Source organism: Lichenostomus cassidix, chromosome 3 (assembly GCF_008360975.1).
Source record: "Lichenostomus cassidix isolate B80296 chromosome 3, HeHo_3.0, whole genome shotgun sequence".
In the NCBI taxonomy this organism is placed as follows: domain Eukaryota; kingdom Metazoa; phylum Chordata; class Aves; order Passeriformes; family Meliphagidae; genus Lichenostomus; species Lichenostomus cassidix.
Genome location: NC_139483.1, coordinates 50,505,190 through 50,647,771, shown reverse-complemented (window position 1 = coordinate 50,647,771; position 142,582 = coordinate 50,505,190). Strand labels below are relative to the sequence as shown.

General features: G+C 38.2%; 4 protein-coding genes across 5 annotated transcripts; 1 reads left to right on the top strand and 3 right to left on the bottom strand.

The window, feature by feature from the left end:
• Positions 1-26,887: 26,887 nt before the first annotated feature.
• Positions 26,888-64,865, bottom strand: VTA1 (vesicle trafficking 1). 2 transcript variants are annotated; one of them, XM_085055711.1, is made up of 8 exons: positions 64,692-64,865; positions 51,288-51,382; positions 47,894-48,021; positions 47,145-47,220; positions 43,954-44,065; positions 37,125-37,304; positions 35,195-35,275; positions 26,888-28,044 (listed from the first exon to the last, which is right to left on the bottom strand). In XM_085055711.1, the coding sequence occupies exons 1-8, from the start codon at positions 64,798-64,800 to the stop codon at positions 27,899-27,901; spliced, it is 927 nt and encodes a 308-aa protein (XP_084911837.1). In that variant the 5' UTR covers positions 64,801-64,865; the 3' UTR covers positions 26,888-27,898. The 2 variants fall into 2 exon arrangements, with proteins under 2 accessions (XP_084911837.1, XP_084911838.1); XM_085055712.1 differs by having other exon boundaries at positions 37,125-37,301; positions 64,692-64,864.
• Positions 64,866-67,664: 2,799 nt separating this feature from the next.
• On the bottom strand, positions 67,665-71,410 carry GJE1 (gap junction protein epsilon 1). The gene is made up of 3 exons (XM_085055710.1): positions 71,232-71,410; positions 70,427-70,609; positions 67,665-70,032 (listed from the first exon to the last, which is right to left on the bottom strand). The coding sequence occupies exons 1-3, from the start codon at positions 71,268-71,270 to the stop codon at positions 69,637-69,639; spliced, it is 618 nt and encodes a 205-aa protein (XP_084911836.1). The 5' UTR covers positions 71,271-71,410; the 3' UTR covers positions 67,665-69,636.
• A 5,974-nt stretch (positions 71,411-77,384) lies between these two features.
• On the top strand, positions 77,385-98,186 carry NMBR (neuromedin B receptor). Its single transcript, XM_085055709.1, has 3 exons — positions 77,385-78,245; positions 92,349-92,697; positions 95,013-98,186. The coding sequence occupies exons 1-3, from the start codon at positions 77,806-77,808 to the stop codon at positions 95,412-95,414; spliced, it is 1,191 nt and encodes a 396-aa protein (XP_084911835.1). The 5' UTR covers positions 77,385-77,805; the 3' UTR covers positions 95,415-98,186.
• A 21,724-nt stretch (positions 98,187-119,910) lies between these two features.
• On the bottom strand, positions 119,911-123,142 carry LOC146439679 (uncharacterized). Its single transcript, XM_085055708.1, has one exon. It carries the CDS (start codon positions 123,025-123,027, stop codon positions 120,334-120,336), a length of 2,694 nt encoding a protein of 897 aa, XP_084911834.1. The 5' UTR covers positions 123,028-123,142; the 3' UTR covers positions 119,911-120,333.
• Between the last annotated feature and the right edge of the window lie 19,440 nt (positions 123,143-142,582).

The following is a 142,582-nucleotide window of genomic DNA, read 5'->3' as shown; positions in this document are numbered from 1 at the left end:
TTTGAGGGGGAAAAAAACCCCTGCAACCACAAACTGCAAGCTTGTATTACTTAGGTATGTTCAGTCATTTCCCTGAATTGTACTGAAACTTTCCAAACATCATAAAAAGAACAAACTGTATTCCAGAATAGTCAGTCAAAGCCTCTATGTGAAAAAAACAAAAAACCAAAACAACAACAACAACAAAAAGAAAATAAAAGAAGAAAAGATGAAACCCCCCCCTTACCACTAACTTTTTAAGTGCTGTTTTTTCATTGGTTTGGGAGATATGGACCAGTCCTACCCTCAGCAGACGTGTCTCCTGTACTCTTTTCCTGGGACCTGTAGACTGTTTTACTTCCCTAAGAATTAGGGATATATGGTGGTATTAGGGATTACATGGATCTACAAAATAATCCTGCCAACTGTACCCCTGGCTGCCAGGAGGAGTTTAAGGCAGATAGAGGTGGCAGTGTAATCCTCCCCACACCACAACCCTCTCCCCAGGGCTGAGGTTAAAAAGGCACAGGGCAGCCTTCACCAGTGAAACAACTGCAGCAAGAGATGGTGGCTTTCCCATAGCAAATTCCAGCCTGTGGCAAGAAATCACCTGTTACTAACTGGAGTGAGGAGCAAGCTTTACCCACAGAGCAGGACACAGGAGGAGAGGACAGATCCCACAGCACGGGAACTGGGGATGCTTCAGTGTTCCTGTGGCTCACTTCATATTTCAGTTGTGATGTCTAGCTAATCATGAGAGCTGCTATTCCTTACATGCTCTAAATCTTACATTGTGACACTTATTAGGGCTAGTGTACTTCTAAGATAAAAAGAATGAGCAAAATCTCTCTTAATAATATTAATTACTGATTACTTATATATACTTCTAATCTCTGAAATATGTTACAAGAAACAGTGACAGAGAGAAACCACTACAAATACTGTAAATGCAAGCACAAGTATAAATATTCAGGATTCACAAGGTTTAAAGGTGTTTGAACATCATTCCCATTTAACATTCTTATTTTGCTATTTTAAATTATTTTAATTAGAAGTAGGCAATTGTGAGAATGCAGAGGGTTAAAGAACAAATTAAAAAGAAATGCTTTGTAAGAAAACATCTGAACTTAGTTCTATAATCTTTTTTTGGATAAGCCACAAAGATTAATTCAAAAACATACAGTAATTCTTTTGAAGTTCACAATTTTCATTATGATGTTGAAATGTCTTCCTGCAGCTAACCTTTGTCTAATCTATCCTGAATGTACTTATTTATTTTTTCAGATTGGAAAGGAAATTCAGGCAGTTGAATGTTAGTACTGCTTATTAATTTCACAACACTAGTATGGACAGTAATTTATTAAGCTAGAAGCATTTGGCGAACCAGTCTGAGTTAATGACTCAGCAGCTCAAATATGTCCCTAAAGCAATGATCTCATATACAGGTTCTTTTATGTCCTAAGTTGTTGGAGTCCTGTTCTCAATGACTGGGTTTTACCATCGCCACGTCATAGCTCTAAACATCTGCCCTGGGATCTCTGTTTAAAGTCTCAGCGGAGAGGTGAACAGGACTGCAGCAAGGGCCAGCCTCTCTCCTATGGGAAGTGTACACCATTCAGCTTTGGGACAAGACATGCTGGCTCTGTCACCTGGGAAGGCACCACTGTCTGCCCCAAACTCCTTCTATGAAAAGGCCTGCAGCTCTGGAATCCCACTTTCAAATAACAGTCTTTGGATTTAGGATTTAAAGTAATGTGCTAGAAATATTAATGCATTACTAGAGTTATTCTGTGTATCATTACACGATCCTACCATAAAAGACTGCATTTAGATAATGAGAGTGGGTGTTCCTCTGGGTGCTGTTCGTTCTCTCTTGTGAAACATGCTTCCTCCCTACCCCTGCCCTCGTGTCTCCTCTCTGTCTTTACTTCCTCGTGCCTGTGTGGAGGATGAAAAAGGAAACAGTACTATGTCTACAGACCACAGAGGGGCTTCCTAATCATCTTTCTGTCCTTTTATCATACAGCACTCCACCTCCACCTTCTCCTTGCTCAATAATAGGCAGCAGGTTCCACCCTGCACTGGAATTTCACAAAGCATCTTACAGCAATTAAGGCACATGTAAACAAAGGAGTGCAAACCCCTAACCACTACTGAGGAAAAAGGGTGAGTGTATGAGGTGGCACAAGAAAAACATCTAAGGGTGACTAAGCAGATACAGAAAATCTCAGGAGGTAGGAATTTCAGAATGAAGATGCAGGGAAAATGGTAGAAGCACTGGAAATGAATTGGTGGAAGAAGACTGGAAGGATAAACAAAATAAGTACAGAAGAAGCATAGGCAGGGCCCCATAATGGAGAGAAAATAAGTGGAAATAGAGCTACAGGGTAAAAAAAAGCAAGGGGCATTGCAGTGAGAAAAGAACAGAAGGAAGTACAGAAGAAAGCCAATAAATTAAACTCGAAAACCAGAAAAAATTGAAAAATATGAAATTAGCATTGTTTATTAGAATTAAAATTATTAGATCAAAATAAAATGGGTGTGAAAAAGATACGCAAAAACTTAGTCTTGGAGTTCATACACTGCAAGCAAGTATTTTTGGAAATATTTTAACAATGTAACTGTAAATGCCATTTTCAGACCACTGTTCTTCAGTGTCACACATATTAGGTGAGAATGTGTGTGTAGAGATAATGCCCACTATACTAAGTATCATAAGGATTAACAATCTAAACCATTAAAAGCTATGAATTTACAATCATTACATTCTTCCTCCACTTCTCATTCCTTTTTCTTGATGAACTTGAATGCAGACATGCATTAAGCTAATGATGAAAATGGAGCTGAACTTGCACTAGTCTGCCTGGAATGGCTCCCAACACCACTTGGTTCAATAGTCAGCAAGACTTTAAATGGGACTTTTTGTAGAGTTTCCATAAATAGCCAGCTCAGATTCAGAAAGCTCCAAATACCCCAAATTCATATGAAGTCAGTAAGAAGAGTGTCTCTTAAGCTGCTCTCCAAATTCTCCTCCTTCATCTTGTATCAGAACTTCCTTTATCATTAAAAACAATCTCCAGACAAAAACTAAGGTTGTGAGGTGTTTTTTCTGAGTTATAATAACTAAATAACTTTGTATTATTGACATAGACATTTCAAAAGACAAGAAGAGTCATTATGATGTCTCCAGTGATGGTTATTGATGACAGCCTCTTGAAGCTGTAACATTGTTCTTTATTTCTTTGCTCTCTGTAAAGTAATTTATCTTTTGGGATTTATTTCCTGGCACCTGTTACTACTTAAGCTTCTGAAAGCAAAACTAAAAAGGCATAATAGTATCTTAAGATATCATCAACTTAGCTGTAATACTGGATCTCAGAACAAGTTACTGATTTCAGCCAGTACTTACATTGCAATCAGCAGTGGAAATAATTTGAAACTGCTCTGCCTACACAAGCAGAGCTGATTCCCCCTGAGGTTAAGGGAAAGGTTCCCACTGACTTCAACAGGCTTTGGATTAAGCTGTAAATAAGGATCTGTGCAGGGTAAACACTGGTGACAGAATCTGGGGCTCTGCCAGATAAACACAGAAAGAGATGAGGAATTTCAGAATGCTTTGTTCCTGGAAGAGATGAGACTTTCTATCCTTTGTTTTTTAGCTCTAATTATCCCCCATCCAAAAAAGGTCAGGAGGAAAGAAACAGGAGGAAAGACTGAATTTTTCCTTTTGCTCTCAAATGTTCAACAAAATGTGAGTACACTTGTGAGAAACATTTTGTTTTAAACACTCCTTACCAACAGTGACAACAATAAAAATATAGGAAGGTTTGATCTAGTCAATGATGTTAGAACCCATGGACAATTCTTATAAACAAGGTTTTGGGTTAAATTCAGAGTGTACATGGGAGAATTCTATTCCTCATCAGCATCTATTCTGTACTTGTTTGGAAATATTCTCATGATAAGTACTGGGACATCCTCTTCAATACAATATGCAATATTACCCCTCCCTTTTATCCAACTTGGGAATATTAAAAGCCAAGGAATATCCCTTTATTGAATGCTCTTTTAAATGAGATTCTAGAAAGATATCCTTCTAAAAGCTGATTTTGACACAGAAAAAAATTCCAATTAATATTGGCCAATGTTTATCTTAATTTTTTATTGTTTTCCTATTTTTAAATAATGGAAGTATTAATGCTTTCTGAATTGTACTAGATTTAAAAATTGTAACATAGAGGGAGCCAACATCTTCAAAACAATTTGTGTACTAGACAAGAATTAAACACACTGACTTATTTTCAAAAATGTGGAGATGTGGCACTTAGGGACACTTAGGGACACTTAGCGATGGGCATGGCAGTGCTGGTTTGACAGCTTGACTTGATCTTAGAGGTCTTTTCCAACCAGAATGACTTTATAATTCTTTAGGCTGTATTGAAATGATCATATGAGGCACTGCAGGCTCTTAAGTATTGTATTCTTTAGACCTTCAACTGATTTTTGTCTTCTTGAGCACTTTCTGCTCAAGGCAATTTGCAGAAGAAAACAGTAAATGTGAGCACTGTATTGAATTTAAATTTAATGTATTAACTGTGACATACCGGTGTTTTCAAGAAATAACAAATAGATCATTTTTGCTAGAAAACCAGGTTTAACAAAAACTGGTACAGGGAAGCAAGTTCATACAGACTGTGAATTTTCAGTGTGGAGGAAAGCATTTATCCTTTTCTGAGCCAGAAAGCACATTCATCTTTCCCAGTGTCAGCACTGCAAATACGTGCAATTTACACATTACTGTCTAAGCTTCTGAAAAGAATGTGGCCCTTGAGGCTTTCTTCTTCAAAAAATACAAAGTTAATCTTCCCACTTACATACTTTTTTTTTTGGTGGGAATCACTTAAAAGCAGTTAGGAAGCAGAATTAAAAAATCACTTGACTGTAACCCATTCACCACACCCCAAGCCCAGACTTAGCAGAAAAATAATTTGGTGGTGCAATAGGGTTGCCTTATCATGGTATGCCTAAAAAAAGTCTTTACAGTTAGATTATTAAAGCATGGGCCAAATTCAGTTCAATTTTAGTTAATAATGCAAAAGTTGTTGCAGGTAAATTGGATACAAGTTTTTATACTCTATTTTTGTTAGTAGATGAAATGAGCCTTGATGACACTGCAGGTCCTCTGACTTGGATTTCTTTTAGCATGGAATGGGTTTTTACTTTAAATGCATAGTAGATTTGAATACCTGAGCTTTTAGGTTTATTTTCCCTTGAGGCAATATCTCCTTGACAACTCACCAAGCCTTTTCTACTTGCTTTGCATAAGAAACAGCAAGACTGTGTGAGTATTATATGTGTGTGTATAGGATATAGGTGAATATATTTTGGTCATAACACACATTTTCTCTGAAGAGGAACTCTTTTGTACTAACTACTCATACATACGTATATGTATCTGGGTATTGAGTAATAACTAATAATAATTAATTAATCCTTTGTCTGGATAGGGATTGAAAGAAACCGAGAACTCATAGATGCAAACTACGAAAGAAGTGCTGTATTCTGAAAACAACATGGAAAAACAATCATCTTGCTAATGGGTGTGTTGCTCAAGTAAAATATTACCTTAATAAAGGAGCTAAGAATGCATTTGTGTCTGTATAGATGTAAATACATTCTAGTTTATTATTTTAGCTCTACCTTATGATGGAATTACTCATTTAAATTACAGATGTAATAAAAACTAGTCTTGCACAGCCCAGTGAGTAAAATCACCAAGACAACAGTTAAGATCCTGAATCCAAGTGAGAGTACCACTATCTAACCAATAATCTATGTTCCCTCAGTTAATGCTTTATCTCTGTATCTCTGCTTGTATTTCAAGCTGCCTAAACCATGGCAAATGCAGCCTTTTAGTCTTTCTTTTCACAGCCATGATGCATGAAAATTTCAAATCTTCTGTTTGACGGATGCAGGACTTGCTGCCCATGGTGTTGATACCAAACAATGAAAGAAATGGTCTGGAAAAATTTTGATACCTACAGTATGGTCTTGCCTTCAATCCTCCTTTTCTCAACAATCTCTTCCTCTCCTGATGCTTACTGTGCTCTGGAGACCCCAGTCCTGCAGCCTCCTTCACATCCCAATTAACAGCACTCTTCCCTGTGGTCCCCAGGGCAATGCAAGAGGATACCAACCTTAAATCCTCTCTTTTCCCAGTCTGCTTTCCTCCTTGTGGGAGCAAATGATTTCCCATACTGTCGTTTTTTTCAGACCACAGCAATTCTCTTCCTTCACACACTTTCTGTCCCAGCCTGCCTCACTGCATCCTCAGACTCCACAGGTAGATCTGTTAAACGCAAGAGGCAAGCTGGCACAAGCCAGCTGAAAGAAAGGGAGCTGGCAGAATTTAACCAGTCTGTGGGCTGTTCTTAGAGAAGGCTGTATTAATCTGGCTTATTAAACCCACATAGACAGCCCTTCATTGTGGCTCTGAAACCTGTGGGGTAACCTGTTTCCCACCAGTGCAGGGGAGCACCCAGCATCTGTGCTCAGACATTTGAGAAAGAGCATTTAATCGTTGAATGGTTTGGGTTGGAAGGGACCTCAAAGAGCATGTAGTTCCAGCCCCACTGACATGGGCAGGGACACCTTTCCCTGGATCAAGTCGTTCATTACCTCATCTAGCCTGACCTTGGACACTTACAGGGTTGGGACATCCACAATTCTCTGGGCAAACAGGTCTAGTGCCTTGCACTTCTCACACTTGAGAATTTCTTCCAAATATCTAATCTTAACCTGCCTGCTTTCAGTTTAAAGCCATCACCCCTTGTCCTGTCAGTACATGCCCTTGTAAAAAGTCTCTCTCCAGCTCTTTTGTAGCTTCCTTTAAGCACTGGAAGGTTACTGTAAGGTCTCCCCACAGCCTTCTCTTCTCCAGGCAGAACAATCTTAACTCTCTCAACCTGTCTTCATAGGAGAGGTGCTCTAGCTCCTTGATTATCTTTGTTATACTCCTCTGTACTTGTGCCAACAGGTCTGTGCCCTCCTTAAGTTGAGGGTCCCAGAGCTGATGCAGCACTCCAGGTGGAGTCTCACCAGAGCAGAGCAGAGCAGAGCAGAGCAGAGCAGAGCAGAGCAGAGGGCCAGAATCCCTCCCTTGCCCTGCTGCCCACGCTGCTCTGGATGCAGCCCAGGACACAGCTGGCTTTTAGGGCTGCAAGTGCACCTTGCTGGGTCATGTTGAGCTGTTCATCCACCAACAAAGCCCTTCTCAGAGCTGCTCTCAAGTTGGCACTGTTTTGTCTGCGGCAGCTGTGGGGTCCCCTTCTTGTATTTATAAGCCACTGTAAATAATTTCTTCCATCTTACGCTTCTTCTTCTCAGATGCAAGAATGCTCCTCCCTATTTCAAAATAAGCCCAAGCATTTTTCAAAAAGTTTCAGGTATAACTGTGACCTTAACTAAAGCTACTAAATGGAAATTCCAGGAGTGGCTGAATCACTGCTGATTTTGTTAACTGTGTGCATAGCACTGATAGACATATTGAGTTTCATGTACTGAGAAAACACAGGCAAAATCTTCCTCCATGCAAACTGAGGCTTATTTTCATGAAAAGCCAGGTACATTTATATGTACGCTTATATACAACCATCTAAATGCAAATTCATATTATGCAACTGGCATTATTATGTTTATTGCCCATTTTTCAAAATAATGAGAAGCATTTTTATCCTGTATGGCATTTTAAATATATGATGGCAAAATGTGAAGTGAATAATTAAATTCAGTACTAAAGAATTTGATATATAACTCTTGACATACCCTGTTATAAGCTTTAAGATAGGAAAATGCAATTTCCTGGTGCAAACAATTATTTTAGGCTTAATCTAATCAGAATGATCGTAAACCAATGATTCACAAGTTCTGTGTGTACACCCTTATTATGATATTGTTCTTAGTCAGATAGTTTATTGTTCTTAGCGTCACACAGTTCGTTTTGCTCCAGAAGAAACTATTCCAAAGGGGTTGATAGCCTGTAGTTTGCCAGTATTTCTTCAGAAGGTCCTTCTAGTAGCCAAGGACAGTTTATGTTATTTGCACAGAAATAAAGAGACTAGATTTCCCTCAAATGGCCACCAAATGACTGAAGGCAAACCTTCTTGTAATGGTTGTCATGACCATTTATAATATTTGTTAGTTTGTCATCCACTTCTACTCTTTCCTTTACAGAATTACCAAAAAAGAGAATAGACCACAACTTAATTCAATCACACCAAGCCAAGGATGGAAAGAGACCCCACACAATTGATGTATTTCCTTTCTCTCTTAAGAACCATACTGGCATCTAAACAAAGAAAATTTGAGGAGGAGAAGGAATCTGGCTTTCATTTTTGGAAAGTATAACAGTAAGCCAACAATACATCTATGGAGACAATAACATATCCATCTTCACAATGGCTTTGGCAGTCATCCTTTGGTCTCAATTTCCTATTACACAGCTTCAGAATTCAAGGTACAAATGCTCACTCTGCCTTGTTCAATCTCCCTTCCCTCTCCCCTCCTAAACAGTGATTGAAGTCTCAGCCTTCAGGAGCACTATTCCCTAATAGAAGTTATGCATCTCTCAGACTGGGCTCTTCTGGCATCTTTCCCCCACTGATCCTAGGAATCTGAATGGTTTTCTGAGCTGTCCTGTCACTATCAAACCCACTTGTTTTCCCATTAGCACAGCACCAGCTCATTTAGATGCCAAGTGGTTTTCATCCTACCCTTCATGGAATTATATCCACCTTCCTGACTAGAGTCTGCTGCTGCAATTGCATGAGGCAGACATTGTAACAGGGCTTAAATTTTCACCTTACCTCTGTTTCTGATACTGGATTTCACTTCGTCCTTCAGCTGCAATGCATATTCCTTAATCTTTCTCTCTCCCAAGTGCCTTTGTAATATGCTGGTTGTAAGTTTTCAACTGCATGTGGCAATGTTGCCACATTTACTGAAAGCTGCACAGGACACAGGTGCTGGACTCCATGATGTGATCTCAAGAGAGCCCAAACTTTTGTGGTGGATCTGGAACTGAGTGTACTGAACATCCCAACACGACCTTCTACCTGTAGTGGCATTCAAAAACACAACCTACAATCTCATGACTCCAAAGACAGGTCATTGGACTTTGTAGATAAATTAGAAAAAGAATAAAGCATTTGAAAATTCTTCACCCTTGCTAAGGTTGCTTGCTTTGAGCAGTGGTGCAATCTTCATTTTCTTCCTCCAGGTTTTCAGGCTTCAGACAGCCTGGACAAGACAAGATGTTAAGATGCTCCCTTTTCTGCCTTCCAGGTGCAGCCCCCTCAAGAAACCACACAGCACAAAGCACTCTTGGGAAACCAGACCATCTTTCTTTAACATATGTATGATCCAAAATTCAGAATTTTTTTCTGTTTTCAAGATCTAAAAGCATTAATGGGACACTGTCTTTACTCTCTACATGTCTTTCCAGGGGTAATGGGATGGCAGACGTGCATATAATCTGCCTCTACATGGTTTAAGAGACTCGAAATATCTTTTTTTGAATGAAAGTCTCTATTACCCTTCTTTCTAGGATAAACTCTTGGTATTGTCCTTCTCTTTAAATTCATTTTCTTGACTGTTGCTCCAGTCTAGGTGACTTGCAGGAGAGCTTCTAAAAATTTTGGGCTTCCTTCCAAAGTCTTTTTTATTTTGCCAGATGACAAATTAGCACGTGGGAACAGAAAATTTACATTACTTTATCCTGTCACTGTAAGAAATTATGTTTCTGTTTTCTCTGTTGTGTGCCAAGATTCTGCCCTTTATCTGGATGTATTTGTCAGCAGGACCCAAAGTTTACAACACAATCCTTCTCTTGGTATGAGCTAAAGAATGCATCTGAATGTGGTATTGATGAGCATTTCTATCTTGTCTTTTACAGCCACAGCAGCAAGAATCCTCCCTCCAACTTTATTTGGAAATACATTATGACATAGCTGAGAAATACCTCTGGTTTCCTTTATGCAGAGTGGCAGCCTGTTAATAGTCAGGTTTCCTGCTGAAGGATGGTGGAAACAACATGAAAATTCTTTAGAGACTGCATTTGCCACTGGGCAGACATACATCTAATAAAATGTGTGAAATATAGCAAGGATGAGATGTGGAGGCTTGTCTTTGAGGCCTTTTTGAGGACTATTAGCTCATAATACAAATAGTTTTCTCTGCAATAAATGTAAATACCACTGAAATTGAAAGATACTGTGAGAATAAACCAGAATAAACCTATTTTTTTTTAAATAGATATTTCCAGACTGTTTCCTCTCTGCTGCATTGCATTTCCAGCAGACTTCTGGTAAGTTGAAGTCCCCAACTCCCCCTCTGTTCATAAAATCTTAAAAAAAATTCTTTGCCAATACACCACTGTTCAGAATTAGAATTCACATTTTTAATTCTCCTCTAAAATGGCCCTATGTGATGGGCCATTTTTTATTTATTGATATTATAGAGCCATGTGAAAAAATTTATAAAGTGCCTTGCATTACTCAAGCACCAAGCTTTTAAAGGTGACAGTATGTTATGTCAAATACAACTTTTGTGAGTAAGCTGCTGTTGTTTTCTGTCCGTGTTTGGAGCCTTCCTTGACTTTTTTTCTCCTAATTGCTCCAGGTAAATCCTTCTGACATTTGTGCACAAGACAATTCCAAAGCTGAGGCTTTCCAACCTAAAATGTTGTTATACACAGTTTAGTAGTTTGTGGAGCATATTTTAAGGTATGGGAAAGGAAATTAAAAATCAACACATGTAGACATAACCGTATTTTTTACAGTAGGTGGAAAGGGGAGGTGCTCCTTTCCATTAATTCATCTTGACTCAGGCTGTCCCTCCTTTTGCTGGAACTCTTTTTAATAATTGGAAATTCCATTGCAAGAGCTTACAGGTGGCTGTAGTGCTCGAGAGTTGGCTATATTATTTTAGACCTTTTTTGTTTACTGAAACTGCTTGCCAACTTGCAAGTTGGCTGATTTGCAAAAAACTGATTTGCAGTTTTTTCCACTACTGAGAATGCCTCATGCAGTCTACTTCATATACACACGTACTGCCTGCCTTCCATTAGAAATATACTTTATAGAGTACGGAAAATGTTTTAATTATTTTATTATTTTCATTGCACTTCACTGGACACATAGGATCCATGTGCAGATCTTGGTTTTCATATACTTATTCGCTTTATTGTACAAGACATTTATTTTTTCTAAATGCAACTATCAATCTATACCGGTTCATAAATTTGACAGCTGCAAATTAAAAATGCCACACAGTATTATTCAGTAAGATTTGATTGAAAAAAAAAGAAAGAGGGAAATTAAATAAGGTTGTTGCACATCATCAGCTGAAACAACTGGTGAATCATACCCTAGCACTCACCTGCCAATGCTGAAATAATGCACATCCATCTGGAGGGAAGGTTCCCTCCAGATGCTAATAAAAAAGCTTATTGATGCTCCTAAGAGGTATTATATTGATGTAACTGCTTACATAATTTTTCCAAAACCAGAAATCATACAGATCCAGCACTAAGGTGTCACTGAAAGCTATTGCCAAATACTGTCTAAACTACCCAGATCAGCCACTGAATTACTGGACTTGATGCAGCAATTAGTCAATAAAATGCAGAGCCAGGACAACAGATAGACTGTTCCTCCCAATATTAAAGTCTTTGAAACAGTATGTAAAATGAGGATACTTGAAGGAGAAGGCTGTGCTATTGTCATTGTCTGTCATGAACAAGACTATAATTGTTAGAGCCCTCAGCACCAAGATTTAATGAAATGAATACAAACAGGCAGTGCCACAATAGGAAGAGACTTAAGGAGCAGCACAGAGTCAGTTTTAAGGAACGACTTATTTTTCTTGCCTAATTTGCTATTTCCAGTTATTGTTTACAAATCTTTCATGTCACAGCGCTGCTGTTAATGAAAGTATTTGTGTTTACTGTTTTTTACAGCTTCCTCGGTAACTGATATGTTATTTATCTTCTCTAGAACTAATAACTGTAATACTAATATGCTGGTTATAAAGAGATGGTTGCAGCCTAGACAAAGCCTGTTTAAACTCAACTTCAGTTCAAAGGACAGAAAATAAAGGCCAACAGTGCAACTAAGAGAATCAGGCTCCACTGAAAAGTAAAGCATGTCTTTAAACAGCCTTAACAAGTATAACAGAATTGTAACACCTAGCAGAAACACAGGCAGATTGATTTATTTGGTTGGTTTGTTTTGTTGGGGTTTTTATTTTGGTAAAATTTTCATTCTTCTATTTCTTAATGTAACACTCAAATTACAATTAAAATTCATATTTTCTCACTTAGAAAATAAAAATCTTTTGCACTAGAATTAATTACATTCTATGCCTAACAGCTATTCAGGCACCTCTTGCAGACTGGATACAGCTTCAGCAAGGTATCCAGATTCAAGCTTAATTGCTGATGGCACACATATTACCTGGAACTGAAGATCAGAAATACACTTGAAGAAATTTCACTTTCCTAGGATAAAGTTTCTACCTCTATATAGAGATGCAAACTAGAAGGCAATGAGGAAAATATAGTGCAGCTTGTCATGGGAATACATTGTGTGAAATTTGCTGCATTGGCTCACTTGGCTTCAGTGAATCTCTGTGGAATTTCATCTGCATTGTGTTTGAAAATTGTGTTTGCATTTAGCCATAGTGTATCTATATGATAAGGAAATGACATTTATTATAATTACTGGTTTAGCACAAGCTCCACATTGGTATTGAGATACAAAAGCTCATAAATTCTCTTCTTCCTTCAAGACAGTTATTTTAAAAGAAACTTATCTGAAGTGCAGGAAATTCACATGGAAATTTTACTTTAAAAGTACCTTAATATAAAAAGAAAACACTTGTTACATTACTGTTAGAGAGATCCACTACAGAAGTATAGCTGATACCAAATACTTGTCTATATATTATTTGTTTGTAATGTTTTTGCACGCACTCTTTGAAAAACAGGAAACATTTGGGCAGCCAAATATGATTTGGTATGGCTCCAAAGGTGCTTCAGTGCACATTAGTTTCAAAATTGAACAATTATTGCATAGCAGTAAAAATGCCATTTTAATCTGAGGGGAAAAAACAGAGCATGATCTGTGACTAAAGTTTTTTTGCTAGTAGAAAATGAAGATTTAGTGCAATAGAAATATTATTCCTAAAGTAAGCTCTTCTCCAGTAAAGGGCATCACCAAAATGCTTAATTTGATGGACAAAAGAGTAATTGAGGACACTGTTACTTCACTGTTCAGAGAAACCTGTCTAATTTAATGATTTAAATATAATCTGACTACTTAAATAGTAGCACACAGATACCAGTATTTTAATAAACCCTGGTGCAGAAAGCACCATAAACCACTTGCAGCACTGCTGGCAGCGAGGCACCCCAGCACAGGCTGCTGTTGCTACACCAGCACTCCTAACCTAGGCCAGGAGGGACAACCAGCCATGCTGAAACTCAAGCTGACACAATTTTGTGTTAGAAGTATTAAGGTAACTCAGACCATGGTTACTTCTGCTGCAATAATGTCCCTCACTTGAAGCTAAACAGCTTTCAAAAATAAGCCCTTGCTTTGCGCATGGAAACAAAGAGCTCTCTTTTGGCTTTATCAGTTGGTCTAAATATTTGGGATTTCAACAGCATGGGGAGTGGGAAAATGATATTTACACTACCCACCTTTCAGCACTTAATGTACTTCCTTCCCCCTCCTTGTCTCCAGTGTCTGCCAGGTTTACATTTGCTGCAGCTATAGCACCTCTGTCTCCTCTGGGAACAGAGCACCAGAAACGGCGTATCGCCTCCAGCTTTGTGATAAGTGGCAAGGAAACAGGATGTAAATTCACATGACAAGTACTCAGTTAATAATTTTTCATAAATGATAGTGCTATTATATTTGATACTAAACAGGGAAAATATGTGTACAAACAGAGCCATCAATCTACTTCAAGTCATCTCTAGAGAAATACTGTAAGGATCAGCTTCTCATTTACTTAATTGATTTTTATTCTCCACATGCTTGTGCAAGATTATGGTGTAAGATGGCAACATCAATGGTTCTGGTGAAACAACTGAAGAGGGATATCAGAGAATACCACTATGCAAAGAACTCATCTACAGAAAGCTATCAGCGCCACCAAAATTATGAGATAAAGAATGTTAATAACATGTTAAAGAATGTTAACATCAAACCAGGAGGCTACCTTTGGAATGGACAATGTTTGATAACTAATTATGAAGACACCAGAGTTTACAAATACATTGCTTTCCCTAAATTTTACACACAACTCCAGTTCTCATAGACCACACATACCTGAGGCTTCCTCACCTTGTCCTCAGAACTGGTGGGGTACATGGGAGTTGGTCCCCAGAACAACCTGGGCAGACAGGTAATCTAAACTGAACTGGAATCTGCCTGGTGTCTTGCAAATAGAGAAGCTTTAATAGCACATACCAAGGAAATGCAAAGGTTTTGCTTCTCTGTGGGCATTTTAGAATGAATTATGATGATTCTTAAGCTTTATTCTATATTATATCATACTGTCATACATGGAACAAATAGCTCCATCAACTTGAATATAGAAGAGATGGAAATATGAACAGTGACAAAAATGAATGCTTAATTCTTGATTGGTGAAAATGTGCCATAAATTCCATGCAGCCCCATGCTGTGTTGTGTCAGCAAAAATCACACTATGGCTTTACAATTTATCCTTTACTTACATATGTAGTAAGTTTAATACAATCTGACCTTATGATGTATCATTATAGCTAATTCTCCCCAGTGAAGTCTCTACTCATGAAAGTGAGAAACTGAAGGGCAATTAAAATTCCCATTTATTTGGTGTGTTTAAAAATAACTGTTACACTACCTGTTGACATTCACAGATTATGCTTCTGTGTATCTTTCCAGAACTGATGTGTTAAAAAGATGCAATTTTAATATTGACATTCTAGAGAGTTAAAGAGGTATCATCTGAAATTCCTTATTTCACTTGGACAATACAATTGTTCCTATTAAACTAATTTACTTGTTTACATGCTATTTATTTTTCATTACGATAATTTCCACAGTGTATGGTTGTACAGAGCCTTAATTTATAATACCTTGTGTTATTGTGCTCAGCCTAGGACTTGTGATTGCCAGGCCTAAAGCACAGCTAAAACTCAAAACACCAGCACAGCCGCAGTATGAAATTAGAAAAATGAACACTAATGAAGAGCTGGTTTAGACTTTCAGAGACCACCATATTCATTGCATTCCAGGCATGCAATATTTGGTCTCTAAAGCTGTTGTGCTAGCTTTATTAAAAAATAAAAGAGATTTATAAGCAGCCTTTTAACTGGACACAAATCTCTCACTATGGTTGTAGCTGGAATGGTAAGGATATGGTTTAGTGATGGACTTGGCAGAGTTGGGTTCATGATTCTATGATTTATGATTCTCTTCCTAGCATTTCAATAACTCAAATGCCATGTGGAACAAGCTGTGTGTCTCCTGTATAGCCCCTCAGCAATACTGAGTGCTTAGGTGTTTTTCTCTAAGGTTTAGAACGTGATAAGCTATGGAAAGTAGAATTTACCAGACATCCTGCCCTCAAATTACTTGGAGGGAATACATTGGTTCCCAGTTTGTTTCCCTTCTTCACCACTGACATGATTTGTGTCTAAATAATTGCATTAGTATACTTCAGGATCAAAGGTCCTGCATTTATAGAAAACACATATTGGAATATAAATATTTCTTCATGCTTGGTGATCCCTCTTTTCTGAAGAAAAATTAACATAATCTTTTGTACACCAATGACATGTTCCTTTGGGAATATAGTAAAATATATTAGAACTTCACTATTATTATATTTTATGATTAATTAATTGTATCAGGTGAAGCAAGAAGCGCTTGATTGTTGAACCTTTTATGAATTTGGCTCCCCTCAACAGAAACTTTTCTTGAAATTTACCAGTTTCATTAAACCTGTGCTATAGAAAGTGGAAAACATGCTTAATAGATGAAGGGTCAGTACTTGAATGGGTATTTACCAGTAAAATAAAATTATGATATAGATCCACCATAGAATCAAAGTAAAGGGTAGATTTTTTTTCCTTTGGTGCTAGTTCCATGTTAGTGATCATTCATAAAGCAAACACATAAAAATGCACAGCTCTTCCTTTAGAAGTTCGGATCCTATATGAAGGCAGGAAAGTCAAAGCTCCATCTGATCCTCTTCTCTGCATGCCTGCTAGTTTTGCCAAGGAAGCAGTACAGAATAACAGTTGACTCCAAATCGGCAAGAGTAGGAAGTCTAATTAGTCTGCAAAGGGATGGCCATTCCTTTGTAGTTTAATTGACACTGGATATACTTCAACACATTTGCACACTCCCATTTTAAAAGAGGGGGATTTGTAAAACTCTGGCATGCTTACATCCTGTTTCTTTCGCAATGCATCACACTGTGGCCAGAAGGGCTGCTATTGTATATCCATCAGAGCAGCTTCCAAGATTAAATTAATACATGCTTAAACATTATTTTGTTTTCAAAATAGCACTCCAGTTTGAAAGAAATTAGTCCAAACTAAAGACAAAACCAACCAAATAAAATGAAAATCCCAAAACAAAAAAGCAGCACACCTGTTGAATAGATAAATCCTCCCTTTAGAAAGCAGGCAGCAGCTATGTAGGGTAATAAGAGCTGGAGTTACGCAAAGTTCAGAGATTATGTTTGACACAATGGCCTGCTTTCAACTCCCTCCTTGCTTAATGTGGGTTTATAACCTTAGGTTTTGCTATCCAAGAATCTTCCAAAAGACAAAGCAAGACCTGATCAAAATGAAGTCTGCACTGCAAAATATCAATTCTTGCCCTTTTCTCCCTAGTTATGGCTCACTAGATTGTCATTTGGAAAACTAGTCAAGTTTCACATCCCAAACTGGAATTAGAGAAAATAAACAAAGATGTATCCTGTTGAGAAATAATATACTCAAAATTATGGTGGAAGGAACAACTGAAAAAACAGTACTGGCCAACGTGGAATAAGGCTATATTAAAAAAAAAAAATAATTGTAGGCAGTGATGCAATTTTCTCCTTGTAGTTTATGAATTGCTTGCTTTGTATAAGATGCTCAAGAAAATTACAGTAAAGAGAAAAAAAGTCACCTTTCATTAGCCTGCTGACTTTTAATCCCTCCAGCAAGAACTGGGCTGCCTTGAACAAGAATGTCAATCTCAAACAAAAAGTGAGAAGCTGTGGAAACATGTATGGGATGAAAAATGAAAAAGGAAATCCTGAAGCATGCCAGCATCATGGCATAGGCAGAACACTGCACTCTCCACAAGTGCCCAAATAGGGGTATGTCAGTCCCTATCAATTACAACTTCCATTACCAAGCAAATCTCAGAAATGGCAAACACTGGTGAGGTACAAATGTGACAGAGAAAAAACCTTTTTACTATATAGAGTTCTTTTCATAAAATGTGCTCCACAGATACCAGACCCTGGTATTGTAAAGGGTATTTGTAAAGACAAAACCATGACAATCATTGCTGACACTTGGTCTGTATAGACTTTGGACCTGTTTTAAAAAATTTTAGGAGCCCAGTTTAGGAGCTAAACCCTTCACAACAAATTAAGTCTTCCAACTCTAAACTGATTTTTAAGAGTATGTTTTTGCTTTAATCATCTTTGCTTCCACTTAAGCCAATCTGGATGTAAATCCTCCAGCGGCCTCAAATTGTACCACCCCATCCTTCTCCTCTCTTCTCCTTTACATGCTCTGCAATCACAGATCACCAAAGGGTATCTGTCCCTTCTCCATGAACCCACCATTCCTGTAGCAGTTACAGGGGTACATGGAAATCACACTAGAAGCAATTCACAAACAAGCAAAACACTTGTACAAGTGCTCTCCATCTCAACAGGAAAAAGCAAGTCATTCACCAGCAACTCACCAAAATTTGTATTGAAACAATTTTTACAATACAATGGTAATAAAAAACTCCCTACTGACAAGTCTAAAGTACCTGCAGTTCCTGTTGCCACATTATAGAGGTGGGATTTGCTTGCTTTTAAATTGCTCATGACGTGTGACACATGGCAACCAACAAGCTGGCTCCATTCATGGAACGCTAATTGAAAGCAGTCAGATAGTGGTAAACAGAATATAAAGAGTAACTTTTACTCCACAGAAATACTCATATTATGTAATCTTCTCTGCAGAGAATTCCATGTACTTACTGAAAGTCCTGATTTTGTCCCCATGGAACTGCTAGTTTCCTCATTTAAGTTAAAGATCCCTATGGCTCTAGATTTCTCCTCCCATATGCAGAAAATCTGACACCTAGATGCTAAATTAGATATGACAGAATCAGACACTACTAAGACAGAGACCAATGTTCGTACATTGAACTTTATTAGTTTTCTTTTAAAGTAGAATTGGACCAAATAATTTTCTTCTCTCCCTGTTTCAACGACACTACTCAAAATTTGTGGTGCCAGGGAAGGGAATCACTGAAGAAATATTTATTTGCATTTAATAGCTGAGTGCTTGCAACAAATTCCAGTGTGATCATGAAGAATGCTAACTTGTTTGTGAATGCTGTAACACAGGTTATGAACTTGCATTTGGTGACAAGTGTAACATTTAAAGAAACGCCAGATAGAAATGGATGAGCTATTTCAAATGTTTATGAGGCAAATAACAAATTTGCATCAACACTGCCTAAATTTTTTACTTTGCCTCTATCTTAAAACACAATTTAAAGTACAACAGTAATTAGTTGAGGACATTACCTCAGTAAAAACTGAATAAAAAAGGTCTGTGCAAATCTCTCATTCTGGACAATCAAATGAATCAATGGTGTAATCCACTACGAAAAATACTTGAAGAATGAGTGAATTGTGCTGGGCCAGTCTCCCCTCCCATTTCCAGCCCCTCTTATTTTCTACTACGCCAAATATAAGAAATTTGGGTTTCAGTTATATCTTGCCAGAGAGAAATGTTAATTACATTAAAACTCTAATTTCTTTTACACTTACAAGAATGAAGCACATATTCCCACACAGAATAAAACCAAAAGCTTACAGTATTTAAATAAATATACATGTCTCTCCAAACACTCACAGCAATAAAGATGTATGCAATTAAATTTTAGACATTTGTTTTATTTTAGAATCTGGGTTAATTTTTCCTTTCTTCCATCCACTTCTGTGTGGAAATTTTTGTGAGATGTGCTTTCCAAATAAACTCCTTTTACTGGGCACTGCCTAGAGCACAGCTGGAAAAAAGGATGACTATGAACAGTCCCCCTAAAATTTTATATTTTGCCTGCACATTAACTTTGTAATTGACATTGTATCATCATGAACAATATCTGCCGTGGTCCTTTTAGTAATGACATATGATGAGCCTCTGATTCTGTTAGCAAGTCTAACAGCAGAATGGGAGTCTCATGGGAGGAGTTCTAGCAGACAAAGAAAAAAACATTTCATAATTTCAAACATGTCTGAGGTTACCAGGTGTCAAATACTAGAAATTAATGGCATCTAAAATGACATTAGGTCAAAGTCACAACACACAGAAAATCAACAATTTGAATTGCACTCCACAAGATGATCAGATTTAGTATTTTTTAGAGTGGAGGGAGGTTCTCTACTGACAAAAAGTATGATGTAGCCATCCTCATCAAAATGACCACTTCACTATACAGATGCTAAACATTTCTCACTGCATGATAAATTTTCTTCAGGAATCAAGACGCACACAGAGCAGACAATGCATGTGCTCTGCTATTTTCTTGGGAAGCCCAATTAGTCACATGACAGTTGCTTTGTACCAAATCCCAGATGAAATTATTTAGCAAGTTTTCAAATATTACCAAGTGGTTGACAGATCCTGCTAAGGACAAAGCCACTCAGTTCAGCAGTAGACATAGTGGTTACTGTGTTTGGTCACATGAACAAAACAAGCCTCTTCTGCCCTCTTTTGTACTTTCGGTCAAGTTTCTAGTTTTTTGAGTATTTTGAACTTAGCCACTAGTGAGTACTGCTCAGCAGGGCCTTTGTTTTGGAGAGATGATGAACGAACCTACCACGATATAGACTGATACAAAATACTATCCTTGCAAAGCACTTCTGACATTTGCTTGCCAAAATCTAGAGAAACTACTTTAAATCTAAGTCTTAGTGGACAAAAGGTTTCAGAAAAAAGGCTGGAAAAAAGGCAGTATAAATATTATGAGATTAGAACCTCCACTCCAGAGAACTATCAGCATACCACACTAAAGCCATTGCCATTGTTCTTGTATCTTACTCAACAGCAAGCCAAGCTTTCTGGACACAGCAAACACTTATGTACATGAGTACTCTTACTGCTGCAATCACACCATTCACATGGAGGGAGTAACTCAGGCAAGTAAGTGTAGGATAAAGGCCAGATGTGTGTGGTTTCTATTATCAAAAGCCATTGAGCTGAAGTGCAGCAGTTTTGAGTACCTGCATGCCTGTTTCACAAACACAGATTTAGTATTGACACTGAATGAAGTTATTTTTCCCAAGACTGTGCTGATACACTTGATCAACTTGAGCGCAAAAGAAATACTGCTGTTTTTTACAACAGCTTACAGAGCTTTCAGTAATTCCTGCAAAGCTGAAGTCACATGAAGAGATATGGTCTCAAGTATCTTGATCAAGGCTGTATCTTGACAATATGCTGCATATCTCAATCTTTGAAAAGCTTCTCATAATGCAAATTGAAAAGGTGTTTGCATTGAGATGCATGCTGACTGTGGATATTCTTTCACAGTCACAGGCAAACATACATTAAGTATTGAATTAATACAAACTATAAATATCTCTTCATTCTGCATCACACTCACTATTATTCACAAAAACGCTTACAATGCATGGTAACAAACATTAAGCCTAATAAAAATAAAATTATGTGGAAAACATTTTCCCACTGGAAAACACTGGGAGAAATCAGGTCATTGCAATGTCTCAAGTCCTGCAATAGCTTTTTTAGTAGTAGCATTTCCAGGTATTTTGGGAGATGGGTCATTACTTAAGGTTGAGCAGAAGCCAGAAAAACCTTCCCAAAAGCCCATTGACTTGACAAATTGAAATTTTAACTCCAGAATCACTTTAGTCTCACAATCCAATCCACAGATTTATCAAGATGTCTTAAAAGAAATGCTTCATCATTAATGCCTTAAGAAAGGAACTCTGTAACTTTGGCTAATCTTTTTTCACTAAGATTTTCATCATTTTACTAGGGCTTTCTTTACATCTCATACTGGTAAATAACTTTCATCAACAATGATCAGAATCAAACCCAGTACTGTGACAATGTACTTTTTGTACTGATACAATCTCATCCAATGCATCCTAAATTCACATTAAGATCAGCATTGCTTCAGCTTCCAGTATCCTAATTTTTATTAAAAAAACACTCTTGTTAGAACCCAAGTGGATTACATTGTATTTTGTAGTTTCAGTTTCACTCCATTCTAATCCTTCAAAGTCACAGAATTTCCCCCAGTTCTCTGCAGATCTTGCAATACTTCCCAACTTCATCTCATCCACAAATTACATCTGACTTAGATGGTGACCTCAACCGAAGTCACTGATACATGAAACAGGATGTGTCCCTAGGCTGAGCTCTCTCCATTTCCATCCTGAAAATAATTTAGGATTTACTAGTCTGTTTTTCCACCAACTTTAATCCACTTTTCAATTCTCATGTTAATCTATTTCCATCTAAGTATTTTTAGAGCCTTATGTCAAGCATTACTTCATGTTAAGTAAATTAAATTAATTGCATTCATTTTCTAAAAACTCAGTGTCCCAAATCTCTCAGGGTGAGGGGAAGAATGAAAGGACAAGAAGGAAACATACTATATTATCATACCCATGTTTGAACTTCCAAGACTTTTCTTCACCATCTGAAGTAATCTCTGGCTTAGTCTTGTGGTTAAATTAGCAGGTCTAAAGCTGATCACAGCTTTTTTTTTTTTTAATACAACTGCTTCATTCCATTAAAGGTTCATATTACTGCATTTATACTTATTTCAATATCGTAGAATGGAGGTTATTTTGGACCTCTGATAAATTCAATGTTTTAAGATTTGCATTAGATACTACTACTCTATATAAATTGCTGCCTGTCATTTACAACGACATTGTTTTCATATCTCAGATCTTCTCATTTCTGCCCATTGTCCCCTAAGTTATCCTATCAAATTTTTTTCTATTTTGTCTTGTAGTGGGTTGACCTTGGTGGGACACCAGGTGCCCACAAAGACAGTCTATCACTCCCCTTCCTAGTGGGACAGGAAAGAGAAAGAAAGATGGAAAACAACTAGTGCATCACAATAAGGCAAAAAAAAAAAAAAATTAATATCTTCTCTGCCTCTCCTAAAAAATCTATTTTTTTGGGGAACTTTTTATAATAATCAGCCTTCCTTCTGTCATTACTTGTCAGAATTACAAAAATCGTGACTATAAGAGTTAAATCTAAATAAGCCTGTTTTACAGATGGGCTAATTGAGGCAAAGAAAAGTTTATAATTGCATCAACTTCTTAGCTGGAGGTCTCCAAACTTCTAGAGATTATTTGGCTCTGATTTGGAAAACAGCTCTGAGTTAATTTCGATATATCCTTCTTTAGATGTCATAGTCATACTGCTGCCAAAGAGCCTCTGAAGCTCAGAAGGAAAATACAATCACTACCTTTTTCTTTACAGCACGTACCAGATAAAACCCAGACCAGATAATCTTCACAAATTACCTGAGAATGCCTGAACATGTGGGCTATCACTCATACTTAGCACCGTATGAGTGCTAAATTTCAGCAACCTTCCCCCAGCTATGGGAACACCACAGATTGACAACAGACACTGAAAATGGGAAGACAAATCAGAACAGGAAGGAAAGCCCAAAATCAAGAGATAGCATTTTAAGGCAAACAGGTCCCCGCAGTTCTCTGCAGATACCCTGCGGCCACTTATGAAATCTCCCATATTCTCCAAAAGGGCACATCAAGTCAATTTTACTTACTTGATAAATATGACATATTTAATAAGCATATTCTTAGGATGGGAGCATCTACTCTCCATTTCCAGAATGTTGTCAACTTGTATTTTTTTTTTGCTTCCCTTTTATAGCTAGACTTAAGATTCTGCTATCATTTCATCAACTAGGTTAACTTTCTCCCATGCCATAACTCACATTTGTTCCAGTCTGCATTAAAAATAAAGGTATGCTTTTTTCCCTGTCATTCTAGTGCTCCTTTCCACCTCTCCTATCCCCCTGTAATCTTCTGCCTTAAGATCCATCATTTTTTCTCATCAAGGTTCTAAAGAAATCAGACAACTCTAAATCATTCCAGTCACTGTCCTGTTCCCATTCCATGTGGGATTATAATATTACTTCTGTTTTCTTCTGCAATCACTGCTGTGCCCCCTCTTTCTGTGGAGAATGCAATTCCTTTTTCTCCCGTGGCATATGTCTTCTCACTTTCAGTTTTCATTTAGTTTGTTTTCGATGCTCTTATTTGTAAGATTCGTATTCTGAGATCATTTAGGGCATTACAACAGCGTCTATAATCAGACTGTTCCAATACTCCTGTAAGCCAGAGCTCTACTGGCAGCATTAATATTAGTTTCTTGCTGATAGTGAAATATCTAATGGAAATTCATGTTTTCTCCACTTCTCTTGTTACTAGAGCTGTACACTGAAAGGTGGTGATGGAGTAAGAAAAAAGTATTGCTCCTTTTCCCAACAAACTTGGTTAAAATTCCAACATTTAAAAATAGGTACTCTGAGGTGACTGTGAAGAACAGCTGCTGTCAGTATCAGGATTCACTGGTGGTTTAGAAACTAGGCATCAAAGCTGAGGTTTTCCTAGTCCAGATATCCTGGCTCAGACTCTAATTCCATAAACCACACAACAAAGGACATTGTAAAAGTATGCAAGAATTACACTTTATAAGCATGGGCACTTTCCCATCTCAATCAAAACATTACCACAAAGACTTTACAGTAACAGAAACCACATTTGATCTTTTGTAAATTTAACTTCCTCTGAATTTGTGTTCTCATTCTTTTTGTACTGGGCTCCTATTTTACTGTTGACATGAAAATGAAGAAAAAAAGAGAATTCATTTGGAATTCTACACAATTAAATGCTAACTTTTGGCCCTATGCTAGTACATTTAAAACCTAACATTAAGAAAAATATTTGTCAGCAGTATCTATATATTTGTATCTGACATCTTCCCAATACTTCTAAACAAGGTTAATAATTGTTTTTTTAAAGGCATTCCTATAGCTCACCATTGAATTTACATGCATTATATTATACATGCACACATGTGTCTACACACAAACCACCTCCACCCCCAATTCTGCTTCAGACAGGAAGTTTCTCTGTTGTGAGTTTCTCACAGGTCAGTATTATATAGTCTCAAATACTACAGTTACAATCACATTCTGGAATGTGATCATACGTAAGTCTATACTTTTGAAAATTCACTTACAAAGGGCATTATTAAAAATGCCACCTGAAATTATTTCAGCAGTTTAAGAACACTTCCTCCAGTATTAGTAAATCCAATTCAGTTGAAAAAAATCTCCACTGTTTCCTAAATGATGACCTCCTCCGCAAGACACTTTTAAAAAGACTTTTGAAGGAATTATGAAGTATAATATGGAACTTTCCCTGGAGAGAAATGAAAATACAAAGAATTGCAAAAACATAAATTCATAACAAAAGCCTTTTAAGTAACAAACACTGAATGGATTTACTAAAATTCTAGCCTACACAAGTAGCAAAACTGAACATGTAATATCTAATAGAAAATCACAGATGCCTCTTTACCCTTTCTTAAGGAAGACTTAGAAGATTGAGAACTCACAATCCAAAGGAGAATGGCCAACAGTATGTAGGTGGCAGTCAGACTGAAAAGGAGAGTTGTTAACTGCAGCACTGAACAAAATCAGCACTCTCCTTCATTTAATACTGTACTTGTTTGTGTCTGGAATCAGTTTAGAGAAGCTGTGTCTTGATACTTTAACACTCAGAGTGACTGTAAAATTAATCAGTCAGCACTTACAAGCTCACATAGTATTTAACAATGGGGCCATAAATTTCAGCACTTGCCACAAATTCCAATTTGGAATAATTATAGCCTATGTACCTACATTCTCCTGACATTTTCAAATATGTATACTTTTTGAACTGTTCTGCAACACTGGTTTATACTTTTGAGCTATCTGCTGTATTTAAAGCTGTCCCAGAAGCTATACTTAATGGAATGATAATGCTTTGCTATAATTTACACTAGGCATCAGTTTGGTTGGTAAATATTCTGTCTGTTACATCCAAAATTAGCAGCTGAAAGATGGGCTTTAAAACACAGTTTTATGAGCTGTTACAAAACTTCTTGATTAAAAAATAAATGATCACAGCAAAATAATTTTATGCAAAATAAAACTCAGGTATTGTGGTCTGAAGGTTAGTATTAGGACATGTTTCATTTTACATGAAATTTTATACAGTAAATCTTCTAAACACTAATTGATTTTCACAAAGAATGTCCTGCTCTAAGAATTTCTCCAAGAAATTCCTAAACTTTTGTTTTACGATTTTCAACTCCATTCCCCTCAAGAACACTTACTTTAATTTCTTTCTAGGCAGAAGGTTAACAGATGTGTAGATGATCATTCAAAAAAATGCTTATTACTTTTACATTGCTTATTGCTTTTTTACTGATGATTCCCTGGTTTCCTAGAGGAACCAAGAGGCTCAATATAATCATGGCCAACAGAAAATATTTTATACACTTTAAGAAATACTCAGGTTTTAGTTTTCAGCTGTAGTTATGTACTTCCATGTCAGATTATTCAATCACAAAAAACCCCAACAACTTTAATTTAAAAGCCTCAAATCAATACAACATTACATCATAGCTTACTTATTTTTGCATGTAATACAAAAGCCCTAAAGTTCCTTTTATTATTTTATAAATAGAATTAGGAAAACTGTGTTTCATTCTATAAGTTCTGGGGACTGAAGGTGGTTTTACAAAAAAATAGGATGATCCTGGAATAAAAGCAACTTCTGACTATTTTATAGCAATGCTGCATGTATTTTATAGCAATGCTAAAGTGTAAACCAACACTAATAAAGTAGAATAATTTGGAGTAATTCAGTTTGATACTGAAGTGAGAGATCTATCTAGCATGAAACATTGCACAAAATACAGACTTACTGTGCAGGCCTGTACAGATTAGTGTCAGAAAAGTCTCAGTTGGTTTTATTCTGAATTTCCCTAAACAATTAAAATCTAACCCAAGTCACTGTCCAGATTAGCATGCTATACCATATCAGAAAGCAACAAAAAAATACCACATTTTATCTATTAAATCTCAGTCAACTAAAGTGCTTAAGCATACATTTACAAGTGTCATATTACCTGTTTCAAAGTTGCTGTCAAAGACACTACACTCTTAACAGGATACAACCAGCTAAACTTTAATGCATGCTTATGTTTGATTTTCTTTTCCCCATCTTTTTGCTTTGAATAGAAGACTTATTTTAGTCATTCCAAAGCAGTGCAGTTATAAAAAACATGGATTTGATTGGGCAGCTTGGAAAGAAAGACAGAGCAGATGAAATGTCATTAAAATTATTACATACATCAGACATGCTTTATGATGTGCTCAATTATTGTATCACTCCACTTAAAAGACTGCATATTCTCTCTTTTAAGCAGCATGGAGGGATTTTGAACAATCAAGAGCTCTAATGGCAGACTTCAGTGAGACTCAAAATGCAGTTTCTAAGATATTTTAATTAAATCCCAAGTCCAAAAAGTCCTCACAACAAAGCAGACAGGAAAAATATTAGTTGGAAATACAAACCTCTATGACACTAATACCAGAGACAAACTTATACTGCTTTAATAGCTGAAGAACAAGCTTTTTTCCAGCCTTTTAAAAAGATGGAACAGTTTTGACATAAATCTTCCCAGAAGTTCATGTTATTTAGAATCTCTGCCTCCAGTTTCAGGATCATTGTTGATAAATATTAGTATTTTCTCTTAATTACCCATACATATACAAAATTTTAAGTATTCAAACAGAAGGAGCAAGAACCAATAATGAAGAATACATTTAGTAGTCCATACAGCTGTGGGGGATTAGATTGGAACACCATCAGAATTACTCCCTCTGAAGTATCAAGAGATGTTTTTTCCAGCACATTTTCAAATGAAATACAAAGGTCCTCAAGACTCCTTTAACACGGACTTATGTCTCAGATAATACAAATACTGAAATAATTTATGTATAGAAAAGTCCTTCCCAGTGTGGACCTGTTAGCCTTCTCACATGCTGTCATTTCAGGCGGAAAGCACTAATCTTAGTTACCATTTTAAAGCTATTATACCTATTAAATAATTGTTTGCAATAATAAAACAAGAGTAAGAATTTTAACAGAACATCCTAATTCTCAAGTTTTTTACAGTCAGCATTCTCCAATTCTGATAATCCAAATATTGCAAGATGAATTTTAACTCTTGAGTGGTGTACTTTCTTCAAGAAGTACTTTCTTCAATATTTTGCATACATCAAGCCACTGTATTCATGTTTCTAGCCCCACTGTCTGTAAAATGAAAACAAAGATTCCTACTGTACCATTAATTGCTAATCTGACACTGAAAGAGTGGTTTCATTGTCATGAGTGATGGGATTGAGAACTTCTGTGTAACTCCACTTCCCTAACAGGTACAGTAATAAGCTGTTAGTTCTTTAGGCAAAAGACATGAATCTGTCGGATAAAAGCTTCATTCTCTGCCTGTAATCAGTAACTTGAGTGCCTTCTGTAGATTCTGCACAGCAGTGCTCACATCTTCATACTGCAAAGCACTGCCAGCATATTTGCAATATTTTTGAGCTCTGGCAAAGTCCTCTGGAGTCAAGCGGACTTCTCCTGCAAAAACATAAGTATTATAAAGTTACTACAAAGGAAATCTGACTAAAGCTTCCTTTCTTATGATTTTTATGCTTTACTTATATTTGTGGTAATATTATGAAAACCAGGCTAATATTTGTGGTAGTATTACAAAGACCAAGGTACAGTATTTCTTCTGTTCTGTTCTCTTCATTCATATAAAGCTTAACTTCTTTGCTACTGAAAAATGTGAGGACCTTTCTAAACACTGGTATTTGCATGATGCAGGGCCTTTCAAAAGTAAGTCGATATCTTTGAGAAAGGTCTGCTCTTCACCTACAACAGCAAAGGAGAGCTTTTACATGACATTAAGTTAGCTGTAATCATATTACAACCTGCAAGAAACAAGGACAGTGCTTTTTGTGTTTACAGCATAATTACTCTGCTCTCTTCAGGAATAACACAGAAAGCACTCCTTCTCAACTGGAGTAACTTTTCAGAATGCAAAAATATTTCTCACTGGCATGTTTTCATACAATTTATGTTTCTGTTTTTCCAAATAATTTTTATGTCTCCAATTTTATGTAAGATGACTGAAAACAAGACTTATGTCATTACATGTGCCCATTTTTGCAACAGTGGATAACACTAGCAAAAAATATTCCCATAATATAATATAAACCAACTGTTACTTAATCAGAATGTTTTCTTGACATAAGTTAAAACTCTGGGAATTCTGTAATGCTTACACAGAGTCAGTCTTGGAGGAGGCACAGTAGGGACTTATGCCCTAACTGGCAGAAGACTTTATATGTGAATAGTATCACTGATGTGTGCATAAAATAAAGCACAGCTGTGTTACTGTGCCTCCTTCCACCCACAAATTCACTGGGAGTTTTAAGGCTAATCCCATGCCACTCCAATAACCTATGGACAAATTATAAAGTCTTTACCCAGGGTTCTTTCAAAACAACTTAACTTGTAAATGATAGATTTTTATGGGCATGGATAAATTATTATACAAAACACTAAAGATTATGAATATATTTAAAAATTTCCCGAACAGCACCTTATAACCAGTGAACAGATTTCACAGATTAAGAGAAAATGCATTTTTAAATGTACCATACACTTCATATAAAGTTTAGTTAAAAGTTTAGCTCTCTAGGTTCATTTTACTTTTAAGCAACTACATGAATGCAGTTAAAGCCATTTTTTATGGCACAATTTCAGTTAGCTTGATCCTTTCTTTCAAAATAGAACTGTTGTTAGCAATACTGTGAGAATGTTTACTAAAGAATCTCAGTTCTTATCAAAAAATGTCTATTATATTTGCTTTTCTTTCTCCCAATCTTATTTAAGAACAGCTTTTGAACAAGCAAAACAGAAAACCTGGGAATATTAAAAACTAGACTGGTCTGCTGGTTTTCAAAACAACCCTACCCAAATAAAAACCAGAAAGGTAGGTACGCTGAAGATTAATTTGATCAATTTTTAAAATATACTCTAGAATTCTACTTCTTTTCCCTTCAATAAATATATATAACCATTGAGGGACATAAAAACTTGGTGGGCTCATTATCATTGCAATTTATATTAATTTAGTGCCAAATAAGTGAAGCCACATTAAATCTCTTAAAATACATATACATGTAAGTAAATACATGCAAGGGAGTACATAAACACAGGCACACACTATGGTTATTTTTTAACCTAAATAAAGTCACAGACTAAAAGCAGCTGGGGTCAATCTGCAACCACATTACTGAACATCTTTAAGAAATTAAAAAGAGCAAGTTCTCCTCAAAGTAGCTTTATGCTATGATGCCAAAAGAAACTACAAAATCATTCTTTAAAAACTGGCCAAGGCATCAGTCCAGTATTCAACTAATTTATTGGAAGCAAGCCTAAATTCACCCGTCTAATCTTATTTTTACAGTATGAGCTCTATTAATGTTTTGCTGGCATAAAGCCTTATTTATTATGAAATCTACCTCAGATGCTATTATGACATAACTTGAGTGAAAAAAATTAATAATTTTAAATTTATAAACCTAAGTTTATACACTAAGAGGGTTGATCTTTTGATGTGCTCAGTAGCCTGAGCTCCTATTGAAGTCAACACCTCACAATGGAAAAGCAAAATAGAAACAAGCCAGCTCTGTGTTCTTAAGTTTTCAAAATAATGTAAAACTTGACTGTAATGACTGTACTTTCATCAAAGGTATAAGCACAAAAGTTAGTAACTGATTTCAATTTACATATTCCAAGGGTTAAGCAGGTTTGGACAAAATGACCTGGGGGTCCTGGTGGACACCGATTTGCCCATGAGCCAACAATCCGCCCCTGTGGCAAAAAGAGACAATGGCATCCTGTGCTGCATTAGGAAGAGCACTGCCAGCAGGTTGAGGGAGGTGATCCTGACCCTTTCAGCCCTGGTGAGGCCACATTTGGAGTGCCATGTCCGGTGCTGGGCTTCTCAGTAGAAGAGAGACTGACAGATATCCTGGAGACAGACCAGCAAGTGCCACAAAAATGACTAAGGGAATGGAGCACCTCCCATGAGAAGCAGCCAAGAAAACCGGGACTGTTCAGAAGCCCTACAGAAGAGAGGGCTCAGGGGGATCTTTTTGATGTATATAAACACCTGAAGGGAGAGTATTTAAAGGACAGAGAGAGGCTTTTTTCAGTGATGCCCAGTGACAAGACCAGAAGCTGAAACACAGGAGGGTCCTGTCTGAACATCAGCAAACAGTTTTTACTCTGAAGATGACCAAGCTCTGGAACAGGCTGCCCAGAGGGGCTGTCATGTCTCTGTCCCTGGAGAAATTCAAAAGCTGTCTTTTGAATTAAAAGTGACATTTTTCCTCAAACTTCTTCAGCAAATTTTTCTCAAACTTGCAGCGAATTAAACCACAGGGAGAGTGCATGGGCAGGTGGAGACACAAAGGACATGATCCTGAGTTGCTGGTTTTACATGACCCTTCCTTAAGCAGAGGGGCTGGACCAGACCATCTCCTGAAGTCTCATCCAACCTCAAGTATGCAGTGATTTTTGGCTCTAAAAAAGCCCAACAACACTAAGATAGGAAATGTATACTGTATTTATCCTGAAACAAGCCTGCTTTTGTGTTCATCTGGAATTATTAGGACTATAGTTATATTACTGAAACGTGGCAGGCATATGAAATCTGTAACAACAAACATGATGCTTTTAGTTTAAGAGGAACACAACAATTTGACTGGAGCTGCTGAAATAATTTTGGAAAAAAAAGCAGTTTTAGAATGAAAGTAATGTGCATCTTACATAATGTATCTGCTTTTCCCTGGAATGCTTTTCTACCCATCAGATGTTTTCCATTTTTATGATGCCCAAATATAAGGCAGTTAATTTAAGAATATTTCAATCATACAAATTGGTGCATAAAAACAGTGATGGCAAGGATAACAAATGGTTTTTCAAACAAGATACTCTTTTTTCCCATTAAATCACTTGGAATATTTGAAATGTAAGTACTCAAAGATTTATTTTTAAGATCATGAAAACACATTCAACGTCAAATTATTATTTCTACCTTGTGTGTAGAATATCAAACATTATATTATACATCCAACTACAATGGACAAATGCTTTCTTTATACTATGCCACCTGTGGAAGGGACCATATGGCAACATAAGAAGATCTTATGAAAACTGTGTAGCACAACTATGAATGCCTTTAGTGTTAGCAAAATCTAGGGGTAATAAATTTTTTAAGAAAACTACACCAGAGAAATATACACACATGTACATGAAGTTGCTGTGTAACTCTACATTCTGTTGTCAGACACATTAACCCATGCTTAAATGCAAAAGCTTTGACACTTTCAGAAGTCACTGTTCAACTCCGAAACCTGTTCCCACAGGACAGGACAACTATTGAAAGATTCATGTTCACTAAAAATCAAAGAACACTGTTCCTTTAACTTAGATTTCCTTTAATAAAATATTCTACTCCTCTCCACCAAAAGTTTTTCTCCCATAAAAGCATTAATCAAATGGCTTCTCCCATGTTATGGGAAGCAAAGAAAATATGTAATTTATTTTTAAAATATACATTTGATCTTACAAGAAAGAGTCTTGCAGGAATATGTGGAATATCCTGTTCGGTTATGCCTATACTACCACATTCAACACTGCCAAGGAAGGTGTCTCAGCACCCAAACCTGACTGTCTGCAGTGTCAAACTGCTGGAACAGACTCCAGTATGGTTTTGGCCCATGCAAACTAGCACTTTCCCAAACAATTCTTGGGCATGATTTGTGGTCAGAGCAAGGCTACAGACCATTCAATATGAGCAGTCTTCACAAGCTACCTTGTTTAGAAAGTTTAAAAGTTTAATAGTATGGATGTGAGAGGTTCTGTGCCAGCTGTTCTCCATGCCAAATATTTGCAAGCACGTATAATTTGTTAGTACAGACACAGACATCGTGTCTAAATCATGGAACAAATGTACCTTGCACTGTGCTAGCTCTGTGCATCTGTTGGATGGAGGGCAACACTGATTGATCCCTCCTTCCTGTCCAAAGGAAACTTCAGTTCCACAGGAATGGCACATACCTCAATACGCAGCAAGGATCTAGCCCAAATATACACGCTACAACTCAGGAACTGGAGAGGACTCCTGGGTTCCAAAGTTCTGTACATCCATTACGAGATACAGGCATTTCTAAATCTACTTAAGGGTTAGAGAACAAGGCCACTGTTGGCATAAAAAGGACTCCACAGCAGGATGAGGAGAATGGTTACCTCTGTTACAAATGGACAACAGGACAGTCACAGGTAAGGACAACTATTTTCCATTGCTCTCAAGTTTCTTAATTCCACACATGAGAACAAAACTATCACTGTACCTCTGCTGACACATCCCCTGTGCCCTCTCAAACTCCTGCATAACTGACAGTGTACTTTCTAAGCTTCCAAACCAAGAACCTGTATGATCTTTATCACCTCTTTGGGTGTACTTTTGCAGCACTCCCTTGCAAGAATGTTATACTTTGAGCTGTTACAAGACCCAAACTTGTAGTGACACAACAGATGTGCAGAGGAGGAATGCAGGCATGCAAATACTCAGGTTAGATCAGGTTAGAGATTTATCATGGTGCTTTAGCAAGGGTCTTAATCTCTTAATTACACAATATTACTTATTACGCATTCACACAAACACAATTCCTTTTTATTTATGTACTTATTAAATCAGGTTATCTCAGGTAAGTGGTAAGAGGGAGCAATGCACTGATCCTGTTCAGATATTGAATAATCAAATGTCTTAAACTTAATAAAAAATTAAGTTTCAATCAAAATTATGAAATTTTTGACAACCAGAAAGAAATATTAAAATCCAGAAACAATGATGACTAAAATTTTCATAACCAAAAACCTGTTACAGTGACTGTCTAGAAGATCATGATAAGCTAGTTAAACATGAAAGTTTTGCTGCCAAACACCACAAAACTTGCCTTCCAACTAGTAGTTACTACAGCAAAGCTTAAATAAAGCCTTGAGCTGTTTCAGTTAAGGAGCTACTGAAACCCCCTAAGCAATCCCCAAAACTCAAATACCAAGTTTACCAAGTTTAAATGCTTCAGCTACAGGTCTGAGGTATTGTTTTCAATAAAATGAGTTACTGCCACATGAGACATTAGTGCCAGCTCAGCTGGCCAGAGCATGCTGCTAACAATGCCAAGGTTGTGGGTTCGATCCCTGTATGGGCCATTCACTTAAGAGCTGGATTTAGTCCTTCTGGGTCCCTTCCAGCTCTGACTATCCTGTGATTCTGTGCTTACAATAATATGCCAAAAAAACTATAGTATGTACCTTCTGCTCTTCAAGAAAACACTCAAGATGAGTATGTCTCTATCAATGGCAAATTTTGCTATTTTTAGACAGCTTCTATAAAAATGGCTTTCTAATATATTAAAATAGAAACATCCTGGAGCATTCTTATGCCAGCAGACTAAAAACAAGTTAAACATTGAATTCCTATTACAGCACTCAATTGAAGCAAAAATGCTTTTTCAATAAAGCTATTTTAACACAGACACATTCTTCAATAGCATAATAAACTAACTAAACATTTTTAAGTTTTCAAGTACATGAACATATCTATCTAAACTTTGTAGTTACAACAAACAACATTTTACTGTGATCAATACTAGAACTTAACATAGCAATTACATATACTACCTATCAGCTTTCCCTGATGAGAATAAACTGTAGGGGAGAATGCAAACAGATTTTCTACCAGGACTTCTAGATCTCCTCCTCACTCAACATCCATGTTACACTGCCAACAAAACTCTGATTATTACAAACAGATGGAATTTAAGGGTTTTTTTAATATTATTTTCTCTATTCCATGGACAGAAAAATTCTTAGAAAACAGTTAATTATTTGTCCAAATATACATGAGTGCTTAAATCAGAATCTGGGATGATTCCAGCTTTATTGTCACTCACTACTGTTCCACAGGTTGTGGTTTCCCTAATCTTAGCTTTTATGTGTACACTTCAAAGAAAGGTATATGCAAGCAGACATAAAATACATACAATATAGGCTGAAATAGTGATTTCAACATGAAAGACAGATGACATCTTAACAGATAAAAGCGTTGATTAAATGGTACATCAAAAAAACGTCATTAGCAGTACCTTATAAATTGTTTCATTTAACACAGGTACCCCTTACAGTCAAAAAAGCACACACAACAATTATGCTGCATAGAAACAAAACCGGAATGTTGTGATTATTTTATGAAGTGAATAAGTAACTCACATGCTAACCCATTACAATAAATTTTAACTCAAGGGAATGTGTATTCTTTACCAAAAATATAATTTAGGAAGGCGATCAGGAATACAGGCTTTGCAAAGTGTATCAGCTGCTTCTCACCTGAGAAGCAACAACATAAATAATAAAAAGCCTTACGCAATGCTAGCTCATTGGTTCAAAATAGTCAGACAGACAACACTACATTGTAGTAGCTTTCAGAAACTATTAAACTCTTAGCAACATAATGCTTAGATGATGCTCATTCTTTTTAAAATTTCAGAACAGCATTGAGATAACAATGACAATATTTCTCAAACTTCTTCAGTGCAGGGGAGATGCAGAGGACACAGTGCACCCATGTACAACAATACCAGCTTACCTGCAGACTGAGCACTGTAAAGGGAAGGATCAACTAGAGGAATATTCTGAGGAGCAGGCTGAATGGTGTTGCTTGTCACTCCTGCAAATCAATGCAAAGAAATGGACTCGGATTATTTTTACTTATAGGCTTGAAAAGTAAGCAAACAAAACAGAGCAGGTAAACCTAATGATTTTCAAAGTAAGCAGCTGATACCTTCCTAATTCTGAAAATGCGTAACAAATAATTTTCATGCTCTCATTTCAGAATATGCATGTTTTATAAAATAAAACAGAAGAATATACAAACTTTCATCTAACCAGTACAGGATTTCACAGAAATTTAATTTCAAGAATTAAAAAATAAGAAAATACTAGTCCAAGAGACACTGGTTACCCTAGTGTATTGAGGCAAACATGCTAAAGAAAAGTGTGAATAAACTTTTATATTTGAAATGTAAATGCTACATTCTAATATCAAAGACAGTCTCTATTACCGTATTTTTGAAGCCCCATGGCTGTCACCTCCCACTTGCGAACTATCTCCTTCCTAATTCCTTTGAAAACAATTAATGAGAATATAAAAGCTAGCTACATTTAAAAGGGAAATAGTGGTGCTAGAATAAGAAACAGCACTTTATGCCATGAAGCATTCCTTTATCTGGGTTCCCATTTTAGGTACACTCATTTGCCTTAATCCAAAATTGTACTTTTGCAGTATGTCCAGAACATACCAACTAGCATAAAGTTATTTCTACAACATCTGCTGTGTAGGAAGAGGGCATAAACACTTTTCTAAATTATGTTACTCCATTGAATGATTGGTGGGGTTAAAACTGTATTATGCAAAGAATTCTTGTATTCCAACAAGGTACATACTCCATAATTTTCAGATCTATAAAGAAATCTATTAAGTAAGAAAAAAAACACACTCTCCCTCTCAGTCTCAAAAAACCCCCACCCATCTGAAGGATTTCCATTTGATAAAGCTGAAAAAAAGAGTATCCTAAACTCTTCAGGGTGAAACATTTTTAAAATGAGAAAGTAAAAGAAAAGGAGAGATTGTATGACAAAAATATGTATGTTCAATAATATAAAAATGTATCTGAACAATACATGATCATCAGGATTGAAATCAAGAGCTTTTAATTTTTTAGTCTTATTAATCATTAATTAATCATTTTAGTCTTATTAATCATTAATTAATGATTCTATTTTATGATTATTATAAAAAATAATCATAATCATTTTCCCATAAGGTAAAAAAGTTGTATTCACCAATCACTTAACACAGTTTTCTTTTTTTTTAATACAGCAACTGGGAAGGAACGTTGGATTTTTAAGAACTTGGTTTTCGTTCGAAAATTACACATAAAAATAAGAAGTATGTAGGAGCCAATACGTTTAGCAGTAGAGACAAAATTCCCATTAATAATATTGTCTGAAGTCAATCACACAAAAGCACTTGCTTGGGAAGAGGGGCACAAACCAAATAAAACCAGTATGAATGGTGTATCAGGCATGATTACTATAGAGTTGTAACAATTTCAACATTATGTTGGATAAGCTCCCACATGAACTACAGCAGCCTATCTGCACAGGGAAAGCTACATGTGAAATGAAGTAACACAATTTCATCTATCAAGTGAAAGATTAAAATTGTGCTACAACACCATTTTACTAATTCAAGAGAAGGCAAAAAAATTTTGTCTGGAGGAAGAGTCACTTTCTTGGTCCAAGATGTCTTTTGTATGAGTGCTCCAAAATATGATTTACATATATTAAAAAACATAAAAAAATATTTCCAATGGCATTTTTACAATGTTTGCTTATGAAAACACTTTGGCCACACAATACTGTATTATTCTACTTTTTATGTGATGGACTAGAATTTGGGTGAGAATTTGTCTCCCAACAAAAGCATGGGTTTTTTAGGTGTGATTTGGACATACCTGTGTTATGAGGTACTTCAGCAGCTGGAGTGTTGGCTGGTGCATGGGCACCTGGTGGTATATGTATGCCAGTGTAATTACTAGTGGGTATGTTATTAGCTTCGTATGTAGATGATGATGGTGGTTGAGTTGTTCCACTATGGACAGAAGATGACCCCGCTTCTTCCCTTTCAGCATCTGATAAAATGACACCACATAGGAATTACTGCAACTGTTATGTACAAACACTTGAAAACTTTGGCTTTCCTTAAAACCTCCTTTTAAATGTTTATTGCTAAAAAACTTGCCACACAGCGTGACATAAAACGTCACTCCAGACCACACAGGGCTGATTTGAAATGGTAAAAAGCAGTATACCGCACAATAAAGATCTAGAAACTCGTATACTCTCCAAGATCTCTTCTCAAATTGAAGAATCATTTCCTTACTGGTCTGAATATAAGCAATCTGTTTCATTAGAACAACTTGCTATACCTTCATGTACTGCATTCACAGAAGTTGAACAAGTTATTACAAACAGGCAACAATATACGTTTTAATATATGCATGAATCAGAATATGGAAAACTGTATTTGCCTTACAAACTCTTCATAAAAGGCTAGACAGTGCCAATTCTTTTATCCCATATCAAACCACAAATAAATAGGACCCAAGAGGAATTTTGGGAAAGTAATACCAAACAAGAAACTAAATGCAGCTTAGCCAAGTCTTAATTGCATCTAGAATAGTTAGAATACATAATGAGCTATAAGAATAATGATGTTCAATATATCCCATAGCATATCCCATAAAGAACAAACACATTTATCAATCTAGTCATGTTCTTAAGGCTCTGATCTAGCTTATTTAATTAACTTATTTAATATTGCTTTAAAGGTTAATGATCCAGTTAATTTAGAATATATGGTTGATTCCTGCTCTTTCATTTGAAATCAGTTCAATTTAAAACAACTAATTTTTGTTTACTGTGTATGCTTTCACCTGTATCAATGATGTCAACTGGAACAAGCACAGTTTTGCAAATTGCTTATTTAACAGTCAGTGCTTGAAAGGGAACCAAAAAAAAAAAGGGAGCACAAAACTTGTATGTGTGTAGAGCTAGCAAAAGATGTTTTTCAAAAAATCCACACTGATCTTCAACTACACAAGATTATGTGCTAAGCAAACACTTCTATTGCTTAATAATTAAACAGTCTACTATTAAAAATATTACTATTACAAATAGCAGACTTTTTTCCCATGTAAGTCCCTCTTCTTCCCAGAAAAAAACTTCATGTGCTACCTTTACAAAAAATGCCTAAACACCTTCTAATTCACAATACTATTTACTAAAATAAAAGGCTATAAAGCAGAGTAAAATCAAGCATTATCATTAGATTGTTTTTATTGGACATTAACAAATACACTGTAGTTTTACGGAACTATTTCTGACATGTGCAAATGAACACCTGACAGCTTTCTGAAAGACAAACAGTATCTTGAAGTGCCAGATTTTTCTTTTGCTGTATTTTTTGTTTGTAATTCCTACTGCAATATCATATGGCTAACATGCATGGAAATAAAATTAAATGTCTGCAAACTGGCAAAAAGAAGGTAGGATACAAGAGTAAACACTGGATATGCTACTTTTAAATAATAATGTAATGATAAGGAACCACTGTTTGAATGCTTATTTTTCACTGGTTTTAGTGTTAACTAGAAAAAATAGTACAAAACAGTTTCAGGAAAAAAATTAACAAAAACACAGAGGCTTCCTATGTGCACAACTCTCATCATGCTGACTGAAGGCAAGGCTGCCAAATATCGCTTGTAACACTACCACAAAGTGTTGGTCAAATTGTAGCCATAAGGTTGGATTTTCCAAGCTGGGTGTCTGTTTCAAGCTGGGATTTTGTGACCACTGTTGTAAAAATCACCAAATCACTTTTGACAGTGAGGCAGTGAGAGAAAACGCGCGTCCACTGTGCTTAGTGTCTCAGCCATGAGAAATTACCTGCAAATTTATGCCCACACTTAACCTGTTAATGCATTTATTCCATTATGCTGCCCCTTGCAGCTTCCCGTTGCCCTAATCTGGTTCTCAAGGCACATTCTGATTTCCTTCTCTGCACTATGGAAGAAAGCACTACATATCTGCAACCCCTTGCCCCTTTTTCTGCACTACATATCGCATATCTGCAACCCCTTGCCCCATACTGTTCTCTCTCTTGCACTCCTCCCATCTTCTCTCCAAGCTATTCCCAGTTTCAGCTTCAAAGTTCCTCACTGCACAGTTCAGGGTCTCTAGTCACTCCTGTAACACTCCAATGCTGTGGGCAACACTGGCTAAGGAACACATGAACTCAAAGGGTTAAAGCCTGGCAATGTTAAAAACAACCAAAAAAAGTGTTAAAAGTGCTTACCACCCTTAACAACAGTGCCTGCAACAGGCAAAATTCACAAAAGGGCAATCTACTTTTTAATCAGGGGTATGTATCAAAAGAATAAGCTCAACTGTTTGATTTGCTCGTTATGCAATTGGCCAATGTTGAACTGCATTAAACGTAAAAGTAGTTTTGTTTAAATTAACTCCTCTTAGGTGTTTAAAGTACCCAAATATCATAAAAGCATTGTAACTATTCTTTCTGCAAGGCAAATATTTAAAATATTCTTTATTTATTAAGACTAAAGTATTAGAAACATTTTAAGACACCCACTTTCAGTATTTGTGAATAGTTTTTAACAGTAGTGCCAGATAAAAAGATTTCAGGCTGCTAAAAAAGAACATTTAAGCCAATAGAGGTCTTAAATTCTGTGGTTAGAACATCTGTAACATTACTAAAAAAAAATCTTTTCCAGGGAATGGGAATGAATACTAAAATATTAGGAAATTATTTTCTCATACAGCAGTAATAACCTAGAATTTGAAGTTGCTTGCAATATGCTTAAAGATGCTGAAATACTAGACTGTGAAACAGTGACACAATTGTTTTACATTTCATTTCAGCTCCAGCTCAGTTTCTTGTCTTGGAACCTCATCACCCTTTGTGCTTGAATCCCAGCATTATGAATCCATGAGCTCTTTAAATTTTCTGCAGAGCTACTGCAAACCCAGATCATCTGTTTGTGTTTTAAAATTATTATTTATTTACTAAAGGCAAGACTTTGTGAAATAATCACTGCAGCCCCAAAACCAACTATCCAAACCTACTTTTATATAACCAGAGGATTATCAAGGCTTAATAGCATTCCCTTTTCTAGTGTAAGCAAGCACCAATTACGACTTCAGCAGCTCAGTGCACTAAAAGTAAAATTAATAAAATTTTTATTTTGAATGAGTCCAGATTCCTCCAATTCTCTGGACTCCTACTTTTAATGAGTTCAGAGAATGAAATTCTATCAATTTAATTTTTTCTCATTCGGCTGCATTGTTTCTCTTTTGCTTGAGATGTTGCTAAAAGATTTCCAATATAAAGTTCTATTGGAACTGCTTTTTTAAAAAAAACACAAACATGTACTTTTTTCCACAACATTGAGAAATTAACTCAAAAATCCACCAACTTTTCCCACACTGTTCTTTCTACTAGTTGGGACTATTAAGGTTTTCTGCAACTCTGTAATAGAAATGTAGCCTACATATTATATCCTGCAATGAAAGTGGTTACATTTAATGTATTTACTATGGCTATACCATGACCATTTAGGAACCTTTTCATATTTCCATTTTTTTTCCATCAGTGTAAAATCTTGTTGGATGACCTAGGGCTAATGCTAAGTAACCTTTATGTGTACTCTAGGACTTGTATTCCAACTGCATTAATAAATTAAGCATGTCATTTTAAGGTTTCCATGGTGGCATCCTGACAAAAGTATCCATAAATCCAACAGCAGAACTCCATAAAGCATGCCTATGTTACTGTAAAAACATCTCCAAGAGTTACTGTATGGTTTTCAACAATCACAAAAAAAATAACACTTTGGAAAAAAATGGTAATTTTTCAAGCTACAGAGACCTAGTTTCACTCTGTTTAAACAGACTTTTTCCACATGCTAGGGGAGGAAGAAAATGAGCAAGCAGAAAGGAATGGGGAAGGTCCAGTCATACATTCAAACAATACTGCTTTTCTTCTTATGATGCACAAAGCAAGAATTGAAACTCTTTTTTTACTGATTCTTCTCAAAAAAATTAATTTGCATAAATTTTTTTATTGATGATGTGAAACATTATGCACACCTACACTGTGGAGCTAAGTGTCAAAAATAAACATCAAAATGTATTTTTCATTTTATTTTTCAGAAAACAGAAGTGCAAGAAATAATCTCTCTACATGAAATAAAATTCAACACCAAAACAAACAAACAAACAAAAAACAAATTGCCAAATTATGGATCTTTCAGGCTCCCTATCAAAAAGGATGTTAAAATTTTTATCCACTCAGCATTTGTGCTCCTTTTAAGTTGCATGTAGACATGACCCAGAAATGAAAGGGTCTTTACCAATTCCCATTATCACCTGTAATGAACTGCAATGGATACCAAGGATTTGAGGAAAGTCTGAATCCTGCGTTCCTTCCTACAACAGTTTCTTTTGTAGCCTTGAGCAAATTAGTTATCTCTGCACATTAATAAAATGAAGAAACAGCCTATTTGTTGTTGTTGAGGAATAATTAGCTCCTACAAGTTGCACACATGAATTTTTAGCAAAAGCATTATAATATTTACTTAGAAATTCTATTCTTGTGGTTGATTACAATTCATAATTCACTTCACATAATCAGGACAGCTTTACTACACTATCAGCCAGACCACTAAAGAGCACTCATTTAAGATGAAAATATTTGAGCTATTCACTGCATTCAATATAACAAGAGATTTTTCTCCCACATGTTGCATTCTCCATTAAATCATCACACTGGTGTGATTTGACAAAGATACGGTGATGTTTGCAGTTGGAATTGCACGGTAAGTATCTCTTGTTACAGGTGCATGGACAGTTACGAAAACTGCCTAGAGAAAGGTTGTATGTTAAGGAAGAAATTAGTTAGCTAATGCTTCATTTCAAATACAGCTGTGCCTGGACTGGAGCACCTTTCAGTGGGTGAGATACCATTCCAGTGTTTAAGTCTGTAGGGTATCTTTAGGTTAGGAGAACATAATAAGTATAACATGAAAGAATAAACAAGTAGCTTGGAAATAAAACTGTATCATACTTGGTATTTGCTCACAAATATTTGAATTTACTTAGGTTGCAGTGTTTCTGGAGTACTTATATACAACCAGTATTTTATCCAGGAAACCACAAGTAAATTATATTTGGCACCAAGGATTTTAGACACTATAAAGATAAAAATAAACTGCTATAGATGTTCAGAACACACTCTCTAAAAAAAATTGTAAAACTATACTGTATAATGATTTTTTAAAATATAACACTGTCCAGAACGTATAAATTACAATGTGGAGAAACATCCCAATATGAGATTGCATGATGAAAATATTGAGAACCAGAAGAGAAACTAGTTTCCTAATGTTTTGACATGTTTAAAATAAAACTAACATGTAGAAAATTACAAGCCTACTAATAACTTATTAGAAATTTCAAGTTCAGACTTGAAAATCCACTGAAGACTCAGGTATAGATCCCAAACACAAATGAATTTAAACAAAGAATTACTTTTGTGTGCCTCTATACATATATATTTCATATGCATGAGCAAGTATAAATATATCCATCATCTATATTAATATATGTTTATAAAACTTTATGTAGCCACCCCATGAGGTGGCTGTACAGGTTAGATACAACCCACACTCTACAAGTTGGATTTTTCCCTTTTGCACTGTAGATTTATTGATCTCTTTTATTTGGAGAAATTTGTATTACTAAATTCAAGCTTAAGAGATAAATTAACATCAATTTAATTGACAAGCCACAAAGTCTCATTGCCAGCTCAGAAGGAAATTACAAATTATTTAATGTTCTTATTTCTTTCATTAGGTATGTGAAAAACGATACATAGAGGTTGTAATTGTGCAAAATTAGTGTGTTTTAATCTGCATAGTGAAAATACCCATTCTAGAGACATCCTATTTCAGAAGGGAACAACCTTTAAAATTTGTATTCAATCTGCATTGACTGAGGAGAAAAAACAAAGAAACTGATCACTGCCAAAAGCAAAACAACCTGTTCTGATACACATTCAGTTTGATTAAGTGGATGTCCTTGGAAATCACCTCCTTAATTGTTAGGAAAAGTAGTAACCTCAAAGAATCCTGTACAGGGAGCTCAGGTAGCCAGAGGGAGAAACTGAAAACACGAGAAAAAGGAGCATGAGTGAGAATGAGGCAGGAAATCCAATCCAGTAAGAGTAGGTCACAAACCTGTCTTGAAGCCCACATTACTATACAGGGGTAAAGGAGTCTCACTATCACATTTTGCTTTGAATTCAGTTATGATCAGTCCATTTTCAACTCCAATTTCTGAGAGAGGACAAACTGGCAAACAGATCATAACTTTACAGAACAGATTTAAAAGAAGGACTGAGGTTAGTGTTAAAGAAATGCATGGCTCTGGTGCAAAGCTGATAGTGCCTTCTCAGAGAGTAAATGTATCCAAAATAGTAATCTCCACTACAAAGAAAAAGACATTTTATTAAATAAGTGAATCAAGCAGTAAGGTCCAATAAAAACTACAGTAGGAGAAGCTGGAAAGAAAAAATAGAAAGCAGCCCATTGTGAAAGGAACATTAACTGGGGAATCCTGAGGGGTGCTCCTTGAAGAACTGTGCCTACCACCACTTCACCTTGGCACAGCCCTCCGCTCTCTTAAAAAGAAAAGGGAAACACATACCAAAACTCTCTCCTTCCATTCCAATGGGACCAGGCTGAGGAGTCTCTCCGTTCTTTAAGCAGTTATGAATGTATGCTGCCTTCCACCTGGCATACTTCCTGTGCTGGGCATTCTGGGGGAGGGAAAAGGCCAGCCATTTTAACCACTCACTTCTACAGATCAATGCACCCAAAACACAAATATAAACTTTTCTTCCACCCTGAAAGGCTATTATAAAACTAAACTGCTTTCTCTACTGTCATCTGACACCTTTTAAAAGATAAATAACATGTGTGAAATTAATAGGCGAACTAAAATAATTAATATAACAGCTCCAACAAGATCTCAGCATGAAAGGAAAATGTGGAGATCTTCAATTAGTGCAGCATGTCAGGCAAAGGAAATAAATTATACCAAGACCATCTAGTATGAAAGGCATAGCACTGGGTAGTAACTACTGACATGAAATAATGAAGAACATTTCCTATCTCCATAACCTTAAGATGATTATTTACTTCAGATTTAAATAGCTGAAACTTAAAATGCTACTGCGGCTGATCAGAAATATGAAATCTTTTCTAATTATACTATTCTGAAATTTTAAAATTTATTTAAAAGCATGAGTACAGAAAGGCTGATGTAGTTGAAGATTAATGTGATTTGTCTGTAATATTCAAGGACATTAAGATTTTCCATTTTGTTTTTTACAATATACTTTACTGTTCCTAGGTACTACTTTTAACATGTCAAAACATGAAATGAAGGTTGGCCACTTTTTATCTCCTGGGATTGTTACAACAGCATCTATTTAATCCAGGAAGAATACTCAATTGTTGCAGGTAATCTTAAACTGATTATGCAAATCAACTACTTTGTCAAAAGTTGTATGGGAAACGAGCAGTTCTGACAGTTATGAGGTAATATAAATCAAGGCATAAGGCTGAATATAAACAGATGAGAAAGGTGGAAGGATAAGGGGAGTAACTTGCCCAAATGAACAATGCAGGTTGTGACAGCATGCTTCACATCAATGCCAAAATTTTAAAAAAGGAATTTTTAAATTTAAAAACTAATTAAATATTAATTTGGAAATTAAATCCAATGTTTTTGATAATTAATACACTGAAATGCAATACTGTACTTCACAAAGCCTATTGCATTGTCATCTAGAACAGGGTAGAGAGACACAATACAAAGGGTATCTCTAGCAAGCTCCCTTGCTCTTATTTAATAGATTGTATCCACCAGGATGCTCAAGCAAACCAGGAGAAAAATCTGGTCTTCATTTCTGAGAATAAGATGTTCTCCAGAAAAAAAGCCTATTCTGATGACAGATTTATTAAAATGCATTCACTCTACCCCAGAAAGGAAAAGTGCAGCTGGAAAACATGGCTTTCTGTTAAACTTTGTTTTAATAATAATTTCTGGTCATTCAGTGTTACAGATCAAATTCCTTCATTTTTAACAAACACACCAAAGCCACAGAATGCAGAAAACACACCATCCAAAATATGGTACTTTTCAAAAAGATTATTATGCAACATTTAAGAGCCTGCACATTTCCCCTCTGTTGTAATATGGCGATTATTTATTGATAAAGAGTGAAGATGCTGTTGTATTTGGTTTCCATCCCAGATGCCAGCAACACAGCACGGCAGGAGTGGTGTCTGTGAGGAGAGGCCAGGGCTGCCCAGTGCTGGATACACCCAGCTCCAGTGCACCCACCTCGGGACACAGCTGAGACCCTCTGCCATCTGGTGGTGCCCCTGGGAGATCATATATAAGGATGGACCAAGCACCCCCAACCCCCACACCCAAAATGCTGGATGGAGAGAGAAGGGAACAAAGTGTTTGATGTCTGTCACGCATCCCAAACGCAAAGCTTATCATTCCAGAACTGACAAGTGAAATGCTGTAGCTTTTGGTTTGTTTTCAACATGCACTGCTGTCCCTATTTCAGAAGGCTGCCCTATTGAATGTATTTTATTACTGAAGTAAATGAAAAGAATGATGCAGTCACAGAGCTTCTTACTGATTTGATCTAAACTGCATCTTGTAACACATGGCTTCGAGAGAATCCTTTTGCCTAATTCTAATATGGAGATATAGAACATCCACACTTCATCTGTGACACAATCCATTCATAGCACCCAATAATCGATCACTTGCCATTTAAAAACATACATATTACATTCAATACCCATTTTCTGATTCTAGGTGTCAAGTATCTGCTTCCTATGCCTTCTGCTGTTGATTTAAAAGCCTTTTAATAGCTCATAGTCCATACATATGGAGGCAGTTATCTACTGAAAGAACAGGTAGGTGGTCTGAACACAGATGCCATGCTGTATAACCAGGTGTTAGGCTAAGTGTACTTCAGGCTAATAAAAGCTTCTGCAGAAGTCTAAGACAGTCATGTCATACTTGTCCCATCATTCCTTCATGTGAGGATAAGAAAATTGTTGAAATGTATCAGAATGCTTTTGATTCTATACAGAAGCACATAGCTTTCTGTATTTCTTGTGCACTCTTTTATTGTCTTCACCAATTAAATGAGAGAATTCTGCTTCTTTCCAATTACAATGCACTTCTGTCCTTTCAGCATCAACAACAAAAAACCCCAACACACAGTAGAAAACATACCACTGCTAGCATTCTGCACTGACATTTGTAACAATTTTTCCCATCTTCAAAGCAGGATTGCTTCAGGTCCTCTAAGGAGTCAACGGATCAGTGCGCTGTCTTGCGCACTGGATTCTTACAGACTAAGATTGTTTTTTTCAGTCCAATTCAATGTGCATTCACTCTCTGGCTGCAGGAAATGTTATTACTGGATCTAGTAAAGCATGTCAGGGTGCAGAGCAGACAGTTTCAAGAGACATAGATAAAAGTGAAGGTGGAAAAAGCTAGGAACCTTTCATCATTTTCCCCCTACAAGCATTTCCACTTGCTCAATGTAATGTTATGTGTCCCACAGTAATAATTAAACTTTGAATTTCTGATACTTGTCATAAAGCGTCTTCTAACAGATGTCCAGTATTCCACATATGATTTATCTGAAATACTTAGCATAACTCTTTATGGCTTACTAACAAGTATTTGGCTTCACAATTAAAACCTATGCTCTCTGAAATTCATATTCATGAATTATGAAAGCAATGTCTGTGCTCAGAAAAGCAATTAGATACTACACTCGTATGCCTGACACTTACCTCTTCAGAGAGCTCCCCAAATACCGTTAGAACATCTATCAGGAGACTTGCAGTATAAAAGGACTTTATCATGTTTCTGGAAAAAAGAAAACATTTTGCTAACTTGGCAATGTCAGTCTCTCAAAATCACATTTTTACTGTGAAGTTTTAATTTTAGATCATACTGGCTTATTTCAAGTCAAACATCACTATTTTGTTTTCTTTTAATCTGACGTTACAGAAGCTGCTTCACAACGTTTAAATCTAGCAATATATTGGTTAGTCTCCTAACCGCTATGCAGAAAATGTTCAGTATTTTTTAAAACTATCATGTCATATGTTCTGCACTTAGTTTCTAGTTGGAATGCTCTGTGTAGAGCATAGGAAATCCTGTATGATCTTAGAAAAATACGTGAGCATGCCATAGTAATTGCTGCAAACCAAACTATATAATGGATCATCACAACTATTTTACTATCACTGGTCAATAGAAACTATAACATGCTTGATGTAAATAAAGCATCATATTAGCCTGTGGCTCTAGAAGGCTTGATAGAGGTGAGCAACCTCCTAAGGAACATAAGAAGGAGGATAGCAGTTAACGTGTGAAGTTAGAGACCTAAAAGTAATAACAAATCAATTTTTCCAGAAGACAAAAGAATGCATTGAAGCCCAATTCTTGTTTCCAGTCAAATTAAAGTGAGTTTGGATATTCACATTCCCTGACCAGCATCTTAATACAGATAAGAAAACTAAAGATTTTCACCTACTTATGAAATTGCCCAGCTCTGTCTTCATTGTCTGCATACAAAAACATTTTCAAGGCATAATTCTCCACATGAGCAGAGCCAACAATTTCCTGAGTAATTGCTTCATTATCACCAAACTGCTTTTTCATCTGAAAAATGTTGGAAAAATACATTAATTACTTTATTAGACCCCAGCAATTCTGCAAACACAAAAAGAACCTGCTGATTTAAACAAAGTCAAGTACAATTTAAAAAGAAACAACCCATGCTTTGTTTTACAAATCTCCAGCTTCTAACATAACAAATGCTAAAAGCAGCATGTGAAAGAGAAATACTATGGAAAAATAGCTCTGAACCTTCAGTCACAAAATGCTTATAAAAACCACCAGAAAACCCCCCAAAAGTTACAAACAACTACAATAATGTGAAGGAATAGCAACAGGTATTCTTCCACTTATTACCTGAAAGAGCAGGCACTTTGAAGCCTGTGTCAGGATTCAACATTGCTCAACTGGTAAAGTAATGCCTGTGTTATAAACATGCTGTAGATCAGAGTGATCATGTATATTCCCTCTTGTAATGTTATTTCTCTGCAGTACATTACATTGTTATAAGTATCTGAGCTCTATCTTGACCGGTCAAGTGAGCTATGGATTTACTGGAATTTTCAGTGTAAGCAGCATATTTCAATTCAAAGACCTCTTTTCAAAGATGCTGGAGTACAAGAATCCTCAGGTTTCCTTACAAAAATCAGTAAAGCAAACAACTCTAACAGTTACTACAGGTGGATTTAGAGCTTCTGAATAGGCTTACTGTTTGCACATACGGAAATCTCAGGTTATCCTTGGAGAACAAAAACAGGAACACTGCATGATACTAACCCGCAGCCTTTATTTTGCCAAAAGATTTAAAAACAATCTCTGAATGGTAGTTATTTTTCACTGTGCATGCGAAGAAAAATTAATCATGCAGGCAGCATTTCCATATTTTTTAGATTGCTGCCAACTTTATAAGACATAGAATGTTGCCAGAAAAGTTACTTGATTTTAGTAGTTAAATATAAGCTTTCCAAATAGAATTTTAAATTTAAAGGCTTTCATCAAACTACTCTATGTGGTTTTCAAAAAGTATTTGTTCTACGAAGTGTAATTTTCTTGTGAAAGTCCCAAATTTGTAAGTTCAAATGAAACACTGAAGCTAAATCAGGAAAGAAAGCTGTTTGTATACACATATATTTCCCCAACCTATCTGTATACCTCAGAAAATAACTGATTACTATACTTGATCTGATGCTCAATTATTTCAAACACACACCTGACACATAAATACACTTCTAAAAGTATTAAAGTTAATCAAGTTGTTTACTTTTGAAATTATCCTTCACACAATCTGTGATTCAATACAGCAGTACTGGTGTTAATTTTACACATTAGTACAAAATTTCAACCTAAAGGTCAAGGCATTTACGTTTAATTTGACAAAAATACCCAAACTCAATGAAACAACAACAACAAAAAACATTTAAATGAAACAGTTACATACCGGAAAAGCAAAACAATACAACGTTATGTAAAAATATTTCTGATGGAAACACGCATTTTAGATACAAAATCACTGCATTTAATTCACATATTTGGAATATTATGATGTTTCTTGCAAAGAGCACACCTGATAATTTTCAGCTCTATATACACAGTTAATTCTTAGCTACGATGAAGCTCAGGATGGTCTGCAAGCTCCTGTCTCACCATCCAAAATCGCCGATTTTGGGGATCATTATGGGGACGCGCGGGAAGCGCAGACCCGCCGCGCCCCTCTGCGCCCCCTGGTGGTTATGGGCAGACTGGAAACGGCAGGTACTAAATTACAGCGGGGATCCAACTTTCCAACTTTTCCATAAACCCAAACTTCCCAGCCCCAAAACTGCTTTATTAGGCTTGATTAGGAGTGCTCCCTCCAACTTTCCACCACAGGATAGATAGAAGAATCTCCAATACCTGCGTATCAGCTGTCACAGACAATCTTACCAGTAAGCAAACTGCAAAACTGTGGATTTTTGCTTTTTAAGTCTTTCCAATTTTGAAACAGAAGAGGTAACTGAATGCTGCACATTAACTGCTGCAGTACCATAAGTACACCAGCAAATTCCAACAATTCTTAGGAAATGAAGAGCAAAGTATTTTTGAGTTTTAATCTCACCTCTCCTGCCATCTCTCCCTTTGAACATAAGACCCAAAATCCATTAGAGATGTCAAAATATGGTGAAATAACACACCAAGAAGTCACTGTACACTGAACTTTCTATTTCAAAAAACATCAACAAAAAAAGCAAGAAGCACAAGTTATGAAAAAAAAAAGACAAATGGCTCATGCTTCATTTTTCTCTGAAGAATCACAGAATGGTTTAGGTTGGAAAGGACCTTAAAGGTCATCTAGTTCCAAATCCTCTGCTGTGGGCAGGGGTGCCATGCACTAGATGAGGTTGCTCGGGACCTATCCAACCTGGCCTTGAACACTTCTGTGGATGAGTGATCCATCTTTCAAAATCGCAGGCTGTTGTACTAGCTTCCCACAAACTCTTCAGGCATTGCTACATTTTGGATGGAATCGCCAATACTGAACAAAAAAAGAACTGCTGCTTCATTTTTCAACATTACTTTCTGCTTCCAAATGAGCACTTAAGACCTTAAAATCCACAAACTTCTTCCTTTGAGAATACTGAAAACTACAGAGTATGAACATAAACAGCTTCTGGAACCTGAACTGACCATCTGTACAACAACTTCACCTTTCTTTGTTTAACTGTTCTATTTAAGGCTTTTTAATAGTATCAGGTCCATTCAGAAGAGCATGGCATTATCCATCCCTTACCCACACTGATTAGTCTGTGCTTACAAAAATTCCTAAAATAAAATCTCTAATCTCTAACACAGGATACAATCAGAATTATCTTTATCTTCTAAAGAATATTTCAAAAATCTTCCTGGATACAACCATTTAGATTAAAAATTTCAAAAGCATCCAAAGACTAGGCTATCAAGTCCTACAGTAGTGAAAATAACTCTACAGACTTCAAGGAATCAAAGGCAAATCAATAAAAAAGGCTTCTAGAACATCTGCATTCACTTAAAAATGAATTATGAATTGTCATGAGAACACATATGAATAAAGCATTGTAATTTATGCTGTCTACATAAAATCTTATGGCAAAAATTCAATGATGTTTGTGCATGCATACACACATACAGCTTTATCTCCCTCCAATCCTTTGGCAATTTATTGCACACAAATGAAGTTTGTACAGTATGCTTGCATGCAGAATAGTTGCAGAGAAGAGACAGTATTTTCAGAAGTTTAAATAAAAATTAAATTAATACCATGATCATTTTTGAGGAAAGCAATAAATTCTACTTACAGCTTCCAACTGATCCATAAGTTTGGATAAAAATTTGCGGCATTCTGGGGTTTTACTATCAATCTTCATCCCTGTTTGCATTGCATACAAACGACCTTGAAATGACACAGAACACACAAAAAACACCGGAAGTGATTATCTAAGGCAAAATCCATAAGCAAACAAAGCAATGCCCCCCAACACACCTGAAAGACAAACTCGTGATTTAACCACATACTGACTCTAGTATGAGTGAGCACTGACAGTGAAATGAAATGTTTGGCCTTGCAGGGATACTAGGAGATATTTTTGGGAGATTTATGCTTTATTTTTCCCCAATGACTACGCCTGCTCATTTCAAGCTGATGTCTGTATCACTGTTATGCGATATTAGGTGCTTTTATAGATTACCCCCCACCCTCACTTGCAACTCTCTCTAATAGGAACTTCAAATTGATTGACAGAGTGTATGGATATAAATGGAATTTCATGTAGCAGGAGACAGCCTTAAAACACTTGAACAAATGGAATTAAGCATCTACTATCTCCATGTACGTGCATACACAGCATCAAAACACTCAAGACACAAACCTGATCTTTAAAGCAGACAAGACAGACTTTATCAAACTTTCCCTGCAAGTAGAGTTCCCAATTTTTATTAAGATCTTGAAAATGAATGATTAACACCTTTTGATTAAAAATTATATTTTTACTACCAAAAATCTGGGAGTTTTAGATTTGTACATGGCAGAACTTTATAGGCTTCATTAAACCAGGCAAATCCAAGTGAGTATTATTTACTAGGATTAACACACACTGAGAAGGGAAAATGGCCAGAAACATTCAGTAATCAAATGCATAACATTTTCCACAAAAAAACCCATTTCTCTAACTCTCACTTCTAACTTTCAAGGGAGTCCTACAAAGCACTTCCAAATGCAGGGTTTAAGAATCAAAAGCTGTAACTCCACCAAGTATTACCATGAGGTAGTTATTATGGAATACCCCATGCCCTTCTTCTTGCAGGACATAGAGTTCTGCAAGTGATCCTTGCTTCACAGCTTTACCATCTCACTCCTCCCATGCATCTCTTCACACACTAGAGAGAATCTTTCCCGTTCAAATTACCTCAGTAAACACGAATATAACACAAATTGTTATCACATTTCACTTATCCTGACACTTGCTGCAGAAGAAAACATTATATGCTCAAAAGCTTGTCTGCCTTTTCCATCTATTAGCAGTTGGGTCTAATAAAATTAGATATCTTTCTACAAAACTTACTTAAGATTTTGCTGGTGAGTACCATAATTTAACTAATTTTTCTAGAGTTTTAGAGTAGTATTTCCCATTTCATATAGAACTGATTGTTCATATCAGACAAAGTGTACATTCCTTATTTGGGACTGCAAAGCTCACCAATTTTTGAGTGTCAAAGCTGTTGGGTTGCCCAATCATTTAAAGACACCCTCCACAAAAAATAAAGTACTTCTGCACTCCAATGCCTCTCTAGTTTTACTATTACAATGTATAAAAGGGTCTAGCATCTTCATACTCAAGTTTTCAGTAAAGAACAACCAAGTAGAAGTCCTGAACATAACTAAAGAATTCATAAAGACTACAAACAACTACATGCTTTGTATGAAGCCCTGAAAAGCCAGCCCTTTCCCCTCTTAGGATTTCAGAGGCTGACAAAGACTTTAGGACTCTTTCAGGCACTCCAATGAACAAATGCAGAACAAGTCTTGAACACACAGAAATCACCTCAGGGAACAACAGTTACAGGTAAGAAACATGTTTTGTTTTCTTTCCATATGTAACTTTACACTGTGGGTGACATCAAGCAATCTTCCACACCAATGCCACTTCCTCCTAACAGAAGATTCTAGGACCAAGGTACCCAAGGTTCTCAGGTTGGTAAAGATCAAAGAACTATTATGCAAAGCACAGACTGTCAAGAAACCATGAAGGTTCTCCAGCAGCAGCAGCTCTACAGATACTAAGAACAGAGACATCTTAAAGACAGACTATCAGTGTCACCGAGGTAAGATTAAATGTGTTCCATCCGTCAGGGCAATAACGTCTCTCTACCACACAGCTGAGACACTTACCACATGTAGCCACCAAGTCCCAATTTGTATCACTGCCTATAGAAATTGTTAAGGAGATTTCCTGAAACATCTTATTAACTGGTAAAATGTCAAAACACACGTTATCCTAACAAGAGTGTCTATTGTGATCTCTAAAGCTTTTGAAGCCTGGAATTTTTGCATGCTTGCTTCTTCACATACATTTATATGTTTGAAAAAAGGACTAACTTGTCCAGAGACAGGCCTCTGATGAGGCAGTCATTGAGATAAAGGCAAAAGCTGCTCCTTTTTTCTCAAGTAAGTGGTGATCAAGAAAGAGCATGATGTCTATGAAAACCATTATTGACAGAGCATCACTACCCAACAGCATTCAGTGTCAAAAGGCAGTCTTGGCTCAGATACCATCGATAAAACAACCTGATTGCAATGAAAGATGAGGCAACATTCAGGTCAGAAAATGCAAACCATAGGCTACTAGTCAAAATCTCCACAAACATCAGTTTTAGTTGATGAACTGTAGCTACAGAAGGAAAGTATGCTCTCCACGGTTTCAATCTCATCAGTGACACACAAAACGTTGTCTAAGTTTTTTTAAGTATGTTTAGGTCCACTTACTGCTTTGCTCAGTGCTGTTCTAGTCCAAAGTAGGGCTTTCAGATTGAAAACCTCTATCATCAAACTTACAAGCAAATAGAATGTGAAACAGTTGAAAAACTGAAAGAACTAGAGATTTCGAGGGACAGAAACAAAATAGGAAAATGAGGAAATAATTTGGTATTTATCTTTAAAGATACTACTAAAATAAATATAATAATCTTCTGAAGTTTTGAAATTTTGCTGTTGAAATTATCTGTATGAAGAGCAATATGGGAGTGAATCTGAAAGCAGCAAGCAATCCTTTGCCTTATTGCTGTCAACAGGAAGAAATGTCTACTAGTTCTACTCTTTCCATTTTTGAGTATTAATGTAAAATATTCCTAGGGAAAAAATTTAATTTATTTCCAAATGCGAGTTCTTCCATGTCTGTGTCCTCTGTCATTCTCTCTGATCTAATTTTGAAATGTCCCAAGTATTCTACATGAAGGCTATTTGTAAGACTGTGCTGGTTTTAATACTACTACCTTTGCCAATTAAGGTGTTCTCTAGCATTTCTTTTACTTTTGTGTGTACTTGATCATACACATATCACTTATGGTAAATATACATGATAATAACTGAAAAATATGCTTTCATCTAGTCAAGGAAATCTATTAATGTCCTTTTCCTGCCTAGCTTGCTGCTAATGGCAAACTCATTCATTACTAAATTTTCACAAGCAATGAGCAAAACATACCTTTCCTGTGTTAATATAATCAGTCAAATTTTAAAACTGGCAATAAACAGTCAAAGAACTGTCCTCCAGGTTTATGTTGACAGGAAGACAGGTAATCTCAGTAGCAAGTAACTAATAAGCAAGAAGCCAAAAGTTTAGCACCTCCATCACCTCCGCTAAGAACATCAACAGCAACATGAGTTCAGTTGCCCCCTGCCCCCATATCTAAAAGAAAAATTACTTACAGTCCATTAAATAAAGCTGTTCTGGTTTCTGTAATATTGCTGTGTTGGTTTTGCTTAGCAAAAGCAGTGGACAGTATCATTACTATGCTTGCTAAGTCACAGAACTTCTGCTTTAATGGAAATGGTTCAATTTCTAGTAAGTGGAAGGTAATTTCCTGAACAGTATGGACACCACAAAGAAATCCTCTTAGTGTTCTTATTACAAATGCATTGTTTTACCTTATAGAATGCCACACTTGAAAGGCCATTTTACATCAAAATCGTTTCGGTTTTCTCTTCAGAATTTCTCTCTATACATTGAAAAAAAGGTTTAAAGTGTATGTCCCTAATGACCAGTGATACACTGTTAAAACTAAAGAATGTGACTCACAGAAGCCATTGGCTTAGGAACTTCTGATTTAAAAAAATCCTCTGTGAAAAGCCAAGCTTCTGGAAATGTTGATGTAAAACAACAACTAAACCCATACATTGTAGCTGCAAAAGTCTTCAAGTTTTTAAAGCCTAAATGGAGCATCTGAAGAATGTAGCCTATCTTGGAATTAAGTGACTTGTAATTCTTACCTCTCTTCACTGTTTATGATGAAGATCTGGAATATCTGGAAACAAACAGGTGAATGAAATGATTCCTCCTTTTGAAGTTTGTTTTATGCACTCAACTTTATAACAGATACAACTTTTTTTTGCATCCTCTATTCAAATCCAGTAGTAAAAAAGACTTTTATGCAGCCAACAAAATAATATAGTATGTGTACAAAGGAAAGTTCTAAGGAGGTAAAGAAGGCTACACAGAGCTAATGTTTAAATATTAAATAACATTATAAGTAGAGCTAAAGTCACTTGTAATTTTACACAGAAAGACATAACTGTTTTGCCAATTATTAACTAAGAGAGAACTTGCTCTCAGTTTGCAGACAGGACATTTATCTTCAAATTCATAAAGACTTGGCAAGTAATCATTCTCACAAAAATGTTTTGCCAAGACAACTACAAAATATACATCTTGATTTGCTGCCCTTAATCTTTGTTCAGTTAATGCTAAGTGTGGGTGTGCTGGCTGGAATTACACACTGAGCTTTACAGAAACTTCTCTGCCTTTATTTATGTCACGTAATACCACGTTATTTTTCCTTTGCTAATACACAGCACAATTTCAGAGCAAGTATTTTGTCTTTAGTATGTGCCAGACATTCATTCCTCATACACAGTAAGTTACTCCAGATTTATGTTTGGATAACAACTGAAACTCCCCTCACTCCCATATTAAACTAACTTTGTGCCAAGTAAAAAATACCAGAGAACAAAAGTTCCAGCCAGCAAGCATGCACAATAGGTTGATTCTCTATCTTCTAAATTCTGTCCTACTATCCATCTTTCTTCTTCCTGGTCTAACAGGATCAAAAGATTATACTTCTTTTTCCATCTGTGTATTTAATTCTCTAGCACAGAAAATAAATTATTAGCAACTGGAATATTTTTGACACTTAATAGTAACAGACTGACACAAAATAGTAACAAATAACATAGCAATACATTTTAGCCATATTTTGATGCTGATTAGGGGATGAAAGCTTTTCCAGGCCGTAATTTATTACTCATTCATATACTACATCTTTTTTTTTTCTTTGTCAAAACACTGACAGAAAAACGTTTGTTAAATGCTTGGTACAGGAAGCCAACAGCTGGAATACAAATGTGGGAAGCAAGGAGCACAAAGACATTCAACTGGATTCTACTCAAATTCAAAACTACTGGAAACATATTTTCATATAAAAATGAATTATTTTTGCTTTCATGCACATTGATGTGTCATATTTCAATCATGTAATTTCTGCACACAGATCATAAATATATGATATTTCTACATGGCTAAGTCCAAGCTGTCTGAATTCACAGACTTTTAAAAATGGATATAACATACTGACAAATAAACTTGGAAGGCCTTACACTATCTCTTCGTTACATGATGCCGAAGGAAAACTGGCAAAAGACAAGATACTAGGCTGGCAGCATCAACTGGAAATCTAAATTATTCCAGAGAAACCAAATTACTTTCAAATACTTATTTTCAAGTAAAATTAACTTAAGGAAAAATATAAGAAAAAAAATCCAATGCAAAAGTGGGGGAAATGAAGACTATAAAAAATTTAATTAGGAAACTCAAAAGAAGATAGCATCATTACCCTCTCATACCCTCAGATTCTTTTACAGTATTCTAAATCTTACTGAAGAAAATGGGTGAATAACAGTATAGTATGTTACATTCTAGGCAAATTTTGTCAAGCCAAAATTTCCTCAGTTGCCTCTTAAAACTCATGAAAGTTACAGTAAGTCCCCCTACAAGTCGCTAATAATAATAATAATAATAACAATAATAGCAATTTATAGATAAGCCAAATAGGTGAAACAAAATTTCCAATGACAAACAGGACTGGTAATGATTAAGGTTAGATGACAAAACAAATAACATAGTAACACCTAGTGTGAATCTCAGGAAATTACTCTGTATTATAGGCTACCATATTTCAGTCTGGTTTAAGGATTTATTTTGGTCTTGTAAAATGTGAGTAAGAGTTATATGTACAATTCATTGGCTTCTAAGCTTTTCTACAATATTTAAACCACCTGCATTTTTAAAAGCTTGTTTCTACAGTTTAATAAAGAAAATAAAGTATTTCCAATTAAAACAGAAAAACTGCATTAAACATAGGATTTATAGCAATTGAGATCTCCAGAATGTGAAAAGGCAGCTACTCAACTAGCTGTGGTCAAGTCATGAGGATAAAACAGCTTGTAGTGATTAGAGTGCAAATCTGAAATACTCTTTCATTTAGTTTAAACTGAAAGAAGCCTATTTCATGCCTTCAAACTACTCTGTGAGGTGAACCAAAGCACCCCAGATGAGCACCAACAGGCTTCCAAAGTGTACTCCTGACCTTAATGGCTACCAGCATCCACAGCTGCATTAGGAGAAATACTGACAGCAGGTTGAGGCAAGTGATCTTTCCGTTCTACTCAGCACTGGCGTGCCACACCTGCAGTCCTGGGTCCAGTTCTGGGCTCCCAGTATGAGACATGCAAAGGACCACGAAGCTCATGAAAGGCTAAAGATATCTTTTACACCAGGAGAGTCAGAGAGCTCAGATTGTTTACGTCTTGAAAAGCAAAGGATGAGAAGGTCTTACCAATGTGTGAAAATTCGTGATGTGAGGAGTGGTGGGGAGTGAAGACAAAGCCAGACCTTTCTCAGTGGTGCCCAGTGACAGGACAAGAGGCAATGGGCTCAAAATGCAATTCAAGAAATCCCATTTAAACATAAGGAAAATCTTCTGCTGTGAGGGTAATCACACACTGAACAGGCTGCTTCCAGCACTTGTGGAGTCACTATTCTTGGAGATGTTAAAAAACTGCTTGCACACAATCCTGACCAACCTGCCCTTGTGATTATGCTTTGAGCAGGGGATTAGACAAAGCCCTTCAACCTCAGTAGTTCTGTGACTCTGCAAATCAGAATGTTGATGATGATGCATCCCTTCTTCAAAGGCAGCAGCAAACCTCAGGCAGGAAAAGACAGCTGTTAATTTGTTAATTCTACTTCCAGAGGATCCAGTTGAATAAATATATACCAAAAAATGGTGAATTATATGGTGGCAAAAATGCCCTTTAGTATACTTTCACCATACAAGTGAAATGTATGAGTTTTATACAAATATACATAACTCGGCAGAAGTTTCAATCTGTGAAGAACACTTGCTCTATTTTATGTTCTCATTCCTATCTCTGTCAGATTATTTAAAAATATTACCTATGTAATCAAAGCTCAAAATACTACACAATAGTTAATATCATCTTAATTTTTGCTTCTACCCACAGTTTGCTTGGAGGATTGTGGGGTTTATATAATTATCTTTGTTACTGCTATCACCTTTTAGTTTTTCTGTCTCCACAGACAAAGCAGTTTTAAGAGCACAGTCTTTCCCACTTAAATATCTTTGAAACAATCAGAGCAAACAAATTACGACTGAAAACAGAAAAAAAATAGAAAGCAAAGGGAAAAATACAAATTGAGAAGTATTTTTAGTTTATACTCACAGGAGAATCAAGTCTCATGTAGACTATGAAATTGCTAGCTGTGGCTAGCACAGTTTTTCCCATGAGAGGTTTTCTTGTGTTTTGTAAATAAAGATAAAGTTTGGATGTTTTGGAACAGTGTCCCAGAACTTGGGCAGTGCAGGCCTGGCCAATCAGGCCTGGGGAAAGGCTTCTGACTGACCAATCTGGGTGACTTTTGAGAACTCTATAAATGTGATGAAATCAAAACAATAAAGGTCATTCCTTCTTGCCACTGAGAACCGATGCATTCATTACTCTGCTAGCTGCTCAACAGCGACAGCTATCTACTTCTTAAATATTTGACCACTTTAACTCATCCTGAGTAAAAAACAGCTTCAATCCACTCTTCAGTATGCAAGCTCTAACAAAAGCCTTTAAAACATTTGTTGTATTAGTAGCCCACAAAACAGTTTTCTGCCACCAGCAATATGAAAATATGGAAAATGTACTTCTACAAATGTATTATATAAAACTAGTACAAAAGATGGATATTTAAACTGGAAAGCTCAGAAATTTGATCATAATAGATATGGAATGTTATAAGCATGTTCTTTAATGCATTTCAATTCTACAGTGTCTCAGTATAAATGAAGTCATTAAGTATGTGCAGAATCTCTTGAATCTCTTCAAATACAGCAAATACCTGCTACTTTTATTTTCATTAATACTTCTAAATTACATGCATCTTCTGAACTTGTCATTCAAAATGCACCCAGATACAATAAAAAGTTGAATAAATTAAAAGCTCTGTTAAAATATTTGGCTGTTATTAGTCCTCCGCTTTAAGGAAGGAATCAGTAAAAAAAAACCAACAGTATTTCAGTTGTAAAATTACACAGTAACTGTATTTCCCAATTTCTTAGTCAGACCATGAACTTTATTGTCTGTTTTTTCTTTAACAGCAATAACACTAAAGAAAGTCTTAAAATTTGTATGCAGAGAAGCTTGTTTCATAGATGTCTGACTACGCTTGAAAGTGAAAAGCCAGCCATTTAACAGAAGAATATTTCTGTTAAAACCTGAATGACTTTTGGTTCAAGAGGTTGTCTACTAGTTGTGGAAAAAAATTTTCTCTTTTGCTTTTCTCTCCTGCTTTATCTCACAAAACCAGAAACGTTAACACCATAGTAGGATCCTTTGGAAGTATTTTTCTGCTACTTTTCCATCTCAACAATTTAGAACAGAATTTTTTTCACACCTCTTTTATAGAAATCAAGTCTACTGATCTCACATGATTGTTTTCTGATGTTTAGTAGACTGCAAAGCAAAAATTACCATAGCTCTGCTTTTTGAAAGTTACTAGAATCATAATTTCTCACATTGCATTCACTGGCTATCCAAACACTGCTCACGAAACATCAGTCCTTTTCTGGCAAGTCCCTGGTATTCTCTCAATACTTTGAATTAGAATATCGATGTCCAGTAAGTACAGAAGTACAAAATAAACTACCAGTCATCTTTGCAATGAGCTTAACAAACTACTGGAAGGCTGAAACAACAGCCATTAAGGAAAATTTTTCTTTAAACTCTAAACTTGAAGTTTCTGAAAGATACAGTTACCTCTCAAACCTCGCAATAAAAAAACAAACAAACAAACAAACAAAAAAAAAAAAAAACCCGAAAACCTTATCAGTCAAACTGCCTATTCCACAGTTAGATACATGATTTCTTCATTTATTACCGGCCAGAGATTTTTTAAATCAGAGCCTGCCTCCTTGTGTCTGCAAAATAACATCTCAAAGTAGTCAAATGGTCAGACTCATGTATGTTTTTAGCATAAAAAGTTATTTTATTGAATACCAACTACTTATTTGCCTTTTGCTAGGCAACCAATGTAGCATACTTTTCTGGTATTCCCTTATACCTGCTGAATAAGCTGACCTTTACTGTACCTGAAATCGCTACCTGCTTACCTACAATTAACAAATAATACACAGTGGGAAAAAAAGTATCATATGGGGAGAGCAAAGCATTTTAAATTAAGGCTGGACACTTAAATTAACCATTAAGTGTCTAATCTCTTTAAATGGAGAATTATTTTTTGAGACCATGTTCTCTTAAAAACTTTAAAAAAAACCCACCTGGTTTCTTTATTTCCCTACAGTCTGTGTTCTGGGTAGAACAAATGTCACAACCATGTGAATTTATGGTACATACTGTCAGGAAAAAAATATATTTTAACTACTTCAATCAATTATGTCCATTTACTAACAGTAGATTGGGCTGAAAAAAAGTAACAGCTTACACACAACATACAAAGCTACTGATCATACTCTGCTCTGAATGTGGATACCCAAAAACAGGTTAAGAATGAAGGTTTTGTAAGCAAAAGGACTTACATTACAAAGGACTACCATCAATAAACAAGCTTTTTGAATTTTTGCAGTACCACAAAAAATAGTAATAGTGCGTTACAGCGTACAAGAACATCAATGTTCAACACCTTATTTTTCATGTGTAAAATTATGTGGCAGTTAAAAAATACAAATAACCCCTGCTGTAGCTATTTATATGGTGCAAAACAGATTAATGTTAATTAAATTACAGTTTCTGTAAATCAACATATGCCAGCAATACCAAAAAAGCAGGAGTCCTGCCTTCGCCCCAAGCCACTGTGTCTTGTTCCTTGTCTTTGTGGGAACACAGCTGTTTAAGCAGCAGTGAATACGCCTGCCTGAAAAATAGCTTATTATTGTCCTTCATCATAAAATTACATCAACATTTGCTTCTAAAGCATGCTAGGGCAGGGAATGAGAGGCCAGAGAAGGACTACAGCATTTTCTTTAGGGGCATTTCTGATTTATGATAGCTTAATACTTAAAATGCACTACAACATAATGTAGGAGAAAAAAAAATTAAAATGGTGTATGCAAATAAAACATGTAACTTCCACTTAAATTCCCAGCTTTAAGAGTACACCTATAGAACCTGTGATGGGAGGCAAAAATATTAACAAGAGCAGTAAATAGTTTCTCTGACAATTTTATTGCTAAGCTATAGAAAGTAATATTTTAGGTTGGAAACACATTTTGCCAGAGCTCACTTGCTTCTGATGCTCTAATTAACTTCTGTCACAGCTCAAATTATTAGAAATATAAAAGTGGAATTTAACTAAAATTAACATAAATCAAAACCTAGCACACATATGCCCACACTGCAAACCACTGTGCCATGGAAACATTAATAATATTGTGTCCAAAACTTTTTTCTGGGTATGAGCCACACATAGCAACATTCCAAAGCCATAAACACACCACTGTTCAGACTGATAGTTGCATCCAATGTTCTCCCTCACAGAGTGTCTGTGCAAGCAGCCTTGTGATGGAACTTGCAGCACTGTCCCCTTGCATGGCCTTTCACCACAGGGCCCACTCTGCTGTGCCTCACCAGCCTCCTCCTCCTCCTGGGACATGCAGGTTCCAGGCACAGGCCACAGCAGCCTCCTCGTCCTGGGACACACAGAGAGCCAGGCAGATGAGGCTGGAGGAGAGAACACCACATGCATCTAGCACACACAGTTTTCCTCACTCTATTCTTTCCACACAATACATTATACAAAATGTATAGAGCTCCTCTGAAACATATTTCAAAGTCCCCACAAAGAGATGCTCACTTTTTTCAGTGATGCATATAATGAGAAGCATGGCTTTGACCCTACATAAATCTGCATTGCTTTCAAAATATTACCTGAAAAATTTTTGCATCCCCAGATCTACACTTTTAAAAATCTATCTTTTTAGTAAAGCTTTTACTATTCATAGCATGATAGGAATATATAGAGTACTTCTTTTTGATAGTAGCAATGTTAATAATTAACACTTTGGGATTCCATGTAATTGCTCCAAACCCACAATGTTAAAAATTAATGGTTCATAAACCTCACTTTTGCTCCAAAGCCAGAACTAAATTAAGAAAAAAAACAACAACTGTGGAACAGGAGTACTGCATTTTCATCAATCCAGGCAAACTCATCCACCATGGGAGGAAAGAAGCGTCATCAGTGGAACACTGGTGAAAACAAATTCTCCTCATTTGTGTATTTAAAAAAACAAAGGATACGAGCAAGACCTAACTTGAAAAAAGAGGTGCCAGTGCCTTTTACTTTATGTAATACTGTAATGCAAAAGGTATCTCTAGAATATAGTCTTTGCTATACACAGTAATGAATCAGATGTGTTGAAGTACTCAAATGAAAAAATAAAATTTTCAGACTAGGCAAGTAACTTTACAGAAAATGGTAATTACCTAACACAGGCTTTTTTCCCCTCTACACTAACATTAAGTTTCAGAAGGCAGAAGACAAAGAACAATAGAGATCATACACTAAAACATTTTTGGTTTAAAATAGACTTGTGTTTTTATCGCCTACCCTAATACATGTATTTTTCTTGTATAGCCAGAGGAGGAATTACATCTGACAGAAAAACCCAAAGAAATAATGAAAAACAAATTAAAACAAACCCCAGTGCAACTTGAACTAGCTGGTGCTTCCTGGCTCATTCAGTGTCAGTTGTCCTGTGTTTATCCAGTAAATAAAGAGCGAGTACTACTGAGAACATCCAGTGTTCTAATATGTGGCTACCTCACTTTCCTGGTTGCACTTTTCCATGTCAGCACACTGTGTTACCTGTGTAACACAGAAAAGGTAAAATTATTCTTCTCTCACTCAGACAACAGTTTTTTCAGAGCTTTCTGAAACCTGAACTTCACAAGTTCGATTTATAAATGAAGATCACCTTACAAATAAAAACTACCATCTCTACATCTATTTTTTATTTCATTCTTCTTGAAGACAAGCTAAGTAAACCTCTCGCATCTCAATAAAAATACCAACATTGTGATGACCCAGCTTCCTTCTCCTTAAGAGTGGGTTGTCAACAACATAAACATACATTTCTGGTGGTCTGGTAGTCTTAGGCACTTTCCAAGTGTTGCTTAACTCTAAGTGTAGTCCTAAAGAACTAACTCTGTTAGTCCTAAGACTAACAGCAGATTTGCATTTCTTAATTCACTGTGCAAAGTTTTAGAAATGCTCACAGTCCACGCTGACAACCACTAGCTTAGAAGCGACATCAGCTTGAAAAAAGCTACATGTTAATTTGCAAGACTTACAGTAAGGTTTTCCTGTGTTCATTTCAGTGAAAGCAGAAAAAGAGCAACCCCCTCACTCCCTCTGAGAACCCTGAGAAACTGACAAAGCCTCAGAAAAGAAAAGGAAGACTACTATCAGAATTAAAGATTCTCGAACTCAAAATACTTATTCAGGGCGACACAGGGCAGAAAATAAATCTTTTCAGGACGAATACTCAGAACAGGTTCTTGAATGTTATTTCTCGCTATACTTATTAGGACTGTCCTATCTCGAACACTTTACACGCTCGGGCTGCCGGAATATCCACTACGGCTGCCAAGAAGCTCCAACTCCGCACCACCAGGGCACACGAGAGGCGGGTGGGGCTGCAGCGGCAGCCGAGGCACAGCTCGACCACCCGCACCGCCCAGAGGGGGCTTCCCCCCGCCCCCGTCTCCGCACATCCCAGGGCAGCCCGGGCGGGCAGGGAGGAGCGCTCCGCCCGGAGCACCGGCTGGCAGCCGCGGCAGGGAGCGGCGGCCGGGTCGGGCCGGGCCGGGCCCGGCGGGGCGGCGCTGCGGCCGCCTCCTGACTCACAGTAGTACGCCACCACGGGCTCGCGCTTGTCCAGCTCCTGCGCGGTCCGCAGATGGTGCTGGATGCTCTTGAGCTGCGGCGGCAGCGGGGGCAGCGCCGGGGCCGCCATGGCGCGAGCGGCGGCGGGCGGCGGCGCGCGGCTCTCGCTCCCGGGGCTGGCGCGCGCCGCTTCCGCTTCCGCTTCCGCCTCGGGCGCGGTGGGCGGTGGGGAGCCAGGTGCGCCCCCTGCTGGCCGGAGGCGGCGGGCGGGGCTGTCCGTCTGAGGGGAGCTGCGGCCGCAAACGCCGTCTGTGCGGCTCCTTCGTGTTTGAAACGCGTCCCACGGCACCGCCAGGAAGGGCTGGGGACCTCGGGCGGCCGGGGCTTCCCCCGGGCCCAGCCGTGGAACGGCAGCCTGGCCCCGGCTGCTCAGGGCTGAGCAGTGACGCCCTCCGCGTCCCTTCTGCCTGCTTGCCCTCGGCAGGTCACCCCGGAGAGCTGAGCAGACCTGCCCTGTGGTACACCTGCGGTGAAATCCATGGAACTCAGATGGAAACATCTTCTCCTTGGGCTGCGCCAAGGCTTACCAGACCTCTGGGAGGTCCTCGGTGGCTGAACTGCACCTTTTCTTCTGGGTCTCTGCCCTTCATCCCCAAAAACTGTTACCCGCAAGAAGTGGTTAGTTACCTGGTGTGCAACAGACTGCTAAATAAACACTCGAGAGAGACAGTATTTATTTCAGAGTTGTGCAAGCCTGGGTGTTTGGTGGTATTCCATAAATCAAGCACCCCAACTATCAAAACTTTCCTATTTACACATTTTAGCCAAAAAAGGCCACAAGTTGCATAGTTCTTGTCTTAATTTAGTATTCTGTCTGATGTTAGTTAATGATTCTCTTGCTGCTTATGCTGATTAGTGAGCACGCTCAGTCTTTCTCATTTGAGTCGCTGGGTTTCTTGGGTCAGTGGTCCATGAGTTGGTGGTCAAGATGCCCCCCTGCCAGAATTACCTTTTAGCTTGTCAGAGCTGATTGCAGCACAGTTACTGGGTTGCCTTATTAGTTTCTTCCTTATTTTGGGAATTCTGCCAAATGTCCCTATGGCCTGTAAACTCTGCATTCCTTATGTCAACTATCAGTGGGCACCCTTCTTCCCACGCTTTGTTAACCTCCTCCTGGATCTGAGATCAATGACGAATGTCAAGCTCTAAACCTGGCAAACCATGTAAACCTGGTAAACAGGGCAATTCTACCACCGATTTGTTTCTTAACACTTGAACATTTTTTAAAGCTTGCTTGTTAGCTGCTATCTGTTTCACAAATTAAATCTCCCTTGTTGATTAGGCTTGAAAGTATACAAAGATTAAACAGCAAAGAAAATCCTTTCTTAAGAAAATTTCACATTTCGCAATACTACCATGGTCTGGCTAATAGGACTGGGCTGCTTCCTGGCGGCTGTCAGCAAGTCTGTGAGCCCTGGAACATGCATCTCATAGGATCACCACTTCCCTGATAACTTTTTCTCAGAGGAACCGCCAGGGATTTCTGGTTTTGCAGACAGGGGATGAGAAAAGCAGAAGAAATATGAACCATTGAAGCGAAATGGTTTCAATTGGATCTCACAAGTTATTGCAATACAAATTATTTTAGTGTCTATCATCTCATTCTGACAGCACAATTAAAACTGTTTTTAAATTTCTTTTAGATAGCCCTTCTCCCAAGCCTCAAAGTGGTTGTTTGCAAGGCAAGAGAATGTCAGTGCTCCAGGGCATAGAAAAAGGTTGGAGGGAGGCACAAGGTAGGAGAGGGGGCTGCATTGTCTCTTTGCTGACATGAGAGAGTGCCAAAAACAGAACAGAAGGGATATGATGTCTGAACAGAGCAAAGGAAGCCAAGAAACAGAACAGGGAGTGGTTACAGGACTGGGATGCTGTGGTGCTATCCTAGAAGCTGGCTGACTCAGAGCAGCTATACCTTTGATGTAAATGCAATCATATCACAATTACAGCTCTTTGTTAAATGAGAACTAAAATGGTCATGATGTCTGACTAGAGACAAAACTGACTGCAAACACACGAGCTGGGGATTGCTTTGAGTGCTATCTGTGAAAATGAGGTGGCTAGAGTATGGTGGAAAACAATGAAAAAGTCAAAGAAGCACTTACAGTGTGAACCTGATGTAAGCAACAAAAATGCTTCCTCAGTGTTCTGGGAGACAGGACTTCATGTTCATTGTGTGAAGAAATAGAATGGAATCAAAGAATCACCAGCTGTATTATAGAATCCATTTCTTAATGGAAAAAAGGCGAAAAAGCCTTCATGATCACCTCAAATACTTGCTGAGCATTTGAGCAAAAAATCAGTGCAACACTGAAAAATGCATGAAGGCATATCAATTTCAGAGGGAGTAAGGGTGGAAGGAAGCTGGTAGAAAACAATGGAAATGAGGATGAAAGTTGTGGGAGTTTGGAAGACTAAGCAAAAGGAAAGTTTAGAGACACTTGAGAATACAATGAGTGCCAGGAAAACAAATGGCAAATACAGGAAAGAGAAGTGTTGAAAACCATGGGGAAATAGTTTCTTTACATAGACATAATATCTCCATCAACATGTTCCAGAAACTAATGGCAGAATCAGGCACAGAAAAACATTTGCACTAAAAGGCAAGAATGCACTTTTTTTTTTAATGAAAAACTGAGGAATTTGACAATTCTAATTCCACAGAAAATGCAAAAACCCCCCCAGTGTATCTCTTTTAGAAGAAGGAAACTTTTTGATATGTTCCAGAACTTGACCACAAAGGGAAAGAATAAGGTGGTGGGTAATCCAGCTCCTAACACTCCCAGGGATCCTCAGGTAGTCCCATTCCTCAAGGCTATTGATGGTAACAAGGATGTCCTGAGGGCTTGGGGGTTTTGGCACTCTCTGACCCTTCTGCAGTGTTTGGAAATTTACAGATGAACAGCAAGCAATGACAGTAGTAAACACCAGGGAAAATACTGACAGGGTTGTGATTAAGTTGTTTTATTATTATACAAAGATCCGATTGTGATTTGCATACCATTGCTAACAACTGTAGCTAGCACATGAAAGTAAATTCTTTTCCTTAGTAGTTCTATATACTGTATTATTTTATAAATAAAAATATTTTTTACCTGAGATTACAAGTTTCAGTGGGAAAGAATAATGCCAGGTGGATATTGACATATACAGTGAAAAATTAAACATGTATCAACCGAAGCACATGGCATATTATGCAAACAGAAGTTAGCACAGTGACTTTTATTCCACTTGCAATGCTTGCAAATATCACGTAACAGATTGCAAAAATATGATAGTTTTGACTGGACGTTTATTTAAGACAACATATAACTTATTTCCATAAGGAAAAAAATAATATTAATGCTTTAATCTAGTGAATGTATTGAAATATATCATCTTGTTCTTGATCAGCATGTTAAAAAAAACACACATCTAGTTGTAGCCCATTTTGTTTTAAATGGCCTAGATTCAATAAAATCCAAGACACCTAAATCTTTCAATTCCATTTATGTAATAAGGATTATTTTTTAGGTGAGAATTGCAAGGCTATGATAACCCAGTGATGTTTGGGACTGCCTTACTGACAGTGGTAAAACATTTGGTAAGAATTTTTGCAGATTTTTCCAAATATTCTTGGAATATTTGGAATTTTCTTTGGAAAATTTGAAAGTACCCAAATGCTGTTATCAAGATCTCAACTTTTTATGTTTGAAAAACAAATGGAAAATCGCTAATTGTTGTTATTGCTATTTGTACATTTTTTGTACAGGAAACTACCTTCTCCTTTCTTTCTGATTCTGAAATCTGCTTTATTTCCATTATCTCACCTCAGCGCAAGGAAATCACTTCTAAATTTAATATGTTTATTAGCCCTTAAGAAGAAACTGTTGCACACAAAAGCATCTGATACCTATATAAAGTTTGAGACCTAACCTAACCAAATACACTTACTGCATAGAATAATTTTAATATGCAGACTTCTTTTTTCACTGTTATTCTAGCAACTTCAGTCAGAGCAAGAAGAAGTTAGATATGACACAAACAGCAGAAAATTCTGTGGGCCCAATTCTGCAGTCACACACAAGCAAAACTCATTCAAATCAAGTCATGATTGGGCCCAGGAAAGGCTTTTCTCCAAGATTTTATTTTGACACTTCCAAGCCTCTTATGTAAAATTGTCAGAAAACCCTTTTACTCCTTCAAAATGTGATTGTACTAAATTGGTAAAAATCCTCTACGTGGTATGCCAAAGGATAATGAGGGTAAGGCATTGCAGTCAGCACAAAGAATACCATGCTGCTCTTTCCCTTTTAAAAGGAGATCCTGAGCCAGCAGGTGACACTAGATGAACTGCTGCAAAGGAAGCTGGTATCCATGGATATGTTGTCACCACAGCCTAACCAGGAGTCTCTGCCCCTGGGGGCTGAGATGGAGGTTGCAACAGTGGCACTGCTTGGGATAATGCTCAAATGCTTTCTGGTACCCAGAGAGTATCCACCATTATTGCCCAATTCTCAAACCATAAGAACATGTAAAAAATTTGGAATAGTTTTTCCTGGAAGGGCAATGACCTGATGGCATGTGCTCATAAAAGCTGTGAATAGAAATATGCTTATAAGTAACCTTCTCCTCACACACAGACACTCCTCTGGTGGCAGAACTATTGTATGTGGCAGGTCATGAAAATAAATCACTCTTGGAAATCTTAGTGCCTTTGACCTTGACATGGGAACAAAGATTATTCTCTCAGTGTGGAAGTTTTTAGATGAGGAGTTTATGTCAAATGACTATTCTGCCACAGTGATTGTGAGTGTGGTTCTCTTTGCAACATTGCATAGAGAACAGGAGATGTTTTTTGTTATGGTTTGAAATTGTCGTTACAAAACTGCAGGTGGACAGGGCAGTAAATGAGTATAAGTGGTTGACATCATTGAGTTTTTAAGAAACCTAGCCTCCTACATGAGATCTCAAAAATTTCAGCAACACACAAGATCACTGTAATCACAGTAAATGTGTACATTGCAATAAGAAAAATTGTCTTTTCAAAGTGCTCTGGCACCATGCACCGGGTAATGTTAAACTTTTTTTCAAGTGCTCCCACATCACACATGTAGATTGCATTCACTTTGAAACCAAAGAGCTGAATCTGAAGCCAAAAAGCCACAACTTCAAGGACAATCCTTAAGAAAACAGAGAAGATATAAAAACCAGTGTAGGATGACTTTTGGAGAATATCTTCCTGTTTGATGCTCTTACAAGCAGCGTAAAGGTGAAAAAAGGCTCCAGGTACCAGTACAATCACCAGCTGTAATGCCCAGAATACCTAAAATGTACCAGAAATGTAACTGTCAGATCATTTACAACTGCACTGGGACAGCTAAACTGCATGCATATTGGAACATTTTGCAAGTCTGTTTATAATATATATAAAATGTATAAACACTTAGATGGCAATAAAGGTAAAAAGCAGTTATGTTTTTATTTGAAAAGTTTAGTTGGTTTCTGAAACATGAGGATTGTTTTGAAGGACAGGAAGCACAGCTCCATGTTTAGTCACTAATAAAGATCTATTAAAACGAAAATATTAATGAAAAAAGATAGTGATAATTAGCCTAGTCAGTTACTACTTATATGGAACAATCATGTTTAATTTTTGCAGTTTACTTTCTTAACATTGGATTTTTACAATGAAAAAAATAACAGAAAAAGATAATTACCTGAGGAGTTATAGGCCTGAATTGGTTGTAACAGAAAAGATTAACCTCTCTCTTGTCTGGGTCACAGCTGAAATGTAAGGCCTCATTTCCATAAACAGCAAAGCCCAAAACACCAAGGAAAAACATTCGAATTGAGCCAAAAAAAAGAGTGTGGAATTGCCCAATTACTGTTGGCGGCCTGAGCTGCAAATCAGAGGGTTCATTCGACATAAAAAAACAAAAATGAAAAGTGTTATTGTTGGAGGTCTACTTGCTCTTTTTCATTATTCAAAATATTTATTTTATTCTACTTGGCTTAAAAAGAGAGAGTTTGCCTATGAAGGCTGCAGTAGCTCTCTAACAAAATAATGTCTTAGAACACTTTATTGTTCCTACTAACTTTATATAAACGTTAATTTGTCTAGCACTTGCCAGTTCATTTGTTTCACTGCCTTTATCTGTGTTCCGCTGCTGCAGAAGGCGCCAGACGGAGCTGAGCGCTTCGACCCAGAGTCTATTCGTTTTGCTGTTGTACTGATTCATTCACATGATGTCAGGTGACGGCAAAGCACGGACGGCCGTGCCACCATCAAACCTACCCATGCTTAGAACCATACTTTTTCCCGCGAATTAAAGTTCATCTTCCCCAAAGGGGCATTCCCAGCCCCGCTCCTGCCGCCTGCCCGCCGTGCTGGGGCCGGGCAGGGCAGGCGGGCGGCACCGCTGGCCCGTGTGCGGGCTCGGGGTGCGGCGGGGTCCCCGCGCGGTTTGGGGCATGACTCCCGGCTCGGCTCGGGGCCAAGGGAGCGCGCCCCCGCGTACTCACACATCCCTCCGAGAAGCTCCGGATGTAGTTGGGGGACATGGCTGGGGAAGGTGCCCTGTGTGGGCGGCGGCCGGAGCCGGAGCCGGAGCCCTTCCTGGCCCCGGCCCCGCTGGCGGCCCCGGCTCGCTCCGCCCTTTGCCCCGCTCGGGCCCCCGCGCTCGGGCCGGCAGCGGGCGCAGCAAAAGCGGGGCTGGCCGGCGCCCGGCGATAATCCCCGGGCAGCACCGTCAGCACCGCCGGCCGCCACCGCCGCCCCGCTGCCGGCTGCGGACCTGCCCCTGCCCCGCTGCCCCACGCCGGCCTTTCACCGCAGCCCCGGGGTACCGTCTGTACCGAGCATCACCCCCGCCCGGCCCCGGAGCCGCTCCCCGCCCCGCTACCCATCCCCATCCCGGTTAAGGCCCCGGCTCAGCTCTCTCGGGGCTGCCGCCAGCGGGAAGAGCCGAGATCCGGCTAGCCGGAGCATCTAGAGTTTATTAACTTCTTTTCAACTAAGGCCGATAAAAAAGGATGCAACAGGACTTGGAAGCTGTAGATCCACAATTGTGAATTAAAAGAAACAGCAATTGAATTAAAACAAATGATATTAACCATTTCAAAATTGCTACAAATAACTTAATGGCAATAATTGCTAGTAATAATTTGCCAGCGTAGTCAGTACGTGCAGTTGAAGGAGCTCCAGAAGAGCCGTGCATGCGAGTCCATGCATGCGCCAGAAACTTCTGCTGGTAAACACCCGCAAGGAAGAGCTGCAACTCAGTAGTTTGAACATTGTGGGAGTTTTATGAGAAGATGGAGAGAGGAAAGGTGGAGATGGGAAACCAGTAAAGGGGAAATGCTAATTCATCATTCACTCACTGGTGTGCAGTAGCTTATTTGATGTGCACAGGAAAGTGAAATCCAGTCACCAAATCCAGAGAGGGGCAGTTACTCTTTTGCCTCTAAACTCAAGAGAGAGCCTCCCTTGTAACTTGCTGCAGTGTGACTTCAAGCTGATATAACAAAAAGCATTGTTCCCTCTGTCATGTATGCTCATAGGAATGGAAACATAGGCAGAAGAAGGGAAGAGATGGGAACTGGGGTTCATTTTATGCATGGATTAGCTGTTGTGTCTCTAAAAGGTGCCTCAATGACTGTATTAATGACATTATTGGAATAATTGTTGTAAGACTTCAGCACAACCTTTGTAAGGGCAACCTGCCCTGCATGTACTGAAGGAGCTACATTACAAACAAGGTGAATAGTGCTCCGATAAGTGCATGTTATTTACTGCAACTGCTAGTTCAGGCAGGTAATGAAATGTCTGTTTATCTCCTGGAATACTGTAAGAGGTGCTGTATCAGTGGCACTCAGACTGGGTTTCCAAACAATTTTAATGCAATCTACTGCTCTGCAGCACAGAGAGAATGCTGAGGTTTGTGTATGTCAAACAAACTAAAAGCAATAATCTCACAGATCTCACAGTGATGTGTGATCTGCAATAAAGTACTGTGGTTCTCAGGATGTGTGACTAACCTTCACCAAAACACAGTGACTGTGATGACAGTGAATAGTTTTTCATTACAGAAGACATATGGAGCTTAATTATCATACAAAAGCAGTTTTAGTGTTCCTGCAATACTACGATATTACTAAATGAGTTCAGTATGCTGGACAGATGTTTAATATCAGTATTCTTTCAATCATTTAATTATTTTAAAATGTGAATTATCTATTGAAAACCTGCTGTTGAATGTACTTCAAAAATATTTGTATTTGTATTTATTAGGGTCTCTTTAAGCAGAAATGTTTAAAATCACAGTAGGAAAACTGAGCAACTCCTAGTTTCTGAATGGAAGATAGATCTTTCAATGCTTTTTATTATGCTTTGTACAGTAGTGATTATTTGCAAATTAATTGATGAACATGAACTCATGAAGTTTGATCAGCATTTGGTTCCATTACAGATAGAAACAATATTTCAGAACACATTTTAGGTAAAAGTCTGCACTATACAAATGCTACTTTGTATCTTTTTATCTTTAGGTGGGAATCACATGATTACTTATCTGACTGGGTTGTCTAATATAAGATAATCAACAATCATCCTCAGTAAAAATATGGAACCTTGAATTTCTCTCCTGTGATAAAGGTGCTAAAAGAAGACTTAGATTGCAATTTTGTTCAAGGAACACATAAGGAGTATAGCTGCATTGGAATACAAAAAATGATTTCTGGAGAGGTTGTCAGATAAACCCAATACAAACCCCATGGGTGTCTGCAGTGAAACCCCACTGAGTGTGATGAATGGGCCCACAATAAAATTGTCACTTTCTTTGAAGTGGCTCCAGTGTCATGTGAGCTCAAGCACAGGAATCCCATTATCTTCACACTAGGAGGAACTAATAGTGATGTTTTTCTTTTGTCATGTGTGTTCAATAACGTGCTTTGTAACACTACATTGCGAGGATAACTTGAGATGGAAATAGAGTAAGCTAGCATTGTGCAGTACTTTTGAATGCAGTCTGCCAAAGGAACTCAAGCCATTCCTCGGGACTTCCTTGACAGAAAATCATTATTTATTTTGAATCTGTAAGAGCAGCTGTCTGTTGGTTGTCTATCATGGGCAAATGGGATGGAAGATGTTGATATCACATTTGCTTCTACGTGAGTCTGAAGTCTGGCTTTTGACTTGCAGCTCAGCAGTGTGCTCTTTAACCTTTCAATGAGTTGAAGTCCTACTGAATAATCAGAATAAAACTCATGGAATCTAAATGCATGCATAAGGCTGCAGTTGTCCTTAGAGAGATGAGCTGCATGTTTAATATTAAGCACCCAGTTCATTACTTTATTTATGCGGTTAAATGTAATGGCACCTATTATCTTGGTGCCATGAATAAAACCAGCACCATGAAAATGGTACAAAAAATTGAAATGGTATCTATAAGATAAGGTTTTGTTTGCCAAAAGAGAGCTAATATTGAGCCTAAATATTGGAGTAAGCCACTTCTGCCAATAACTTCATCTTTGTCTAGTTCTGGAAGCACCTAAATTTCCAGTTTGGTTTGCAGAGCTCCCTCCATCAAAATAAGAAAGCCTCTATTGAAGTAACAAGAAAGAAAGCATGAGTTACTTAAGGCTATTGTACATTAGACTGTCTGGGAGAAGTCACTCTCTGCTACAATGCATACCCACTTTTCTAGCTGTATCTACTGGTCTAATATTGATATTACAAATTTCATTGAAGGTTTAGTTGTTAATGCTCAGTGTTTAAAATCAAGTAGTATTTGTTCCTTGGTTGTTGCCTTGGTTCATTTTAATATTTGACTGATGATTAGGCCTTCAAACATGATCACTTTCAATGCTTCATTTGAATCCAGTTTTCATTTAATGTGCCAGTACAGATACTTAATTAAAGCCTGCTTACTGCAGGTAGTTTTGGTAGCAGACATGCTTGGCTCTTCATGGAACGACACATGTTGTGATATGCAAATCTGGAATTAGCCCTGGAATTATCAAGTGCCTTGAGCTGCACAAGCATGTGAAAAGAGTGTTTTTTCCTGTGAGATGTGCTTCTTGGTAGAGGGCGTTGGTGAAATGTGTGGAGTTCCTCATTTCCACATGAGCTGATTTTGAATCCCTGCTTTTGAGAATTACTGATGAAGTGGGTTTACCTCTCACATTTCCAAGTTTTTGTGGTTTCTAGTCTATGGTGTTGCAGTCCCGGATGCACTTCATTTGTGGAGGCTGATCGTGCCTTTGCAGTTTCTTTCCCATGGGGATGATTTACCTGTGGCGTGCTCTCAATCTTGTGCCAAATACTGTGTCACAGCTGCATGGCGAAATTGTCTCTGGGCTGTAATCTAAATCTGTAACATCTAGAGACATGGGTGGACTCTTTTGTTTGAAAAGAAAATGATGAACAGTTTTTATGTGGAGATCTGAATTCCAACTGGTTTATGTCAAGGTCTGTGGATCTTCCCCACACATGCCTTTTCACCTCTGCAGGAAATTATATTCATATTGTTTGAATGTAGTACACTGTCTTTACGCAAGCATCTGTTGAACAACTTTAGAAGCATAACCTAACTTTCTGTTTTCCCTGAGCTGGAGACACTTTCTTCAAAGATTATTTCCGTGCTGTTCAGAGTTCTGAAAAATATGGAGTAGATAAAATCAAGTACTGATTGGAATATAAATCAGGAATATAAATTCCAACTGAAAATGTTTTTAATCCCTCAACCTTAGGAATTCCATTCTATGGACTAAAGGACATATAAAATTCACTAGCATAGAAGAAATTTTTCTAGAAGGCTGGAGCTGGAGTCCTGGTGTGCAACACAAAGCAACATGTCTCATCTGTCTCCATGCAAACAGGAGCGAATTTATATCCATATAAGTTTCTAAAGTGTTCTTTTGTTGATATTCATGCAAAAAGACTCAACTTCCTCTTGTCCCAGGAAAATCAATATTAAAGACGTGTTGAATTTAACCTATTCTCCCAATGGGAATCATATTGTTTATTCATATATAAACCCATTTTCAAACAAATTAGCAAAAGGACTATATTCTCAGTGTTAAATTTAACTTACAGTGTTAAAGACTTATACTGGATCCAGCTGACAGGAACCAAAAAGACTGATATGGAGTGTCAGCAGAAACATGACTATTGTTGATCTTAGAAAATTTCCTGTGTGCTCAGCAAAGTAGAGAGTTACAGTAATTTAAATAAATATCTAAGCCATCAATAAGAGTGCCTTAGAGGGAGCACAGTTGAATTTAACATCGTGTAGAGGAAACTTCAACAGTAACAAGAATCACCTCCAGAGGAGCTCTGATTATTCTGATAAGCTGCCTGGTGGTAAAGGTGAAGTCCCCAGCCTGATCCTTTCTGAGGCCTACCAATAGTTGAGTTCTAACAAATTATTCAGCATTATATGAATCAGTAATTTACACAACTTTAACACATATATATATTCAGGGATGTGAGAAGAGTCACAACAATCAACGAATCAATACAGAGAGGTGTAATTTTTAAGAAACGATTCTTTTTCTTTGATAATCTTAGTAAAAGTTTGTTTAAGAAAAATCACCGATTTAATTCTTACACTAGACAGCGTGCCATGGACAGGCCATACATACTTGACATGCTTTGCTTCTGATATTTCAGTGGTCAGACTCTCCATAGACCTGTCGTAAACCCACAGAGTTTCAAGAGAGCTGTTGTAGTGATATGAACAAGCAAGTTCTCTACAAGCTCATACATCCTCCTTTTAGAGAAAAAGAGCTAAAGGAATCAGTCTGCAGAGCATGTTACTGGCAAGTGCTGTTATTCTTCTGCCTCAACATTTTGTCTTGAAAACTTCAGTCCAGTGGGTCTGCCTGTCTTTCAGCATATTTACACGGCTACCTACATTCATGGCTTCTGCTGGAAACAGATGGAGCTGTTTGGAAAGTCTATGCATGTGCAGATGCTCAGGAGTAAAAGACATTACATCACTGAAAAGCAGGAAACATTAGGGACAAATGCTACTCTTAAAAGAGGCAGACAACATGAATTCTCCACTGTGTTACACCATTTGCAGAGTAAGTCATGGATAAAACACATCACCTGTCCCCCTTTTCATAGTCGAGACCACTGTGAAATGCAGCTTCAAAGATCAAACCTTAAAACTTTAAACACAGCTGATGTCTTTGAGTAGGATCTATGCAGAACCCACATCTGGATGTCAGGAATAAAATATCTTCATTCTCAAGCCCCTCGCTCCCCGCCACCCTGAGTTTCAAAGCACTTTGTTTTCACCTGGGGAAGATGCTGAAAGAGAGGTTTCCGGAGACGAGCCCGCGTTCTGCCCGACGTGGCGGACAGCTCTCCGGTTTGCCGGGCAGAGCCTGGCGGGGGATGCTTTGCCGTGAGCAGCGGCGGGGAGAGAGGTTTCCCTCTCCCCTCCGGCTCCTCCCGTCGCTCCCATCGCGCTCAGGGTCTGGAGTCCCGCGGGACGGCGGCGGCTCCGGGATCCGCCTCTCCCTTCACCGCAAGACCCACCTCGGCGGCGCGGGGCTGGGGCGAGGGCAGGAGGAGGAGCTGGGCGGGGCGGCCGCTCCCGGTGCCAGGTATAAACCAGCGCGGCGGAGCGAGGAGCGGGATCGCTCTGCGCCTCGTCCCCGGCGCCCGGCCCGGGCAGCACCGGCGCGGCTGGACAGCGCTGGCGGCTCCGCGGGCGCGGGGGCGGTCGGACCGCGCCTTCGCCCCGGCGGCAGCGGCGCACCGAGGGCGCTCCCGGGGACGCGGGCAGGTGGCGGCTGTCCCGACGGCGTTCTCTGCCCCCGAGGCTCAGGATCACCTGCTCACCGGGAGACGCTTGTCCGAAGAGCCGAGGGGCAGCGCACGGGCGTTTTTGTTTCCCTCCCTCGTCGCTGCGCCGGAGGACATTCCTCCGCATTTCTTCAGGGAAACGAACTCGGCAAAGATGGGAGAGGAAGAAAGGCAGTAGGGAAGGAGGGGAAAGTTGGTTGACTTGCAGAGAGGTGAAGCTTTCCTGTGGCCCCCACTGCACTTTGCACTGGAGACCTTCAGTCCGCAGAAAGCTGGAGGATGGAGCCAGAGCCCCCACCCGAGCTGACAGCAATGCCCCCGCCCGAGTTCACAGCAATGCCCCTCGGGGAGAATGGGAGTGTCCACCTGGTGCCCGACCCAACTCTGCTGTCCCCGGGGAGAGGCACGGCCATGTTCATCATCCGCTGTGTGATCCCTTCACTTTACCTGCTCATCATCACTGTCGGCTTGCTGGGCAACATCACCCTCATGAAGATCTTCATTTCCAACAGTGCCATGAGAAGTGTGCCCAACATCTTCATCTCCAGCCTCGCTGCTGGTGATCTGCTCCTGCTAGTGACCTGTGTGCCTGTGGATGCCTCCCGGTATTTCTCTGAGGAGTGGCTCTTTGGGGAAGTGGGCTGCAAGCTCATCCCTGTCATCCAGCTCACCTCTGTTGGTGTCTCTGTCTTCACCCTCACGGCCCTCAGTGCTGACAGGTAGGAAAGCTGGGCTTCCACTACAGCTCTCTGTAACTTGGGGTAAGGCTGGCCAGAGCTAGATGAAAGGTAAAGCATCCCTGCAGATAAGGTATCCCTGGTTTGCAATCCCCTCATCCCAACCTGTGAGGTGCCCATGCTTCTTCTTCCCTCACTGACTGATGGCAAGTGGTACTAATTCAAGTTAGAGGGTATCTGGAATGGGTGTCCCTGGGTCCCCAGCTTCCAGGGTGTCAGCTGAAAAAACTGGGTTTAGTTCTCTCTTCTGCACCTCTGGGATGGTCCATATATCGAAATCTTATTCATCAGAGTAAGGCTTTAGATGCCAGATATTAGCCTTGCCAAGTCAGTGTTTTCTCAACAGACAGCGAGTGAATTAAACCAAGTTAGGCACAGATGTATATTTTTAATCAATTTATTTCCTTCTACTGAGAAAGTGTATACATGTGTGTGGCTATGTGTTTCCGTGCCCTAGTAGAAGAGCAAGTTACCAGAGGTGACTGCCAGAACTAGTTAGGCTTCTGGGAATTCAGAGACACCAAATTGCTCTGTTGTGATTGTTAGTTTAAACTTTTGTTCAAAGTATTCCTATTATCTTCTGAACTTTTAGAAAAGGGAAAAAAAACCCCAAGGGAAATACCCCTAAACAAACTAGAAAGTAACACTTTCATCTCCAGTACTTGTCAAATTAGGAAGAAACAAAGAGCTGGATCCCCAGTTTTTCCTCCCAGTTACTATGAAAGAGTACTTCAGGAATTTATAGCAACTGAGTGGCTGTTGGACTATGCTTCAGGCTCTGACAGATAAAATCTTGTGGTGTAATTGCAAACTTAAATTATATGAAATTGTCTTTATTCTTTTATCTAAGCAAATTATTTTGGCCAGAAATGAAAGTATTTAATTCCTTCTCCATAGAAATTTTCCTATTTTCTTCTGTTGGGTTTTGAACTGAGCCACTGCATTATACTGATGCATGATGTAAAGGGTTGAGTTTAGAAATATGTCTTCACACTTGGAGTAATGTTTCTTTAAAACTTTTAATCCTTTATTTTTCTTTAATAGATTATAACTATTTTTTTTAAGCTAATTCAGTAAATTGTTTGATTCTGCCTGAGGGTAGCCTTCAGTGAACAATAATTTCAGTTCTGTTTGAATCAGGACCTAACATACTTGTCTGTAAAGACTCTGTAACTTGTGAAAATGGATTATGGTTTTGAAGAAGAGCTTGCAATGCATGCCTTAAAGTGAACACCTGTAATTCTTACCTTCTTACCTTAGTTAACAAGTATTTCAAAATCTGTCCTTACAGATTCAAGAAGACCCTGCCGTTGTCCTTCTGCTCTATTTCCACTTAAAATCTTATCTTATTTGAAAAGGGAAGAAGTTAGGGGAGATCATCTCTCTAGAGAAATGTAATGTGAGGGAATGCCGGTGACTTAATGTTTAAGGATTCATTCACTTGATTTTTATATAGCTTTGGAACACTCACTGCTTGATTTTCCAGTGAATTTATAACCTTTTTTTATATCAGTAAAGATTCAAGAATTTGTAATGCTGAATCTCTTTGCACTTAATGCATCTAGAATAGCACATATTAGAAAAACAGCTCCAGTTCACATCCTGAGACCAAATAAGCTCATAATAAATACATTCCTCCAGAATTTTGGAGTCCACAGTATATGCCAATGTCAGAAATGTTTATACTAGGAATTTAACAACCCTGTTTCTTTGACCTTTGCAGTTTTATTTTCAGTTACTGAGAACAAAAAACTTATTTTCCAGTCAGAAAATCAGCCACTGACTTCAGAGAGCAGTCTCTTAGGGCCCAGGAGATCGCTGAGTGAAGTTGGCTGAACTCTCAGTGGAGTCTGGGTGGGAGTAAAATCTACTTTTTTTTTTTTTTTTTGTACAAACTTGTGTTGAACTAGAGGGGAGCCCCTGGTGGAGGGATTTCTGTCACACTAATTTGTAGCCAGATTGTAATGTGTGTCATAACTAGATCAGTTGTGGGTGGTTGTGCTGGCAGATCAGAATTGGTGGCAGCATCCTGCACCCAAGAGATGCTGTGGAGGTGTGGCCTGGCTGGGGGCAGTGCTTTCTCCAGGTAAGTGAATCTAGCATAGGATATTAGCAGTTTGTAAGTAGTGATGGCACCAAGAGGGCTTCATTATAATCCAATGCATATTTGGTCTGGTACACAATGTCTTCTTAGTGGCCCCTTCTTTCACTGATAATGCTCAAAGTGCATTTTAATATAGGGTAATTAGGATTTTCCTGTGCTTTACTCCCTGTTACCATGGGACTGTATAAAATGCCAGGTATTGGTTACCCTAAAGAACAGATTTAGGAATATTTAGGATTCTTTGCAGTGTGCCTGAGTGAATTAGAAAAAAGGGAGCTTGTCTTGGTTTCCACAGTCTAATTAACACTTATTGGTTATGTGGAAATTCTGCATGAGAATTTCCATAGCAGAAGTAGCTGCAGAAGCTACAGACTCTGAATCATTGTTACCAACAAACTCGAGCTATAAAGGAGAAAAAGTAGTACTAATTGCATATATATATATTCTAAAATTGCTTCATTTCATATGGATTTTTTTTGTCACAGAAGTCCCTCTCAACATCAGTAACGCTTTCCGTGTGACAAACATGCACCTTTTACTTGGAAGCTTCATTATCTTGTGCTGAGATGATCTGAGTTTTAATTTGGGGCTCTTTTTGTGTGTGTGTGTGCAAACATAATATGTAATTTTTACCAATGCTTCCCAGACTTCCCTAGAGCGGACTTGGAGGTTGAAATTGGCATCATACCTGCCTGAGGTTGCCCATCACCATCACAGGACTAGCAGCTGGTTCTCCTCACCCCTGACCTACTGGAGGTAGCTGGCTGCAGGTGTGGGGAGTGGTGCCTTGCTGCAGCCTGCCACGTGTTGGGGCAGAGAGGGGTGCCAGGTCAGTGGTGGACGTGGGGATGGTGGCAGCAGAGGTGATGAAGTGGTGGCAGTACTGGTGCAGGGTTTCAGTGTCAGAGCAGGATGCAATCTTCCTCTCCTGTGGGATGGAGAAGGCAGCACTGGAGCTGTGCTGCTGAGCCAACTGTCCTTTCTCGCTGCCACACAGGAGATAGGTAGGGACAGCAACCCCGCCCCTCATGGCCACTGATTCTTTTCTCTATTGTGGAGAAACTGGACCACCTCTACAAACCTTAATATTTCTTGTTTATAAAACCAAGGGAAAAAGAAAGAGTGGATTAGAGAAAGAGAAAACCCAATTGTTAGAGTGGATGAAAAATGAGGAAAAGAAAGGGAGCTGAAACACAAAGATGTAAAGAAAAAAAAAGAAGAGGGCTACTAAGGGGACAGTAGGGCAGAACACTCCCAATAGCACTCAACACACTCACACAGTGCCCACAAATCTGGTGTGTGAGGGTTAGGCCCAGGGATGCACTTCCTAAAGGTGTGGTGGGACAAGGAATGAAAAATGGGGCCTTGCTGAGGTTGTTCCTCCAGGCTCCATGGATTGCAGTTTTGGCCAGGGCTAATGGATGTTGATGAAAGTGTCTCAGGACTTGGTTTTATCTTTGATGAGGAGGATAAAAATAAAGAAATGAGAAGTGTTGCCAGACAGACTGCAGCATGGCACACATGAAGAAAATTTGTTCCAGAATCTCATCACTGCAAAAAAGGCAGAAGCCAAGGATGAATCTCTCTTGAACCATCCAATGAACTTCCTCACTGCTGCACAAAGTGTTTTTCCAATTTGTGTCCATGGTGGACCATACCTTAGGCTCAGAAGGGAAACTGGGCCCTTAGGGCTCCTCATCCTTTTCTCAGGGTGAGAGATCTTGCTGTTTTGTGCATGGGAAGGAATCTAGGTAGGGTGAGAACATAAGTGGGGAGGTATGGAAAGGTTTTCCAGGATGCTTTTCAGAGTTAGAAGTCTGGATGGCACTATAACCTTGGTGTGGACAGCTCAGGGGGCAGTGAATTACGACTGGGTGCCACAATGTGCACCTGTGGCCATTGCTGCATTATTGTGTGGCATCCACAAAATGCCAAGTCATCTGCAGTGAGTGGCCTTTGGAGGAACTAATAGCAGCCCCTTCAAACAGCTTCAGATTTGTCCCACATAGTCTTTCTTTTTCTCCTTAGCTGTCATGTATGCCTTATTTTTATGTGATCTGTAAAAATAGGATTATATGTAATTCTGTTTCTTTTCCTACATTGAATTTTGTTTCTAATGAAGGATTCAAATGTGTTAGCTCTAAAGCAGTTCTGCTGCACTCTAATGGAGACAGCAAAGCTGAACTCACCCTACTATAATTGGAATAGCATTGTATTTACTTTCTTCCTCAGTAATGTGACATAAGGACACCTTTGAAGAGACAAATAATTAACCAGGTAATAGTTTGAAAATCTAAATTCATACTTAAATAGCTAAATACAGTGCCTGACTGAGATGCTTAAAATACATTTTATAGATTTGCATAGCTAAACTATTTGATCCTTCAATTATTTTTATTTCTTTATTTCTTTGTTATAAATTTGGAAGACTGCAATCTATATTTAAAAAAAAGACTCAAAAATGTTTTTTGCAAGTTTGCACTCTGTGCTGACTTCTGATAACATCTGATAACAAAATCTGTTTTGGCTCAGTTTGCTTGTTTATTATTTTATCTTTCAGGGACTCAAAATGTTCTAAAGTGTGAAAAGCTGCCTTAGTAACTTCTTTGGGTTTTTCATTAGCAGTATCACCTTAATAAAAAGTTCTTTTTACTTTTCTCAGAATTTATTTATAGTTCCTTCTTTTATTATAGCAGATGCTGACTCAGACTGAAATACAGTGATTGAAAAAATATAAAATCTTCATTTCTTATTACATGTAGTGGAGCAGGTGAAGCAGAAAAGTGGATATGATTTCCTTTTGAGATCTAATAGCTGATATTCAGGGACTAAGTGGTCCTTATGAGGAAATTAGTGTTAAATGACATCTTGAAAATTACATATAATTAACCAAAGAATAAAGAAAAAATAATCAAAGGTAAAATGAGAGACTATCTGTAAAAGAGAAAAACAATGCCTTAGCTGCATATAGTAGATAGGAAAACAAAATTATATGGACCAAGTAGAACTACGAGATCTGTAAGTATATATCTTAGAAACCCTAACACTTGAGGTAAATGTATTGAATGAATGAACTACTGAAGTATATTAAACTAAATGATGATCCAGATATTTCTCTCACTGTAGACTGTAGCAGTATGTTCATAATTATGCAATAACAGGCAATGCAAAAGAAATTTAAGAGAGGTATGGCAAGCTTTGTCTGTCACATTTTTTCAACTTGCCCTTTAGTTTATATGTGGAAACTTGACTAACAAAATAAAGCCTGCCAGAACACCTTTGTTGAGTTAAACAATGAAGCCTGCCCTCACCTGTCCCCACCATAAAATTTTCTAATTACTTTATATCCATTTTAGGCAGATAAAAGGAATATGATGTAAAATATTCCAGAAAAAAAAAAAAGATGGCAGAACCACCCCCTCCACAACAACGTGGAAAGAATTTTATGCCTAGAATAGATTAAGGAGTTAACTATTCTAGGGTAATATTGTCCAAGCCAGGAAATTCAAATCAGCTGTTGGAGAAGTTCCTCTTGTGACTGTCTTTGCACAGCTGAAAAGGATTTCTCAGCAACATTTTCCTCCCAAGTTAAGCAACTGTTTCTCAAACTTTATACAGACACATGCATCTGTTAAAATCCTGCCTTTGTGCATGTCCTGTATGTGCTCTCCAACTCACACAGAAAGAGCTTATATTGAAGATGGCAAAGGGACAAATGGCTGTGGTGTTGTCCTAGTCAGTGATCAATGCTGTGCCTGTGCTGAGCTGGCAGCAGCCACTTTGCTTTAACTAATGCAAATGCCAGTGTCTGATTGCATTTTGCGGGCTGCAACCTAAACCCTGAGAAACAGCTTCAAAACCATCCCTGCTGATTCCTGCTTCTTTCAGCAATTCAGTAAAAGCCTGTGTCTGTGAAAGACAAAATAGCTGCTAAACAGCAGATCCAGCCCAATTCTTAACAAGCACGTAAACAACCATTCATTTATTTTATTTGTTTGCCCCTCACTATAACATGGTACACAATTCCCTTATCTATCACACTGCCATGGGTTAACACAAATTGGACTGTTGGAATTCTCAAGTCTGCATTTAGCAGAGCCTCAGAAATGATGTCAAAGATCAAGTGTGCTCTATGAATGCTTTCTCTATGAAAAAGATTTCACATGATAAATTTGTCAGAGAATAAATAATACATGTGTGCAGTGTGATGGAACTCTTCAGTATCCTCCTGAAAAGGGATCATTTAGTTGAATCTTCATTTTAAATTTCTTAGTTATAGAAGAACTTGTGTATTTATTATATGAGTTTTGCTGCAGAACCATTATTCCAGACTATATATTTCTGGTGCTAAATAATTTTGTGGGGTTTAATATTTGTTAATGAAACAAGGTATATGCAGCCACAATCCTTAGGTCTAAACATGTTCCACGAGGAACTTCTAAATCCATGTTGAGATTCAGCTCAATTTGACAGTATAATTACAAATAACAAGTAAGCTCTTACAAGTTCATTAAACTTATGGAAGTATGAGGAAACCTACTTTGGTGTCCAGAAGTGTATTTTGGAAGTAAGTTGACCCTACTTTTCAGATATCAGAGAAGATAACCATGAGACAAACAGTCCAAATAAGCTTTTTTTAATTGCATCTGTTGCATGTAGATTTTTGTATTTTCAGCTTTGTATGAACATATATCAAAATAAAATTGTATAGTGTGTACAAACATGAGAGAAATAGGTTATTCTGATATGTTGTTATTATATCTCATGTAATTTTCTTTTTCCTTCACATGACTATCCCAAATATTGTTTCATTTTTTTCCAACTGCTTTTCACAGTATTTTTTAAAAATAGTTTCATGCTTATGTTTTGGCTCCAAGTTTGTTTGATTGATTGTGTTTTAAGGATTGCTATATTAAATTTTCCTCAATGATGTTTTTATATTCCTTTTTTTACCATGGTGAGTACTTGGTTTTTTTCCGTCTACACTGATATCAAGACAGACCAAGATCAGAAGTTACAAATTAAATTGAACTGGAAATGTGTTTAAAAGTGACAGACTAGAGCTTCTAGATGATAACACTGCAGCAAATAAATGAATTTGCTAATTTTTGAATTTAGAAATTAGAGATTTAGGGTCTAGATACTCAAATGGTAAAATCTAAAAAAAATTAAAGTCTGTTCTAGATATATTAATAGAGGTTTGGTTATTTAATTCTTCCTGACTTTTAATATTTCTAAAAATCATCTGACCGTGTAATGTTTTTCACAACAGTGTGTTGTCTGCCATGGCCTGGGTTATTGCAGAATTCATCAAGGAAATGGGAGGAATTGTTTTGTAACAGCAAAAATTTTATAAAGGTAAACTGGCACTAAGCATGTGTTACACCTGGGATTTCTTCTTCCAGGCACTTGAGTTTCTGTAACTGATATTTTTATTGACCTTCTGCTCCTGCAGTGATGACTTTATGAGATCTTTTTCATTCAGGTAGGTATAGATATTTTTTCTGGGAGACATGAAGTAAGCACAGATTAAATATGCAGACAAGCATGCAATTCCATCTCATCAATCTAAAGGTAGGGGTACAAATGGGATTTGGATCAAGCCCATTTAGAGAAATGGATTTGTCTTTTCTCAAAGTCCTCTGACCCTTCAAGATTGAGAATATAATTGAAAAAAATCCTGAAAGAATTAAACAAGGTTAGTTGTGATTTTCTAATTTTTTTTTAATAGAACAGAGAACTAGAGGACAAAGCCAAACAGTACATAAGCTTGTCCAGGCTGCACATTGCAATGCCTAACATCTAGCCTAGGTAGTGACTTTCCTCTTGTCCTACCCAGTCCTACTGAGCAGAATCCAAAATCCAGAATTCCAAATTAATGTTGGAATGAAATAAATGCTTCAGAAAGGTGATAGAAGCCAAGAGAATACAAATGCTAAGCTTCCTTGTACTTCCCCATGGGAAATAGTATATCCAGTGGTTTGTGTGATGGAGTCTGCTAGGAATAAAGTTCTCTCCTCACAGGTGAAATGTTACTTTTAATCCACTGTCTAGCATGCCTGGGCAATGGCTCCCAGACACCCTGGCTGCATGAATGGCTCAGTTTTGATCCTGGAGAATCACGTGCCAGAGCTGCCTTTGCCATGGCAATTTTGTGAAGGCTGATGACTTTGGTGTGCACCAGCCATTATTTAAACATAACTTTGAGATCAAACTCCTCAGCTTTGATGTGCTTAGTGTCAGGATTGTAATGAAGCCTAGGTCCAAACAGAGTCTGCAATCTAGGGAGCTCCTGGCTCAGCACAGCAGGGGAAATGCAACTGCTTGCTTATTTTAAAAGTCAAGATACAATGGGCACAGTGGATTGGAATGGGCCAGCCATTGTGTGAAGTGTGAAGTTTGTGGGTGATGCATTCAGGTGCCTGAAAGTGTGTAGTTTTTTCTTATGCACGTGCACATGTTTGTGTATATTTGTGTATGTTTTAGATATATTTGTGTATATATTTTTATATATATGTATCTGAACGAACCCATATTCACCAGTACCAGAGCATAGGACTGAGCACTGGCAGTCAGCCACTTGTCAAGCTGGTTTTGGAGAGGTCCATGATGTGCTTTTGATTTGGCTCAATCAATATTCTCCTGAGCAATTTCTACATATGATTCAGGATTAAACACAAGCCCAGGGGCCATTACAAACAGAAGTGTAAACTGCCTAATTTGTTTGGATGTGGTGGTCTCATACCGGGATATTAAAGAGATTAATTAAATAGTCATGGATGTCTGGCCAAAGCCACTTGGCCTCCAGGCCTAAAAATAGACTATGACAGTGTTTAGTGTGCTCATACAGATGAAACATAAGTCTTTATTGATTTGGTCCCTCCCCACTCTAACTCTAATGAGGACCTATTTTTCTGTTTAAGATGTGAAAAAATATGTTCATCAGTGACTTGAAATTGTCAAACTTGAATATAAAGTTACTGGAAATACTGACATGCATGAACTTTTCTGAATAATAGCTCATGAAACAATTTACTAATATTGCTTTCAGGAGCAGAGTTGAACAAATTACTGATGGTACTTTTAACTAGTGCAGTTATAAATAAATGGCTTTAGAGAACTAAATATCCAGATTGCAGGCAATGAGCTAGCATTTCAAGATTTGCATTTGCTCATAAGAAGCATAGTTAGCTGATGTGAGGTGAACAGCAAGTACTAGAAGTAGAAAGAGTAGAAAAAATGAAAAGGAAAGAGAAACTTTCTCCTCTGAAACACTGGGTGGATGGGACAGGTAATTTATTTATTGCAGGAAAAAAACATCCACCATCCTGGGAAACTTCTGGTTTGATTCTTTTCAGGGTGGAGAAATCACCTACAAGTGTTGAAGTGTTATTAATAGTTTTTGGCTCAACAGAGTGTATTTCTATAGAGTGGAAAACGTTTTTCACTTAGGAAAATATTAAGATTTTCCCCCTGACAAACACAGAACATGTGTCATTGACATTAATTTTAAGTGTCTTTACACATGGTCTTCTAGTCTTCATTTCAAATACTGTTTATTATATTCACTGTCAGACCTCAGAGATGCTCATTCCTGGGTGAATGCAATTCTCTGCTCTTAAGACAGAAGCACAGAATAAAAATATTGATATTACCTGTAAAAAGCATAAATTAAGAAATGTGCTTTACATTGCAAGGATTTATAAATATAAAATAGAACAATGCAAATCTCAGACAGTCTGTGTTGTGAAAGAAGCTCCCACAACAGTGGACATCAAATGATCCCACACTGCTTCCAGCTAGATAAATTGTTCTCCTCTTAATGATTCCACTGGAATTGAGTCGATTGCACTGCCCATACAAGGAAGAGGGGTTTGTTCCCATCCAAAATTTCAATCTCCTGCAGTTGAATGGACTACAGCAGGACATAAGTATTTTTAACAAATACTGCCCATTCAACAGTGTTTCCTTTTCAGATATATTTATAGGCTTTTATGTTGCTAGAATTTTTGTGTCTAAAAGCACCATGCAGGGACACAATAAAGGACTAACATATGAATGGTTTTGATAAATTACTCTAGTTTGCAGGAAACGTAGTACTATGGCACAGCAAAATCACTTAAAAAAGCTTATTAATAATGAGGCAAATAATACCAACCCCTCCAGCTCCAATATTAAAATGAAAGTCAAAGCAAAATAATATGAATCTGCCCTGCCTGAATTGTGTCTCTGCTTGGCTTATGACTATTCATTATTATATTTGTTTTCATTGTGATGTCATATAGGAAACTAGGTGATAAATTAGGATTCTGTTTGTGGTAGGCACTATATAAACAGCAACACGAAGAAAGTCCTTCACCTGAAGGGCTTTTAAGAAAGGGCAACAGGCAATGCATAATCACAAGGACAAGGAGATATTGAGACATATCTGGTTAGAATGGTAGGCTGTTTTCCAGTGGCTGCATAAGTATTGTCTAATTGCTTTGGGTTTTCCTTTCAATTTTTTTTTAAGGTCATCACAACAAAGTACTCTAGAAAAAGAGGCAGCAAAGAAATGGAAGGACAGCATAGGTCTAGTCTAGGGGCATCTTCTTTTGAAATCAAGTGTGTGGGAGGGGAACAGCATTGTGGATGCAGCAGACACAGGAGAAGTGCTTTCCATTCTAATTTGGAGCTAAGAAATACCTTTAGGAAGTCTCTGAAAACAAAGGTTAGGAGAAGTAGATAAGGCAGATTGGAGTTTAGAAGGCAGCAAAATGTTATAACTCTGGAGGAAGAGGATATTATTTTCATCAATTTTGTGGGGGATTGTGTAGAAGGGAGGAGATTACTTTGTAACAGAAAAAAAACACTATACAAAAAAAAAAACCAAAAAAAAAACACCAAAAAACAATCTGCAGAGCGAGAATGGGCAAGTTTGTGCTTCCGTCTGTTGGCAGAGAACACATCTCCAAAGACAGGAAGTGTTTCCCGAATTGGGGTCCCTTTGTCAGCAGTGATAATGACAGAGGATATAGGAAGACAGAATTTATGAGAAGGCTTTTAATTAAAACCAAGTGCCTATTTATAATTATTTCCTGAACTGCATGGCAAGCTATAATTTGCTCTTTTTTCAACAGTGAAGTAAAAGAAAAGATGGATTTATGTACTAATTTGACTAATTTGCACCCTTAGTCTAATTTACTGACATTGGTTTTATTGATAGAAAATATGATCTTTGTAATTTGAATGGCTGGTGGTATGTTTTAGCCTTACACTGCATTTATATAAAGGAAGAGGTTGGTTCTTCACTTTGGGAACACTTCTTGTTACACTCAGTTTACATTTTATCTTATCTGTAATCTTTTTCTTTCCACTCTATAGCTTTTCAAAGATATAGACAACATGACAGGTTTTGTAAAGCACTTAGTGCATTTTTCTTCCTGTTGATGCTGAGAGCTGTGAAGGGCTGAACTCCATGAAGAAAAGTGCCACCATGTAGTCACTAAAATAGCAAGTAGAATAAAAGAAGGGGTTTTTTTTTGCCTAAACTCAGCTGTTTTGTGAAAAAGGCCACTCTGCTCCAATACCTTCCAACTTGCAGTAAGTCATAGCTCAGGGAAAAGCACACTATTTGCTGAAACAGCAATATATGCTGAAGTACAAATATATGTCACATCTTCCGTTAATGTACAGATTTCTGAAAAAGTCTTCCATTTAGAGATTAACTAGGCCAATTTGCTGCTAAAACAATTATTTGTGACATGGTCATTTTCTTAGCTCATAGGACTGTGGTCAAAATATTTTGAAACAGGGCAATGGAAAATAAGAGGAGATTTTCTGTAGTACAAAACATTATTATTATCCAATGCCCTCCCCCTGCCCCAAAAACGCCAAACCAGCTCTCCTCTAAGAAGGTAAGCTTTTTAAGAAATGAGCAGATGTAGGGACTTGACGTCACCTCAAAAACAGAGGGTCTGTCTTCATGTAATGAAATAAAGGCAGACAGCAATAGGAAGCAATTATTGAATAATAAGGTCACAGCTTGTGCTGCAGAGTATTCATGCTTTGTGCAGAAGCTTCTGTCCTTCCTATGGCAGAATAAAGGGTTTCTTTACACCTTGGTGTCCAGGGAGTTTCTCACTCTGTGTTAGAAAAATGGTAAATATAAATTAACAGACAGTTTGCTGAGTTTCGTTTTCTGCTCCATGATACAGGTGAAAATACAGTAAAAATCCTTTCTCTGAATTTAGAGAGGGTATGAACATTAATAGCCATTATTTTAAATTATTTAATGATTAAACAATTTATCACAAACCAGAGGAAATGGACCCCATGGCATATTTTGAATCACATATTCTTTGAAGCAAAATTTTGCTAGGGTACCAAGACAGCACTCTTGGTACTTCATGGTGCAGCCAGTTGCAAACATCTGCTTAAGGTGTTGAAGAGCTGTGAACGACCTGTCAGGACCTGCAAATTAGCCATAAGGGGTATTTGGGATCACAGCTCCATTTATCAGCATTCCCTTCAGCAGCCATGCTATATTTGAGTGTAAATAATTTAGACACTTGCTAATACCCATACATATTTATACATCTATAGGCATGTAGATGTATCTACATGCACGGATATGGAATTTTATCACAAAGTAGAGGCATCTAAGTTACTGTTCTCAATCTAAGATCATTGTGTAGCTAACAGAGAAGAAATAAGTACCCTAGAGGGTATTTAGTATACCTAAAATCTGAATCACTCTTTGAAAGTACTTCTCCACTGACTAGAAATACCCAAGGATGAACAAAGTTATGTATCTGGAGTGTGAATCTCTCCTGACTTCCCTCTTCCTGTTAAACTTTTCTTTGGATATTAAAGAAGAATACTTTTTTTCATTTCTCAAAACTTCTGCTCTTTGAGAAAAAAACACAGCCATCCCAAATAAAATTGAAAGTAGTCATAAAAAAACTTTAAAAAAATCCCATGAGCTTCCATATTGCTACAGCTTAGACGAAATGAAATATTTTGTTTAGGCTTTAGTTTTTAATAAATTAATTTAATACATTTGTTAAATTTTAATTTACTTATATTTAAAAAATATTTAAAATAAATTCAAAATCTAAGTAGAACTTTAAGTTATCCTTGAAATATTTTTTCTCAAATTATGTTTGTCCTTATAGGATGTACATTTTCCTGTGGAAAGTTTGACTTCATAACACCTCCTGCAATGAGTTTTTTTTAATACAAGAATTCCTGACCAAAGTCTACTTCTATTAATTTATTTTGCTTTGCTCTAGTGTGATATTTCCATGCTCTGCAATTCTTCCTTTTTCTATTGCAAGTGCTATGAAATTATCAATTCCAGAAGTTTTATATGTAATCCTACATTATGAGACTGTTCTCCAAAATGCAGCATAGAGCAGCAGCTTCCAACTATTGATGTGAAATATTTACTTTATGTAAGAGTTTAGTATTTTCTGCAAAGGCTGTTGGGAGTCATTTATGCCTGACTTTATGAAGGTGCATATATTCCTTTGAGGGGGGCTGGGAGCATCCTAGGGTGAAAAAGTTGTGGTGGCAGAAGGAGAGAGCCCTGGACTTCAGGAGCCAAGGAAAGAAGGAAACACTAAGAGTGCATGTGCTGGTACAACAGTGAGGTGGAAGTATGGAGGTAGGATGCACATTTGGAGATTTGCTGGGGGTATTTGGGGAAAGAAAGGGTAGAGCCATGGCTGATTCTTCATTGCCACCACACTGGCATAGAATGGGTACCTACAGCCACAGGTTGTATCCAGGGCTCCTATTGCCACCTCTGATGAGTGTGTATATACAAATAAAGGTAGAGATTTAGAGAATGCAAGTTCAAGAAAGATTACAAACCCCTTGACGTTTCAAATAAGAAAAAAACGTGACATTATTTTAATCAAAGACATGAAATGAGCTTGTGCATCACATGTTGAATTAGAATACCTTGTAATTTGCATCTGCATTTTGATCAATTTCAGGTACAAAGCAATTGTAAATCCCATGGACATCCAGACCTCCAGTGCAGTGCTATGGACTTGTCTTAAAGCCACTGCCATCTGGGTAATCTCTGTGCTCCTCGCAGTTCCTGAAGCAGTGTTCTCCCAGCTGGCTCACATCAATGACACAGATAATGCCACTTTCACAGCGTGCATACCGTACCCCATGACAGACGACATGCACCCAAAGATCCATTCTGTGCTGCTTTTCCTTGTGTATTTCCTTGTCCCTCTTGTGATTATTAGCATCTACTACTGTCATATTGCGAAGAGTTTAATAAAAAGTGCTCACAACATCCCTGGGGAACATAGTGAGCATTCCAAAAGACAGGTGAGCAATTTGCTTTTTCCATCCCAGTGAAAGATTTGTGTGCTGTATGCACTTATAAATGAAAGTAAAGGAATTATAGCACCCAAATAATTGGATTTTGCAGAGGATTAGTTCAGTTTCCACATGAACTAAGCCAAGGTTTATCTGAAAATTTTCCTTTTCTTCACAATTACATAGTATTAAGCCCAGTGCATAAATTAATATGAGCGATGAAAATTATAAATTCATTGCCATCAATGCACATTCCTAACAGTAAATGAGATTGGTATATGTGTTTGGAAGTGCTGTTACTGTAACTATTACAGATGTTCTTACTGAGGAATAATGTTTTCATAGTTAATGCTGGTGGCTTCACCTATAGGCAGTCATTTTGGGAAAGAAATATTACATAAATGTTTTGAAAATTGTCCCTGTGTTATTTGTGCTTGGAAGTGAGGAAACTGACATAGATAGGGAAAATTTTCCTCAGGGGATCTAAGATTCTTCTCAGATCAAGGAGAGCTGGAAAGGTGAACATGGAGAATGAACTGGTCCTTTTTTTTTTACTTTCACCAATACAATCCTGAATTTGCACTTTTCTAATATCCTTTCTGCTATAGATGCTATAAAATTCTTGGTAGAGAATCTGAATTCCTTTAAGACAAAGCATTTTAAAATGTTGGACAAAGCCAATCTTCCCTGTAAGGCATAGGAAGCAATCGGATAGCAACATTAGCAGGAACACACATATGTACAAACAACAGCTTTTGCAGTGGAAGTACCTCAACTACTTTGCGAAAGCCTTAGTATTGATAGAGAAAAATATTTATGCCATATTTTGAATGGTTTTCTCTGCCAGTATTTTAGGAAACTACTTTCATACTCTCTGAAATCTCCTTTCACGCACATATTCTTTTAGAAACATCACATTCTTTTATGTCGTTTTTGAGAAACTTTTGATTTCCACTCTAGTCTGTTTCTTGTCAAAAGTGCATATACATTAGCACTTCATGTATTATTTTATTTGCCTGTGAAATATAGAGAGCCTTTTGGCTGAACCCGCTAGATGGAAACAATATTTAATTCATACCACATTTCTAAACTCACATGTATTTTCAAACTAAGAACACATTTTTTCATTCTACTTAGTTTTTTTCTCTTTGTTAATCTATGAGGCTCAGAAGAATAGAAAATTCTGGTGTACTTACATATCTCCCAGCAAGAGGAAATAAATTCAGACTATTGCTATCAGCTCATGTTTCTTTAAGCCAAGTGTAATATTCACACTATATTTCTTCACCTTTTTGTCTGCTCTTGCAATCTGTCTGAGTGAAAATGCTACCAAATCTGAATGTTAGAGTTTTCACATCTTTTTTTGAATTACCCCGTGGGTTTTTTCTTGTTTAGATAGACCCAAGAAAACTATTTTAAGATTAATTTCACAGATTTTGAAAAACTATTAGAATAAGTTCACTTAATTACCACCCCCCCCAGAAGATTGGGCAGAGTAGAAAACTTTCCTTCCTTTGCAAGACTTTCATGCCTGATACACATTAAAAATCTTTTAGGAGGAATATGGGGAAACTTTCTGCCTCTCTTTGATGCCTTCTACCCGGCTGGTTTATGTCCCTCTCTCAGTTTGGAATCACTGTGTAACCTTGTATCCTGCTATCTTTTCAGCCACTCTCAGTATCTACATTGTCATCTGTTATACCTTAGCAATGCAATTAAGGTACATTTTGTGATGTTTTTGCAATTAATGGAACCTTTCACCTTATCCTGGAATTAAGATGCTTCAGACAGTGTAATGCAATTTTGGAGGTTTCTCTATGAGAGAGGTACAAGCTGAGACACTGAAAAACAAAGGGATACCACTGTATAGCTAACATCCTAGTAATGTCTATCTCATGATATCTCTAGATTTTGAAACCAAAGGTTTCTAAATAGCTTTCTAACTAAAACTTAAGTTTCAAGCCAAGCACTGAGATGTCTTCAGAAAAGATTATGTTTCATGACATCCTTTTGTGCATGCTTACAGGCTAAAAGCCAGTGTTTCCTTTGCTCGTGAATCATTCTTGCTGTGTGTATCATATAGAAAGAGAAACATTCTGTAACTACAAACAGCTATGATCTTTCACTGAAAGTTAACTGAAAGAGGAAAAGGAGAGTAAGTGAGACAGCAAAGTAATTCAGGCCCCAAAGGAAACATTTGTGCTGGCCTTACTTATGATAATTGTCAAAGATAATATAGAGTGAAATGCTGCATTTTAATTAAGTCTGTTATGTGGGGTAGTGCTGTTCATTAGTGCTCATTTGGGTTCTCTTTGTCTTTTTAGATGGAAACTCGGAAACGCCTGGCAAAAATTGTTTTAGTATTTGTTGGCTTCTTTGCTATCTGCTGGTTTCCTAACCACGTGCTGTACATGTACAGATCTTTTCATTACAATAAGATCGATCCATCGATGGGACATATGGTTGTTACCTTAGTGGCTCGAGTGCTAAGCTTCTGCAACTCTTGTGTCAACCCGTTTGCACTATATTTCCTCAGTGAGAGTTTTAGAAGACATTTCAACAACCAGCTTTGCTGCAGGAAGAAAGCTCAGAAAGAGAGATCTGCCAGCTGCTTGCGCAACTCTTCTGCCATTCAAATGACTTCCCTGAAAAGCAATACCAGGAACACAGTGACTACCATGACACAACTGAATGGGCACAACTTGAAACAAGAAATATCGTTATGATTTAATAGGTGTGATTTTTGACTGCTAAACAAAGCTGAACTTTTCCTTTGCAGCTTGGAACTCACTTTTGGCTCTTGTGCTTAGACACTCCTCAGAAGAGATGATCTGTTCAATTCTGGCCAGTCTGAGGTCATTTCACACCTAGTCTGACTATTATGTCTCATTGAGAAATAAAACCTGACTGGTGTCATAGTGTACTTTAAAGGAGATGCTAAAGGAAAGCAGTGTACATGATATCACACTGCTTTAAAAAGTATAGATTTTTTGATCTGAAAATATGTATTTTTAACTGAATATAGATCCAGGCTTATATTTTGCTTTAACAGATTTTGCATGATTTTAATGATGTGGTGTGCACTAGCATTGCTCATTAAGACTGTTGGGCATTTTGGACTCAATTAAATTTTTAATTTTTTAAAATTTTTTTTAATCAATTCCCATGTCAACACAGGTAGTCAGACACAATGACTGAAGCTTATTACTGCTACTTATGCAAGGCTGTTCATGTAAAAGTTTTGCAGGGGTGTGTCAGAGCTCATTCCCCCTTTACACAGCAGCATAGTATCAGACAAATAATCATTCCCAAGCCAGGGGAGAGGTTAGCAGAGACAGGGTGTGTTTAATGTCTGAACTCCAGAGAGAAGGTACTCACAGTGTCCTTTGTAGAAGGGGCAGTAATAGCAGACAAAGGCACCCTGTGGAAGTATTTTCTTATGGCCAATTCATGAACCAAATGTAATTTTAAATATCTTTTTCTTTGTAATTGGGTGGAACTGATCCAGCACAGATATGTCTCTGTCACAACACTGTATCCTTTGCTTCTGCAGTGACTTCTCTAAGGTGAATACTAGAAAATACACTAAAAATTTAGATTGCATTTCAGAATTAGTTGTTAGTCTTATAATTTCAGAAACTGAAGTGCTAATGCAATTCACTGCTCCCTTTGTCCTTGTTAATACACTTGCACTTGTTTAGTTCTGTTTTTAACTCTGTGAACCATCTGAAGTTCAAAATTTCATTCTCAATTCTCATGTGTTTAAGACCAGTTATATGCCTACCCCAATTTGTAAAGCAGTGAGAAGTTATGTTGATGTATTCTGTAAGTCTTCTAGCTAATTATCTGAAAAAAAAATCCCCAGTTATAACCACTCACCAGGGAAAGCAACAGACTGAAGTTCTTAGTGTCAACCAGCATGGTCCAGCTGGTGAGACCTATAGGACGGTGTAGTTAAAGTTATGTGCAGCATTCAAATGGGAAAACATAGTTAGTTCAGTGTAGACTGGCTCCATACAGCCTACCCTAGCTGACTGCTGTTGCCTTGCTGCTTCAGTGGCTCCTTGGAAATCTTTATGCAAATGAGCTGATTAACAGGAACTTGTAAATCTGTGTGGAATGGTTTAGAAAATTGTCATCCTGTCATGGTTGAGGAATGACATCCCCCAATTAAGTGTTCCCACTGAAACACTCCAAACCATGAGCCGCTGTCTCACTCCCCACCTCCCTCTCTCCCTCCTCCTGCAGCCAGATGGAGAGGAGAGTTGGAGGCACAAAAGGTAAATATCAAGGGTTAAGATAAGAACAATTTACTAGAAACAGCAATGAAATAAGGAAAAAACAGCAGCAAAAACAACATTAATGACAGTGTACAGGAAGTGAAGGATTCACATGCAAGTGCTCATCACGAGGAACTCAGCACTACCCAGACTGCTCACTTCACCATTGGCCTGACTGCAAGGAACACATCTCTCCCCAGCCCCTGCTTTGCCATGAGGTGCTATAGAATAACCTCAGGGTCCTGGCCATGTCCCTCCTGGCTACTGCAGAAATGAGCCCTTTTCTGGCTGGAACCAGGACACATCCATAACTGCATAACGCTGCCTCATCCTCCTGTTCCTCCATTTTGCCTCTTCTCTTTCTTAATGCCTTAGCTCTGTGTGAGCCTACATGTTCTCAGAACTCCTTTTTAATTTTATAACACTAATTATTCCTGGATGCCAGACAAAATTTTGGAATCTGCTCTTTTAATCAGTCTTGAGTCCTTTTTACTCACAAATCTTTTACACCTGTAAAACACAAAAGCTCAAAGTCTTCCTTTGTCAATTCTCGATGCTTATCATTTACTGTGATCAGGTTTTCCATTTATTTCTGCTGGTATTTTTTTGGTTCCTTGCTCCTCATTTTGCCTGGTAATCTTTCCATGCTGCATAGCCTTTCACAGATCTTATAAATCCATTATGTTTTTTATTTCCAAAATGAATTTTTCTGATGTCGACATTACCAGATGATACAGGTGCCCTACTGGAAAAAAAAATCTAATTTGTAGTAGATTTGATGCTTCTGTTTGATTCACACTCTCCACTCAATGTCTTCAACTGCTGTGTGTAGTATGGACAGCATGAGCGAGCATTCTGACAGAATTGCAAGCTAGAATCTGTTCCTTTTTGTTGTGAGGTGAAGGTGTTATAAGGTAGACCATAACTCCTTGTCAGGAAACAAAGCAGTTTTGGTTCATTATTTCCCAGGCCTAATATTCAAAGTCTGTTTCCAGTAAGTAAACTAAATTGTATATAGCTCCTCTCAAATTCTTGTAGCTCAGTGTGGGGGAATTAATCCATCTGGAGCTTTACTAGGCGTGTTGCTAACCCAATATGCACATTTTGGAATTGTCTGTTACTGTGCTTCTGTACACAGTGTATATAAGTACAGCTGTATGTATAAAGCTATTTGCAGACTACTATGCTTGCTAACAATTAAAATGATTGTAGAATGCATTTTATGAAGTATTTTCTTCTAACTGTAGTCAAAGAAACAAAGGAAATCTGTAAATGAGATCATGTCAGCTTTTCACATACTACATTGAGATCTATGCCAAAACACTTGTTGAAATACCACCTGATTTTTTCTTTCTGTTATGAATTTTCTTATTTCGGAAACATCAGCTCTTTTCTATCTTCCTCTCCTGAGTTTTGAAATATTTTTGCAATGATTGAGAAAACTACCATCCCTTCTCAGTCTTTGAAAAATGAGAGAATAGAGGTGATACTGTTTCCTCAGTGTAAGATATTTATTTTTTTTATAGACTAGAGCTACTACAAAATAAGTCTGATAACTTAACATCTTGTCACTCCACCATGTGAATACTGGAAACATTACATACACTGCTGAATCCTGAAATGGCAGAATGGGTAAATTCTAAACAGACCTGAGATATCTCATTTAGCTTTACAATGTGGTGTGATAATTATCTTCCACAAAGCCACTTCACTTACAATACAGGACAAATCTTTACAACACACATGCCCCATAAATATTTTTCTTAACTCAGTCAAGACAGGTTCACAGAAATTATGGCCCAGGAATTAGCAGGGCTGACTGAGATGGCTTAAACTTAGCTCAAAGGGAGAAAGGGATAAGACCAGGCTCTCTAGACATCAGCCTAAGGGTGGCAGGCTTGTGATGGGGGCAAAACCATTAGCCCAACCACACCAATGCACACAGTATGGGCAGCAAGCACAAGGAGCTGGAAGCCATTGTACAACAGGAAAGTGATGTATTTGCTATCATGGAAACATGGTTGGATGACTCTCATGGATGGAGTGCTGCAATGGATACCTGTAAATTCTTTAGAAGAGACAGGCAAAGCAGGAGAGGTGGTGGGGTGGCACTGAATGGGCCTGTGAGCAAAGATTGAGGGGGTCAGCAGGGTGGACATCATGGTGGTGGGAATCTGTTATATTCTACCCCACCAGGATGAACAGCCAGAGGAGGCATTCTACAAGCAGCTGGCAGAAGTCTCATGGTTGCTGACTCTTGTACTCATGGGTGACTTCAACTTGCCAGATGTCAGCTGGAAATACAACACAGCAAAGAGGAAGCAGTCTAGGAAGTTCCTGGAGTATGTGTAAGATAACGTCATAACACAATTGGTAAATGAGCTGGTAGAGAAGGCGTCTTGCAAGACCTGTTTTTTGTGAGCAAAGAAGGACTGGTAGGTGATTTGGTGGTTTGTGATTCTCTTGGGCATAGTGACCAGGAAATGTTAGAGTTTCAATACTGGGTGAAATAAGGAGAGGTACCAACAGAACTTCCACATTGGACTTCCAGCGGGCAGACTTTGGCCTGTTTAGGAGACTGATTGACAGAGTCCCTTGGCAGTCAGTTCTGAAGAGTAAACGAGTCCAGAAAAGCTGCATGTGCTTTAAAAAGGAATTGTTAAATATTCAGGAGCAGGCTGTCCCCATTCTGGTTTAATGAAAGGTGTCCCTGTGCATGGCAGGGTAATTGGAACTAGGTGATCTTTAAGGTCCCCTCCATGATTCTATGATGTGTGGTTGCTCTAGCAGCCTGGCTCAGCTGTGGACCGGATCACTGACAAAGAAGAAAAGGTTAAAATCAGAGGTGTATCTCTCTTACTGTTTGAGTGAGACATTATTGGCAGCATTATTTCTGGGATGAAAAACGCTTCCACTCCCACAGGACTTCTCTATGCATTGCACAGGGAAGGAGCTAAACATAGCAAGGATCACTGTAAATCCAGCATTTACTTATTTTTGAGATCTTTGCTTTGCCACTTAAATAATGACCTTTTACCATGGTTTTCTTGAACACTCTGTGTGCTGTTTACAGAAAAGAGCAATTTTGTGGATTTAGCCTTTACTTACACAAAGTATGTGCATCACCCTGTCAGCTTGCATCACAAGAAGCCAGGCTGCATTTTCCAGCATACTGACCACTACTAACAGGCTCAACAAGGCACTTCAATTAAACATCAAAGCTTCAAATCAGCTTACCTGGACAGGATTTAGCAGTGGCTGACCAGAAAATCAGCTAATAAAGATGTATTTCTGGATAATATTATTAAAACTGGAGCAGATGCAAATTCCCAGTTTGACTCTTTTGCCCACAAGTGCACTAGAGAACAGAGACTACGTGCAGAGAGGAGGAAATCGTCCTTTTATGCAGTATGTATGGGAGGACCAGCATGCTGATGATCACACCCTGAGAGACTCCCAAATGGGCAAGTGCATGCTAGGAATTTAACCAACTACGGACCTGCTCCTCAAAGATGGAAATATGTTTTATGATTATTTTATAATGACATATCAGCCTAAGCTTGGCTAAAAAAGAGGAGCACATTGTAAAGGAGTTTTCAGTAGTTTTCAATAATGTGCAATCAAGCACTGAATTTAAGACATTGAGATGCTGGAACAAGGTCCAGAGAAGGGCAATGGATTTGCAGAAGGGTCTGGAGCACAAGTCTGACGAGAAGCAGCTGAGGGAGCTGAGGCTGTTTAGCCTGGAGAGAAGGAGGCTCAGCTGGGACTTTATCACTCTCTACAGGTATCTGAAAGGAGGTTGTAGCCAGGTGGGTGTTGTTCTCTTCTCCCTGTTAACAAGTGACAGACTGAGAGGAAATGGCCTCAAGTTGTGCCAGGGAGGGTTACATTGAATATTAGAAATAAAAAAAATCATGGAAAGGGTTGTAAGTCATTGAAACAGACTTTCTAGGGAAGTGGTGTAGTCACCATACCTGGAAGTGTACAAAAAACATGTGGCTATGGCACTCCAGGACATGGTTTAGTGGTGAACATGGTGGTGCTGTTGGCTTGACAGTTGGACTTAATGGTCTAAGAGGCCTTTTCCAAACTTATAATTCTATGGCTGTAAGAATCCTGTAGATCAATTATTTTTTACATGGTGGGCTGTAGTCTTTCCTCCTCTTTAGGAACACTCATCAGCTTTCTGAGGCAGTGCTTGGATCGCAGATGCTAGCGTCATCTGAGATGTTATGTGGTGATGTACAGTATCAACATTCAGTGACATTCAGCTGCCAACAAGCAGAGCTGTTGGCAATTCCCATGACATGTCAGATCTGCAATCAGATATATAACTGGAAAAATAGATACAAGAAACATGTTTTTAAGCCTCTTGTATGTATGAGAATAAGGGGGAGCAAGAGCTTTCCTTCACAAAAAAATAAAAAAAAAAAAAGGAAAGGTTTTTTAGGTCATAAAAAAAGGGTTAGTACTTGTTATCTTATGCCATTTAGCTAATCTGCCAAACCTGCTCACCATGCTGATCATCCAGAAAACTGTTATTAAAATATAGATTATTATGCTACAGAAACCATTTTGAAAACACAAAATGATTTTTGGAGGAAATAGCTTGAGCTTAACAAACAAACCTAATTCTACATCAAATTATCTTGCAGGAAATGCTAACCAGGTAGGTAACTATTTACCATCTTATTGTTAACATTTCCTGTTAAACATTAAAAAATAAGCACTTGCAGATATTTTTGACATGAAATTTAAACAAAAATTATTAGAACAAGAGTCAAGAAGGGCCATTTCTTCAGGCCAACTGTTTCTGTGCTGTTTTTGACCCTTCTGAGCCTCCATTGTCCTGTACCTTATATTGTGCCTTAGAGAGACCATGAAGATGCTTTCTGCTCTAAGTTCTGGTCATGTAACTAACTAGTAATTTCAGATAAAAGCCCTTAAAAGTGCCAGGAATTCCCTCGAAGCAAAATGGTGGAGATAAGAAAATAATATGAATCTCTCTGTTATTTTGTTGGTGGTGGGGTTTTCTTTATAACTTTTATGTTAATGGATTCACATATAGCTTAGAGGTATTTGTTAAGACCTCATTTTAAGATTGCAATAACTAGAAATCAGGAGATCATAAACATTATTTTGGGCTCATATTTGTGTGAATGCAAAATAGGAAACCTGATTTTGTATTTTCTAGGAAGGTTTTTTTTTGTACCAGGGAATTGAGGTGATACTGGTGTTTCTGAAATATTCTGTTACTTTCCTCTTTATCTTTCCAACAGAAACTATCAGGCCCTGAGATACAACATGAATTTATGCCTGTTTATTTTTGGCAGTGCAAAGCCATAGCAAATGTATAGTAAAATAGACATTCTTATATGACTTTATTTTAAATTTTTTCTCAAATCCATACAAAGCAGACATGCAATTCTAATTTGTAGTAGGAAATGCATATAAATATAGAGAAATAATAAGGTAGTTCTTCAAAGTGCTTGTGTATTATAAATCAGACCATATGGGACTGAGTATCTATTGCACTACCTCAGCAGTTACCTCAATTTCAGTATAATTGGGTTCTAATTAAATTTTACTTTTGGAGAAAGGCTGCTAAAAATTAAATCTTAAGAGCTTTATGTTTCAAGCTGAGAACATGTTGGCAAGTGTTCATTGTAATAAACCTGTTAAAAATCCATTTATTCATCTCATTTAGCTACTGTAATTCCCACAGAAGCACAAAACCAACAAGGAGCAGCTGAAAACCAAACTCAAGTGTCTTGTGTGATGGTTTCCACTGGGATTGTCCGAAAAATGGAAATTCTTCCCAAGAAAAGAAATTATACCAAAAAATCAACAATTTTTTTTGAAAATGTCACATTTTATGTGAAAAAAAAATTATAAACCTTTTAAGAAAAATTACAGTACTGCTTGAATCTAAGCAAAAAAGCAGAGAAAAAAATGTATTTTTACTTAATGCCAGAGATTTTCTGGTTTTGAGAGAAGAACCTTTCCATTTAGCTAAGCTGGTCAGAACATGGTGCTAATAATGCCATGTTTGTGGGTTTGATCTCCATATGGACCATTCACTTAAGAGTTGGACTTATGATCTTTGCGAGTCCCTTCCAACTCAGACTATTCTGTGATTCTGTAAACTCAAACTGCCCAGTCCAAACTCTCTGGCACAAATCTTAAATCTAGGGAACTGTTTGACAATCCCCACGCAGAACTGATACATACAAAAGGTCAAGTTTTAAAGGATCTGTCCTGTATACTAAGATTTTTTACTAGAGAATTGCCTTTATATTTAGCAGCATTATGTACAGCTTTTATTTAATGGGAAAGACATCTTATAGCACAACACAGTAATTTGACTGAAAGGCAGAAAGCAAAAGTGCTTATTCCATCAGTCTGTCAGATGAAAATAAAGATATTTTCTGACACAGTCTAATATCAGACACTGAATGAGTGAAGCCATGGTGCATCAGAACACTTCAGTGTTTTCCCCAGAGCTTGCACAATGGTAGAACCAAGAGAAAGTTTTAATGCAAAAGCAGTCTCTCTTCTTACTGAAGAAAGAATATACACAGCAGGTCCTTGGGTACACCCTTCAGACATGTCAGATAGATTAAAACTTTCCTTTTTTGTAGCTGTCTTTCATGTAATCCTGTTGGATCAATGGCTGCGTGCAGTACTCAAAAAGAATAAGAGAAAATGTCAAGTCTGTGACTTCTTAGTTCTCTTGTGTTTTCTAAAATGCAGCAAGTAATGTGTGACAAGCGAGCAGAAAATACCGTGGGTGGTGTAAACAACAAGAGAATACTCATTTTACAATGCATCTGTTTCGCACTTTTTTGCTAAGTGACAAATAGGTTTGAAAAGACTGAAAACCCTCACAAGCCATAAATACACAGCAGAGAACCGGAATAAATCACATACCTGTACTGCTGAGTAGACACTCCCAAAGGACTGCTGCAGGCTTCTGTACCCTTCAGGGAGTGTGTTACCTTATGGCATTGGTCGGAAGTGGGGATAGGTAACAGCACAGGACTCACCAGGTACTTGAGAAAATGTACTTGACAAAACCCACAAAACCAGATCACTATCAGTCTTTTGATAAATCAATTAAGATTTAAAAATTCATTATGCTAATTTCATGTAACAAAGTTAATGTAAAAATCAAGAGTAGGCTTCACTTGGTTGGAATCATTAATCCAAATGTAGTTTAGATATGTCTCTCTGAATTGGAGTTTTTTATTTTCAACCGACTCCATGTAGCACTGATGTGTGATTCACCTTCTACAGTGTGTGTTGCTCTGTATATACTTATGCCCTCACCCAGAGTTATGCACAGCCTGAATGCCTGGATGTTTATACAGTCTTGCAACTAAAAGAAAGGTGTTTGCTGGGCAGTCATAAATGAGCCCACTTTATTTTCTTTACATGCTCCTTTCTCACCATAATCATCAGAACTGTTGCAAAAAAGAAGGTGGAAAATCCTTCTTGCTTTTCAAGAATCATTAACAGAAGAACCCTATAATCTGCAAATAATGGTGCTCTGGCAGCACACAAAGGCATAACCTCTGTAAGACCAGTGCTGAAAGCAGAAGTGGTTGAGTATCTCAGAGAACCCTGTGCCACTACCATAGTGCATGCTTCACTGATTACCTGCCAAAAAACCTCCCTTCCATGTCTGGAAAAGAGTTTGATCAGTCAGCCCTGCAGACTTTCCTGTGGAATTCAATAGCTGCTCAGGATGCCCAACAGGTTGGGCATTACACATGCTCTTATGAGAGTGCTACAGTGGCATGCTCACCCAGAAGGAGGAATTTCTCTGTCATAGGATGAGGAAATAATGAAAGAAGACAATAGGAAGGTACCAGAGAAGAAGTCCCCAAGGTTCCCCAAAGTAGGAGAAAACCTGACTTGGTTTCATCCTGAACTTAGAGTCCAAGGGAAAGCATACTTCAGGGACCTCGTATTTTCTTAGGTTATGGGGAACTAGAACAAGTTGATGCCATATATGCACATCTTCCTGACAGGGGAGTCCTTTCTATTGAAAGGTGCATGGGTATAGTGTGATGTGAACAAACAGGAAGAATCTACCAATATATCCCTCATCAGGGATTTTGGACAGAGATGGAGCTTGTTTTGCTCCCTTTCAGCAGGAATTTCTAATTGTGTACTGCAATGTAATGCACACACAAGGATTTTCCATTCTGTCAGACATTCTGATCATTCACACCATGAGAAACATCTGATGATTTAATATGCTGCAGTTTGTGCTGTAGCAGTTAGCAGAACTATTTCTTTCCTTCCTATTTAAATTCAGTGAGTTTTTCAACTCTGCAAGAGACAGAAAACCCCCAAAGCTAGAAATTAATCTTTTATACAGTAATATCATGATAGAAATGCCTTAGAAGAAAAAAGGAGGAATACAATATTCTCAGTCTGTTTTCACACCCCCAGGCTATGGTGATAAAAACGCTTGGCTTTTCCTTTCCTTCCCCATTCCTGGCAAAGTTAGTGTTGTTCTTTCTGGAAAAACTCCATGTTGCAAATAACAGGACAAACCCACTTTCACTATGGTGGGAGTTTAAGACATAACATTAACTTGAAAAATTAATTGTCCTCATAAGATTATAATTTTATGGATGGGGAAAGAAGGCACCTGAGACCAGCCTTTATGTCTTAAGAGGTAATGTATGAGACTTCACAGACTACGCAGAACTAACACTACCTACAAGACGTTTATGGTGTTTAGGAAAGAAAATTCCTGAAACTGCAGAGTACTGTCTGTGATATGCTGAAGGATGTAGAAAGAACCAGAGTGTTGTGCTGAATGAAGCTGGGATATAGGCAGGACATTCACTCAGGCCTGAAGGTTGGAAAATGTCTAAAAATGCAAGATATTCTTACTGCACTGGTATGCCTTCGAGGAAGAAAGAATACAATAATGTATGGGCTGGTCTTTAAAACTTACCACATAGAACAAGTTTTAGTAAAAAGGAAACTTCTCTTTTTAGTGATTATTTTGAAAAAGAATGGTAGGTCTTTATGGTAGGACCCTTACTGTGATCTGGATGAGCACTTTATTAGAAGTATGAGAGAGAGAGAGGAAAGGAGCTGAGAAGGCAAGAGGTCCTTAAAACACTATTATTTACTTTTAAAAGTAAATCCCAGCACCCTGTATTGACTGAAAAGATCCTATATTTGTTTTAAAAGCCTTTGTGAAATAGGACACTGTTACTTCACCGAGAGAAGCTAAAGGAAATTTCAAGGGCAGATCATGTCTGGAAAAATTCTCAACCTATTGTGGAGAGCAAAAACTATGTCATTACCCTTTTTCCAGTTTTTGCATTTAAAAACTACCTGATACTGAGGCCCGAAAGAAGACTGAGAAGCATCAGGCTCTGAGTGCATGAATGTGCCTTTTGTGCTGACTGAGCCAGCCTGACCTTGCTTCAAAAAACCAGCCTTGGGAGAATTGGTAACCACAACACATGTCCCATCATGGACACCAGCTGAGCAGTCTGACATGAGTACAGCTTGTACTCAGGGCTCTCAGGCATGCAAGATATGAAGGCAGCAATGTGCTGGTGCTCTGGTCCCTCCTGGGACTGTGTGGTTAGCCTGAGTAGACAATACACTCCCTAAAACATCTTCTATAGCTTGTCTTATGCACAGATTAGAAACTGCTGATGGATACCCTGCAACTCTTCTAAATCCTTTATACGTACACCTGACAGTCACAGGCTCTGTCTCTGGGCACTGTTCAGGAGAAGCAAACCATGGGCCATGACAAGAGTCCAAACACTCCCTTTAACACACACACAAACACAAACACACACACACATACACACATATATGTGTTGCTGTTGAACCTCTAGCAGAGAAAGAAGACCCGGGTTCTCAGTGTGGCATAAAAGAGAGCGTTTTATTATTTAATTCCAACTTATATAGATTTTTCAAAGGTCACCCAGATTGGTCAGTTCGAAACCTCCCCCTAGGCCCGATTGGCCAGGCCTGAATTGTCCAAATCTCGAGACACTGTTTTTAATAACATCCAAACTTTATCTTTGTTTATAAAACACAGGAAGAAGAGAGAAAAGAATTCTCACAGGAAAGGTCTGTGCTAGCCACATATATGCACACAAAAGTACTGGAAAGAATCAATGCTAAATGGGTTGTCCTGGTGAAAATGATGATCAGCAGTAAATCTAACCAGAACTGTTAATTTAAAATGTTTACGTGTTGTCTCTGAGTGCTTGTATAGCTTCACTCTGCTAGTCACATATCCAGTCTTGGGCAGTTTTAGGTGTGTTATAGTGCAGGTTATTGCTGAGATGTTCCACTACTCCAGCATGATGAACATGGACACAATAATTACATAGAGTTTTAAAATGGGTTAGAAGGAACCTTACAGAGCATCTGGTTCCAACCCCTGTTGGAAAATATAATTTTCCAGCAAAATTCATGCTAACCGAGCAGAGCTGAGCAAGGCTTCAGTGTTCCCAGGCCTCAGTAAAATTCCGACAAGCTGCAGTAGTTGTTTGCCTGAGAATGTTTTGTGGGAAGAATGCCATGAGAAAGATTAGGAGTCAGGAGTGTTATGAGAAAAGAATAAGGGAGTTAACAAGAGGATCCCTGAATGTGTGAGAACAGCTGCAGGTGTGTGTGTATCTATAATTAGAAATATCTGTAACAGTATATAAGTCTCTCGTTTAGTGAAATAAAATTGGAGCTTACTTTATATCTCATATTGAGAGTGCTGTGAGTTTTCCCTCGCGCCGCATCTCGTTAAATGGTGACCCCGACGTGATACGGAGCGAGCACGGACCCTGACAACGGAGTTTTACGACCCGGCTTCTGAGAGCGGCGCGAACGGAGAGGTGCTAGAGGAGTGCAGCCTCAGCGTGTCGTGTCTTTGCCCGAATTGGCAAAGGTCGGAAGACACAGGTGATTACCTGCCTACCGTGAGGGCTATAACTCGGTAACTGCACAACTCTGGCAACTTGCGAGCCTCGATCGAGTGCTTAGAGGTGTTGACCAGGACCTGAAAACCAGCTGGACCCAAAATGGAATCAGAGGTAGCCCGAATTTTATTGTTATGCTTTTTAGAAAAGCACGAACTCAGTAGCCTGTTTTATTTGGCTGGCCTAATGGCAGTAGGACAAGCTTATGGATTTTTTATAAATCCTATTACAGTATTCAGTGTAACAGAATGGTTGAATTACGGAGCTGTTTTGCTTTTGGACTGTGATAAACTTGCAAGAAAGCTTGGCAAATCATGGAGTAAAGTTGTAGCCTGCTTACAAATACATGCCACAAAGCAAAACCTTACGTGGCTCACAGCGCAGGACATAGTACCTGCATTAAGCAGAGAAAAGCCTGTGAATTACTGTGCCGCTTTTGATATGCGTAATACTTCGGCAGCCGCGGCACAGCTGCCAGGGAAACCCCCCCCGCCAGGGAGGGGGGGGGAGAGACTGCTGGTAGCCGAGAATTCAAAGTTGCTCGATTGGATGAAAAATCTGTTCCTGTCTCAAAGTATCACAAAACTTGGTAATGTTACAACGAAAAACATCTTAGCTGCTTTGTTTGAGAGAGTCACTGTTGGACTTTTGCCAGAACAACTGAATATTTTGTTAGAACGGGCTCCGATATCGCGGGTAAAGAAACAGAGTAACCAGAAATCATTCCGATGTTACCGATGTGGGAGTGGGGAACATATAAAAAAGATCTGCAATGAAAAAACTTGGTATTCCCGCTGTAACAAAGATACTCACAGCACAGAAGCTTGCAGAAACAAAAAGAACAATCGGAAAGTGACCAGTGACCCGGGAGCGGCGGCGGCTCCTACCCTGCAGCACACCACACAAAGGAGGCTCCTACCGGAAATTGTTCCAACCGTGGTTTCTGGCCGAATGACAACCAGAGCGGAAGTCCCAGAGGGTACCCCGGTGGGCGGAGTCGCGAGCCATCCACGCCTCCTTCACTGCCCCAACTGTGATGTCTGTGGTGAAACTCTAAACTCTACTGATTGACAGCTTCAGCAACGAACCAGAACTAACCAACAGCGTTGCCAACAGAAACAGCCTGAGCAGAATGGAGCAGATCGGCTCTTCCTTCAGCCTGGCTGCACTGACACCGAGACCAAAGCAATTTACTAATAAAGAAGCATTGTAACAAGATATTATCCTGATAAAAAAATAATAACACCTTGAATACTAAAAGCCTTAAATGAAAATTGAATTTTGCTAAAGCAATTGTGTGAATGTGTGAATGTTGTAGGCCTACTGAGAGTGTGTTGAATGCTTTAATGTGTAAATGAAAGTTGTGATCAATGAGAATGTGATTTTGATTTCTTGAGAGTTTTAATGTGTAAATGAAAACCTGTGAGTGAAGTTATACCAAATAGTTTAAATTACCTGTTATGTATCTTTAGTTAAGCATAGATTCTATTAAAGTTAAGTAATAGTGGATTTAAATTCTATTAAGTTGTAAGTTCTGTTAAAGTTAAAATTCTGTTAAGTAATATTAAGTGATATCAATTTTAAATTTCATTATAGTTAAGTTCTAATTGTTAGTTTAAAATAAGAATTATTAAGATTAAGCTTTATTCATTTTTAGTGATATTGATTTTAAGTTTTAAATTTGTTAGTTTATATTATTATTCACAAAAGCTTTGTAGTTTTATCTTTCTTAGTTAAAAGTTAAGTAATAATATCTACTATTTTCAAATATTTCATCTCACCTTATATAGCTATCTACAAAAATAGTAACATGTTAAGATACTCTCCTTATTGATATTAATCAAAGCTTATTTATAAGATGTTCTAAGAAAACCCTTCCACTTAGCACCTAAGCTCTGGCCAAGCTTTGGTTCTAACTGGCTGGGAAACATGCCATGAGTCCAAAGTGTTTTGCACCAAAATGTGATCAAATAATTTTCATTTACTAAATTGAATTTATAAAAGCTAAATCTTCTTCCAAGTAAACTTAGAGTCCTTGTCCGGAAAAGGTTCTCTAAGTTTTACCTGTGAAGTGAATGTTTTCAGCAATGACAATTTCTACACCATGGCAACATATCTAACTAGTGAAATTTCCTTAGGTAACTTTATAACAATTCTAATAATAACAATAACTTATAGCAAAGAAATTAATCTGATAACAAGACAATGTCTGTTCTCACAAAGAAAGGGGGAATTGTTGGAAAACTTTTTCCACCAAAACTCATGCTAACGAACAGGTGAGCAAGGTTCAATATTCCCAGGCCTCAGTAAATTCCGACAAGCTGCAGTGGTTATTTGCCTGAGAATGTTTTGTGGGAAGAATGCCATGAGAAAGATTAGGAGTCAGAGTGTTATGAGAAAAGAATAAGGGAGTTAACAAGAGGATCCCTGAATGTGTGAGAACAGCTGCAGGTGTGTGTGTATCTATAATTAGAAATATCTGTAACAGTATATAAGTCTCTCGTTTAGTGAAATAAAATTGGAGCTTACTTTATATCTCATATTGAGAGTGCTGTGAGTTTTCCCTCGCGCCGCATCTCGTTAAACCCCTGCCATGGGCAGGGAACCTCTCACTTGACCAGGTTGCTCAAAACCATGTCCAACCTGGCCTTGAACACCTCCTGGTATAGGGAGTACACAACCTCTGTGAGCAACCTGTTCCAGTGTCTCACTATCCTCACAGGAAAGAATTTCTCTCTAATAGCTAGTCTAAACTGACCCTCCTTCAGTTTAAGGCTATTCCCACCTTGTCCTGTCAGTACATGCCCTTGTGAAAATCCCCTCTCCAGCTCTCTCACAGGACCCCTTCAAATACTGGAAAACTGCTATTAGGTTTCTCCAGACTGAATAACTCCAACTCTCTCAACTGTTCTTTGTAGGAGAGGTCCTCCAGACTTCTGGTCAACTTTGTGGCTCTCCTCTGGGCTCAGTACAGGAGGTTTATATTCTTTTTAAGCTGGACTTCCAGAGCTGAACACAGTACTCCTGGTGGGATCCCACAAGAGCAGAGTAGAGGGGCAGAATCCCCTCCCTAGACCTACTGGCCATGCTGCTTTTGATGCAGCCCAGGATCTGGGTGACTTTCTGGGCTGCATGCAAATGCACGCTGCCAGCTCATGTCCAGGATCTTGTCCACCAGCATCCTCAAGTCCTTCTCAGCAGGGCTGTTCCCAATCAGTTCATCCCCAAGTCTGTACTAAAACCAGGGGTTGCCATGATCCAAATGCAGAACCTTGCACTTGCCCTTTTTTAACTTCATGAGGTTTGTCTGACAAAGTCCACCTCACCTGGATTCTGTTGTCTCCCTCCAGCATGTTGACTACATCATGTAGCTTGGTGTTCCCAAATTTGCTGAGGGTTTGCTCAATCCCACTGCCCATGCTGCTTACAAAGATGTTAAACAGTGCTGGAATAATGCAGTCTTTTTCTGGCCATGATGTGTTTTAAGAGAAGTTTCACCCATTTTATTTCCTTTTCTTTCATTGGCTTACCTATTTGTCCTGTAAATATGTCTACATGCAGTACCTTTGAAGGTTCCCACTCTTTCTTGATGTTTTAAGCATTAGCAGAATGAAATCTGCTCTAATAAAAATAATGTCATGTTATCTATTTCTGAAGTCTGAATTTAATGTTAGTCAAATATTTTCATTACATCCTACTCAAAATATCTGCCACATAACTCTTATTCATCTCTGTAAATGCTGATGAATAAATTGCTTGCTTTTCATGTACTCTATGACTCTCAGTGACTTACCGTTCAGGAAATAACACTGTGAGGGTTAAAAGCCTGAATTTTACCCATCTTAGAGTTTATTTCTGTAAGAACATTTTATAGAGTTAGACTTACTGTCTCCTGTACTGACCTGACAAGTAGATGTATCATTAAACCATATAAACATTAGTTTATGAAATATTTTCCTTTTTTGTTTCTTTCTTTTCCCTTTCTTGGCATGATGAATGAAATCTTATTTAGAACTAAAAAAATGCTGTTATGAACTATGTCTCAGCTTTCACTAGAAAGTATCTTTGATAAACTGACAAAAAGTATGTTGCCTGATTTCTCATTCCCCATCAATAAAACTTTTTCAAAAAGGAAACCTTTTCCATTCAGCTGTTAAAAAGAGAAAGAATAATGTGCAGAAAGGTGGTTATTATGATAAAAAAGGAGGAATATCAGAAGCCTAGTTTGCACATATTAGCCTTAGTCCTCTCTCCTAATTAAAATATTCATTACCTAGAACATATAATAAATATTTTTTCTCAGGTGGACCTTGTATTTCCAAAAACTGTCAGCAGTTCCCTTGTTCCCAGACTTCATGCTCATTCAGCTGTTGGCATATTGGTAATGACTGTCAAGAAGAGGGTTGATTAGTAGATACTGTGATAGCTTTTCCAATTAAAGCTTTTTCTCCAAGAGTGTGATTTTCACATTTTGGTGGCAATCCACGAAGGATTAAACTTTTTGTTGACACAGCTGAATGGGATTTGAAGTTGTTTAATCCCCTAACAACTGGCCTTTCAAACTTCTTGCCAGTTCAATTCCCCAGAATAGTACTTCATAATCAACCTCAAACCATTTTTTCCCAGAAGTTCTCAGTGTAGTACCTTTAAGCAGAGTTTTTGCTTATTACTAGTTTTTGCCAGATATTCTGGCTCTGCAGAAAATATAATCTATTTTGATGCAGGATTTCCAAAGCATTCATGTACTCAGAACTGTCCAAAAATGTGTCCAAATATATTTTTCTCTCAAGTAATTAATCCTCTACCTGTTTGCTTAAAGCCAACTCTTTTGTTATACTGATGGTTTTTCATCAATATAAGCACTGAGAAGATTTTTCTTGGGAGGAAAAAATGAAGCTGGAGAGTAAACCCTGCAGAAAGAGGAATATTTTCGTTGGGCAGAGGGGCGCTCTTTTGGTGTGCAAAAAGCAATGTGATGGACCATGAGTAGCAGTGGTTCAGTCCATCACTCATGACTGAGGTGACTAAAACTAAGACACACACAAGAAAATGGTAGTCTTTAAGAGGAAGTGTTCCCTGGAAGATCTATTTGGGACTTTAAAAATCAGGAAAGCAACACAATGGGCACTAATGTGGTCAGTAGACGAGGAGTTGAAACCTATGGAGTGAGCTTCAACACAGTATTATTCACAGGTATACGCTTCCAACCTACCACATTCCCTGAGGATTCACAGTGAGTTTAAGTCTGATAACTCTCTAGTTAGATTTCTGATTAGCATGCGTAGGATATAATCCCATCCTACCTTCCACCCTTTGGTTTAGCTTTTGTAAAGCATATGCTCCAATAAACCTGTGAGGGAAGTCCATAATCCCAGCAGAGCACGGCCAATGAGGAGTTTCCACACGCTATACTGAGTAGTATATCCTAAATCTGAAGCAAGATTTATCCACTGGAAAAAAGACAGCAATCTGCTGGTGAACATCTTGGCTTTTGAATAAATGAAAAATAGAATGTGAGGGGAAGGAGAGAAGGGATTAATTTGCTTGCCAGCATTACCTGGAGTGAAGTAGGTGTTAAAAAATGGACCAGCTGTGAAGAAGAGGGAGATACCAAGAGGCTGTCATGCAGTGATGGGGATGAGAGAACACACAGGAAAGTCTGGGATAGCAGATGAACCCAACCAGTGACTCGGGATTGGTTAGCCTGAAGACATGGAACTGGCAGCAGTAACTTTGGAAGCAGCGAGCTGGGTGAGGAGAAGCTGAAGCTACCTGGTGAGTGTGTCAGTAGGCTGCTGTCACATGTGCCTTTTGGCCATGCAGAAACTCATAGCTTCAAGGGCAGCAGCTGCACTAAGAGATAATGAATCTGTGATAAAACCATGTAGCCCCTGTGAGACTTCTGGCAGCTGCTGTGTCAGCTTGATTTATTTTCAATTTACTGTATATTGTTTTCTGTGAAAAAGATCTAGCTGGGAAGTAAGGAGGAAGCTTGCTTATTTCTAGGTGATGCTGCCTGACACATGCAGCACTCTGGAGTATTCATGTCCTGGAAGCAACTAGAAGGGAGGAAACCTGCAGATTGTGCACAAATCACCTGATACCTTAATTTTCTAAAAGTAATTAAATATGCTGATTCCGGCAGGGGGCGGTGGATACTGTCATCTCTCAGTACATGGTCAATGAAAACCAGTCACCCCAAATCCTCCAGGATTCATGCCCCAGTGAACATCCAGGTATTTTCTCCAACAGCTTCCATGACATAGGCAGAAAAAATACTCCTGAGACTACATTTTGGAGAGGGAGGCTCAAACAATGAATTGGACAGAAACCTTGTGTGCTGTTGCTGAAAGCTCCAGATGCTGGTTCATTGGCAGCTGCTCATTATCACCGCAAGTTTTTTATTATTATTCGCAGAACAAATTGGTTGCTCTTCTACATGTGTGCCTAAAAATCACCTGCCAGACAATTAGCTACTTTCTAGCCAAAAATCTTTGGACAGTGTGTTGCAGATTCTTTTACATTTCAGCTCAATTTTTTGAGGCAGTACAAATTAGGAGAAAGCTGCTTCAAATGAAAAATTATTTTAAAGCTGCTCTAGGTAGCATCCCTGTCAGTGCCAGTTGCAGTGTAGGAAAGGGTCTGGCACAGAAGGGCAGTGTAGATGTGTCCTCTCAGTTTTTATCTGGTACAGCCTTCATGCTGACCCAGATCAATGCAAAACAGCAGGAAGCCATGAATGATACCTTATAATTTCTAGACATCCTTCCCTGAATAAACATTTTTGCGTGCAAGAGGAAAAATTTGTCCTAAACATAAGTGTCAGGAAAAGATTGTTACTGAAAAAAAATATATACTAGAAAAACACAGCAACAGTTGTCTCCTGTTGCTCGAGCTAAGAGTATGATAAAGTTAGAATTACTTTTAAGGTTCAGCAAAATTCAGTGGAGTAATTAAATAACAGGTTATACAAATGATGATATAAACGCTGTGATAAAGAATTTTTCTAGCCACCCAGTTTCTAAGTACGGATAGAAGAGTGATTTCTGTGTATCCACTGCCTTCAGATCATTGATTCCATGGCTAGGGGTGTCCTCTGTGACCATGACAACCTCATAAATGTAAGACACAGATACAAAATTATCGAACAAGTTATATTAATTGTCAATGCATTGATGTTGATAATGCAGACTTAATTTTTCAGTTTTGAAATGTTAACACTTCAGACAAATGTTTAAATGAAAAATAGAATCATGGCATTGAATCTTATAGAACCAACCTGAAGAGAGGTAGCTGCTTGACATAACTAAGGACACTTACTTATCCCAGAGGCATATTAATGATTTTGCAAGGAGACCTTTCTACCTTCATGGGAGATGGACTTCATCTTTTAGTAACAGAAATATATATTTTCTTGCTCCATTTCACTCTAGCTATTTTATGTACTTATTTTCTATGATTAGTTGCTCTATTTCAGCTGCCACACCATGGAAATGCCTTTTTCAAGGACCAAAGAACCAGAAACTGAAACAAGAGCGTTTAGGCATTCTTTCCTCACTGAATTGCTTGTAAATGACGATAGAAAGATGAGCAAACTCATTTTCAGTAATGTGATAAGAAAGAGCTAAACTAATGGATATGCAGTTATAGAAAAGATGGGATGATTATAAATGAAATATCTCTCATTTAGATCTGAATATGTAGCTCCACTTTGATGAGTTAACAAAATGTATTGCCTTTTCAACACAGTATTAGTTCTTAATAGTATTAGGGGCATTTGATTTCTTTGACTGGCAAGAAAGCCAATCCTAATCACAGACATTGCAAATACTGGTCGAATCCCCTTCTCTGTTCTATTTTCCAGGTATTAATAAAACAACATTTCTTTGCATTTCTATTCCTTTCAATGCATTGCTAACACAGGACAGGACAGTCTTCTGGAAGATATATTATTTTAGGTTCAAAAAAGGGTTTGGGCAACCACTTTCTTAATCACCTTATTTATTACATGGAAACCATGTGGGTTTTGAGAGCATGAGTTACTATTATTACAATTATTGTAGCCAAGAGTGAACAGAAAAAAAAGAAAGTAAGGGGAAGAACAGCAGAAAGAGGATAGAGGATAAAATAGACAACTGTGATAGTGAAAGGAAAATAAAATCAGTTTTAAAAATCTGTTTTATCTAGTCATCATAGCTCCTTCACAGATAATAGGCTTGCATAATATTATGGGAATTCAGGCACAAGGTCAAATAACAAGGAAGAATGACTTGCTTAAACACATTGAAGGAACTTTGTTGACTTTGAAAAAACTTATTTTGTTAAAAAATGACGTTATCAAAAGCTCTGGGGGGTCAATTTGGGAAAGTTAAAAGAAAGCAAGAAGAAAGAGAATCAAGCTCAGCTATTTGCCAAGTCACCAGCACACAAAGTAGAAATCACAGCTGTAATGTAGGCATCTTGTGCAGATACATTCTTTAATCCAACACATGGCTAAACAAAAAAGAGTGTTGATCCCATTGATCCCATCTATTTCATCTACCCTTCTTGCTCTTTGAGTTCCCTTCTAGTGTCCCATTTTTATTTTAAAGCAATCGATCCCCAAATATTTTATGCTTTCCTAGGAATTTGTTATAAGGTTTTTGTTTTGTATGGTATATTAACCAGCTGATAATATTTATCATGCATTTTTATTTGCATTTATCAATGCAAAATCATATTCTAATCTATTGTTGTGTAACACAATTCCTTGACATCTTCTTCAATGCACTGATTTTTTTCCTCTGTTCTAACATACATTTTTAGCTTAAATCTTCATGGGTCTTCTTTTAAATAATCTTTTTACTTAATTTAATGTTTGTTATTAATGTTAGAATTCTGCACTAACATTTGTTAAAACTTTGGCCTTGCAAGCTAACAAAAAAATTTAGGTCTATTTCAGCTAGAATTTCCAAAAAGAAAACAGGTCTTTTAAATATTACACATCCAAGGTCTTATTACATTTTCATAAGAATTTATTTCCCTTTCAGATACAGTTTGATCCAAAATGCTTAAACCCAAGCAGTTCCCGCTATCACATTTATTGCCCCTCAGGGAACACCTACTAAAGCTGCAATAAGTGGTCTGATTCCCAAAAAATCATTGTATTGGGGACTGTTTTATATTGGCTCCAAAGAGTCAGGCACTGAGTCTAACAATAATATTACAGTTAATGTCAAAATTAATGAAAACAAGTAATATATATAACGTCACAAATAGTGAAAACAAGTAATATACATATCAGCAGAAGCTTGACTAAGAGTATAACATACACCATGATGATATCTGGATGGACATGACAACAGCAAAAGTTACATTTCAGGTCTAAGGTGAATTTACTGTGCACATCCAGCATATGAATTGGAAGGTTTTACTTACAGTATATGACAGTTGAACCAAACTGATAAATAGAAATTTGCCAAAATGTTCTACCCTTCCAATAAAATGATAACAACCCTTTTTTTGTCTGAGTTTAGTGCACAGATGGAGATAACCATTCATGAGCAACAGCAGTGTGAACAGTATGCAGTCTCTTGTTGCCGATGGCCCCAGAGTCATCCCTGCTGAGCAGTTTTGCTAGGGATGCCCATCTGTGGACTACTTTGGTTTTGTGTTGAGACAAGCAACCAGCAGAGGACAAGAAGCCTGGCTGCTGCAGACATGTACTTGGTGCAGCATCCAAGTGCCACTGGCCACAAACACAGAACCATCACAGTCCTTGCCCAGGCTGGGGGAAAACACTGAATTGTCACCACAAAAATGTGTAAGATGATGGTCCTGAAAGAGGGACAGGCTATGGTTTGGGAAATGTCTGGTGAAGATGACGCTGCCAAACGCCCACAGTAACTCCTGCATTTGAAAGCTCTGTACTTTCAATGAAAAGAACATTTCACAACCTAAATGATCATTTTTAGTCTGCAGTTTCCCACAATAATTTTCACTTTGTCACACTATTCACTGGTAATTTTGTTGAAGTAACTGAAAGTGGAGATACTTAAAAAGCTGTTAGCTGCGCACTTCCCCAGCTCTAAAATCAATGTATGTGGACCTTTGTTCATTGTGTGCTCACTTCTCCAGGGAGAGTGATAATGAAGAAAAATTCCTATGGAATAGTTTTCTTTTTTTCTCATCCTTTAGAAATATAGTACCTTTCCAGACAGTTAAACCTTCTTTTTTTAAAGCTGTTTCCTCTGAAAAAGTTTCTAAACTGAGCACTACCTGTTCCTTGAGGACAGTGGGTAGTGAGTGCCTCATTAGATTTTCTTACTTCAGGATGAGTTGATGTGGTGGGTGGCTGCTCCTTTGGGCACATAACTACTTCAGGAGGGGCTTGTGCGGTCAGAGGGCTGGGTGGCAGTAGTCAAATAGTGCCAGATCTGTGTCACATGCATGGGCTTGCCCCAGAAAGTGCCAGTTTAATTAAATTTTCCTGTCAGAACAGGTTTCTGGAGGTAATGGTACTGATGTGGCGGTCTCTGAGCAAGACGGTATGCTGGGTAATAAAACCCAGTGTGAGAGCTGTGCCTTCTCTTATGTTTAAGTGCCTCTAGATCAGTTTACCACCATCTGCCTTTTAACAGGCTCTAAATGAAATGCATCATGAAGGAACACGTTGGAGGTAAAAGGGAAGGTAGGGAAAATGTCAGACTTCTCTGGAAGGAAATAGGACAACTGATTGCCTAGGCTAAGAAGAAGGCTGATATACTCAATGGGTATTTTGCCTCTGTTCCCTGGCAAGTGCTGCAGCTACACCACCAAGCAACAAAAGGAAAAGTCAGGGACTGAGAGAACAGAGGGGTAACAGTGTTGGTGGGTGAGTGAAGAGCAAATGATGTAGTCTGTCTGGACTAGTGCAAAGCATTTGACACTCCCAGCATGATATCTGTTTCTCTAAACTGGAGAGATGGATTTGATGGATGGACCACTTGGTGGATTAGGAATTGGCTGGATGGTCACACTGAAAGGTTTGTGGTCAGTGGCTTGATGTCCAAGTGGAAAGCAGTGACAAGAGGCATCCTCAGGGGTCAGTGCTAGGACTGTTGCTCTTTAACATCTTTGTCGGTGGGACTGAGGCACCCTCAGCAAGGCTGCCAATGACCCTGAGCTGACTGTTGCAGTCAAAATGCTGGAGGGAAGGGATGCCCTCCAGAGGTACCTGGACATGCTTAAGAAGTGGATCCATATCAAACTCATGAAGTTCCAAAGGGCAAGTGCAAGGTGCTGCACCTGGCTCGAGGGAATTGCAAGCACAAACACAGGCTGGGCAGAGAATGTGATATGATCATATTAGAGAGAGATATCTCTGCCTGAATTAAGGTGCAAATGAGACCATGTGATGACAAAATACCCATTTTATTTAACATAGATTTTATTTAGCAAGAAATGTGAGGGTGAGAGATAGAAATAGGAAAGAGGTGTCAGAGAGAAAGAGAACAGAAGAGAATCAACTGGAACTAGATAATCTTTGAGGTCCTTCCTAACCCTAACCATTCTGTGATTCTAAGATATGTGTGGATGTGTATTTTAACTTTATATTATTATTATTATTGTTATTATTATAATTACAATTGTTATTATTACTATTTGCTACTTCTACTATTTTGTCTTCTAAATTGTCATATTATTTTTCTTATCCCTTTACTTGTTATTTACTACTACTATTTCTTCTTCTTAGTATTATTATTCTTATTAGTTTTCTTCTTTTTCTTCTTATTCTTAATCTTGTTCTTTTTATTTTACTTATTCAACTTTTTGTTCTCATCCTTTTTCTTATTTACTACTACTATTTCTTCTTCTTCTTCTTCTTCTTCTTCTTCTTCTTCTTCTTCTTCTTCTTCTTCCTTTTATTCTTGTTCTTATTCTTATTCTTACCTCTTATTTACTACTACTAATTCTTCATCTTCTCCATCTTATTATTATTATTATTCATATTCTTTTGCTCTTTGTGGGTTATTTATTTATTTATTTATTAATACTTTTATTTCTTAAAACCAGCTTCTGTTTGTTTTGGATAAACTGTGTGTGTTGCAGTCCTGCAATGTGCAGCGTGGTCCTGGGATCAACATCTCCTCTCTGTGACCATTCCTCATGGAAAAAATCCCAAAGGCTCCCAAGTAATCCTTTCAGGATGAGAGCAAATGGCCGTAGGTTGCACCAGGAGAGGTTCCGGTGAAATGTTCAAACCAATTTTTCCCTGACAGAGTTGTCAAGCATTGGAAAAAGTCACTGAAGGAGGCGGAGAGGTCACTATCTCTGGAAGTATTGAAGAGTCATCTGGAAGGGGCACTTGGGGTCATGGTTTTGGGCTGTGGGCCAGCAGCCATCTGCAGGGCCCGTCCTGGTGCCGTCAGTGGGCACTAATCCTCAGGTCGTGCTGCCAGGCAGGAGCAGTAGAAGAGGCTGCCCACTGCCTGCAGTGCTGATCTGATGCGAGAGGGACGTCTCTGAGGGGGACCCAGCTGCTGGCTGAGCGTCAGGGCTCCCAGCTGGTGAGGTGAAGGGCTGGAGCAGCAGTGCAGGGCAGGCAGTGGGCTCTGTGTCCATGCCTCCCGCACATGCTCTGCAAAAGCAGGACAAACTGCGAGTCCTCTGAAGGCTTGGGCTTCTGGATGGGGATGTGAGGCACAGAGCACATGGTGGCACAGCTCAAATGCCTGGCATTCAACCCAAGCCTCCCGAGGGATGGGCACTGGGGGCCCAGATCCGGTCAAAGTTCCTGGTCTTGGCTCTCTGTCTTCACACAGTTCGAGGACACTCACATCATCCAGCTCGTCCTCCTCTCGCAGCAAGAAATTGACCCCGAGGCTCACATGCTCGCAGCTGTCCCAGCTGTCACTATCATCTTCCCAACTGGATTGCATGAAGGGTTGGTTGCAATTCCCTTTTTGCACCTTCTGGTCAATGTACTCTTCCCAATCAGACAGTTCTTGATAGCTCCTGACTTCTCCATGGGGAAGCTCTTGCTCGCTGTAGTCATCCCAGTCAGAGAGTTCACGGCAGCTACAAACTTTTCCCTGGGAAAGCCCTTGTTCCATGCATTCTTCCCAGTCAGAAACATCCTCGTAGCTCATGGCTTTTCCTAGGCACAGGTCTTCCTCACAGCATTCATCCCAGTCAGAGATGAGTCCACAGTAGCTACAAACTTCTCCCTGGGAAAGCCCTTGCTGCATGTTTTCTTCCCAGTCAGAAACATCCTCGTAGCTCATGGCTTCTCCTAGGGACAGGTCTTCCTTGTTGCATTCATCCCAGTCAGAGAGTTCATGGTAGCTACAAACTTCTCCCTGGGAAAGCCCTTGCTCAACAGGTTCTTTCCAATCAGCAAATTCCTGGCGGCTATCGGTGGCTCCTTGGGACAGATCTTGCTTGATGCATTCATCCTGCTTGGATGGTTCTTGGAAGCTACTACCATGTCCTTGGGAGAGGACTGACTCACTGTGGGCTTCCCCCTTGGAAACTTCCTGGAAGCTACCAGCATCGCCTGGGGACTGCTCTGGCTCAGGGACAGCTTCCCCTTTGGACGCTTGCTGGTAGCTACCAGCATCTCCCTGTGTCAGTTCTGACTCAGTGCAGCCATCACCTTTGGACACATCTTGGTATTTGCTCATTTCTCCTTGGGAGAGCTCTGGGTCTTTCTCCTCTTTGGACTGGGAAAGCTCAGGCTCCCCAGCCAAGGCGTCCTCCTTGCCATCTTCCTCTGGCACTAGTAATTTCCTGTCTGCTTCCTCCTGCTGCTCACTGGGGGCCTGGGCTCCCAGTGGGCTGGGTGAGGAGCTGGGGGGGGAGCGGGGGCTTTTTGGGGCAGAGACTGGGCTCTCTTCCCTTCCTACTGGAGCTGCCTCTTCTAGCTGTCCAGCCATGCTTTGCTCCGGGTCTGTCTGTTCTTCTGGCTGCTGGCTGGGTGTCTCAAGCACATCCTTGTTCACCATCTCACTGCTGATGATCTGTGCTGAGTCTGGCGGAGCCTGGCTGTAGCCTGGGGGGCTGTGTGGGGCAGGGACTGGGCTGTCTGTCCCTGCCACTGGCACCTCCTCGATGAGGGCAGGAGAACTGGGTGCCTTTTCCACCTCGGGTGTCAGGGGCTTGGAGGGCTCCTCCTCCGCAGCTGCAGCTGGGGCAGCAGTAGCTGTCTGCTCAGCCTCTGTGGGACTGGCCAGGGCAGGAGAGGTGCTGGGTACCTCCCGGGCTGCCTCTCCCGCCACACTGCTGGGAGAGGAGGGCCCCTCCTGCACACTAGTCTGGGCATCCTTGTCATTCTCGGGGTGCAAGGCTTTGTCCCAGGTCTTGTAACTGACTCCTTCTCCCCCTTGGGACAATCCCTGTCTGCTCCCCCTTTCTTCTCTTTGGGATAGCTTGTGGTCACTCATGTCTTTTTCCCATTGGGGTGGCATTACAACATATTCTCTTCTTTGGAATAGCTCTGTGGGGCTGCTGTCTCCCACGTGGGACAACTTTGGGTCTCTCTCTTCTTCTTCCCATTGGCAGATGTGTGGATGACCTAGCTTATCTTCCAAAGGAGAGAGTTCCTCATCTACCTCCCCTTCCCCCCAGGACAGCTCCTGGCTTGTCACATCTCCATCCCCCTGGGACAACTCTTGGCATATGCCATCATCTTTGTCCCATTGGTCCAGCTCCTGGACTGTCATAGCTTCTTCCCAGTGGTACAGCTCCAGCTCTAGCTGTGTATCATGTCCACACTGGCCTCTCACACCCACCTCCCACTGGTGCATTTCTTGGTGTCTCCTGGGGAGCCATGGGGAAACTTCCTGGATGTTCATTTCTTCTTGCCATTGGTCAAACTCTCGGGCTGTCATTTCTTCGTACAAGCAAGGCTCTCGGCCGCTAACATCTGCCCACTGGGTAAGCTCTTGATCCAGGTCGCATTCACACTCTTCATCCATGTTGACAAAGTCCCTCTCCTCCTCAGCCTCCAACAGAGGCAGGGCTGAGCTGCCGCCTGCCCCCATCCACTGCCCACTGAAGGCCTGGTCTTCCAGCCAGGTGGGCAAGGGGCTGGAGGGCTGGGAGCTGGGGTTTGCCCTATCTTCCTCCATCTCTGACGTTGTCTAATGCAGAGGAATCCCAGAAGTTACTTCTTCCTGACACAGTGGCTCAGCTGGAACTGGGCACCCCAGGGCAGTATATAAGGCACGCCCCTTATATACCCCCCTGGCAGGGCGGGGCAGGGCTCTGCCGTGTCACAACGGCCTCTGGGCATCACAATGTCCCATATCACCAAGGGCCCTGACACAGTGTGCCTGTGTCACAAAGGGCCTCAGCCAGCGCCCTTCAGCAGCCAAACCCACTGGGAGTGGCATGGAACAGCCCCCGGACTTGTGGGCTTCTAGCCCCTTGTTATGATCTGGTTATTAAAATGATCAGAAATGCCTCTGCTTGAATTAAGGTTTAAACGAGGCCATATGCCAAAGTCCATAGTATGGCTTTTATTTAACAGTAAATGAGAGAGAGGGACAGAGAAAGAGAAAGAGAAAGAGAAAGAGAAAGAGAAAGAGAAAGAGAAAGAGAAAGAGAAAGAGAAAGAGAGAGAGATAGAGAGAGAGAGAGGGAGAGAGAGAAAGAAAGAAAGAAAGAAAGAAAGAAAGAAAGAAAGAAAGAAAGAAAGAAAGAAAGAAAGAAAGAAAGAAAGAAAAAGAAAGAAAGAAAGAAAGAAAGAAAGAAAGAAAGAAAGAAAGAGAAAGAAAGAAAGAAAGAAAGAAAGAAAGAAAGAAAGAAAGAAAGAAAGAAAGAAAGAAATAGAAAAGAGATGGGGGGAGAGAAAGTGAGTGACAGAGACAGATTAAGTAGAAAACCTCACTGCTGCGTGGATCCCAATGGCATCCTGTTGATGCTCTCCATCAGGTCTTCTTGGTGATTAGAATTAGTATCCTTATTACTATTAAACTTTTTATTCTTATTCATTTTCCTATTCTTATTTTTTACTTTTACTATTTTTTCTTCTACATTATTTGATTCTTATTCTTATTATTTTTCCTTTTTCTTATTATTATTCTTATTTCTTTTCTTTTTCTTATTTCTATACTTATTCCAATTATTTTTTTAACTTTTTAACTTTTGTCTTTTTCTACTTCTTCTTCTTCTTCTTCTTCTTCTTCTTCTTCTTCTTCCTCTTCCTCTTCCTCTTCCTCTTCTTCTTCATTTCATGTCCCCCACTGTCCCAGTCACACACAGACTTTTTTGCATGAATAGTTCATTTGTTTTCTCTAAAGGGGAATGGGGAGGTAGAGGCTGTTCTTTGAAGGGAACTAGACATGTTCAAAGCAGAAGCAACGTCTTAATCAGACTAAAACTTGCCTTTTGGGAAGCATGTTGGTGAGTGAACAAGCAGCCAAATGCAACATGCCTCAGGGGACATCTGAAAGGGAAAGCATGTGTAACCCACACAGGAGCACAGGGATACAAAATCACATGTTCATCTGATTGTTCTAAGTGTATTCATTGTGTTCTTTTCTGTTACACCCAAGCACTTTCTGTGCTTTAATATTCTTTTCTCCTGAATATGTAGCTCCTTAGAATCCCATTTCATGTTCTTGTGTTAATAGTGAAAATAGTCAGCTGAACATTTGTAGAAGGGACCATAAGTTTTAAATTTTTATATTTTTAAGAAATCTCCAATGAAGATTTTCTGAGGCTTAAATAATATTGTATATCTCTTGCAGTGAAAAAAGAGATGTAGTGGAGAAGCCTGAAATAATATTAATTGAGAAGAACTTTAAAAGTTGGTTCAGTTTTAAAGTCAGGTCTCTGTAAGAGCAAATTTAACCACTCATATTTTGTCTGTGATAAAGAGATATAAATTTTAGCTTGAAATAAATGGATCATTCCAGTCATTGTGACTCCATAATCTGCCTTGCCAAGGAATACTATTGACCTGGCGTTTGACGCATTGGCATTATTGAGCTTTCCTTCTACTATTTAAACTTATGATGGATTACACTAATCAGTGTGGTTCTATTATCATCTCCCTTAATGACAAAATCTTGACTTATCTGCTTGAACAATTGCTGGCTGTGATCAGGCACCTGACTGGGCTTTTGAAGAGGAATGTCCTTTTACGTGAAGCTGAAGAGGATGTTTGCTGTTATTTATGCTTGGGTGAAATTCAGCTCATGAACATGTACTCTCAGGTTTCTTTCTGAGAAGAGAATTGGTGTTAGGCACAAACACTCTAGCAATGTTTTCTACTAGTGTAGGGCTTGCAGGGATTATGAGTCTAAGTCCAGCATTGGAAAATAATTCCAATACCACACATGGCAGTTTTAGTTGCCAGCTTTTCTCTTTTTGAGTTGAAGATATCACCATCTTCTGATGGCTAGACCTGGAATAAAAAGCAGCTTAAAGCTACTAGATAGATGCTACAAGGAATAATTGAAAACATTTTGAATATTTTAGAATGTAATATTAGATCTCAAATTATGTTTAGATTTGGTTAATTTCTCCCTATTGTTAAAACATGTCACTTATTAATACAGCCTTTCCTTTCCCAGAGATCCATGCAGCATGCTGTCTACTTTCTTCTGCATGATGGCCTGTAAGAAATAACTTTTCTATCCCCTTATGACCAAAATTGCAGCTCCACGTGCTGGCATTATCACCTGTTAACACCAGGAATTGTGCTACCACTTCACCTTGTGAATACCTGGTTCTTGCTTCAGTAGTCGCAGAGGAGGAAGGAGGAAGGAAAAGGAGTGTCATGGATATGGGCTCCTGTCGCTCCAAAGTCCATGTGTCATTATGGCAGGGAATTGAAACCCTTCCTTTTTGCTTTGAAAATCATTTAATTTACCTAAAGTTACACTAGCAATGGCACTCCAATATGTGTCTATATGAGCAGAAAGCCCAGAGTGCCCTGAGGGCTCCAGTTCCAAATTTTGTCAGCTCTTTGCCTGCTAAGAAGAGGAGCAAGTCATATATCCTCAAGATATATAGATGCCTTTGCAAACTCGTGGATCCTGGCAGTGAGCATAATTTAGACTTTTGAGGTGCAGCCTTTTCATTCTGGACAAAATCTTACCCTTGCATTTCAATAACTTGACAAACCACCATATTGTTTTGCAATTACAGTATTTTTTTCTATAAATGCAATCAGTTCAGGAGATATAGAAATTTCGTGAGTTTTATTTCCTAATCCATGATTTAAGCACTTTAGTTAGATTATATCACTATTAAATATATCAAACACAAAATGTTGCCTGACAAAATTTAGAAGCAATAGACTGCTTCTACTTTTTACTCAATTTTGGGGTTAAAACCTAAAATATTGGAAGGCTTTCTTTGATATATGCCTGACCTTTTTCTAGTAGGGTGTTATGAAAATAAAAGCAATTTAAAATTTTCTTTATTTCCTTGCACCTATTCCAATACCATAGATCTTTTCTTCTTGTTTCTATCTATAAAAAAGAAAAATAAGGAGAAAACGAAGTCTGAGGTGTCCTTTTTCTTGCATTATAGTTTTAAACACAGTGTCCTGCATTTAGTTTGATTCTTCTTGTTTCATCTTGATGGAATAATCTTTGTTACATTTCAACACAGCATTTTGATAAAAAATAATATTTGTTTTGAGAATAACCACATGTATTTTTTTAATATCGTCACCCCATATAAAGCCATAATTCTCTGCAATTTTAAGACAATGCTCTCAGCAAGAGACTGAAATATCACAAAGAATGATCTCTTGGTGAGAAGAAGCAAAAGACAGATTTCTCTCAGCAAAATGCAAATTCATTTCACAGGGTTTTCCTCAGCACAGCAAAGGGAACCATAGCAACATAAACAAGCATATACATTCAAAGGCTCTTGTTGACTGATATGACTGAGACAAAAATTAAAGAGTAAAATCAATAGTGTTCAACATTTGCAAGAAAAGACGTGATGATCATTCAAATTTTGCATTTGGATTCAGAGCTCATACAAGATCAGGTATAAAGGTCATAGATAAGTAAATTTTAAACCTCTGGGTTGCATTTCTATTGATATAACAAATTTTAGTAACTGTAAGGTGTTTTGTGAAATGCAACTCTTTGTGAAGTGTGTAGGGTGTTTGGTAGTAACTTTCCCAGTTCCTGTAGGTTCCGTGATTTAGAAAGATAATCTACTGGGCTGACTGCTATTGCATATATTACACTGATTAACAATCCTGATCCTTTTCTGTAGACGGCCTGTAATGACACTGACATCAAATTCTGTTTTACTTCTCCTACAGACCAGACATTTTTGTCCTTGAAGAGTCACAGTCTACTTGAGAATAATAACAGAAAAATTCAGACTGGATTCAATCCATAAAGAAGTGATGACAGAGAACATTATTAATAGCAGCCACTGTAGCTTCCTGTGTGGGAAAAGAACAATGGCAAAAAAACCCCAGAAGCTAAAATTCCCCCCAGTGTATATCTGTTTTATGTTATATAACATCAATTTGAATTGAGATAATGGCTTTAGCTGATAAAGGCTCTGTAAAACACAAAGCCTTTGAGTAAGCAGTTTGATTGGTACTTTATGACCCTCAGATTGAAATCTGGCATTTATGCGCAAGATGATTAGATGAGAGCTGACCTGAAGCTCTCAAACCTTGTCATTAATAAGAAATAACAGGTGAATGGAGTATCTAGAGTGGGAATTTCCATTGAAGATTTTCAAGGAGTAGTTTTTCAGTGCAGCATGACTCAATATACTCATCAGTAACCAAGAACCAGATTAAAAAAAATAATAGCAATGTACACATTAGACAAAGAGTCTAGTGTTATCGTTATTTAGAGGGAGTAAATTAGCAAATATATGGCTTTACCTCTGTAATTGGCTTTTTTTCCCTGTAGAAGGAACACACTGAATCCCATGGCTATCCATGTTTTTAGAAGGATTGTGGAAAATTGCATATAGGGAGGGTTGAAGATTAGAAGTGATTAATGATCTGTAAGATATGGCTTTCTTCCAAAGAATTGAAGGGTTCACTTTGTTTAGTATATTTAAGGGAAGTGTGAGAGGTAATGTGATTCAGTTGTGATAAGTATCTTCAGGAATAGAAAATGGTAGATATTTTAGGATTTTTCCAGCTCACCAAAAAAAAAAAAAATAGTAAGTGTTCTGGACTTAAAGCTGAATAATTTAGATGAGTAAATTAAGTACATTTTTACAAAAGCCATAATTACTCAATTATCCAAACCCCCAAGATAAGCAGAAAATATTAACAAGAACAGTATTTTTATTATCACGCTTATTCTTGGAGGTCTTCAAATGAAGTTTGAATTACTTCTGGGAATACATGTTGGCCAAATTCAAATTACTGATGTTAATATGAAAAGGATGGAGAGAAATTCAAGATACACTAGAAGTCAAAGAAATGGCTAGTTCTTCCTTGCTTGCAGGTGTTTCATCAACATTTCCAAATCTAACTTTTTAAGCCAGTATAGTGTGTATTCAATAGCAATACATAGAACAGACCTAAGGGACGTGTGTGTGTGTAAATTAATAGTGGTGAAACGGGGAAGTAGATTTCTGTGCATCTCCTGCAATACTTCTCTCTCTCCTCTCTTCCTCCGAAAACTCTCATGGTCATATCCTAACAGTAAGCTTACTTTGAGAAGGATTATCTTAGAAGGACATGAAAGCTTGATAGAAGTAATACTTATCAAAATGGTTCTGTGTCTGAATTACCAATAGTACTTGCTAGTTCAACTGATCAATTCATAAAGCACATTGAAGGAGATGGGACAAGGCTGTTTCCATACACAAACATGTATGTAAATATCCTCCGGGTATATAATCTGGAGAGTAGTAATACCCCTCACTGTTCCTAATTTCTGCTCCAAAATGCAGAATCTGAGCAGATGGACAGGCAGAACAGCGCTGTAGCTGATATCAGGACTTCACTTATAGCATTGGGATTGTGACTAGCTTGCTAAGCAAAATATTTGCAATGCAGAGTTAGCCTTTAGTCCCTCGTGCTTTCAAATCAGCCTTGGGAAGTGGTTTAAATTTTTTTAAAAGCACGGCACAGCATTTTAAGGTTCTGATTTTTGAAACAACAGCCTAGGATTAGAAAACTGTCCTAGTCAAGCAAGTACTTCTTCATGCAGGAGGTTACCTAATTTCTTTAGTTACTGAAAGCTTTGTGCAAAGGGAAGGGCAGTCATTCTGCAATGGGCAAATCTGAGCAGACTGGGAGCAGCAAGGAATACCTGGAACATTTGTGCTGTTGTGATGAAACCTTCTGATTAATTTGATATCTTCAGAAGCAGCAGATAACATGGATTATTAGTGCTCAGGATGCCTGAAAGCATACTTGAGTTACAAATGGAGACCAATGCAGAAAGTCCTTAATTTGTCATTGAACACAAGCTCACGTGGTGCAGCAGCAGTGCCTGGCAGGTGTGGGAGGTCACATCCACAGCAGGGGCTGCTGTCTCGAGGCAGGGCATGTTAGTTCAGAGGCAGTCTTGGGTGCACATAGCTTCCAGGGTGTCAGCTTTGATGGGCTGAGTAATGGCAGCAGCAGTCTGAGATTTCCGCTGGTGTGAAACTCTTCTGAGAAATGTTACCTCAACAGTGAACTATATTGGAGCATTAACTTCAGCAATATAATCCCTTGCAATCTTGATAATTTTGCTGACATTTCCTTCCTAAATGCCTGTGCATGTAAAATTGATTTTTTATGATACAGTGTTTACATAACACCTTGTTATTGCATGCTGTGTCATGTATATGTTTTCTTTTTAGATCAGTACCAGCAGTATTTTTTTCAAGCTAATTTTCCTTGCTCACCTTTTTTTTCTTCCCTGTTTACCCATAACAGAGCTGTTCCCAAGCTGTTTGAAGTCAGCAGAAACACTACTACAGACTTCAAAGGAACCTGAATACGTTTTCAAGAGAGATCAGAACGTGCCTTCTGTGCTGAAGGATCAATTAACCCACAGGATGTGAAGTGCAAGCAGAGACAGCACCAGGCTCTGCCATTTCCCACAGAAAAGCATAATTCTTTTGAGAAGATCATTTGTGCAGATTACCTGTCATATTAAGGGAGGTGTGTTTTGGGTGGCATTGAGCAGTCCAAGAAAGCAGAATCCATTTTAAGTTAGGACTGGTGACAAGATGAGTTTATAGAATTAAAAAGTTTGCTGGTGGAAATGTCTATACACCTTGTTCCTAACGCATCTTTGCACGGAAAATGTATCCTGAATTAAATCTGATTTGGTCTGATTTCAGTGAATCTGCTAGTTAATCGTTCTATTCCTGAGTCCCATGCTTCATACCCCTCCCCCCCCAGAGCCTGATTGATTTTAAATCAGGCACAATGCATTTCTCTTTACCGCTGATCCATTTCATAAGCCAGCTCGACTTAATTGCAATTGCAATGTCTTAAACAATACGAAATCTTTACTAAAATGAAGTTCTAATTGCCTCATTTGGAATGAGAATTATTGCTAAACCAGGTTTGTTAGTTTTTAATTTTTAATTACTCTGCCAAGAATGATGGTCACTTTTATCCATGTGCTTTATGATTTCCTAATGTATCCAGCTTTTTTTCTTGTGCAAGGGAAAATGCTCTATCAGTCTGCTTTGCAAAACACACCTAGATTAATCTTCCCTGCAAGGCTGAAATTCATGAACTTAATGGCTTTGGTTGATTGTCAACAAAATCAACTAAATGTATCTGCAATTTTCTGTGCTTATTGTTCTATCAGTTATAACTGATATAATTGCCTTTGTGATTTTTGCATTGCAACTGGCTTATCACTTGCCATTTATCCAGTCTTATGCAATAGAATACATTTGCTCCTTAGATTTACAAATGGTTTATAAAGCAAGATCCGATTAAATCTGAGTGCATACTGGTTTCTACTTTCATTCTTATCATGCCTTCATTTAATGATAAAAAGCACAGACACTGCTCAGGGAATGACTTTCCAATTACAGATACCTGAAGATAAATAAAGCCTTTTTCTTTATTCACATGGGAGAAAATTCCCTCTTTTAAGCATGAATAGGAGCTCATACTGAAAGGATAACTTGGGCAAAGTTAGTGATTATTTTTGTTGTGAACAGAATGATGATCTAAATTGTACACACAGAAGCCCAACAATTTACTTGAGCAATTAGCCGGAGGCTAATGTGCTTCCTTGACTGTTGATGTGACTCCGTGAGCTCTGTGTTTTAAATAATATTATCCATATAATTAATATAGATTGAGGAGATGCTCAGAATTATAATGAATATGGTAACTCTTCAGCTAAACAGATAATTATATCAGGAGGAAAGAATTAGCCAAATTGTGTTGGGTTTTGGCAGACACTAACGTTGGATAGACATATACAGCTTCATTTGTCCCCAGCCAATACAGACGATCCACTCTCCAGAGACAAACAGATGTCCATGGTTCACTCTGTCACCTGGTTCATTGTCTTCTGGTCTGTGGTGCTCTTCTTATGGCAACAAGCTGCTACCGATTGAAATTTGGCACAGGGACTCATGAGCAAAGCCTGTAGGCATCTATCTGAGCACACAGCAAAGGCTTGGAATGATTGAAATATTTTTAAAAGTTCCTTCACCCCCCCCCCCTTTATTTTGTGTGGGTTTTAATAAATCAAAGCTCTCTGAAGCCAGAGCATCGAGGTTCAGAGGAAAGTCGTTATTTCAGATTCAACTATTAGAGTTTTAGCTTCTTGGAAACAGTTAAAATTACTGTAAGTGTTCTTAATTTTGAAACATTTTGGTGCCAATAATCTGCCTGCTTTCTCTCACTTTGGTCTTGGCTGTTTCAAATTTCACTGCACATTGGTTTGGTACTTGCTTGTGTGCCAAGTTACTAATTACTAGTGATAATGTTAATAAAAATTACCTAAAACTAGGCCAAAAATATTCCTCCCTTGGCAAAGTGAATGTGTATGCATATTATGAAACTATAAAGGTTTTCCCAACATTATAAAATTGCCAGAAATAGGGATTTTTTACAGAGGCAAGTCTTTGTGAAGAAGAATCTTTGATCAAAGTTTCAAAGATGCTCAAATCAAAATAAAGGTCAAGATTTCAAATGTCTTAAATGGAGAACATATATATGCGTATATATATAAGTCTCTCTCCATAGATAATAGAATGTTATTTCTTTTTGATATTTTATATAAGTAATATAATCAAATTATATGCATACGTGTATGGAAACATGCATGTTTTACGTTATATGTTTACTCTTTAGGTATAAAATATATAATATATAAATACACAGATATAAAAATATATAATATTATCAACAAAGCATGAGGCCCTGAATATTTTTACACTTTCCTGTTTATTGACTGCTTTATTCTTACTTCCATCATTTCCTAAATTTAGTCAGAATCACCTATGAAGATACTGTTTCCACAAAACTTATGAAATATACTATATTCTCTCAGCCCCTATGTGACATCTTCAAATTCTCATGTGTATAAAAATATATATTTATTTAGGGGTGCAAACATAGTCTTGGAAAAAAAAATTGTGTGCCTTTTACGTAAGTCTTTTCCCATTTCTACTTTCACACCTTGTTTGATAAATTAAAGGACAACTTCCATGGTGTTAATTTTCCTGTAAGCACTTTCCTCTAAGCACTTTCCTCTAAGCCCTGGTAATGATTCACATCTTTCCTTGTGGTATGAGATAAAGTGTCTTACAACTTCCTCATTCCAGACAATTGGTTTTTTTGGTGGATTCATAGCACTTATTTCAATTGAGCCTAATCAAAGAGTACAGAGACAGTTTGACTGAAAATAAAAACAAAATTAAAATATTTTTGTACTTGGTGAGTGCAAAGAGTCATTTACCCTTGGCAATTATAATAACAACTGTATAATATAGACCTTAATCATGGACCCCTCTTATGCACCCTCTATTTCTATTAGATTTCTATCAGAGTGGTGTATATTCACTTTTTGTAGGTGAAACAATGTGAACTCTAATTTATATTGAAGAGTCTTCATTTTACTAAAACAATTCAAAGAGAAAAAAGAGAGTTTTATTTTTTTTATACTCAAGGAATATTAGGGAGGAATGTAATTCAGAATGATAAATACAGTTCTATTAAACTTTTTCCACAACAAAAATCAAGATATAAAGTCCTTCTGTATTTATCACAGAATCATAGAGCACAAAAACTGAAAATAAATTCTTGGATTGACCACAACTCTTTGTCAATCATAAGTACAGCTTAACTACACAGATGGAGTGAATTTGCATTGTCAGTAGATCATAATGGACCATGAGCAAATAGAATTTAATTTCTACTGAGTCTCTGTCTAGTAAAATAGACATGAACCTTAATCAAATGGTAGAGGAGAACTGAAATCAGACACATTCAACATAGTGTTTTTGCAGTCTTTATGATCATACCTAGCATGAACAGAGAGAGAAAAGGAAGGTTGTTAAAAAATAATTTGCACTGTACACATCATTTCTGCACAGGACTGAAAATGAGTTTGATAGTTTCAAAAGCCTACTTTTTTAAATTCAGGAATGGAAGGTCTAAAAATTATGCATATAAAACTAAAGGCAGGACTAGGGTTGAATAGTTCAAATTCTCAGTCTTAGAAAATATTTGAACAACCTTACCAGTGAGATCAGCATATTTGTAACATGCCTATTAATGTGTTCTTATGTCCCTAAACCTGAACACATTTGGACCAAAGATTACCCCTAGTGTCTCTGAGTAGTTGACAGCATGGTGAGACCCACAGCAGTAAACACCCTTTGAATTCCATCCTGTATGGCACTAACTCTCCCACTGAACAGGGAAGTTGAGGACTTCAAACAACTGTACATATTCAGTGATTTGATATCCAAATCCCTTTAACCTTCATACTGTCAGTAGTCTGCCTTTTTACAGTTTTTTTAACTGAGATTACTGTTGTAATGTCTGAACTGTGACATCCAAGAAAACTTTCTACTGATTTTAACAATCTTTTAATCATCCCCCCAGAGCTTTGCTAGCTTTTAATTTTGATTGATTTCCACTGTTTCAGAGCATTTTTGGCAAACAAACCCAAACACCCAAAACACATAGGAGAATCCCAGTAAATTCTCCAACAGGAGATGAAATTTAGATGTGGTCTACCAGTTTAACTTCTCCGTGACTCATGGAATGACATGCATGATGAGTTTATGAAATTAGGCTTGCAACAAAGAACCCAAGTGGGAGGTTTAATTAGTGAGACAAATAATTGTAATCCCTGCACATTGTTCTGTTTGTGCAAAGTATTTGTGTCATGCTTCCATTACATAATTAAGCTAAACAGAACTGTTACCTTAATGAACCCCCAAAGTATCTCATTGATTTCCAATGGCTTCCACTACTGATATTATCCAAACATTGTCAAAGCTAAATGTTAAATAAATAATGCAAAAATCTAGATTTTTTTCTTTGCAGCTGCATCAGTAAAAAACTTTAGTGGCTAAAGTACTTTACAGGCTTGAACTCCTTGTCTCGATGAAGAAAACTCTGACAGCTGCTGGACTGACTGGTGTTTTAGCTAAAAATCCACAAAATTGTTTGGGAAAGATTGTTTGGTCCTACTATCAATTTCCTCTTATATTACACTTTATTAAGAAAAAAGGACTCCTGATAGGATGAGTTTAAGGCCTACACATCCTTTGAAGATGAGAGCTTAGTGTAATTACAGTGTGATCAGTAAAAAGGATAGATGATATCCCTTACAATCTTAAGCAAACAGAAAATTGTCTATATATTCTTTATTTCTGTGGGTTTTATTCCTTTTAAACTGAAATTATTTTCAATTTGTTTTAAAAAATAAAATCTACAGTAGACAAAAATTTAGTACTATGTAAGCCTATGATTTGTAATTAAGTAGAAAAATTTCAGTGCCTCATCTCCTTTTCTCACATGTGCATTGCAATCACATCACATCCTTCCCTCATTTTCATGTCAAAATAGTAGGGGAAATGAAGCAAAAGAAACTCATCATGTCTTGCTTGTGAAGCATGACTAGTAGGAGGCTCTACAGGCTATATGAATTATCTGTCATTTTCCTCTGGCCAGGAAATTAATTTGCAAGTGTTTTTAAAACTTTCAGTGATCATCAAAATAAGTTGACATTCAGGACTACTGAAGTACAGCAACGTAGAAAAAGTAACCCTACACTTCTTATCTTCTTATGCACTAGTTGCAGTCTTATCTCTGATACAGTCCTAGCTAGAAGGAAAAATACAGATTTTAGCTGATATTGACTGAGTGCTTAGTTCTCAAATAACAAGCTTGAAGCTACTTTTTTCAGTTTTCCAGTGGTGCTAGAGAATTAAAATCTGAAACCTGAACAAATTGTCTGCCTTGAGTCTCTGTCTCACTGACCTGAGTGTCTTTCCATTACACTGTTCTGGCCATTTACTGCGACCCTAAAATTGAACACATACATGTAAAACACATGTTTTTCATGAGGTCTGCTTCGTGTGCTTGGAGATCCCTTTGGACATCACGATAGCCACTGATATCTGACTCATTAGCCTGTGCTTGGCTCAGCTGCTCCCAAAGCTGAGAATTTGTGCTGTTTGGCAACCTTTAGATGTCAAAGCCACATTGCTGTTAGTGTGACTTTGTACTGGAACGGGAGCTGTTCTGGAGTTGCTCACAAACTGCAGGAGATTTAAGGTCCACAGATCACTTGTCTTACACCACATCACTTGGTGTCCCTAAACCATATCTGCAGCTGCTTTACTTGGTGACTGTCAATGGGAAAGAGGAATGTTTAATTCCAAACCTTCACTTGATGCAAATCAGAATTACCCATGTGAGCAGAGTGATTGCTCTGTCTGCTGGTCCATGCTGTGTTTTGCTCCTTGGCATGTATTTTCCTCTCCATTAAATGTTAGGGACTCTCACAGGACAAAAGTATTACTTCACATTACCAAAACCATGTTTTATTCATGTGTTAATAATGTCCTAGATAATTTAATATAATGTATCCTTAACTTGCTATTTAATGGAAATAATACAACTATCATAAAAAAGCACACAATTTTATGCAAAGATCATTCTAGCTGTCTATTCCTAGTATCCACATGAAAAGCTGTTACTATGGTATATCTTCTGGGCTAAATGTTGTACACTTCAGACCCACTTGAATGTATAAAAAAAACAAACAAGAAAATATATTAGCTAAATTTGGCCCAATCACAAAGCTTTTCCTTGAAAAGGTTCCTTTCAGAACATACAGCAAATCTGGGCTGTTTAGCATTTCAAGAAGAAAGAATGTTCTCTAGAAACTTTTTTTTCTCTTTGTCGTTTTCATTTGTAAGCCTATTGTTTATCTTGAAAAGATCATTCTGGTTGTACAGGAAATTATTAATTTCCTCTGTCTGTTTCCATTTTTCATATACTTGCTCTGTGATTTTCAGGCTCTGTTGCTTCCTTTTAGTTGCTCTACCATTTACAGGGGAGAGGGAAAAATGCTGCATATTTTCATTATCTGCTTCTCTTCCATTCTCCCTGCCCTGTTACATTTGTGCAACTCTTGTCTCACCTTTTTCATGCTACTTTCTCTCAGAATTTAATTAACATGAATTTTTCAATTCACGTATTTTCAATATTTTTTCCTAAAACAAATTTATTACATTTTTATAATTTCACTCGTGAAGAACCAGATTTTACCAAGAGATTTAACCAACAGGATCTGATCTTCAAACATATTTTCTAATGGAAAGGATTAGACTGAGAGCAACATTCTCTGGGGAAAGCTGTAATCTTGACTTACATCTTATTACCAATACTATTGCAAAAGAAAGAGAAAAGGGGGGAGGGATAATTTTATATATTTCCACTTACACATTGTGTATATAGGTGCCAAGGAGCTGATTTTCAGAAAAGTGAGGGTAATGGGGGATAAATTAAATCAGGAATCCTAAATGAAGTGCACCAATGGGCAGAGCATTGGGTGACACTGAGCAGACATGGAAAGGTCTTTTACCGGGCCTCTGGTTGGATTTTAAATGGCTACACATGGGAAAATGTGTCAAGCAATCAAGGATGAGGTCAGAGCATCTGTTTTCAGCTCAATCATGTCAACAGCCTTTGATAATGCTGACAATCTTATGTGACTGTGAGCAGTTTGTGTATTCCTCTACATTGGAGTTATGGGAATTACAACTCTTTATTTACCAAGAGACCTTTTTAAAGAAGCAGAAAGAAATTACATTTCACTTTGTATCTATTAGTAGAGAAAAAAATAATGAATACACATGGGAAGTTTTGCTTTGCTGAATATTGCAAGGCAAGAGGCATATTAGGGATATGGACTCAAAGGAGCCATATCCCTAATAAAAAGATACACCTCCCAAGGAAAACTGAGAATCTCTTTCAGAGGAATTCAATAGGATATGTAAATATAGATAATAAGGGAAAGTGTGTTAATGCTGACTCCATATAGAAAAGAGGGAAATAATTGCAACATTTTTAAAAGTTACACACTAAAACTTGAGAAGCCCCTTCAAAACCTGTTCTGACTCCATTTTCAAAGCTCAGAAATCACAAAAGAAATGTAATTTCTGTAAGTTTTCTTAATGCCATTGAGTGATATTTCACTCTTGGGCATGGGGAATGTCAGGGGTGTTGTTCTTAATTTGGGAATATAGAGGTGACCCCTCCCAAAGAGCTTTATACTCTTTGGTCACTTCTGTCTGAACATTTCCCTCCTGGTCCTGCAAGGCCTCAGCCAGCATACTATAATATTGAAAGATGTTCCAGTACTGAGATTTTTTTCTTATCATGCCTGGAATCTCTGATAATGACATTTATATTCACCAAAGGCATCATAAAATGTAGTGGGAATTATGAAAATTTGGTAGCTAGAGGAAATAGTCAGTAATGTATCTTAAACAATCATAAGATAGCACAGAGGATCTGAAATAGACAAAATGTAGTCCTTCAGAAAAAGCTGGTATTTAGTTCACATAATGCCTCTTATGAAAAATTTCTTGGCTAGTGTGTGTGTTTTGTTTTTAATATTTACACCACTTTACCACCCTTTTTTTCCCCCTGTAATGGACCTGAGGGAATATCTGCATGCTACAGATCTGCTCTATTTTTGCTGGTGGACATAGCATTCTGTTATGTTGAGATACAAATGTTCTCAGCTGTAGTGATATCAGCTTATCTTGTAAGGATGTAGGTTCATGTTCAAGGCTGCTTTGTAATAAAAAGTTGTTTAAATTATAGTGGTTACCCAGCTGCATCTCTTTCCCTTAAAACAGTCACTTGGGAAAGAAAATCTCTGAACTTAGGCAGAAACATTATGGAAAGGTGAAAAAGAAACAAACAAAAAACCCCAAAACCTGGAAAGTTTCAGTTTGCAACTAATCAAAAAGCCAACTTTAATGCTCAGTCTTAAGAAGGGCAGAGCTATTTCTGAATGCTCTGCTTACATTCAATGAAGCCCTTTGCCACAAAGCTGTCAGAACTCCAATAGATAGAAATATTGAGTCATCTTAGTATTTCCTAACACATTTCTAGAACTGTCATGTCATCAGGTTGGTCCAACCTATGGATATGATTGCCCCCTACCAGTTCTTGTCACACTTGTGCTCTCATGGCACCAGGGAACAGTGACTATCAGGAACAAAATACTTCCATCTTCTGTACCAAGGATGACATTTGCTTATCCTGTCCTGTATATGTGGAGCTGGAAGGTGCAGTAACACTACAGATCTCCCTGTCTTCTCATCAAAATGCACTCTTCTGTTGTACAACTCGTACAAACCTTTGATTATTAAGGACAGTCAAGATCTGTAATATGTGTAAGCAGTCATTAAGCACACTATGCTTTTTAAATCCATTTGTAACTCACACATTTATCTTGGCTTCCTTGTAATTGCTATGAAATAGAGTTTCAGATTATTATTTACCTGCTGTGTTACAATTAGCGTGCTCCTAATAGCTTCAAAATGGAAAACTAAAGCTGAACATCTGAGTCTAATTAACAGTTCATGTCACACTTTGCAGGAACTGATACTTGTTGCTTTTGGCAGAGTTAAGAGCCAATAAAACAACATTCATAATGGTCATATTAGGGTGCCAAACTTTAAAATGTAATTAGTAAAAAATGAGTGTAATTCCACTTCTGGAGAACTGCTATCTGAAGACGAGGGGAGTATTACATTATGTTTAGGAGACTGATGTAAAGGAGAGAAAATAAACTTGTATTCTTCACAGTGTGAATTCAAACCCAGTAGAAGCTGGATTCATTTTCATCAGCATTATTAAGTATAAAGATCACACACAAGGTACATCAAGGGAACATTAAAAGTCTCTTGGATTTCTGCAATGGTAATCTCAGCACTTGAATAGGGAATGATGGTATAGATGTCTCCAGCACAGAGTAGTTTGAGAATAGCAAGTGGCATCCAGTTAACACTGACAGGAGGGCATGAAAAACCTGGTTTGTACTTCTCTCAGCACTTCCTTGAAGAGTGTCCTGGGTTGCAATATAGATGTAGTTAAGTATTCTATTACCACCAGCTGTGGGCCATTAGCTGTTATCACCTGCTAATGACCCACCCCGGATGACAGGCAATGGGCCATCAGGGACCCACCATGTGACTCATGGACTTATCTCATCCCATTGTGAGATGCTCTGCCGAGGAGGGAGGAGCCAGGTGTTCCCACCTGGATATAACCTGGCCTTGGAACTGCCTGAGCTAGCCCTGTCTACTGGGTTCCCAGAGGACCAGAGCTACTACTGGATCTTCAGCTGGAGACTAGACCTTCACAGGATCACCGCTTCAACTGGACTACTTCAGTTGGACTGCTACCACCACCCTAACAGGGTGTTTTAGGTTGTATCTGACTTTGTCAGTGCTTTTCCTTGTATTATTTCACTTATTTTTAATTTCAATCTTGACTTGTGATCTCCCACTGGTTTGTTTTCAAACCAACACAAAGAGTTAATCAAATTATATGACTGGAGATTCTCTGAATTCTGTGTGGGAATTGCCAGCCTTGTTCTAATTAAATAGGAGCCTTGGAAGAGCATTAGTCTTGAAATTTATTACAAAGAGTGAATTCTTCATTGCTTTTCAGAAATAGGTGTTCTTGTCCCTGGCAGAAATACTTCCTTCCTGTCCTTCCTCTGGTAAAAGGCCTAGGGTTCCTCACATAAATCTCCCTGATTGTGATGCTGGTGTTAACCTTCAGTCCTGTTCTTTATGTTCTTCCTCTTGCATGCATTTTTCAAATGTTTTCTTTTATTTCCTACTTGCCATATGATATCCTTGACTACTGATCTCTGTCTGCTTCACTTTTTTTTTGGAGGGGGTGTTCAGGGCAGGGGGCTAACTAGTAGTTTCCTTTTTAACCTTACTATCACTTTTTTCCCCTAACATTCTTACAATAAATGTTTCAAGGTCCCTATTTAATTAGATACCAGCTAACTATTCTCAGAGATTTAGGTGAGATTCAGCTATATTCTCATGTTGCTAAAGAAACAGTGAAAGTGCTAAAGAATGATCAGATGGTTTAAGTACCAGGAATATGAAGGAGATTTTGGTCTTTATAACTGAAATGTGGCCACAGTAGGAGCTACCTTAGGGAGATGGACACTGTCTGAGTACTGGAACAACAGGTTTTTAGATCTGACATGATTATAGGGGAGTTCTATTAAAGAAAGAGGTTGGGAACTTCTGTTGATACCTGAGAAGAGGAAAGTGCAAGAAACTTAAATGTATGAAAAAATAACAAACAGCAGGAAAACAAACCAGAAAAAGTGCAAATCTTCATGAGAATAATAGAAGACTACAGGGAGGTAGTAACAAGACTTTTCCCATCGGTATTATAAAAGGCATAATGATCAAAAAAATACAGCTGCAGTGCTTCTAAAGTTATTTTACAAAACAAGACACTAAATTCAAGTTATCCAAAATAATGTTGCAAAATACAGTAACTGAATATAGTGAGACTTGTAAACCCACCAATCTACATGTCACTGAAGACAACAGAAGATTTGTGTGTATTAATCAATGAGTTTACATTGTAAACCACCAGGAGGTGCTTCGTTTCAGAAAAAGCCAACCTTCATTTTTGAAAGAGAGATGAAATCTTCAAATGTTTTAAGATTGAATTCAGTCCATTCACCAGAAAGATTATTGCTATAACTGCTTCCAAGAACTATCTGGGACTTGTTCTATTTTTGTTTACCACAAATGTACAACAAGCCCACAGTCATTAAGGCCAGCAGTTGGAAACCCACCAGATTTTTCAATTACATGCCCAGAAAACTCCAGGTTTATCACTTAGCACATATTTGATCCTGGTCTCAAGTCTAGTCTCTCCAGTCATTCACACATTTACACATATGACTGGCACAAACTTCAGTAAAGATTTTTTTCTGGCTTGGCTTGCCACAGAACAGCTCTTTGGCACTTACCTCCTTATAAGCACAGTGTAAGCATTTTAATCCTGACCTACAGACAGGTCATCAGCATGAAAAATAGGACATTTGAGGAAGGAGATCCTGACATGACAGCCCTAGAGAGCCTTGATGCCTTTTTATCTCCCACAACTGTTACTATGAACTGTAACAACTGAATTTCTTCTGGGTTACACTCACATAGTTTTTTAGTAGAATTGCTTTGTCAAAAAACAGAGATTTAACATCTGCAGCAATTTGTCTCTGTAATCAAGAGGTTTTATCCTCTACCAAAACAGCCATGGCAACTTTTTGTGAAATGACTCTTAACTAGTAACATCAACCAAAGGCTACTTGCTTGGACAGATCTGTTTTGGTACTGGCCATGAAATACCTAGAGGCAATGGAGAAAATGAAGTGCCTTGTGGTTCAGTTATAAATGGCACAGAGATGGGATTTTGGTCCAGTCCTTGCAGTGATGTACCAAGGGTTGTACCACCAGCCACCTCCAAGTGGAAGAGCCCCACTGAGGCTGCAGAGATCGTGCTCTGGCTTTCTCTCCCTGCACAGATTCACACCAGCACAGTCAGGTAGCTGCTTCAGACCTCTATGGGTGAAAGAAAGGCAGCTTTGTAACACTGTCAGAGAAAAAGCAGGGCTAGAGCCAGAGCATCCCAGTGCTGTGCCAAGGTGTGGCAGATCTGTCATCACACCTTTCCAGAGTTAAAGGCTCACTTGCACAGTGAGAGAGAAGCATAGGAGAGGCATTCTCTTTTTATGAAACAACAAAAAGCCCTCTATTTTACCCCAGTGTCTTTTATCATTATGTTGCCAAATCTCCCCTCTAAGTTCTTTGTCCATGGGACCATTTTCAGCTCCAGAGGCCTTTTATGGCATATGTTTTGCCTTCTATTCAGGCATAGGAATATACTGTTTACTCCTTCTCACCCTTTAGGATTTAAAAGCATCTGAGACACCACTGGAAGACTCATTCTTTGCCTTCCAGTATTCAGAATAAATTATCACTGTATCTATTTCCACAATGGAATCCACTGAGGATTCATTCTCTTTTAAAAGATGACTTCATATGGTGGCAGATCTGTTTGTATCCAGACACTTGTCTGGAGATAGAAAGTATTTTTTTGATAATCTTTCAAAAGTTCTGTGGCAATTCAGTATGCCCAAGTTAGTTCCATAGCTTGCAATAATAGACATTGTA

Excerpts from the sequence above, each read along its gene's own strand:
- VTA1 (XM_085055711.1), bottom strand. The coding sequence starts at position 64,800 with ATGGCGGCCCCGGCGCTGCCCCCGCTGCCGCCGCAGCTCAAGAGCATC. Across the intron at positions 47,221-47,893 it reads AGAGCTGGGCAATTTCATAA|AAACATGATAAAGTCCTTTT; the intron begins GTAGGTGAAAAT and ends TCTTTTTTCCAG. Across the intron at positions 28,045-35,194 it reads TTACAGTGCTCAGTCTGCAG|GAGAAGTCCGCTTGACTCCA; the intron begins GTAAGCTGGTAT and ends ATGTTTTTGCAG.
- NMBR (XM_085055709.1), top strand. The coding sequence starts at position 77,806 with ATGGAGCCAGAGCCCCCACCCGAGCTGACAGCAATGCCCCCGCCCGAG. Across the intron at positions 78,246-92,348 it reads ACGGCCCTCAGTGCTGACAG|GTACAAAGCAATTGTAAATC; the intron begins GTAGGAAAGCTG and ends GATCAATTTCAG. Across the intron at positions 92,698-95,012 it reads GTGAGCATTCCAAAAGACAG|ATGGAAACTCGGAAACGCCT; the intron begins GTGAGCAATTTG and ends TTGTCTTTTTAG.
- LOC146439679 (XM_085055708.1), bottom strand. The coding sequence starts at position 123,027 with ATGGAGGAAGATAGGGCAAACCCCAGCTCCCAGCCCTCCAGCCCCTTG.
- GJE1 (XM_085055710.1), bottom strand. The coding sequence starts at position 71,270 with ATGTCCCCCAACTACATCCGGAGCTTCTCGGAGGGATGT. Across the intron at positions 70,610-71,231 it reads GGAGCTTCTCGGAGGGATGT|CTCAGGCCGCCAACAGTAAT; the intron begins GTGAGTACGCGG and ends TCTGATTTGCAG. Across the intron at positions 70,033-70,426 it reads TCAGGCCTATAACTCCTCAG|GTATTCTGGGCATTACAGCT; the intron begins GTAATTATCTTT and ends GGTACATTTTAG.